At 41.9% G+C, this 144,179-nt stretch overlaps 1 protein-coding gene across 4 annotated transcripts; it reads right to left on the bottom strand.

The window, feature by feature from the left end:
- Nucleotides 1-52,076: 52,076 nt before the first annotated feature.
- LOC130277390 (L-selectin-like) lies at nucleotides 52,077-99,745 on the bottom strand. Of its 4 annotated transcripts, none has more exons than XM_056528043.1 (11): nucleotides 99,703-99,745; nucleotides 88,055-88,091; nucleotides 83,317-83,703; nucleotides 71,487-71,594; nucleotides 68,198-68,383; nucleotides 66,012-66,197; nucleotides 65,447-65,632; nucleotides 63,505-63,690; nucleotides 56,435-56,563; nucleotides 55,486-55,507; nucleotides 52,077-52,275 (listed from the first exon to the last, which is right to left on the bottom strand). In XM_056528043.1, the coding sequence occupies exons 1-11, from the start codon at nucleotides 99,703-99,705 to the stop codon at nucleotides 52,260-52,262; spliced, it is 1,446 nt and encodes a 481-aa protein (XP_056384018.1). In that variant the 5' UTR covers nucleotides 99,706-99,745; the 3' UTR covers nucleotides 52,077-52,259. The 4 variants fall into 4 exon arrangements, with proteins under 4 accessions (XP_056384018.1, XP_056384017.1, XP_056384019.1 ...); XM_056528042.1 differs by lacking the exon at nucleotides 99,703-99,745 and adding an exon at nucleotides 96,504-96,571; XM_056528044.1 differs by lacking the exons at nucleotides 88,055-88,091; nucleotides 99,703-99,745 and adding an exon at nucleotides 96,504-96,585.
- Nucleotides 99,746-144,179: the final 44,434 nt, after the last annotated feature.

Below are 144,179 nucleotides of genomic sequence, written 5' to 3'. Positions count from 1 at the left end.
CCGATTTGAGCCTCTAATTCGCAGAGTCTAGAAAGCCAAACAGTTGAAAAGCTGTATTTATCCCCTTCGGGGCTAGCGATTCATCTTATTGATAAAATTCCCCCCCTCCAATCTTTCTCAGAGAAGATGGCCATATATTTAATTGAATTGGGGTTACTAATATGGTATTGTTTAAAATGTAGAGATAGTGGATGTTTGTCATTCTTTTTCTAAATGTTGTATCTGTGCTCAAGCATGCGGGTCTTTAATGCCCGTGTGGTTTTCCCTATATAATGTTTATTACAGGGGCATTCTATGATGTATACCACCCCTTTACTGGAGCAATTCAGAAATTCTTTAATTGTATGTTTGAAATTGTTTACTGGGGAAGTTACAGATAATGTTCTTTTTTGAAATTTAGTGGCCTTACAATTGGGCCACACGAATCCACACTATCCACACGAAAAAAAACAAAAAAACGTTTACATCTACTACAGTATTTGAATAAGGTTTGGATACGGTGAATTGTCAAATTGTTGGTGCCACCTTTATGCCCAAATTTGGGGCTTTTGTATATATACTATTTTTTTTTCTGGTAACAGATCACCCAGCAGTTTGTCACAACATTAAAGGGACCAATATTTGGTGATAATAGCTAAGAGTTTTTTTTAGTGTGTATTGTAAGTAATGGTAAGATTAGGGACTTCTTCTGTTTGAGTAGTGTTTTTAACTTTGACTTCAAAAAAGGTCGACCTGTCTATCTGGCATACTTTTTCTAAAGATTGCTTCAAGTTGTCAATTGGGTAATTTTTCTCCAAAAATTTTTGGTTAATGACTTTGCTTCTACTTCAAATTGTTCTGAGTTGGTGCAATTTTGTTTCAACCGAGGGTACTGACTTGTTGACACATTAAGGAGTCATTGGGGTAGATGGCAACTAGTGTGCAAGATGAAGCCATTTTTAACCTCAGGTTTGCAGTAGGTACTACATATTAATTTATCCTGTTAAGATACTGAAATCAGGAGGTTTAAAAATTCTACTGAACTGGAACTGATATGGGGCATAAATTGTAAATTGAGGGTATTGGAATTAAGAGCAATAATAAAATCATCCAAATCATGTCTGGCTCCATTCCAAACAAATAAAATATCATGAATGTAACAATGCCAGGCCTCCAGGTCACCACCCAGCCTAGGTGTAATAACTCACTCTTCCCAATCTGCCATAACAGATTGGCATGGCTGGGGGTTAACCTGATGCCCATGGCTGTGCCCTCAGTCTGTAAAAAGAAGGAAGTGCCAAACAAACAAATAATTATGGGATAAAATGAATTGGATGCTTTCAATTAAAAAAAGTGATCTGATCTATATGTAGATCATCATGTTTTAATAAAATGTTGCGAATAGTATTTTTCAGTATCCATTACTACAATCCCCCAACTTATCTGCGGGTCTAATAGATAAATAATAGATAAATCCTCCTGTAGTTGTTTGATCGCAATGGTTTCATTGGGGTTAGGTTTCCCCATATTTGTTTAGGGGTTTTCATTTTTCTAATGTCATTTTCAACTGCTATTTTGAAGGCAACCATATAATCATAGTGTGTTCTACTCTAATGTCTGATTGTAGGGGATTCTTCATATAATATTTTATAATTTATATAATATAAATATTTTTTAAGACACAGTTTTCTCATATATTGTTCGATACCTATGAACATGTCAAATTTACTCAAAGAATAATGACTAGGGGCAAATTTAAGGCCCTTATTTAGAAGGTCCATCTGACTTTTGGTAAGGGTGGTAGAACTTAGATTAAAAATGGCATCTTCCTTTATCAGGCTTTGTTTACTTTGCTCTTTGGTTTTCCTCCCATTCTATTATGTCTGCCACCTCTGCGTATTCTCTTTTGCGGTGGTTGTGAGTTGGGATGGGGGTCAGAGTTTGTGAAAAATTGTGATTTTAATAAATTCCTAGAGAGTCTATGTAAAAAACTGGACTCAGTTGAACAGGAAATTATTGATAAAAAAATGAAAAAACTATTGTGGAGGGAGAAGAAGGCTGACCATGTTGAAAAATCTGAGTGTGAAACTAATGCACAACAGTTACAATTTAATATTCCCACATCTAACAAATATTCTGCACTATTAGAGGAGAGTCATTTTTTGTGACCACGCCCCACCCAAACACACCCACCACAACCAATACACCACCAAACACCACATCGTCCATATTCTCCATGTATACCCCATTATGAAAGATACACACAATATTACCACAGACCTCACTTTGCACTATCCACACCACAGAACATACACATACTGTCCCAAATACAAACCACAACAAAGATCACATTATCACCAATAAACCCTACAGAAAAGACACACACAATCAGAGTATTATCATCACCAACCAAATTATCAACCTCACAATATGTCTCCAACCCACTTCCCTATGAAGAAAACGATGGGAACTGTAGCACAAATACACCCAGCCCCCCTCACAAACTCTGACCTACATCACAACTCACAACCACCGCAAAAGGGAGTACGCAGAGGTGGCAGACATAAAAGAAGAGGGAGGACAACCAACAAGAGGACAAGAGCAAAGCCAACAAAGCCTGATAAAGGAAGACGTCATTTTTAATCTAAGTTCTACCACCCTTACCAAAAGTCAGATGGACCTTCTAAATAAGGGCCTTAAATTTGCCCTTAGTCAATCTTTGAGTAGATTTGACACATTTATAGGTGTCGACCAATATATGAGAAAACTGTGTCTTAAAAAATCTTTTAAGAAGAATCGCCTACAACAGACAATAGAGTAGAATGCACTAACTAATGCCCCTTCTGAATTTAAACATACAACACTAAAGAAAAAAATCTGTATTTTATCCTAAACAAGAGACAAGTGGCGACATGGTGGCCTTCAAAAAAGCAGTTGAAAACAACATTAGAAAAATTAAAACCCTAAACAACTATGGGGGAACCTAACCCCCAACGAAACCATTGCGATCATACAACTACAGGAGGATTTATCTATTACTATTAGACCTGCAGATACATGGGGGGGGGGGGTTGTAGTAATGGATACTGAAAAATACATCATTGAATGTGAGAGACAGTTGAATTACATGAACACTTATACTAAATTAAAAGAAGACCCCGCTACCGATTATGCAAATGAATTATTAACACTTTGTACTAAAGCTCTACAGCAAGGTATGTTATCCAAATCAGAGTTTGATTTTATTACAGGTACGCAAAACAGAACACCTACAGTACAGACCAAAAGTTTGGACACACCTTCTCATTCAAAGAGTTTTCTTTATGTTCATGATTAGGAAAATTGTAGATTCACACTGGAGGCATCAAAACTATGAATTAACACATGTGGAATTATAGACAGAACAAAAAAGTGTGAAACAACTGAAAATATGTCATATTCAAGGTTCTTCAAAGTAGCCACCTTTTGCTTTGATTACTGCTTTGCACACTCTTGGCATTCTATTGATGAGCTTCAAGAGGTAGTCACCTGAAATGGTCTTCCAACAGTCTTGAAGGAGTTCCCAGAGATGCTTAGCCCTTGTTGGCCCTTTTACCTTCATTGGGTTCAGGTCTGATAACTGTGGAGGCCAGGTCATCTGGCGCATCACCCCATCACTCTCCTTCTTGGTCAAATAGCCCTTACACAGCCTGGAGGTGTGTTTGGGGTCATTGTCCTGTTGAAAAATAAATGATGCTCCAACTAAACGCAAACCGGATGGAATAGCATGCCGCTGCAAGATGCTGTGGTAGCCATGCTGGTTCAGTATGCCTTCAATTTTGAATAAATCCATCCGTTCACCTTTTCTGTGTCGCACAAAGACACGGTGGTTGGAACCAAAGATCTCAAATTTGGACTCATCAGACCAAAGCATAGATTTCCACTGGTCTTATGTCCATTCCTTGTGTTCTTTAACCCAAACAAGTCTTTTCTGCTTGTTGCCTGTCCTTAGCAGTGGTTTCCTAGCAGATATTCTACCATGAAGGCCTGATTCACACAGTCTTTTTTTTTTTTTCCTTTCACCTCTTGTGAAAATGAAAAGTATGGGACAACACCAGTATGTTAGTGTAAAAAATGTATATTTTTTTACAATAACATGCTGGAGTAGACCCAACTATACCTTTTCATAAGGGGTGAAAGAAGAAAAAGCCCACCAAAATTTGTTAGGTAATTTCTCCCGAGTACGGAAATACCCCATATGTGGCCCTAAACTGTTGCCTTGAAGTATGACAGGGCTCCGAAGTAAGAGAGCATCATGCACATTTGAGGCCTAAATTAGGGATTTGCATAGGGACAGACCCCGATGCTAGAATTAGACTTGCCTCCGATACCAAAATTACCCTATGGCAGTGTTTCCCAAACAGAGTGCCTCCAGCTGTTGCAAAACTCCCAGCATGCCTGGACAGTCAGTGGCTGTCCGGCAATATAAGGAGTTGTAGTTTTGCAACAGCTGGAGGCTCGGTTTTGGAAACAGTACCGTACCAGAAAATGTTCCTTTTTTTTTTTTTAAGGGGGGGGGGGGGGGGGGGGCTGTGCAGGTGCATATGTAGTGTTTTACCCTTTATTTTGTGTAGTGTAGTGTTTTTAGGGTACATTCATATGGGCAGGGGTTTACAGGGAGTTTGAGCTGCTGCGGAAAATTTGCTGCATCTCAAACGTGCATCGAGAAGCTCACTGTAAACCCCCTCCCATGAGAATGTACCCTGTGAATGTACCCTAGGGGGGCAAACCTTCAGCTTTTGCAAAACTACAACTCCCAGCGTGCTCTTTGGCTGTTTGTGCATGCTGGGGGTTGTAGTTAGGTAACAAACTCAGTGTTTTGCAACCAGTGTGTCTTCAGCTGTTGCAAAAGCTACAACCCCCAGCATGCACAGACAGCAGAAGGGCATGCTGGGACTTGTAGTTATACAACAGCTAGAGACATACTACTAACACTCCCAGCTCCCATCAGGCCCTTTGGCTGCCCATGCATGCTGGGGTTGTAGTTATGCAACAGCTGGAGGCACACTTTTTGAAAAACACTGAGAGTTTGTTACTTAACTCTCAACCAGTATCCAAATAAAGAAAGGGTCCCGGCACTCAGATGCTTGTGAAATCTCAAAGATTTATTTATGCTGGTTGATAAAGGCTATTGAGCCGTAACGCGTACCTACCCTGTATGCTATGCATGTTGCATAAATAAATTTTTGAGATTTCACAAGCATCTGAGTGCCGGGACCCTTTCTTTATTTGGATTATCGTTATATTTGGTCCTCGGGCACCAACTACCTATTGCTGTGCCTACCTTCTTGAGACTTTGGCTTTCTCAACCAGTATGCCTCCAGCTGTTGCAAAACTACAACTCCCAGCATGTAGGTCTATCAGTGCATGCTGGGAGATGTACTTTACAACAGCTGGAGGCACAGCGGTTGCAAAACACTGAGTTAGGTAACTAATTCTGTGTTTCGCAACCAGTGTGCCTTTAGTTCTTGCAAAACTACAGCCAAAGGGCATGCTGGGAATTGTAGTTATGCAACAGCTGGAGGCATACTACTGTAACTCTCAGCATGCCCTTTGGTAATTTGTGCATGCTTGGGGTTGTAGTTATGCAATTGCTGTAGACACACTTTTTCATAGAAAAAATGTGCCTCGAGCTGTTGCCTAACTACAACCCCCAGCATGCACCAACTACCAAAGGGAATGCTGGGAGTTGTAATTGTGACTTCTGCTGATGCATAACAACAACTCCAAGCATGCCCTTTTGTGTTGTTGTTAGGCAATAGCAGGAGGCACGGCCTTACCTTCTGCTGCACGTCCTACCTGTCATCCTGCCGCCACCGTTGTCTCAGCTCCGGGGGCCCTGATTCCACTGCCGATGCCACGGATCAGGGGCCCCCACTACAGGTACACATTCTTGGCACCCGCTTTCCGGAGTATGGGTGGAGTGGGTGCCGTTAGGGACACCCCAACAGCAGGCTTCCCAGTGCCACCTCACTCCTTCTGCTAAAGGGTGATAGGTGCCGTGTCGGACAGCACCTTTCACCCTTTTTTTCCCTCCAGGTCACCAGGGACCCGATTGACCCGGAATTGCCGCAAATCGCTTGTGGTTTGGGGTGATCGCTGACATGGGGGGCCTGCTGAATGATTTCAGCAGGCATCCCCTTCCAGTCCCCATACGGCGGGGACCAGAATTCCCAGGGGCATACAGGTATGCCCTGGTGTCCTTAAGTCACAGGATGTCAGGGCGTACCTGTATGCCCTGGGTCCTTAAGGGGTTGAACAATGCTATAGTAGTAACCCCAATTCACCCAATTGTCTGCTAAGAAAGATTGGTGGGGTAGAAATGTTATCAATAAGATGTCCCGTATAGAATCAAGGTAAATCTTTGAATTCGAATCACTGGCCCCGAATACAGATTTTAAACAGTTTGGTTTTCTAGACTCTGCGAATTAGAGGTGTGGTCCAGAGCGATAACCCATCAGGGTTAGGCTGTGATACTACCACCCCGATGGCTCCTTTCTCTGGACCCATCTTTATCTCCACAATCAAGTGACAGTGTAGTAACAATCTTTGTCTATAATCCTATTTTTACTTTATTTTAATTTTATTTTCATTTTTATTTCATTGTTATTTTATATTTACTTTTATTTTTTATTAAATTTTTTTATTTTTATATTTTTTATTATTATTATTCATATTTTTATTATTATTTATTTTTATATTATTTTTTTAATTCTTATTTACTTTAGTTTTTATTTCTTATCTATTCCTATTTTGTTCCTTGTATAGTTTTTATCATCTTCATGAATACATTTTCATTCTACTACCTAATTTTTATCTCAATATTAGTATTTCAGTACTATTTCCTTTTTTATCCACATATATACTCTATAGATCTCACCAATTCCCATTGTTGCATTTTTTATGCTTTTTACGCTTTTATATACATATCTTTTTTAACACTTTCATTATTTATGTTTTATATTGACATTTCTGTTTATCTATACAGTTTTTAAAGAATTTAGTCTGATAATTTTTGTATTATATAATAAAGGCACACAATACACTTTGTCTATATTACTATTAAGTCTCAGATCCAGTTCGAGTTTTTGTATCAGCCACTAATAGTATCACCAGTGGGAGGGGTATCCCCTCTATATAACCTGGGTAATTACCCCCACTGTCACAACCACTGATGAAGAAGGAACCTAAGGCTTGTTCCAAAACACATCCAGCATAGCACTGCACGCCACCAGGATACTTAGTTAATACCAGTTACAGCCAAAGGTTGATCCGCTACAAACAATTGAACTTTTAAGTTTTTGCCGTCAATCATCCCATTCACCTTCTGTCCTCTGTCATCAGTGCGACTCTAGCGCTAGTGTGCGCCCGACATCCACGAGGACTCAAGCCCAAGACGACCAGTGAAGAATGAGCATACAACATTGTTCTTCCTCCGCTTGCTGAGAAGTTACTGACAGCGTGAGTCCCGCCAGCCGCGCTGAGATACCCCTAGTGATATAAGAGTACGGCTGCACCAATTCTGATATCCCCCAGTGGGTGAGGTATATATAACATTATATGCGCTGCATCAATTCCGATATCCTCCAGAGGGTGAGTTATACAACATTATGGCCGACATTTATCATTGTCTTTAGACTGTTTTTTGTGTCTACAAGAGGCGCAAAAAGGCGCAAGCAGGGTTTATTTGCGCCATTTTTGCGCCTTTTTGTTTACACATTTCTGCTGATTTTGAGTTGCAATCCACTGATTTTGGCAATACACATGATATGGAAGGGATTTATGAACTGCGCCTTTTGTAAAAAGGCGCAAAAAAGGCGCAAAGCCACTGAAAAGTGTCTAAAACTACACCAGCCCAGACCTGGCGTAGCTTTTTAGTGTATGTGAAGAGAGAAATTTTAGAAAATGTTTACCTGCACAAAATTTATCAAATGCTCTGTGAACATTTAATAAATTTGGTGATCCTACACATTATCAGCACACAAAAAAAGGTGTAAAAAAAATGCTTCACTTACACCTACAATGATAAATGTGGGCTTATATGCTTTGTAAATGAATGCATAGTCCGGTCTGCCACACCGCCTGGAATATCGACATTGACATTTCTGTGATTAATCTCATCTCCGGATTACATAGCGATGCCGGAGTATAAAGTGAGAGATTTGTGGACAGTTTTACAAGTGAAAGATTTGTGCACAGCTATTGGGACAATCATTGGCACATTTAATTGTGGAACTGCAATACTATTTAATGGATGTCCTAGTTATTTATACATAAGTTATATGCGGAAATATATTGGGACAACAAGTAACATTAAAGGGGTATTCCAGTGGAAAACTTTTTTTTTTTAAATGAAGTGGTGCCAGAATGTTAAACAGATTTTAAAATTACTTCTATTAAAAAAACCTTTACCATTCCTGTACTTTTTAGTAGCTGTATGCTACAGAGGAAATTCAGATTTTTATTTATTTCTGTTTTGTCTTGTCTACAGTGCTCTCTGCTGACACCTGATGTCCGTATCAAAAACTGTCCAGAGCAGTAGAAAATCCCGATAACAAACCTAGCTGCTATGGACAGTTCCTGACACGGGCATCAGATGTCAGCAGAGAGCACTGTGGACAAGACAAAAAAGAAATTCAAAAAGAACAGAATTTCCTCTGTAGTAAACAGCTGCTAAAAAGTACAGGAAGGGTAAAGATTATTTAATAGGAGTAATTTACAAATCTGTATAAAGTGGATGAAATTGATACATTGAGTGTCAGCGCTAAAAAAATGGTTTTGGTAGTGATGTTGATATTTTAAAAAGTTTTATTGTTGCTTTTGCAAAAAATGATAAATGGCGCTATATATTTATTTAATGCAATGCTGATATTTGTTGGTGAATGTTCTCTATTGGTGTTTCCTTCTTAGACGATATATACTGTATTTTGATAATGTAAAAAGTCGTTCCACTAACGGCATAGGTGTGAAGGTCCTTGTGTTGTTTCCTTGAAGCAGGTACCGGGAGACAGCCCTGACGTCTACAACCGGCAGTTCCGCTATGATAAGAGAAAAGGACCCGGCTGGCAGTGAGGTCACTACAGTTTCCAGTATGGATCAATTCTTTCTAACGCATTTTGGAAATTAGCGATTTCCTTCCTCATCTCTGAGAAAGGAAATCGCTAATTTATGAAATGCGTTAGAAAGAATTTACAAATTTGATTAACTTTCTGGCGACTATTGACTTATACAGACCAAAAAAAAAAGTTTTTTCCATCAGAGTACCCCTTTAACTGTATTAACAGAACTATTGGTGGCAATACCGTGTATTTTATTGTGGCAATTTTATGAGTTGGCTTCACAAGGAAATGTGTAATCAGAAAACAACCTATTATTTAAATCAAGTTTTAATTTTAACTTTACTTTTAAGTCACTATTGGTATGGTTCTTTCAAATTTCCTATATTTTTAAATATTCTTGCCATTCTTGCCACTTGACCTAAAACTAAGCTGAGACTCTCTGTCCTGATCACCTCCAGCACTGTCCTCCATGTCATTATGTACAAGAGTACAGTAAAAGGTAGCACCAGTATATAGATAACAGAGGTACACACAATAGCTGTTGCACACAACTCAGCCTCCCCTTCACTGTAGAATGACCATTGAAAAGGTCACAGAGCATGCCCAGACTCCTTTCCCATTCATGTGAATAGGACAGGTCCTGTCTATTCTTGCCTAAGTCCATGAGTTCTGCTGTAAAGCTAACACAAAATTCTGTTAAACAGTTCATGCTAGTTGACAGCACCTATTATAATGTGCAAAAGATAAAATAGAGAAAATACAACCATAGTATCCACAATTAGAGCAAAAGAAGTATGTTGAAGTTCAATATACCCAACCATTCTCTGGAGCTTCCCCCCTACACATTAAATGGATGACTGATCAGGTTCAGCTGAAATCAATCTAATGTGTATGCCCAGCTACCTTCTATATATATGTTATCATATATAGCATCAGTCCATGCTGCCAATAGTCCAAGGGCATTTCCTGTGCATGTGCCTCAGGAATTATGCCCCTGATATTTTAACACTCTAGCAATGCTCCTTGAACACATTCATAATATTTGGTAACTATTATTAATCTGTCATACTAAAGCAGAGCACTTGCTCAGTCCTAGGCTAAATAGAGACAAAATAAAATGTGGTTTTATATGGTTTTCCCTAAAACCTCATTGAACCTGTTTGCAATTGGCACCTCCATTTCGGTATTCTGGTTTTGCCCACAGTCAAGATATTCGTATTCTGATTGGTCCCCGGTAATTAGTGGTGTACCCCAAGGTTCTGTACTGGGACCGCTGTTGTTTAATTTATTTGTTTAATTTATTTATCAATGATATAGAGGATGGCATTAACAGCTCTGTTTCTATATTTGTTGATGACACCAAGCTTTGTAGCACGGTACAGTCTATAGAGGATGTGCATAGGTTACAAGATGACTTGGATAGACTAAGTGTCTGAGCATCCACTTGCAAATGAGGTTCAATGTGGATAAATGTAAAGTTATGCATCTGGGTACTAATAACCTGCATGCGTCGTATGTCTTAGGGGGGATTAAACTGGCAGAGTCACTGGTAGAGAAGGATCTTGGTGTACTTGTAGATCACAGACTCAGAACAGCATGAGATGTCAGGCTGCTGCTTCCAAAGCCGGCAGGATATTGTCATGTATAAAAAGAGGCATGGACTCAAGGGACAGGGACATAATACTCCCCCTTTATAAAGCATTGGTACGGCCTCACCTGGAATATGCTGTTCAGTTTTGGTCACCTGTCCGTAAAAGGGACACTGTGGAGCTGGAAAGGGTGCAGAGACGCACGACTAAACTAATATGGGGCATGGAACATCTTAGCTATGAGGAGCGATTAAAGGAGTTACAATTGTTTAGTCTTGAGAAGAGACGTTTAAGGGGGGATATGATAAATATATATAAGTATTTTAATGGCCCATACAAAAAATATGGAGAAAAACTGTTCCAGGTTAAACCCCCCCAAAGGATGAGGGGGCACTCAAAAAGTTTAGTCTCAAGGGGCGACACGCCTTCTTTACCATGAGAACTGTGAACTTATGAAACAGTCTACCTATAACATTAATGCTTATGAAGAAATATAAAATCCCATCCCTTCCCCAATATCGCGCCACACCCCTACCCTTGAATTCCCTGGTTGAACTTGATGGACATATGTCTTTTTTCGACCGTACTAACTGTGTAACTATGTAACTATGTAACCCCTTAAAGACCACGGACGTAAATGTATGTCCTGGTGCGGAGGAACTTTGTGCACCAGGACGTACATTTACGTCCTGTACATGACCGTGAGCATCGGAGCGGTGCTCGTGTCATGCACTGCAGGTCCTTGCTGCTATCAGCAGCTGGGGACCCGCCGTTAATGGCGGACATCAGTGATTGTGCTGATGTCTGCCATTAACCCCTCAGATGCTGAGATCAATACAGATCACGGCATCTGTGGCAATGCACATGCTTAAATGGATGATTGGATCACCTGTGGCGATACCAGGGGATCCAATCATCTGAAATGGCAGCCGGAGGTCCCCTCACCTGCTTCCGACCATCTCCAGGGGTCTTCTGCTCTGGTCTGAGATCGAACAGACCAGAGCAGAAGATAGACGATGATACTGATCAGTGCTATGCCCTATGCATAGCACTGAACAGTATTAGCAATCAAATGATCGCTATAGATAGTCCCCTATGGTGACATAAAAAGTGTTAAAAAAAAGTTGAAAAATGTAAAAAAAAAAAAAAAGTAAAAAAAATATTGAAAATTCCCCTCCCTCAATAAAAATTGTCCTCCAAAAAGCGTAAAAAAAATTTATAAAATGAATAAACATTTTTTGTATCACCGCGTGTGCAAATTTCCTAACTATCAAAATAGAATTTTAATGATCCTGTACGGTGAACGGTGTAAATGTAAAAAACAAAAAAAGTCAAAAATTGCTGCTTTTTTGTCACATTTTATAAAAAAAATAAAAATAATAATAAAAAGTGATTTAAAAGTTTCATATATGCATATGTGGTATATATAAAAAGTTCAGATCACGGAGCAAAAAATTAGCCCTCATACAGCTGCTTATACAGAAAAATGAAAAAGTAATAGGTGATCAAAATAGGGTGATTTTAAAACATACTGATTTTGTACAAAAATTTTAGATTTTTTTAAAAGCAGTACAGTAATAGAAAACTATGTAAAGATGAGTATCATTTTATTGGCATTGTCCAATAGAATAAAGAAAACATGTAATTTTTACCGTAAAGTGTACTGTGTGATAACAAAACCCTCCAAAATTTGGTAAATTGTGTTTTTCATTTAAATTTCCTCACTAAAAAAATAATTGTGTGGGTTCGCCATACATTTTATGGTAAAATAAGAGGTGTCATTACAAAGTACAATTGGTCATGCAAAAATCAAGCCCTCATATGGGTCTGTGGATGGAAGTATAAAAGAGTTATGGATTTTAGAAGGCGAGGAGGAAAAAAATAAATACGCAAAGATAAAATTGGCCTACTCCTTAAAGGGGTACTCCAGCCATAAGACATGCCCCCTCCCATAGCATTGCATTGAGGAGGCGGGGCATGACGTCACATGAGGGCAGAGTCGTGACGTCACGATACTTCGTCCATGTAGTCGTGAGGCTTCAGACTCAGAGCCTCCAGCTCTGCGTGCAGCTCACACAGGTGGGTGCTGCATGAAAGATTGAGGGGGTCCCCAGCGAACAGACATCTTATCACCTATCCTTTGGATAGGGAATAAGATGTGTTAGGGACGTAGTACACCTTTAAGGTCAAAATGGGCTTGGTCCTTAAGGGGTTAAGCAGGTACTCCCCAACAGAAGTTCTGTAGTTCATAGCATTCATTAAGACAGTTGAACCTTGTTCATCTCATTCTGGTGGCCATTTTGGGCCAAATACATTACTGATTCATGTGACTTTAGGAGTTTTCTTCTCCTCCCCTGCGTGGGATCAGCCCATCCCACCTATTAACTATGTAAATTAAGGGGGCATGCTCAGCCTCTTTACCTGTACTCACAAATCAAACAAAGATTCGGCGTATGCGCTTTTCACATGCTCTATTAATTAGTTGGGCGGGCGTGTCAACACATACAGCTGATATGTTATTACTATGTATTTGATTTTCTTTTCAGCCATCAGATAATCCACTTAAACAAATTTATGACTACGCCACAAAAAAACTGTCCCTTCATTTTCCTTCAACTTGATGCAGTGTTTGTGACATCTTATAGTGGAAATTAGTATAACTTTTTTGTTTGCCATTTCATCCCCTGCATTTTTCTAATAACGTCTATATGTATTTTTCTCATTACGTCCCTTATTATGTCAAGTGATTCTTTCATTGTGGGAAAAAAGGATTTCTATTGAAGTAAAAAAAATGGCAAATCACCAACTTACTGTACATGCACACATGGCTTTTTTTTTTTTGTGTTTTTTGCCTCTATAGAAATCCATGGGAGAAAAAAAAACCACAGTATAGCCACAAGACGTCATAAAACATCTGGCCAAAGTATTTTGGCCCCAAAAAATGCCATGTGGCGAGAATTTCTTCCCTGGCGATGGTCCCTACTTGGAGTAAAGTGCAAGGTCTAGCAATGTCAAAAACAATAAAACAAACACACTACAGAAGTGATTGAGCAAGTCAGGACACAATGGGTTAAACAGACAAAGACCAGAAAGCAATAGCAAAACACAAAAAATAAACAGACATCTAAAGATAATTCAGGCAAACCAAGTCAAGACAAAGATGATGGCACAGTACAGAATCAGGAGGCAGAAGGGTTGTCAGGTCACAAGCCAAAGTAGTAAATACATGATACGCAATAACACATAGATACAGAACCAGTACAAGGAATAATCTTTATCACAAGCAATGTGTAGAGGACAGACTAAGGTTTAAATTGCCCTTCTCAGGATTGTTAATGCCGAGGCCGAATGCCATTAGCCTATCTTCCATGCCTCCTGAATGGCCCGGACATCCGAACACAGGTGGGGCTGAGAGTGCTGCCAAACACGAGGGGTTGAAACTGCTGCCTATATAAGCGGGTTATTGAAAGTGATGCTGTTGTCAGTTTGCCTTTCAAATAAAAGCATACACGTTTCTAAGGCCATTCTTTCTAAACTCATTTTATAATTTTTGGTAAGTCAGTTTTTTCATTGGCAAAGAAATCTTTAAAGGCTAAGACTTTCTATAACTCTAAGAACTACTCCGGTAAATGTTGGTGAAATGCCTCCTTCATAAGGGGAATGTATAATTGTACTACAGAACAAGAAAGCATAATTCTAACTTTGAATATTTCAAAGTTCAGTTGAACTTCTATTCCATCCATGTACTATGAATCCTTCGAGAAAAAGACTGAATTACCATTATCCTAATGTTTTAAGGGCACAGCCAATCACTACATAATGTCAGCAAATACATTATATTTTATTCTTTTGCCTTTTTGCTTTTGTTATACATACACCAGTTATTGAATTGCCCTTCAGCTTTCTGTGAACATTACGTTTTCAGCCAAGAGAATAATCATAATATTATAGCAAGTTTCTCTCTTTCGGTAAGGGAATGAAAAAGGCTATTTGGTTCATCATCAATGTCAAAGTGCCCATTTTCGTTATAGTCTGCTGACCCATATAGTTTCCGTATTAACTTTATAAAAGACATATCTTGCTACTACATTTTAACTACACGTAACATCAAACACCTCTGTACTTTGCTTAAAGGGGTACTCCACTGCCTCAGCATTCAGAACATTTTACTCAGAATGTTTGGAGCTGGCGGCGGGGGTCGTGATGTCACGGACACGGCCCTCATGACATCACGTCTCGCCACCTCAATGCAAGTCTTTGGGAGGGGGCGTGGTGGACACCACCCCCCCTCCCATAGACTTGCATTGACGGGGTGTGATGTCCGACCCCCGCTGCCTGCACCCAACATTCAAATGTTGGGTGCTTCACAGAGATTGTGGGGGTCCCAGCGGAGGGACCCCCGCGATCAGACATCTTATCCCCTATCCTCTGGATTGGGGATAAAATGTCTAGGGGTGAAGTACCCCTTTAAGGAAAGCAATTTTTGCAAAAAAAGAACAGTCAGACCCTTATTAAGTTTCCATTGAAGTTAGATATAAAAGAAATAACTAAAAGGAATCGAATGGTGGCCGTAGACATTACAAGAATGTCAGCTGAGCTGGGCACACTTATGTGTGGGAGATTTTGGACATATATTTTTATGTGTCTGGCTCCCATATTTCTCTCACAAACATCTTGTATCTCCATTCCGCTCCACACGTACTGGAGTTGGTGCTCCCAGGTTAGTTGCCCAAATAAGAGAATCGCACGGAAGGGATTGCAGCACTCTGCAATTCGAAGGACTCGAAAGAGGGAATGTACCCCCGCACAGAGGTGACTGACACGTAATCCTTTTACAGAGGAAAGACAAATGAATTGTTCAACTAGACGTTACTGGAGCTCTGGGTTTAAATGATCGCAATGAGCTTTCCCCGTTTTTGTAACCTTAGGTGCTACATTGTTATACCTTGCTTGTCTTTATAGTTGTTTACAGTTGCACTTACTTTCTATGTACTTTCATGACACTATTTGTTTACATGTTACATGGAAATCCTTCCGGTGGTTCCCACAGATCTGGTGCATGCGCCAGATCAGACGCCGAGTGTCAGCTTGTGGAAGCGTGTCCAGCCGCGCAAAACAGATCTGTCCTGTGCTCCTGTCCTCTGTTTGTCTGCTTGCTGTTAATAGTTATGCTTTATCTGCAACAATAAAGCCTTCATACGCATTGTGAGTGCAGTCTGCTATCTTCCTCCTCTACATTTGCCTGTTTCCATGACTGTTCAGACTTAGCACTGCCTGAAGCGTTTTTGTACTTGGATTGCACCTGTTGAGCGCTCACCTCTTACCAGTTCCCTAGTCTTGCAGCTGCTACGACTACTACTACTTGCATTGTAAACATCTTGTATCTGTTACTCACTTGGTTTGTAATTCTGTGCTTTGAAGGGGGCATGCCTGTCTCTTGCCCTCAATGACCATGCATTAATTTCCTCCCTGAGTCTTCTGTGCTGTGCTAGGTCTCTTCATTCAATCACTGTAGGCTGCTCTGTAACCCCTCCTCTCTGTTTTCATGCTGCAGTGTGGCAGACAGGACAGGAGTGAGCACAGAGGAGTGCTAGTCCCACCCTCACTTACCTGATTTTGTCACAGCCTGCTGTGCTTCCGCTGGGACAAAGATGATGCTGCAGCTGGACAGGATTATGTTCTGGATGGTATGGGGACCTCTAGTGGTGTTTTTCTATTAACCATGATTTCTATGAAAAGGAAATTACATTTTCTTTTGAAATATATTAAAAAGGTTTATGTTTTTCCAAGATGTAAAACATATAAAAAGTTTTTGATTCTCACAGTGCCCATTTAAGGCCATGTTTACACATTGTTTAAAAAAAAAAAAAAAAGCCATATTTTATTTTCAATAAATGACAAAGAGACAGTGCAGCTCAATCAACCATCTACTCCGAGGTTAACTGGTAGGTCTGAAAAACCCCAAAAGACCCAGAAATCAACAGGAGAAAATATATAATCGAAGATGATTATATAACCAGTCCTCAAAAAGTAGTGAAAAAAAAAGAAAGAAAAAAAGAAAAAGAAAAAAAGAAAAAGAAAAGAACAAGGGATAATAGTGATAGTGATTTAGGGTTAAAAATGTACAATAATATGTGAGTGAATGAAAAAATAAAGGTGAGTATAAAGGTTCACAATATCAAAAAAGAGTGGATAAGTGCAGAGTAATAATCAGAAAAATTAGGGGTAATGAAAATATTAATAGTTATTAGACATCAAAAATAATATATGAAGATAATAAGAATGCCTGCAAAAGATGATAATCTTAAACAATCATATGCATTTATTAAATAATAACAAAATAATAATCAATGCCTGAGCAGGGCCCTTGCTCAGGCATGCGATCTGAATATTAAAATATAATGATTAAGAAGTACCAACTATCTCAAAATGTGGAAATTAAAAATAGTCCTTTATAGCCGAAAAAATAAATATGTATAAATAGCAGCAGTATTGAATATATTGTCCAGCGATCAAAGAGTCTGTATAATCCAGTAGTACTCCAATGTAAAACACAGTCACTTTAAACTGTAGCAAATGTTTCAATCTTTCATTCAGAAGATGTAAAGTAATTGATCACTTTTATCCACTTGAGTCCCAGAACAAGTGTTTGTAGGATAGCAGTATTAGTAGCAAAATATAGTTACAGTTGCTTAAATGAAATCAGGCACAGTACCTTATGGTTGTATTCACCGTGATGGTCGGCAGCTGAATGTCTCCAGAGTTGCAGGCTCCGGGGACTGTGGGAGCCCAGTGCCCGCACGGACCAAATCAATCACCACCCTGGCATGGGTAGGAAGGTACCTTTAGTGCCGTAATTGGAAGGATGTGATAATCCCGATTGCTTTGATGTAGAGCGCTGGATTATAGATCGTAGAATAAATATGCAAACAAGCAGGAGTATCGTGCTTAGCACAGCTCAGTGGCCGGTCTGTAGGGAAATTGGCAGTGGCTGCCCGGCGTCCTCGTGGCTTGTGAATAGCGCGCTAATTCACAGTGGTCCACTAGTCCGGGTCCTGCAGCGATGTCTAGGCGGTATCGGCTTTATTTTTCATCAAAGGTGCCAGTAGCCAACCTAGAACCTCACTCCACTCCACTCCACTGTAAAACAATGGCCAGGTAGAACTCGAATATATGTGAAAAGAGATAGCTCAACATGTGTATAAACAAATGACAAACAAGGTGCGAAACAGTAAATATCTGCAACCCCATGACAAAAAGGCAAAATACAAGCGCATACAACATGGTTAACAATAGCTACATAATACCAGCCTAAAAAGAGTTCTAGGAGAGGAGCCCTGGGTATTGTGTCGTGATTTTGGAACAGAATCTTTGCACTTTTGGCACAATGTTGCAGATATTCACTGTTTAGCACCTTATTTGTTATTTATTTATGTACTTTATGGCACTTTATCATCTTATTTGCACACGCTGATCTCATTTCATATATAATTGGTATATTTGAGGTATGCCAACCATTGTTCTATTTCTATTGTTGCACAAATCCTATTATGGTCTTTTGTTGCTCTAGGAGGTATGGTATGTAGCTTATTCGACTACAAACCCGGAATTGTTGCTATTAAATATTTTTAACAGTGTTTACTTATTGTGATATTAAATAAAATAAAAAAATCCCTGTGGGTATTTAAATAGTGCATGTTATTCCTTGCAGTCTGTTTTCTTGTTTTGGTCCAAAGGGTCTAATATACCACAGAGCCAACCATAGAAAATATGAAAATTGTATGTCCTGTGTCAACATGATAAGCAATTTACTAATTACTTATTAAGATTTAATTAGACTAGCACACCAAGTCTTAGTTAATGAGAGTCCTGCTACTCATTGCATGAATAGACTCTCCAAAAATAGGAAGTCAGCTAAAAGATTTCATAGAACTGTACCCTATGCCATAATACACGATTAGAAGGAAAGTTATTAAAATACTTTAGTCTGGAGAGGATAGCAAGACAATTGTCATGAATATTAGGGCTTTTTTCAGAAAGACAACCAAATGACCAATATTCCATTGTAATCTAGTTTACAGAGTCTAAGGCTACATCTGTGACTTCACTGAAGTCTTCTACTACTCAGTTTGCAACTACAGAGTGTGAACAAAGGCTGCAGTCTAGCAGAGGACCCCAGGAGGATATAGAATGGTGATCTAACCAGTTCAGTACTAAGAGAGTTGGTCAGGACAAGCATTTAAGGTCAGTAGGCACTGGCAAAGAGAGCACATATATACAGAATCAGTAGACAAGTGGTAAACAAGTGCACAATCCAAAATTCTTTGCCATAAGTTCACATATGGGCAAAACCAGCACGCAGGTACCAGGGTCACTGCCCTAAGTGTCCTAAGCCAGAAGGTCAAAATCTTGTAGCAGAACACAAAAAAGGCTTAAATACAATGGCGCCATGTATTGGCTCAGTGTCCAGGAATTCATATTGACTCACCAGCCCTAGGCAGTGTGTGGCTATTGGCCATGGAGCAGCAGAGAAACCAAGGGCCACCATATCTTGAACAGGTTAGTATTTCACAACCATTTTAAAAGCTATGACTCCAGAAAACGAATACTAGAGGTATGATTTCCATGAAAAGAACAATACTTGATGATACATCATTACTTACCGGTTACTGTGCCAGTACTTCCTGATTGCTCTGTTCCAAAAAGACTCAGCAAAATGGTGTACATGATGTATATTAGTAAGAATATCAATACTAACCAAGAAGAACATAAAGGTTCCTCTCACAATTGCTAGAAAACACCTTGATGAGTGCCAGGCCTTTTTGGATGTTGTTCTATGGACCAAAGAGTTGAAAGTTCACGTAACGTATACTGCATGGCATAGACACAGCTGTACTTGAGCCATCAGCAGCAGATGCTTGTAACATTATGCGGCCAACATCCCGCTGCTATGGTAGTGTTGAAGGAATTTAATGAAGGAGGGGGGCTCTTTGTGTCAATCTATTGCTGCCCTGTAAAGTTATCACATTTAAGACAGACAGACAAAAATACATTAAAATCTCAAAAATTTGAAAGCTTCATATTTGTGATAAAAAGTGCACTTTAAGATTTCCTACAAGGACTTAAAAAGATAAAATTTAAATCAGTTAAATATTTAAAAAAAAACTACCCCCTTAAAATAAACCCAATTTATTTAAATTTAGAAATATAATTTTTTTTTTTTAAATTGCAAAGAAAAAATAGCTGTATGCTACTACCACACCCCGCCCCCTCAATGCAAATCTATGGGAGGGGGGTGTGACGCCCCTTCCCATAGATTTGCATTGAGGGGTGGGTGTGACATCATGCGGGGGTGGGGCTATGACATCACAAGCTCCCGACTCCAGCTCTAAGCATTCGGAACATTTTGTTCCAAAACGCAAAGCAGCGGAATACCCCTTTAAGCATAGCAGGAGAAGGTAGAAACACTTATTATGATGACAGGGTAGCCCAGAATACTTTGCAGCTAGAAGCAGGATTACATGACCAAAGGTTAGACAATCATGGCTTGCATAGCGCTCACATGCAAATCAGGAGACAGCATGGGGGGGGGGAAGTATCTATGCACTGTGGAACTACAGCCATAGAAAGCTTTTACATTACAATACACAAAGCAAAGCATTGTGCTGCACTACAAATCCCAGCAATGTGACTGCAATAACAAGCCCATAGAAAGAAAGCCCAAAAATATTTAATACTTCAATGTGAAGAATTGTCCAGTGGACTGACCTGCATTACTGTGCCCAGTGATTCTACTGCACTACAAATCCCAGCAGTGTTACAGCACTAATGAGCCTAGCCATAGAAAGATTTCACACTGTCTGCAAAGCATTGTAGTAGTTTAATTGTGTGTTGTGCTGACATGCAGTACTGTGTCCAGTGATTCTTCACTACAAATCCCAGCAGTGTTACTGCACTAGCAAGCCCAACCATAGATAGATTTCACACTGCCTACAACACAATGCAAAGAACTGTAGCAGTTCAATTGTGCTGTGGACTGACCTGTACTTTACCTGTATTTTCTTGGTTTAAAGGGGTAGTCTGGTGGAAAACTATTTATTTTAACTCCTTAAGGATGCAGCCCATTATGACCTTAAAGGGGTACTCCGGTGGAAAACTTTTTTTTTTTTAATCAACTGGTGCCAACAAGTTAAACAGATTTGTAAATTACTTCTATTAAAAATTCTTAATCCTTTCAGTACTTATTAGCTGCCTAATACTACAGAGGGAATTATTTTCTTTTTGGAACACAGAGCTCTCTGCTGACATCATGAACACAGTGCTCTCTGCTGACATCTTTTTCCATTTTAAGAACTGTCAAGAGTAGGAGAAAATCCCCATTGAAAACATATGCTGCTCTGGACAGTTCCTAAAATGGACAGAGATGTCAGCAGAGAGCACTGTGCTCATGATGTCAGCAGAGAGCACTGTGTTCCAGAAAGAAAATTATTTCCTCTGTAGTATTCAGCAGCTTATAATTACTAGAAGGATTAAGATTTTTTAATAGAAGTAATTTACAAATCTGTTTAACTTTCTGGCACCAGTTAATAAAAATTTTTTAAAAAAAGTTTTCCACCAGAGTACCCCTTTAACCCCTTAAGGACTCAGCCCATTTTGGCCTTAAGGACTCAGACAATTAAATTTTTACGTTTTCATTTTTTCCTCCTCGCCTTCTAAAAATCATAACTCTTTTATATTTTCATCCACAGACTAGTATGAGGGCTTGTTTTTTGCGCGACCAGTTGTCCTTTGTAATGACATCACTCATTATATCATAAAATGTATGGCGCAACCAAAAAACACTATTTTTGTGGGGAAATTAAAACAAAAAACGCAATTTTGCTAATTTTGGAAGGTTTTGTTTTCACGCCGTACAATTTCTGGTAAAAATGACGTGTGTTCTTTATTCTGAGGGTCAATACGATTAAAATGATACCCATTATTATATACTTTTATATTATTGTTGCGCTTAAAAAAAATCACAAACTTTTTAACCAAATTAGTACGTTTATAATCCCTTTATTTTGATGACCTATAACTTTTTTATTTTTCCGTATAAGCGGCGGTATGGGGCCTCATTTTTTGCGCCATGATCTGTACTTTTTTTTTGATACCACATTTATATATAAAAAACTTTTAATACATTTTTTATAATTTTTTTTTAATAAAATGTATTAAAAAAGTAGGAATTTTGGACTTTTTTAATTTTTTTTCGTTCACTCCGTTCACCGTACGGGATCATTAACATTTTATTTTAATAGTTCGGACATTTACGCACGCGGCGATACCAAATATGTCTATAAAAAAAGTTTTTTACGCTTTTTGGGGGTAAAATAGGAAAAAACGGACGTTTTACTTTTTTATTGGGGGAGGGGATTTTTCACTTTTTTTTTACTTTTACATTTTTTTTTACACTTGAATAGTCCCCATATGGGACTATTCATAGCAATACCATGATTGCTAATACTGATCTGTTCTATGTATAGGACATAGAACAGATCAGTATTATCGGTCATCTCCTGCTCTGGTCTGCTCGATCACAGACCAGAGCAGGAGACGCCGGGAGCCGCACGGAGGAAGGTGAGGGGACCTCCGTGCGGCGTTATGAATGATCGGATCCCCGCAGCAGCGCTGCGGGCGATCCGATCGTTCATTTTAATCGCGAACTCCCGCAGATGCCGGGATCTGTATTGATCCCGGCACCTGAGGGGTTAATGGCGGACGCCCGCGAGATCGCGGGCGTCGGCCATTGCCGGCGGGTCCCTGGCTGCGATCAGCAGCCGGGATCAGCCGCGCATGACACGGGCATCGCTCCGATGCCCGCGGTTATGCTTAGGACGTAAATGTACGTCCTGGTGCGTTAAGTACCACCTCACCAGGACGTACATTTACGTCCTGCGTCCTTAATGGGTTAAGGACCAGAGTATTTTTTGCACTTTTGGCCACTGTTACTTTAAGCATTAATAACTCTGGGATGCTTTTACTTTTCATTCTGATTCCGAGTTTTTTTTTTGTGTGACATATTCTACTTTATGTTATTGGTAAATTTTTGTTGATTCTTGCATCCTTTCTTTGTGAAAAATTCCATTTTTCCATTCCATTCCAAAATTTAGCATTTTTCCAACTTTGAAGCTCTCTGCTTGTAAGGAAAATAGACATTCCAAATAAATTATGAATTGATTCACATATACAATATGTCTACTTTATGTTGGCATCATAAAGTTGACATGTTTTTACTTCTGAAAGTCATCAGAGGGCTTCAAATTTCAGAAACAATTTTCAAATTTTTCATGAAATTTTCTAAATCGGAATTTTTCAAGGACCAATTACGTTTTGAAGTGGATTTTAAGGGCCTTCATATCAGAAATACCGAATAAATGACCCCATTATAAAAACTTCACCCTTGAAAGTATTCAAAATGACATTCAGAAAGTGTGTTAACCCTTTCACAGGAATAGCAGCAAAGGGAAGGAGAAAATTCAAAATTTTATGAATTTTTTCAAGGGGTAATAGGGAAAAAAGCCCCCCCCCCCCCCCCAAAAAAAAAAAATATGTAACCCGATTTCTCTCGAGTAAAGAAATACCTCATATGTGGATTTAAAATGTTCTATGAAAGCACTAGAGGGCTCAGAAGGAAAAGAGCGACAATGGGATTTTGGAGACTGAATTTTGCTGAAATAGTTTTTGGGGGGCATGTCCCATTTAGGAAGCCCCTATGGTGCCTTAACAGCAAAAATAAAACCCACAAGGCATACTATTTTGCAAACTACACCCCTCAAGGAACGTAACAAGGGGTACAGAAAGCCTTAACACCCCACAGGTGTTTGACAACTTTTCGTTAAAGTCGGATGTGTAAATGAATTTTTTTTCACTAAAGAGAAGTTTTTTACCCCGAAATTTACCATTTTTACAAAGGGTAATGGGAGAAAATGCCCCCCAAAAGTTGTAACCCCATTTCCATGGAAATACCCCATGTGTGGACATAAAATGCTCTGCAGGGCGAACTACAATGCTCAGAAAAGTTTTGCTGAAATCCTTTTTGGGGGCATGTTGAATTTAGGAAGCCCCTATAGTGCCATAACAGCAAAAAAGTAAAAATAAATAAAAAACACGTGGCATACTATTTTGAAAACTACACCCCTCAAGGAATGCAACAGGGGGTACAGTGAGCCTTAACACCCCACAGGTGTCTGGCGACTTCTGTCGATATGTAAATGAAAAAAAATGTTTTCCCCCAAATTTTAAATTTTTACAAGGGGTAATAGGAGAAAAAGCCCCCCCCCCAAAAAAAAAAAAAAAAAGTGTAACACCATTTCTTCTGAGTATGGAAATACCCCATGTGTGTATGTAAAGTGCTCTGCGGGCGGACTACAATGCTCAGAAGAGAAGGAGCGCCATTGAGCTTTTGAAGAGAGAATTTGTTTGGAATGGAAGTTGGAGGCCATGTGCGTTTACAAAGTCCCCTGTGGTGCAAGAACAGTGGAACCCCCCATATGTGACCCCATTTTGGAAACGACACCACTCACGGAATGTAATAAGGGGTGCAGTGAGCCTTTACACCCAACTGGCATTTGACAGTGCTTTGGAACAGGGGGCTGTGCAAATTAAAAATAAAATTTTTCATTTTCGCGGACCACTGTTCCAAAAATCTGTCAGACACCAATGGAGCGTAAATGCTCACTGCACCCCTTGTTACATTACGTGAGGGGGTGTCGTTTCCAAAATGGGCTAACATGTGGAAGGGGGGTGCATTGTTCTGGCACCATGGGGGCTTTGTGAACACACGTGGCCTTCAATTCCGGACAAATTTTCTCTTCAAAAGCTCAATGGCACTCCAGCTGTTGCTAAACTCCCAGAAAGCCTGAAGAAATGCTGGGAGTTGTTGTTTTGCAACAGCTGGAGTTTCTGTTTTGGAAACACTGGCGTACAAGACATTTTTCATTTTTATTGGGGGGGAAGGGGGGGGGACAGTGTAAGGGTGTGTATATGTAGTGTTTTAGTGTTTTACTCTTTATTTTGTGTGGTGTAGTATAGTGTTTTTAGGGTGTATTCACACTGGCAGGGGTTTACTGTGAGTTTCCCACTAGGAGTTTGAGCTGCAGCGAAAAATTTGCTACAGCTTAAACTTTAAGCAGGAAACTCACTGTAAACCTGCCTGTGTGAACGTACCCTGTACATTCACATGGGGGGGAGCCTCCAGCTGTTGCAAAACTACAACTCCCACCATGTACTGACAGACCAAGTGTGCTGGGAGTTGTACTTTTGCTACAGCTTGAGGCACACTGGTTGGAAAACCTTGAGTTAGGTTCTGTTACCTGACTCAGTATTTTCCAACCAGTGTGCCTACAGCTGTTGCAAAACTACAACTCCCAGATGTAGTTATGCAATAGCTGGAGGCACGCAACTACAACTCCCAGCATGCAGAGACAGCCATTTGCTGTTTGTGCATGCTGGGAGTTGTAGCCCTCCAAATGTGATATGCAAACTGTACCCCACTAAATCTTGCAAAATTACAAATCCCATTATGCCCAAACAGCAAACAGCTGTCTGGGCATGCTGGGAGTTGTAGTTTTGCAACATCTGGAGGGCTACAACTTAGAGACCACTCTAAACTGTTGCCCTCCAGATGTTGCTAGACAAAAACTCACCCGTCAGTTGAAGGACCGCCGCAGCCACACACAGAGGATTGCCGCAGAAAGGAGGATCGCCGCGGCAGAGAGGAGGATCGCCTCTGGTGAGGGACCTCCGGCGCCGGTCCCAGCACAGTTCCCCCACTCTTCTCAGACTACCGTGGGTGGGCAGAGTGGGGGAACCGAACTTTGACTCCCCCCCCCACCCCCGATCTGCTATTGGTCGGTCGCTTCTGACCGACCAATAGCAGAAATTGGAGGGGTGGAACCCCTGCCACCTCACTCCTATCAATTCAGGGGGGGTGTCTTGGACAGCCTCGATCCCCCTCATTTTCCGGGTCACCATGATCGTTCACATGGGGGCATCTCAGGACCCCCCAGGCTTTGTCACGGGATGCCTGCTGAATGATTTCAGCAGGCATCCTGGTCCTGTCCCCATCCGGCGAGCGGCCGGGACTGGAATTCCCACAGGTATACAGGTATGCCCTGGGTCCTTAAGTGCCAGGGAGCCAGGGCATACCTGTACGCCCTGTGTCCTTAAGTAGTTAAATCAACTGGTGCCAGAAAGATAAACAGATTTGGAAATTACTTCAATTTAAAAATCTTAACCCTTCCAGTACTTATCAACTGCTGTATGCTCCAGAGGAAGTTCTTTTCTTTTTGAATTTCTTTCCAGTCTGACCACAGTTTCCTCTGCTGACACCTCTGTCCATGTCAGGAACTGTCCGGAGAAGGATAGGTTTGCTATGGGGATTTGATCCTGCTCTGGACAGTTCCTGAAATGGACAGAGGTGTCAGCAGAGAGCACTGTGGTCAGACAGAAAAGAAATTAAAAGAGAAAAGGACTTCCTGTGGAGCATACAGCAGCTGATAAATATTGGAAGGATCAAGATTTTTAAATAGAAGTACTTTACAAATCTGTTAAATCTGTACAAAGCTGTAACCAAACCTTTCTGTGTCTGCCTGGTGTCCCAACGTACATGCACCAAAAATTACCACTGTGTAGATTGGTCTGGTGAGCAGTGATTAACCCCTTCAGGACCAAGCCCATTTTGGCCTTAAGGACCGGAGCGTTTTTTGCACATCTGACCACTGTCAGTTTAAACATTAATAACTCTGGGATGCTTTTAGTTATCATTCTGATTCCAAGATTGTTTTTTCGTGACATATTCTACTTTAACATAGTGGTAAATTTTTGTGGTAACTTGCATCCTTTCTTGGTGAAAAATCCGTAAATTTGATGAAAAATTTGAAAATTTTGCATTTTTCTAACTTTGAAGCTTTCTCCTTGTAAGGAAAATGGATATTACAAATAAATTTTTTTTTGTTCACATATACAATATGTCTACTTTATGTTTGCATCATAAAATTGACAAGTTTTTACTTTTGGAAGACACCAGAGGGCTTCAAAGTTCAGCAGCAATTTTCCAATTTTTCACAAAATTTTCAAACTCGATATTTTTCAGGGACCAGTTCAGGTTTGAAGTGGATTTGAAGGGTCTTCATATTAGAAATACCCCATAAATTACCCCATTATAAAAATTAAACTCCCCAAAGTATTCAAAATGACATTCAGTCAGCGATTTAACCCTTTAGGGGTTTCACAGGAATAGCAGCAAAGTGAAGGAGAACATTCAAAATCTTCATTTTTTACACTCACATGTTCTTGTAGACCCAATTTTAGAATTTTTAAAAGGGGTAAAAGGAGAACATTTTTACTTATATTTGTAGCCCAATTTCTCTTGAGTAAGCACATACCTCATATGTCTATGTAAAGTGTTCGGCGGGCGCAGTAGAGGGCTCAGAAGGGAAGGAGCGACAAGGGGATTTTGGAGAGTACGTTTTTCTGAAATGGTTTTTGGGGGGCATGTTGCATTTAGGAAGCCCTTATGGTGCCAGAACAGCAAAAAAAAAAAACACATGGCATACCATTTTGGAAACTAGACCCCTTGGGGAATGTAACATGGGATATGAGCCTTTATACCCCACAGGTGTTTCACGACTTTTACAAATGTAAAAAAATAATAATAATTTTTTACCTAAAATGCTAGTTTTCCCAAAAATTTAACATTTTTAAAAAGGGTAATAGCAGAAAATACCCCTAAAAATTTGAAGCCCAATTTCTCCTGATTCAGAAAACATGCCATATGGGGGTGAAAAGTGCTCTGCTGGCGCACTACAGGTCTCAGAAGAGAAGGAGTCACATTTGGCTTTTTGAAAGCAAATTTTGCTCTGGGGGCATGCCGCATTTAGGAAGCCCCTATGGTGCCAGGACAGCAAAAAAAAAAAAAACCCACATGGCATACCATTTTGGAAATTAGACCCCTCGGGGAACGTAACAAGGGGTTAAGTGAACCTTTATATCCCACAGGTGTTTCACCACTTTTGCATATGTAAAAAAAAAACTTTTTTTTACCTAAAATGCTTGTTTTCCCAAAAATGTTACATTTTTAAAAAGGGTAAAAGCAGAAAATACCCCCCAAAATTTGTAACACTATTTCTCCCCAGTCCGGCGATACCCCATATGTGGCCCTAAACTGTTGCCTTGAAATACAACAGGGCTCCAAAGTGAGAGCGCCATGCGCATTTGAGGCCTAAATTAGGGACTTGCATAGGGGTGGACATAGGGAAATTCTACGCCAGTGATTCCCAAACAGGGTGCCTCCAGCTGTTGCAAAACTCCCAGCATGCCTGGACAGTCAACGGCTGTCCGAAAATACTGGGAGTTGTTGTTTTGCAACAGCTGGAGGCTCTCCGTTTTGGAAACAGTGGCGTACCAGACTCTTTCATTTTTATTGGGGAGGGGGGCTGTGTAGGGGTATGTGTATATTTAGTGTTTTTTACTCTTTATTTTACTTTTTGTTAGTGTAGTGTAGTGTTTTTAGGGTACAGTCACACGGGCGGGGGGTTCCCAGTAGTTTCTCGCTGGCAGTTTGAGCTGCGGCAGAAAATTTGCCGCAGCTCAAACTTGCAGCCAGATACTTACTGTAAACCTCCGCCCGTGTGAGTGTACCCTGTACGTTCACATTGGGGGGGGGGGGGGGACACATCCAGCTGTTGCAAAACTACAACTCCCAGCATGCGCTGACAGACTGTACATGCTGAGAGTTTTAGTTTTGCAACAGCTGTAGGCACACTGGTTATGTATCACTGAGTTTGTGACCTAACTCAGTGTTTCACAACCAGTGTGCCTTCAGCTGTTGCAAAACTACAATTCCCAGCATGTACGGTGCATGGTGTACATTGACTGCTGAGAGTTGTAGTTTGCAACACCGGTCGTGAAACACTGAGTTAGGTAAAAAAAAAACTCTGAGTTTCACAACCAGTGTGCCTTCAGCTGTTGCAAAACTACAACTCTCAGCAGTCACCGACAGCCAACGAGCATGCTGGGAGTTGTAGTTATGCAACCAGCAGATGCACCACTACAACTCCCAGCATGCACTTTAAATGTTTGTGCAAGCTGGGAGTTGTAGTTATACAACAGCTGAAGGTACACTTTTCCATGGAAAAAATGTGCCTCCAGCTGTTGCAAAACCATAAGTCCCAGCATGCCCATAAGGGAATGCTGGGAGTTGTGGTGGTCTGCCTCCTGCTGTTGCATAACTACAGCTCCCAGCATGCCCTTTTTGCATGCTGGGTGCTGTTGCTAAGCAACAGCAGGAGGCTGTCACTCACCTCCTACTGCTGCCGGCACACAGGTCAGTCCCGCCGCCGCTCCTGGGGCCCCGAACCCAACATTGACGCCGGGGATCGGGGTCCCCAGCTCCCGGGGTGCACGTCCCGCACCCGCTCACGTCCTCCGGAAGAGGGGCGGAGCGGGTTGCGGCAGTGACACCCGCAGCAGGCGCCCTGATTGGTCGGCCGACGAATCAGGGCGATCGTGAGGTGGCAACAGTGCCACCTCACCCCTACAGGCTATGGCTGTTCGGGGCCGTCAGAGCCAGTAATTCCGGGTCACCGGGTCACTGGAGACCCGATTGACCCGGAATCGCCGCAGATCGCTGGACTGAATTGTCCAGCGATCTGCGGCCATCGCCGACATGAGGGGGCATAATGACCCCCCTGGGCGATATGCCGGGATGCCTGCTGAACAATTTCAGCAGACATCCGGCTCCGGTCCCCAACCGGCTAGCGGTGGGGACCGGAATTCCCACGGGCTTATGGATACGCCCTAGGTCCTTAAGGACTCGGAATGCAGGGCGTATCCATATGCCCTACGTCCTGAAGAGGTTAAGTAAATGGATTCCGTTTGTGTCAGTGCTGGTGGCATGCTCCTAGCCAGTGAAGTGGATGGATGTGTAATTGTGACTGTGCCGACTGCTCTTTCTATGGACTGTGTATTGTCCCTTGGAGCATGTTACTTAGCACTGTCCACACCTCAGTATAGTCAGCACCTAATGTATTACAACTTACAACCCTAATTTGGTACCTGAACATAACAGAAGGTACAGAAAGGTCCCATACATAACAGGGAAGAACATGGTGATCAATATCTGGGACATCTTGGGCACTTACATTTGAACTTAGCTTCACCCCCACTGCACGATGGGTGAGGTGTGCTATGAATATTGTGCCATAACTTGATCAGACGGGAAAATCCATATGGTTTTCCAGTGGGTGTAATAGTGAAGAGTTGCTCGCCTGGGTATATGATCATAGGTGGCTTATCTCATACTATATGTTTAATCTCAGTAAATTTCATAGAGTTGTCTTAGAAAATGATCCTCTTTTAGGCAGGTCTTTGATGAACACTTCAACCTCCGAGTTATTGAGTCATCCTTCAGTTTGCACCAGTCATTAGGTTGTCAGCCGAGAGAATAGCCGTAACGCTAAAGTGCTTCCCATTCGTTGGCAGAAAATAAAAAGTTAACTTTCTGTCTAAATGCCCATTTCTAATACAATTTCTTGACCCATATATTTTAACGAATTTTAACAGAAAAGTTGCTGCAGTAAATTGATTTTTGGTGACCTAAAATACATTGTTTCCACTTGCATACTGTAGGCTAATGGAACTTGTATTGTGTAAAAGAAACAAATACTGCAGAATAAATATAGTTTTGTAGCTATGCTTTATGGAAATTATGACTGAAAATTATAATGTGTATTACTGAACATCCCAGCTCTATGTATGTCACTGTGGTACACCAGGGGAACCTGAATTATGGTGGGTTGATGATGGGAGCATGTGTCCAAGTTAAGCAATGTTGCACTGAGTAGTGTAACCCTTGGTCCCTGTGTGTACACACGGTATCTTTCATGCCGGCACTTCTCCTTGAGTTTTCTAGCTTTAGCATTGTACTAGCTTGGGTGAACCGAGGCAAACTATGTAAACTTCCCTTAACTCAATTAGTTTGGAGAATGCTGCAACACATTCCTGCTGGTGCAGCCAGAAGAAGTCTTCCAACGACTTGGTGTAGCCCTGGATCAGAACCATGGGCAGGATGTCATCCAGTTTACATGTGCAATTAAGTCCAAGCGTACAGGGGTACTCTGCCCCTAGACATCTTGTCCCCTATCCAAAGGATAAGGGATAAGATGTCTGATCGCGGTGGGTCCCGATCTCGGCTGCAGCACCCCAGACATCCGGTGCATGGAGTGAACTTCGCTCCATGCCGGCTGACTGGCAATGCGAGGCAGAGGCTCGTGACGTCATGCCTCCCTCCCATAGACTTGAATTGAGGGGGCGTGGCCGTGGCATCATGAGCAGGGTGCGGAAATGACGTCAGGAGCCTTCGGCGCTGTACCCCCCGCTCTAAACGAACTCCGGGTGCAGCTAGATGATCCTTTGGATAGGGGATAAGATGTCTAGGGGCGGAGTTCCCCTTTAACTTCCTCTAATGTGACCCCTTACTTTCGTACGTTTCCTTTGTCAATATGTATCCTTACAGCAAGACTTGCTAGGCTAAACAAACTTGGATAGGACTGGAAAATTGGGACCTAACGGTAGAGGTGCATTGATGGCAGCTAGGACCAGTGGCTCACTAAGTGGCAAACTGCTTAAGCAGAGCTACTGAGCATCATGGACTCTCCTTATCAAGGTCAGAAACACAGTACTCTGACTAAAGAAAGGTCCTCTTCCTATCCCAAGAAAAGGAGCAGGAGCAGATTAGAAACAATACACCAACATAGTTATGCACTGCAATCCTAGTTGATGGTGCTTGTGATCCTTACATGATTGTCCTTAGCTATTTGAGACCTGGGCAGTTGAACAGTGTGCCAGCTGTAGGGGATGAGGGGCAACCACAGATTTGCTGTATTTTAACTGACTTTGCAGGAAAATGTCTCCTTGCCTTAAAGGGGTACTCCACTGGAAAGCATTTTTTTTTTCAATGAACTAGTGCCAGAAATTTAAACAGATTTGTAAAGTACTTCTTTTTAAAAATCTTAACCCTTCCAGTACTTATCAGCTGCTGTAACTTCCTGAGGAAGTTTTTTTCTTTTTTAATTTCCTTTCTGTCTGACCACAGTGCTCCCTGCTGACACCTCTGTCCATTTTAGGAACTGTCCAGAGTAGGAGCAAATCCCCATAGGAAGCCTATCCTGCTCTGGGCAGTTCCTAAAATGGATGGACAGAGGTGTCAGCAGAAAGCACTGTGGTCAATAAATAAATAAAGGAAATTCAAAAAGAAAATAACTTCATGTGGAGAATATAATAGCTGTACTGGAATGATTAATATTTTTAAAAAGAAGTAATTAACAAATCTTTTTAACTTTCTGGCACCACTTGATAAAAAAAAAATATAAAAAATAAAAATGTTTTCTAGGGAAGTACCCCTTTAACTTTCCCAAGGAGCTGGTAAATGTTCATACTCGGGGAACTCCATTCAATAGTTTGCAAACATTTTAAACATTATTGTGGAATTTGTAAGTGTATTAAGTGGTAGTTTTTTCTATTTGTAGCAGATTTTGTTCCAGATGTTTCAAAGTTCAAACGAGAGATCTATGGAGAAAATATCTGAATCAAAATGTTATACCTAGAGCATATCGAAATGATTATTGACTTTAAAATTTACTTTAAAACGTTGAAAAATATAATACTATGTATATAAACCATAATACTATGTATGTGGATGCTTGCATTTCAGACTTTAACATCTGTCTGGAGCACAAACATGGAACAAATAGTATAGAAAACAGTTAGCCTGTCACACAAACATGGTGCGTTATGTAATGCCAATATTCTCCAGTTAGCCAAATTGGCCATTAGCTCAAAAATATTGTAAGGAGTCCAATGTGTAGTGAGGGGAATGCTTCCCGACAATCTTACCCCTCCTTCAAAATGATCAAGTTTGGCCAATTTTCATCTCAAATGGGTACTCTCAGAATCAAAAACCTTTTATATGTTGTATATCTTGTCAAAACTTCAACCTTTCTAATATACTTAAAGAAGTACTATGATATTGAAAAATATCATATCTAAATATCTTTAAATAGAGGTGCTGATCTCCCGAATCGGTCCAGCGGTTCTCCCGTTACAGCCCGCTGTAATTTCTCTTACTTCCGGGTACTGTACGTCTCAAAGTGATGTCATAATTGATGCTACCCAGCATTCATATCGCCTGTTTCTCTGGTCTCAAGCCCTCCCTCACTGTAGCTCCCCACCCCTAATAATATTCAGCACTACGCCCCTCTCTACCTCCCCTTTCCCTAACCACCACCCCCATCCACTACGCCATCTCCTCCCTCTCTGCCTCATCCAATCATTTAGTAATCGCTGCACCCGGCTCACGCTGGCTACAGTAATGTAAGCATACTATGCTCACATCGCTGTAGCACACGTGGACCGGAGCAGCAAATCAAAAACAATGGCAACGGTATGTCTTCACAAACGTAATGTAACTGTTTGTCTCAATAAACATTGGTTTGTATGGTCCGGTACGCATGCGCATGGAACTTGTTCTCTACACATTACATTATGCATAAGTTGCTTTGTGAATATAACTGATAGTTACGCCGGCGTAACTATCAGTTATATTACTGGACGAAAGTAATCACATGCCCGGGCCGAAAATGCTGCTGAGTCCGCAGGCGCGCGACTCGCAGCATGATAGGAGGGAGGTTAGGGAGGCATTTCCACAGCCGAGCGAATGCCGGCTGAGGAAACGAGAGGGGTTATGAATATTCAGAGGGGGAGGGACCGACTCGGGCTTGTGGGGGCCGGCAGACTGTGGGGAGGATCACAGAAATGATGATGTTCCGTTACAAAGATGGCGACAGATGGCCAGAACATGCGGAACGAGTGTCATAGCTCACAGTCAGAGGATGAACTTCTGGATTACGTGAAAAGAAGGTATGCTTGCTATATAGGTTATGAAGGTCATTTACACTATTGTATAACTTGATAAATGAGTGCTTATGGCAGTTAAATGTTTTGATTTAGAGTACTCCTTTAATAATAAATGTATCTCCTTTTTATAGAAATTGTGGCTTATAAAAAGACCACTAGAGGAACATAATCCTGTCTGGCTGAATCAACCTATTTGAAGTGAGGGTGGGACTAGCACTCCTCTGTGCTCACTCCTGTCCTATCAGACTGCAGCATGAAAACAGAGGAGGGGGTTACAGAGCAGCCTGCAGTGATTGGCTCAAGAGATCCACACAGCACAGCAGACTCAGGGAGGAAGTGAATGCATGGTGTAAAAAAACAAAAAACAAAACTGGAATTGCCTTTTTTTCTTCATTCTACTCACAAATTATTGTTATACACATTCTAAGTATATTTATATAGCTGAATAAATTGTGCTAATGATAAAAAATTACTTCTCCTGGAAAGTGGGATGAAAAAAGAAAGTGTCAAAGGCGCCTCCATTTTGTTGTTTTGGAATAAATGGAGGCGCACTGGCTGGGAAACACTAGGCAAGATGCTGAAAAGTGTGTCATTGTGCAAACACTTCTAGATCTAACATGGTTGGTTTACATTTTACTGCTGCACTGGAACAGGAGACATAGTTCAAATGGGATAGAAGGTCGGGATATAGGGACGGGATATGAGGAAGGGATATGAGGTAAGGGTATATGGTCAGGATATAAGCTTGGGATAGGAGGATGGGATATGAGGACAGGATATGAGGACAGGATATGAGGACCGGATATGAGGACGGGATATGAGGACGGGGTATGAGGACAGGATATGAGGACAGGAAATGAGGACAGGATATATGGTCTGGATATAAACACAGGATAGGAGAATTGGAATATGAGAATGGGATAGGAGGATGGGATATGAGGACAGGATATGAGGATGGGATATGAGGACAGGATGTGAGGACAGGATATGAGGACAGGATATGAGGATGGAATATGAGGACAAGATATATGGTCAGGATATAAGCATAGGCTAGGAGAATGGGATATGAGAATGGGATAGGAGGATGGGATATGAGGACAGGACATGAGGACAGCATATGAGGACAGGATATGAGGACGGGATATGAGGATGGGATAGGAGGTTGGTATACAAGGTCAGGATACGAGGACGAGATATGAGGACGGTATATGAGGTCAGCATATGAGGACAGGATATGAGGATGGGATATGAGGTTGGGATGTGAGGTCAGAATATGAGGACGGGATATAAGGTAGGGATATGAGGTCAGGATATGATTACAGGATATGAGGTCGGGATGTGAGGATGGAATATGAGGACAAGATATATGGTTGGGATATTAGCACGGGATAGGAGAATGGGATATGAGAATGAGATAGGAGGATGGCATATGAGGACAGGATATGAGGACGGGATCTGAGGTTGGGATATGAGGTCAGGATATGAGGGCGGAATATGATGATGGAATATGAGGTTGGGATATGAGGTCAGGATATGAGATTGGGATATGAGGACAGGATATGAGGTTGGGATGTGAGGATGGAATATGAGGACAAGATATAAGGTCAGGATATGAGGTTGGGATGTGAGGATGGAATATGAGGACAAGATGTAAGGTATGAGATATGAAGACGTGATATGAGGTTGAGATATGAGGGCGGGCTATGATAACAGGATATGAGATTGGGATATAAAGACGGGATATGAGGGTGGGATATGATGATGGAATATGAGGACAGAATATGAGGACAGTTTATAAAGACAAGAGCATCATTGGGTTTAGGTAGAAAGACTGGGCAACGTCAGGTACATTGCTAGTATGCCATAAATGTCCCCTTTAAAGCTGACAGGATGAAGTGGTATACAGAGGCTAGCTTAGTGTTTCTCAGTCAGTGTCCCTCCTGCTGTTGCAAAACTACAACTCTCAGCATGCCCGGACAGCCGAAGGCTGTCCGGGCATGCTGAGAGTTGTAGTTTTGCAACAGCAGGAGGCACGCTGGCTGGGAAACACTAAGCTAGATTCTAAAAATTGTGTCACTGTGCAAATATGTCTAGATCTATATAGAAGATCCCGTTGGTTTACATTTTACTGCTGCACTGGAACAGGAGACATAGGTCAACGCAGACATTTCATTTGCAATACCATCTCACGTTTAAGGCAATTTAATTAACTGGTTATCAGTAAAGCTGCATTTTGCGCTATTACTGTCTATTTAATTACATGTTTTTTGAATGCTAAGCAAAATCCGAAAACTGTATTGTCAGCCGAATTAAATTCCCCTCCAACCACAGCATTCGCTTTTGTGTGTAAATGTATAGCATACTTAGTACTGTACAGCGGTTTCATTTATCCCCCTGCATTCACTTCATACCGATCTCGACGCCTTGCTCTCCCGTCGCAGGTGAGGTAGGAAAGTCAGGCGCCTAATTGATTTAAAAAAGGGGTCGGGTTGCATCAATCCCATTCTGAATCCATTAGAACCGAGAAAAAAAATAGTTATTGAATTAAACAAATGATGATGTCAGCTTCAGGTCACCATAAATAGTTCTAATTGTCTATATGAGAGATCAGAACGTAATTATGGTTCCAGCGTATACCGACCATAAGACGCCTTTGGAAATTGAAACATTTGCTATTGGAATTTATATATATATATATATATATATATATATATATATATATATATATATATATATATATATATATATTCCAATTGTACTGAAGCAACAAAGACGGAAATCTGAATTTCAGTTTAACTGTTTGAATATTTCTGGTATAGAAAGGTAAAATTAGGAGAGGTAAAACTAACCCCTTAACCCCTTAAGAACCCTTGACGTACGCGTACATCATGACACCCTGGTACTTAAGGACCCATGACGTACGCGTACGTAATGGACAATTCCGGTCCCCGCCAGGCGGGGATCGGACCGGGATGCCTGCTGAAATCATTCAGCAGGCATCCCGTGCAAACGCCCAGGGGGGTTATTAGACCCCCCCCATGTCGGCATTAGCAAAAAACTGCAAGAGAATTCACACTTGCGAATCGCTGTGATTCCGGTGATGATGGTCTGGGGTTCAGGGCACTGCATTTGGCCCCCCCTTTTTTTTTGGGCTGCAGCGCTTTCCCCCCCACCATACAGTTTAGAGTTACACCAATCACACACAGGACATACTCCCCACCCCAACACACTCCCACCCCCCTCCCCCCGACACCGCCACCCCACCACCACCCCGAAAAAGGCGATGGCTCGCCAGGTATTTTCGGCAGCGGAGGCATACGCTTTTCTTGCCTCCGATTCCGAATCTGCCAGTGAGGACGATGAAGATCCATCATTCCCGTGTTCTTCATTGTCCTCCTCAGCATCTAGTAGTGATGATGAGTCCACTGTACGGCGGCGGAGACATCGCCAGGCGAGGCCACGCACCACTCATGACAGTGGCCCAGTGGCCGGCACTAGTACAAGCGACAATGCCGCTGCTACTAGGAGTCCGACCCCCCAGACAAGTTTACCGGATCCCCTTCCGGTGATCCTGTCTGGAGACCCCCAGAGGGTTATCAGCCACGGGTTCTGGAGTTTGTTGGCGACTCCGGAATCCGGATTGACACGGCAGGGTTCACTGAAATTGACTATTTCAGTTATTTTTTCAGTGACGACCTGGTCAATCTAATGGTGGAGCAGACGAATCTGTACGCCCAGCAGTTCATCGTCCACCACCCAGATTCTTTTTTGGCCAGGCCCAATGAATGGCGCGCCATTGATGCAGCAGAGATGAGGACATTTTGGGGCCTCTTGCTGCATATGGGCCTGGAAAAAAAGCCTAGTGTTAGGCACTACTGGAGCGGGGACGTCCTGTACAAGACCCCGCTTTACAGTATGGCCATGACACAGAAGCGGTTTGAGTCCATTCGGAAATGCCTTCATTAAGCAGATAATGAGGCATGTCCACCCCGAAGTGATCCCGCCCATGACCGGCTTTACAAAGTGAGGCCGGTCATCGATCACTTTGGGGCCAAATTTTTGGAGGCCTACGTACCGCTCAGGGACCTCTCGGTTGATGAGTCTCTTATCAGTTTTAAGGGGAGACTCATCTTCCGTCAGTATATTCCCTCGAAACGGGCGCAATATGGCGTGAAGCTCTATAAACTTTGTGAGAGTACCTCCGGGTACACTTACAAGTTTAGAGTGTATGAGGGACGAGATTCCCATATTGAACCCCCAGATTGTTCCCCCACTCTGGGTGTTAGCGGGAAACTCGTCTGGGAGCTTGTGCACCCATTGCTGGATAAGGGTTACCACGTGTACGTGGATAACTTTTATACCAGAATCCCTCTCTTCACATCCCTTGCCGCCAGATCGACGTCCGCTTGTGGGACCGTGCGGAAAAACCAGAGAGGCCTCCCTCTAAATTTTCTGCAGACACTTATTCCCAAGGGTGAGTCCCGTGCCCTTGCCCATGAAAACCTGTTGTTGGTCAAGTATAAGGATAAGAGGGATGTCCTTATGCTGACCACTATTCATGGCAATGGCAGCTCACCTGTCACTGTGCGAGGTACCACAACACCGGTCCTCAAGCTCAATTGTATTCTGGACTACAATCGGTTTATGGGGGGAGTTGATCTTTCTGAACAAGTCCTCAAGCCATACATGGCCATGCGCAAAACACGGGTATGGTACAAAAAAGTTGCTGTCTACATGGTACAGGTTGCCATGTACAACACTTTTGTACTGTCCCAGCACGCTGGCAACACAGGGACATTCCTCCAGTTCCAAGAAGAAGTCCAAAAGGTCCTGATCTTTGGCGACCGGGAAAGAGCAGGCTGGACTTCCCAAGGAACTGGAGTAATAGGTGCCATGATCGTCCCAGGCCAACACTTTCCAGGTGAAGTTCCCCACACTGGAAAGAAGGGGCGAACCCAGAAAAGATGCAGAGTGTGTTATAAGAGGGGGGATACAGAAGGATACCACCACTCAATGTGACACTTGCCCCGATCATCCGGGCCTCTGCATTAAGGATTGCTTCAGGGAGTATCACACTTCCATGGAGTAAAAAATTTTCCCTTCTCATTTTAATTTTCCATAATTTGACCCCTATGTACCAAGTCCAGAGTACATTCCAAGTTTTAACCCCATAAACCACTAAATTGCCCAAAATAATGTTTCATCTGAAAAAAAAACAAAAAACTGCTAAGACCTCTGGGGGTATTTTTTTTTTACAAAAAATGGGTCATGGGTCACTGAGTCACTATCATCGGGGACTTTTTATGTTGCCTCAAATACGCAGTGCTCTCTCTCCACCTGAGCGGGGTGCGCATTTGAGGCAACAGGTTAGGGACGGCCACACACATCACATTCCCAGAATGATGATTCAGAGCACAGGGTTTAGGGTGGGCATATTTTTTAGTTTTGGCTATGCTCTTGGTCATCATTCTGGGAACATAATTTATAATTTTATGTCCCACTGTACCCCATTTTAGTTATTTAGTGTACCCCAGTTATTTACCCCATGTAATGCCCCTTGAGGGGGGTCCCACTTTTCTGGCTCCATAGGAGAAAGCCAAAGCTCAAGGACCCTGACTGATCTCCGGCACCTCTGAGACCGGTGTGCATGCTGTTTACGCCAAGATATGAGGTATGTCCTTACTGCTAAGAAATGTATTTACACATTTACAATGACATTTTCTCCTTTTACCACTTGTGAAAATGAAAAATTTGGGGTAACCCCAGCATTTAAGTGTAAAAAAAATAAAATTTTTCATTTTCACATCCCACTTCATGAATATTTATCAAACACCTGTGGGGTGTTAAGGCTCACTGTACCCCTTGTTACGTTCCTTGAGGGGTGTAGTTTCTAAAATAGTATGCCATGTGTTTTTTTTTTGCTGTCCTGGCACCATAGGGGCTTCCGAAATGCGATATGCCCCCCCGATTTCAGCAAAATTTGCAAATGTGACTCCTTCTCTTCTGAGCATTGTAGTCTGCCCGCAGTGCACTTGACGTCCACAAATGGGGTATTTCCAATGTGTAGGATGAGGTTACACATTTTGGGGGCATTTCTCTTATTACCCCTTGTAAAAATGTAAAATTTTGGGAAAAAACAGCATTTTAGTAGAAAATAAGAATAAAAAAACATTTACACATCCAAAGTTGTCAAACACCTGTGGGGTGTTAAGGCTCACTGTACCCCTTGTTACATTCCTTGAGGGGTGTAGTTTCCAAAATAGTATGCCATGTGGGGGATTTTTTGCTGTCCTGGCACCATAGGGGCTTCCTAAATGGGACCTCCCCCTAAAAAACCATTTCAGCAAAATTTACTTTGCAAAAGCCAAATGTGACTCCTTCTCTTCTGAGCATTGTATTACGCCAACAGAGCACTTGACGTGCACATTTGAGGTATTTCCATACTCAGAAGAGATGGGGTTACACATTTTGTGGGTCATTTTCTCCTATTACCCCTTGTAAAAATGTAAAATTTGGGGGAAAACCAGCATTTTAGTGAAAATAAATATTTACACGTCCAAATTTAATGAAAAGTCGTCAAACACCTGTGGGGTGTTAAGGCTCACTGTACCCCTTGTTACGTTCCTTGAGGGGTGTAGTTTCCAAAATAGTATGCCATGTGGGTTTTTTTTTTTGCTGTCCTGGCACCATAGGGGCTTTCTAAATGGACCTCCCCAAAAAAACATTTCAGCAAAATTTACTTTGCAAAAGCCAAATGTGACTCCTTCTCTTTTGAGCATTTTAGTGCGCCAATAGAGCACTTGACATGCACATATGAGGTATTTCCATACTCAGAAGAGATGGAGTAACAAATTTTGGGGGCATTCTTTCCTATTAACCCTTGAAAAAATTTAAAATTTTGGGGAAAACTAGCATTTTAGTGAAAAAAAATTAAAATTATTTACACATCCAACTTTAACAAAAAGTTGTGAAACACCTGTGGGGTGTTAAGACTCACTGGACCCCTTTTTACGTGCCTTGAGGGGGTCTAGTTTCCAAAATGGTATGCCATGTGTTTTTATTTTGCTGTTCTGGCACCTAAATGTGACATGCCCCCCAAAAACAATTTCAGAAAAACTCACTCTCCAAAATCCCACTGCTGCTCATTCCCTTCTGAGCCCTCTACCGCGCCCGCCGAACACTTAATATACACATATGAGGTATTTCCTTACTCGAGAGAAATTGGGTTACACGTTTTAGGAAGAGTTCTCTCCTTTTACCCCTTATAAAAATTCAAAAACTGGGTCTACAAGAACATGCCAGTTTAAAAAATGAAGATTTTGAATTTTCTCCTTCACTTTGCTGCTATTCCTGTGAAGCACCTAAAGGGTTAACAAACCTTTTGAATATCATTTTGAATACTTTGAGAGGTGTAGTTTTAATAATGGGGTCATTTGTGGGGTATTTCTAATGTAAAGGCCCCTCAAATCCACTTCAAAACTGAACTGGTCCCTGAAAAATTTTGATTTTGAAAATTTTGTGGAAAATTGCTGCTATACTTTGAAGCCCTCTGATGTCTTCCAAAAGTAAAAACATGTCAACTTTATGATGCATTCATAAAGTAGACATGTTGTATATGTGAATCAATATATAATTTTACCACTAACATAAAGTAGAATATGTCACGAAAAAAACAATCTCGGAATCAGAATGAAAGGTAAAAGTATCCCAGAGTTATTAATGTTTAAAGTGACAGTGGTCAGATGTGCAAAAAAAATGGCCGTGTCCTACAGTGAAAATTGTCTGGGTCCTTAAGGGGTTTTTTCCTCATCACCTTTTAAAAATCATAACTCTTTAAATTTTGCAACTAAAATTCCATATGATTGCTTATTTTTTGTGTTACCAATTCTACTTTGCAGTGACATTAGTCATTTTACCAAAAAATCCATGCCGAAACGGAAAAAATTTCATTGTGCAACAATATTGAAGAAAAAAATGCCCTTTTGTAACATTTGGGGACTTCTGTTTCTACGTGCATATTTCGGTAAAAATGACACCTTATCTTTATTCTGTAGGCCCATACGGTTAAAATGATACCCTACTTATATAGGTTTGATTTTATCGTACTTCTGAAAAAAATCATAACTACATACAGGAAAATTTATATGTTTAAAATTGTCATCTTCTGACCCCTATAACTTTTTTATTTTTCCATGTACGGGATGGTATGAGGGCTCATTTTTTTGCGGCATGATCTGATGTTTTTATCAGTCCCATTTTTCTTTTAATTGGACTTTTTGATCGCCTTTTATAAAAATTTTTTTGCTATAAAAAGTTATCAAAAATACGCTATTTTGAACTTTTGAATTTTTTTGGCTTGTACGCCATTGACTGTGCGGTTTACTTAATATATTTTTATAGTTCGGACATTTCCGCACATGGTGATACCACATGTTTATTTACACAGTCTTTTTTTGAAAATGGGAAAAGGGGGGTGATTCTTACTTTTATTAGGGAAGGGGTTAATTCATCATTAGTAACTTTTTTTCAACTTTTTTTTTTTGCTATGTTATAGACCCCTCTAGTGGCTATATTATGCATTACATTGATTCCTAACACTGATCATCGGCAGAGCACTATATGCGGAGATCAGTGTCGTTGGGGCTTGACTTCTCCTGCCTAGATCTCAGGCAAGGAGAAGTCAATCGCCGATCAGACATGCCGGAGGCAGGTAACGGACCCTCCGCTCATGTCATAGCTTATTGGGACATTTCGATTTCACAGCGATGGTCCCGATCAGCCCGACTGAGCTGCTGGCATGCAATTTTTTCAACTTTAGGCGCGACAATCAATTTTGATGGCCTCGTCTAAAAGGTTACTGGTGCGCAACGATCGGTGCCGCACGCTATTATCCCAGGGTCCCGGCTTTCATTAGCCCCCGGGACCAACCTGCTATGACGCGGGGTCATGGCGTGACCCCACGTTATAGACCGGACGCAGGGCGTACAGGTACGCCCTGCATCCTTAAGAGTATAAAAGGGTACTCCGGAGGGAAGAAAAATGTTCAAAGCAAATGGTGCCAGGAAGTTATATGCATTTGTACATAATTTCTAATAAATATCTTAATCCTTCCAGTACTTATCAGCTGATATATGCTCCAGAGGAAGTTGTGTAGTTCTTTCCAGTCTGACCACAGGGCTCTCTGCTGCCACCTCTGTCCATGTCATGAACTGTCCAGAGCAGGAGCAAATCCCCATAGCAAACCTAGCTAGCTCCTTACTGACTTTTCAGGCAGCTATTTTAAGTGATTGTTATGTGACTATTATTGTGATTTTTTTTTAAAATAAATATATCATTGAGATACAATATCCATTTAATTTACAAATCAGTTAAACCTTCTGGCACCAGTTGATTTGAAAACATTTTTTTTTTATACTTCAGAGTATCCCTTTAATACTTTAACAGGCATTTCGCAGCAGAACATTTGCAGTAAATTCTGCTGATTTTGGTTCAGATTTGTTGTAAAGTGTATGCTGTAAATTTTGGTACAGAATATAAATAAATCAAAAGAGTGATCTAAATTGATAAAAATCTCTTGTTCCAGCTCTGCATCCATCTTATTTTCGGAGCATCTGGATGCTTTCTTGGTCACCCTGACATTGGACATGCACATCACATGGCTGTTCGTCAGTGAGTGAAGTGCCAGTTGGCCAATCAGGAGGTGGAAGCACCTGGCCAATCAGCTGTGGCCAGGATAGAGGTTCTTCCCATCACTCCATTCCTTCTTCAAATTGTTTGTTTGCCCTTGCTGACCTTCTGTGACTTGACCTTTGCCTTTTCCCTGATGTCTTTTCCTGTGGATTTTGAAATTCGCCGCCATCTAGGTTTTCACCCAATGCCTGTTTCCTGACATTGCATTTGCCTTTTGATCTTGTACCCCGCTACTCTCTTGGTTTGACCCAATAGTTTGTCTTGATTCTGTCTTTGCCTTCTTTGTTTTTGTACCTCATCTGCCTGTGTGTTACCTACCTGGTTTGTCCGACTAAGTTGACTACTCCTACAACCTTGCACGTAGTCAAGTGTAGGGACCATCCCCCAGTTAGGGGTTGCTGCCTAGGGTGAATCATCCATGTAGGTAGGAAAAGGGGTTTGGGGCAAGTGGTAGGTTTATTGCAAAATATGGTTTCCCTATTATGGAAATCTGCAATAACTGTGCAGTATATTCATAAACATCAAGTGACATGAGGAGCATCTCAATTCACACGTACCATATTGGCTGCAAATCTGCTGTATTCAACTATTTATTTGTACTGATTTAACAGCAAAAAATCTGCAGCAGATACGATACATGTGAATATACCCTAAAGGTCAATTTCTATAGAAATTTATGGCATTTATCTCTGTAGCATGTGAATGAGACTTAAAAAATCTCATCTACTTTGTTGCTATTGTAAATTCTCCTGATATGTGTAAAATCCATATGACTTATGGACCTACCCCAACTGTCCCCGAAACCTATTAAACCAACAGAGACAACAGATATTGTATTTTCTAGGCTCAGTTTAGAAGAAACCTGTTTCATGCGATCAACAAGGTTAATAGAAATATAATGTGAAGATAAAATGAAAGACTCACAAACTTTTATTTTTCCGTTGACAAAACCAGGTCAGATAGTCTTTTGCACAAATATAACTTTTCAGGCCTGGTATAAAGATAAATTCATTTTATGAATAACTCTGTCCAAATAGCTTTGCAAACACAGCCTGTTCTCTGGAGGAAAGTGCTTTGTCCCAATGAATTTGAGCGGTATTATCTGTAATGTCAATTTGATGTACAGAAGTTAAATGGGAAGTAAAGTCTTTGCTGGATTCATTGCTCCATAATCAGTCTCTGCTTTTAATTATTGCCGGGGTGGAATGTATCATTCTGTGTCTTAAAGGTCAGAAGTGGCTAGGAGCTTGTACCGTATGCAGATACTGTCACTGTAATGAATACTGTGCGGAGGGATGAACCATCCTTGGAATACATTATCAATGATATGTGACGTGAATCCAGTAACACCAATTCAGCATAATTAGAGATTGACCCTGCACAGAAAGTCTAGGAAAACATTGCACGGAAATATAAACCATAATAATCCACAATCTACAGTAGAATACAAGCTGGAACTGACCAAGTAAGGAAACATTTCTAAAATCTGAGATTTATGGCAACTAAATTATTTTTATAGGCTCTAGAGAGAAGAACTGGTCTACATCATAGTGTTTCTTAACTCAGCAGGTCAATTCTTTAAAGTGTTACTGTCACTTGAATAAACAAATTCATTTTACTATTGCACATAGATTAAGGATAATGCACTGCCTGGCTTTGTAGAGAACTTCAGGCTTTATTCATAGTACAAAATACTTCAATCCAACAAGACAGGTACACAGGGAGCTGGAACAGGTGAGGTTGGGTGGCGTTCACAGGGGCGGCAACATGTTTCACGCTCTATGTCACCCCGTAGAGCGTGAAACATGTTGCCACCCCTGTGAACACCCCAAGCCTCACCTGCTCCACCTCCAGCTCCCTGTGTACCTGTCTTGTTGGATTGAAGTATTTTGTACTATGAATAAAGCCTGGATTGCTTTATGTTCCAAAGGAAGTTTTATTCTTTTTGAATTTATTTTCTGTCTGACCACAGTGCTCTCTGCTGACACCTCTGTCCATGCCAGGAACTGTCCAGAGTAGGAGCATAGCAAACCTCTTTTGCTCTGAACAGTTCCTGACATGGACAGAGGTTACTTCCTTGTAAGTGAGATATTCCATAATCTTTAACATTATAGATCTTTTTGGAACTTGCTTCTTGTTTCCTGCTTTTCCTCTTAAAGGGAACCCATCATCACTTTTATGCTGCCTGAACCACAAGTCATTGGTGGATTCTCCCTACCGGCCTGGTTGATAGATTTTTCCCTATACCCAAACAGGGAGAATGATGGCGGGGTGGAGAGAAGCTGCTGGGGACCACCGCAATGATGAGTTTAGGCAGGAGGAAAGTGATGACAGGTTCCCTTTAAATGACCTATTGTTTTAATCAAGTTTTTATGTTTAAGGGGTATTCCGGCCTTAGACATCTTATCCCCGGCCTTAGGTGTTCAGGCGCCCTGTGCAAGCTAACCTTGTGGCGCCCCCCCCCCCCCCCATGGCCTGCCCCCAATATTATTTTAAGAATAAGTTATAGATCGCGGGGGGTCCGAGCATTGGGCCCCCCGCTATCTCCTGCACGGGGTCCCAGCAGTCGGCTGGAAGGGGGGGCATGCCAATACCCCGCACGGAGCGCCGGCCGACATGGCCCTCCATGTGCCGCGGCTTCCTACAGGGTACAGACGTCAGCTTCCAGCAAACTGCCGGGGCCTGTGCAAGAGATCGGGGGGGGGGGGGGGGTACTGGTGAGACCCCCACAGATCACCCCGGTTGAAGTGTTTCTCCAGCTGTTGGAAAGCTAAAACTCCCATCATGTCTGGCGAGCCTCAGGCAATGGGAGTTGTAGTTTTGTAACAGCTGGAGAGACACAGATTGAACACACAATGATATCACTGACCTGAGTGACGTCTTCTGACTTTAGTGATATCTTCTCTGTTATCTTTTCTTCTTCATCTTGTCCAGAGACCAGGTCTTCCTCCAGCTCCATCTTCTCTGCAGAGTCTGACATCCAGACATCATTGGCTCCTCACTGTCAGCAGATCCTCATCCTCTGCATGAAGACAGTAATCATTATAACCTTGCCAGAAAGTGTACCCTAAATAAAATACTGCCCCACACTGTACCCTGAATATAATACTGCTATTCACTGTACCCACTAAATATAATCCTGCCACACACTGTAACCTGAATATAATCCTACCACACACTGTATCTACTGAATATAATCCTGCCACACACTATACCCTAAATAAAATACTGCTATACACTGTACCCTAAATAAAATACTGCCCCACACTGTACCCTGAATAAAATACTGCCACACATTGTACCCTGAATATAATACTGCCACACACTGTACCCACTAAATATAATCCTGCCACACACTGTACCCTGAATATAATACTGCCATACACTGTACCCACTAAATATAATCCTGCCACACACTGTACCCTAAAGAAAATACTGCTATACACTGTACCCATAAAATATAATACTGCCCCACACTGTACCCTGAATATAATACTGCCACACACTGTACCCCCTGAATATAATTCTGACATACATGCATACACATCATATATACATATACACCCCCTCTTATCCTCTGTGTCCTCATCACCCCCAAAACCCCCGCCAAACCCCTCCTCATCACTACTATTTCCCCCTCTCCTCATTACACCCATAACCCCCCTGCACCTCTTATCACCCCCATAACCCCCCCTGCACCTCTCATCATCCCCATAACCCCCCTGCACCTCTTATCACCCCATAACCCCCCCTGCACCTCTCATCCACTCCATAACCCCCCCTGCACCTCTCATCATCCCCATAACCCCCCTGCACCTCTCATCCCCCCACAACTTCCCTTGCACCTCTCATCACCCCCATAACCTTCCTGCACCTCTCATCGCCCCCATAACCCCTCTGCACCTCTCATCACCCCCTAACCCCCCCTGCACCTCTCATCACCCCCCGCACCTCTCATCATCCCCATTACCCCCCTGCACCTCTCATCACCCCCATAACTTCCCCTGCACCTCTCATCACCCCCCCCCCCGCACCTCTCATCATCCCCATAACCCCCTGCACCTCTCATTACCCCCATAACCCCCCGCACCTCTCATCATCCCCATAACCCCCTGCACCTCTCATTACCCCCATAACCCCCCGCACCTCTTATCAACCCCATAACCCCCCTGCACCTCTCATCAACCCCATAACCCCCCTTGCACCTCTCATCAACCCCATAACCCCCCTGCACCTCTCATCAACCTCATAACCCCCCTTGCACCTCTCATCAACCCCATAACCCCCCCTGCACCTCTCATCAACCCCATAACCCCCCTGCATCTCTCATCAACCCCATAACCCCCCTGAAACTCTCATCACCCCCATAACCCCCTGCACCTCTCATCACCCCCCGCACCTCTCATCATCCCCATAAAGGGGATTAGATGTCCAAGGGCAGAATACCCCTTTAAACCACAACAGACCCCACTGACGTCAACAGAATCTTCAGCCAATTTTCCATAGAAGATCCTCGTGTGAATGTACCCTCAAACTGAAGGTTTATTTACACCAGCCAGTTATTGTCACGCCTTTCTCTTTAAGATCTGTCGTAACAATAATTGTCAAATAAAAATAGTTATTAGTAAAATGAGTGCATAGGTTCTATAACAAAAAGTTATACCGAAAAAAGGGGGGAGGGGGATAAGGAACAATGATTTGTCATATTTCTATATATTTTCTGACTTTTTAGATTTTTTGAACCTTCTTGGTTTTTTGATTTTTTGTTTTATGAATTTTTGATTGTTTTGGGTCGGAAGAATTAATTTGTATTGTTCCTTATCCCCCCCCCCCCCTTTTGCGGCTAAGTTACTTATGTATGAGCCATACAGTTTTCTACATAGAGTTATATGGCAAATCTCAACATTTTCCTTTCTACGAGAATGGGTTAATCTTCATTGAGTTGCTGCAACCCCTCCCAGGAAGCGATGACAGACACCAGCTTCCAGGAGGGGATTAGAGTTTCTCTGAAGCCATCTGTTATCAGCCATGAGGTATATAAGGTCAGCTAATACTTTCCTCCCTTGCCATGATTAAGGACCCTATGGTCCGAAACGTATCGGTGTAGGGGTTTTTACCTTCATTGGGTCAATAAATATGGGACTTTTAATTCTTCAATTTTTCCTTTAGGAGCTGGATACCTCTTTCTATCAAATGCTTGTCTACATGTTTATGCAAATTATGACTTTAAAATTACTAGGTTTATATGGATGCAAATTAACCACCTTGTTACACAATTGTCTAGTAGTTTATCAAGAAAATGGCTCATCAGAATCCCACAACAAGGGGTCCCCATACCTACTGAGACACTAACCAGTCCTGCAGCAGCCTCAGGCTTGTCCATGAGTCATGGATAAGAGATGATTCATGGACAAGGCTGCATGAGCTGGTGCACCAATCACATCACACCCCCATAAGGTAGGGACACGCCCGCCCCAACACCACAAGGAGGGACATGCCCCATTCCCCCTAATTTATAACCCTGTGAGCTAATGAAATGATGTAAAATTAAATGTAAAATAAATGACATTCACAATGAAGCTACTAAACTGCCCTGCAGTAACACACAAGGAATCACCTCTGAAAGAGCTTCCTGGAACTATCACCTGAAAGGTGAGTAAAGTCACACATATGACAGTAATTTCTAAAATTGCGCCAAACTTATAGCCCGGCTTGCGCCTTTTTGTAAATTTGGTGCAGTGAGTTAAAAAGCCACCCATGAAAAAAGTAGTAAAAAAACACATACCTCAGCCATTATACATAATACCCCCCATGGACCCTGCTGCAAAAGTCAAGTACACAGCATTACTGCAGTTCTGCTAATCTGATGGCCTAACACACTACTGAATTTTGGCACCAATACAGATCACTAAGTGTATTCCCAGCTACATGAACAATGTCTGTAAATAATAGCCCAACTCTTTTTTTCCTGACATCACCTGAATGAACGTTGGCTTAATATCTAATACACAGCAGCATCAACATACAATGCTTCTGTGTGTCGGGGCCATCGCAAAAACGGCTATTCGGCAGTGCTGATTGCTTCAGCTGCCACCGAATAGCCGTTTGATGTGCCCCATGTGCCCCGCTCAATGATACTCACATATCCCACCCCCACTCCAGCCCGTCAGTTTCCCGCTCCTCTTCTGCCACTGCCCTGCGCCATCGCTCTTCGTCGCTGTCATCACTTCACCACTCACACCCCCCCATTGTCCAGTAGGGGTGGTATGAGCGGCGATGTGATTATAGGGACGGAGAGCGATGGCGCAACGACAACGTAGTGATTCGGCAGCAGAGGACTGGCGAACCGACGGGCCGGAGAGGCGGGGACATGTGAGTATCATTGAGCATCTATCTTTATGTGCCTCCATGTATAGTGTCAGTGTTCCCTCAACATATGATGGTTTTAACATATGATGGTCCGCCTGGTACCAATTACCATCGTATGTTGAGGGATTACTGTACACAGTAAGCATTGGTCTTAAAAAGAAGAGAAAAGGGTAGATAACACTCACCATGAAGAGAAAATTCAAGACTTTATTTCAATTTTCTTTAAAAATCCATCCTCCCGAAAGCTGAATGGAGAGTCTGTGGTCAGCGCTGGGCTAACTGATTCGCACTGTTCATTTCGTGGTCTGCCCGTTTTCTCTGAGAAACCATTTACACTAATATTCCCAGTAATACCATATATTCCAACACATGCAGTTCTGTAATTTTAAAGGGATATTCTCATCTCATAAGGTGATAGTTTATCACTCGGATTTGCCATAAGTTAATAATTGGTGGGAGTCTGACCGTTAGAATAAAGGGGATGCCACCCTGGGCGAACTGCATCTCTTTGTCTTTCCCTCGCCCCCTGGCTGTACAGGAGAACTATAGTACAGTTATATTGTGTTTTTACATGGTGCACGTTTAGCAGAATGTCCACCTGAAAAATTTCCGGTGGACATTTAACAAACCGTGGGCACCAGCAGGAAGTGCATCATTTCCGTACAGGCTGGAATCTGGATTTTAGCAGAAAATGTTTCAGCTGTGGACGCTGCAGCAGAATCCTATTGACAATGGGATGCTGCTGCAAAGGAATATCCGATTGGAATTTGTCTCTAGGATTCCATTTGGAAATTCCGCTGTCTGAACATTGCCTTACATTCAGGTTAATGGGAACAGCTGTAGCTTTTTGCACAGTCAGGTTGCCAGTGTGGTGCAGAACTGTGTAAAAAGCCTTGTGGGGTGTAGGTTAGTTGGGGTGTTGCTGTTCTTGATACTGAAAGGGCGCTGTTAACCCTTGTCACTTGTCAGGGTGAGGGTTAAAACTCTGTAGTGATGCTGGGCCTATCGCCACCCTTCCCAAGAGCGATTGGTGAGTGTGAAATAAATAGATTGTCCACAGCAGTGCTGAACTTAAAACTTGCGGAATCTTTACTGAAGATCTTCTGTATTTGCAATAATGGTAACAGTCCAGATAACAGAGTCTATTGAAACAGCACAGCAGTGATTGACAGATGCTTAGGACCGGAAATTTCGCTTTAGCTTTGGAGGATTGTATTTGCATAGATCCGCATTTAGGGGTTTGATTAGGTCCGGAGATCTTGCAGAGGTAGCAGGGAATTGTATGAACTATCCGTCTCTAGCGCAGGCTTAGGCAGCAAGGCTTAGGCCTAGTAATTTGTCTTGTAAGCTGTGGAGGTCCTACCTCATCCAGAGTCAGCAACCCAAGAGAGTGACAATATGGTGCAACTCCCTTATATGGGCAGGGGCTGGCCGGTTTGGATTGGTCCAATTAGCTGTCACTCACCGTTACATTGCATTGTGGGTGACCACATGTCACGAGAACCACCAAAGGTCCTTCAGCAAACCATAGAGTTCCGAACTAAGTCACATGACCCGCAGGTCCTGCGACGCAAACAAGGTAAGAATCTTTAATAGACATATTTACATATTTATTTGCATAAATATTAACTAACTAAGGGGTGATGAGGGGCTAGCTAAGGTAGAGGACCCCCACTGTTCCTAGGGACTCTGTCTTTGGGGACCTCACCACAAGGTAACATATGCAATACAGTACAGGGACACCACACCAGGAGTGCCACTGTGCACAGAAATACTCTACATCACCAACTACAGCTGACTCCGTTCACTTGAATGGCACAATGTAAGCAACTGTACTAGATGATAGTCAGAGCTCAGCCTCCCCTCCCTGAACAATGACCTCTGCACTAGAGCATGCCTAGAAAACTTTCATGGAAGTGAATAGGGTCAGCTGTAGTCTATTATGCCTACATCCATGGGGCTATGGGTGCTTGCGGAATTCTGCAAGTGGAATTTGGCCTCAAATTAAAGCCCATAGACTTCTATGGCATTCCGCACTTCCATTCACACTTCTGAATCTCTGCTTGCGGAATTCCGCAAGCAGAAATTCAGAAGTGTGAATGGGAGTGCGTAATCCCATAAAATTCTATGGGCTTTAGTTTGAAGCCGAATTCCGCAAGCGGAAATTCTGCCATGTGAATAGACCCTTACTGTAAAGCAAGTTCATGCAAGATGGCTGCCTCCATAAAAATGTAATATACATTATAGAACTAGACAGCTGTTATTTATCTCTCCCTGAGTTTTCATGAATGTTGCTAAGGGGGATAGGGACTTATGACTTCCACTGTATATGCACAGAGATGTGTCATTCTATAATAACAACAACATCATATATACATATTATATAGATTTTTATTTATTTTCATTTATATAATTAGTTACAAATATTTTATTGGAACTCTATACATTTTCTGTCCATTTTTACACTGTGTACTAGATGATTTACAGGTTATTACAGAATAAACAAATGCTTGCATCTGATAGTCCAGGAGAAATCCATCTTTGTCTGTCTTTTCTGTCTTCAAGCTTCATCAGTTTTTCAATACGGAGAATTTCTAATTAAAAAAATGAAATAAAAACGTTTTCTGTAAGATATATAAACAAATCCATTGGAGTCTTTTGTATTCTTCCAGTAAGGCTGGGTATATACTACTGAATCTCCAGCTGAACATATTTAGGCCAGACATTGCACAGCTGATCGCCGCTGACTGAATATGGCACCGATAGGACTAGGTAGACATCACCGTCCTCATAGACGGCAATGTATTCTGCACAGATTCCATCGTAAGAATGAACAAGATCATGTGCACTGACCTGCGGAATCCCATTGATAGTACGGTAAATGGACTCTTCAACACAGGGAATTTTGCACTTGGAAATTCCGTAGTGTGAACCCAGCCTTAGGGGTCACGTTATGACACCTACATGATGATCTACAGCAGAGGAACTTGGAAAAATACCCTTTGTAGATGGCGCTGCGGCTCCTTCAGAATGACAGAATAGGACCAATGCTTGGTTTAAGGTTCACAGTGGAACCATTTTTATTGGTAAAATAAAATAAAAAAACATGCGATGACGTGTTTCGGGAGGATCCTCCCTTCTTCAGATCAGATCCTGTTCTAAGGAAGGGAGGGATCCTCCCGAAACACGTCATCGCATGTTTTTTAAATTTTATTTTACCAATAAAAATGGTTCCACTGTGAACCTTAAACCGAGCATTGGTCCTATTCCGTCATTCTGAAGGAGCCGCAGCGCCATCTACAAAGGGTATTTTTTCAAGTTCCTCTGCAGTCTATCCAGGACAGTGCTACTGTTTCCTGCTACCCAGTAGGCCTGGCAGCGACTCCACACCTCCAGTACCCCAAGATCGCTGGGGTGATATGTCTGTTTTGTCTTTTCTAAGGTGAGCAGCCATCTTTATGGTTCCTGTCCAGCTCTGGACCACTCTTAGCTCCTGTTACCAAGGGTAATACACCAGGTGCCGGTATCTGTCTCTCCATTTTTTCTCCCTAACAAATAATATATACTGTACATTAGTATTTAATTATGATAAGGTAAATCCTTTTGGTGGCAGAAAAAATGAGGGACAAACATTTATAGATATGGGGTCCAGGTCTCACAGCACTGAATTGAATTATAAAGTAATGTCTAGGTGGAGTGCACGGATGAGCCTCTGTATCTGGACCATTTATGGCATTTGTGGACTCACTAGCAACAACATAAATCTGGTCTAACTTCAGCATTTACACTAGACTGTAGACTGACCGGCGGTAGTGTTTACTCTAGACTGTAGACTGACTGGAAGTAGCATTTAAACTAGACTGGGGACTGACTGGTGGTAGCATTTACACTAGACTGTAGACTGACTGGTGGTAGCATTTACACTAGACTGTAGACTGACTGGTGGTAGCATTTACACTAGACTGTAGACTGACCGGTGGTAGCCTTTACACCAGACTGTAGACTGACCGGTGGTAGCATTTACACTAGACTGTAGACTGACTGGTGGTAGCATTTACACTAGACTGTAGACTGACAGGCGGTAGCATTTACACTAGACTGTAGACTGACCGGTGGTAACATTTACACTAGACTGTAGACTGACTGGTGGTAGCATTCGCACTAGACTGTAGACTGACAGGCGGTAGCACTTACACTAGACTGTAGACTGACTGGTGGTAGCATTTACACTAGACTGTAGACTGACAGGCGGTAGCATTTACACTAGACTGTAGACTGACTGGTGGTAGCATTTACACTAGACTGTAGACTGAGAGGCGGTAGCATTTACACTAGACTGTAGACTGACTGGTGGTAGCATTTACACTAGACTGTAGACTGACAGGCCGTAGCATTTACACTAGACTGTAGACTGACAGGTGGTAGCATTTACACTAGACTGTAGACTGACCGGTGGTAACATTTACACTAGAGTGTAGACTGACAGGTGGTAGCATTTACACTAGACTGTAGACTGACCGGTGGTAACATTTACACTAGAGTGTAGACTGACAGGTGGTAGCATTTACACTAGACTGTAGACTGACAGGTGGTAGCATTTACACTAGACTGTAGACTGACCGGTGGTAACATTTACAGTAGACTGTAGACTGACTGGTGGTAGCATTCAAAATAGACTGTAGACTGACAGGCGGTAGCATTTTCACTAGACTGTGGACTGACTGGCGGTAGAATGTACACTAGACTTGTAATCTGATCCCTCCGTGAGATGCTAGTCCATCTAGTCTCTTAAGACAAATCTTAATAATTTTGTGCTAGGGAGTAGAAGGAGGAGTAAAGAAGCCCAATAAAGAAGGAGAGAAGGAATAAAATTACAAAGTTTCTTATATTTGTGGTCAGGGTGTGATGCAAGGGCAGATGTTATTATCTAGGCGCAGATGGCATTAACCCCTTGTGTTCGTGACCGCAGGGTGTGGATATCCTCTACACCACCCGAGGTATGGCCGCTGTTTCCTCGGGTAGGTGCGGGGCAAATAATGACTCTGATGCAAAGTTACGGAACAACGGCAGCTTTACTGAGTAAGACAGATGGAATAGTCTTTACAGCTCAGTTAGGACCAATGAGTTGACCAGGGATGTAGGAGACTTGCGGGCTCGCTGGGACTTGTAGTGGACTTGGACAGAATGCTGCAGATCCACGCTGACTTTAGCAGACGTGACTGACTTGACAATGACTGACTAGACTTCACCCCTATGGTTGCTTACCAGGCTTTGACATTAACCTGAAGGGGCACTTGATGATTGAAGCGTGGCTGCGTGATTAGGCCTGAGTCCCTCTCAGGACACCAGACACTCTCAGGTCTTGACTGTACTTCTCCTCAGCAGGTATAGAACTCGACTGAACTAGCTAGCTCCTCCCTGGTATTTAAGGGAGCAATGTGGAGGGGTCCTATAGGTCACCACACAAGTCACCTGGTCACTGACACCTTCCCTACTTACAAAGGACTTGGTAACAACATTTAAAGGAATATGAACATTATAAAGACAAACAAATAAATAACATAGGACACTGTTAACCATTTAGAATACACATAATGAAGGTGGACTCAGGGGACACTGAAATAGAGTCCGCCACACAGGACAGAAAGGGTATAGGAGAGCAACCCCTGTACTGGGCCACCACATATTTGTTTGTACTATGGATTTATGTGGAGTATTTATTAAAGAGCGGTGACTATTTAAGGAATATACTGCAATGATATTTACAATTTCAGATACAGAGTCCAACAAATTAAACATCTTACCGTATTGTGCTTTTCTTTCTACCTAAGAGAGAATAAATTGTAAAATTGTGTTAATTTCATTTTCTAAAGATGAATGTAAATACAAAAATGTATATAATAAATATAAAGTAGAAAGTTTTGAATTTTGGTATTTAAAAATAAATGTCTAATGGTGCCTCCATTTTCTGAATTTTCATGGAGACAATAATATAAAAATTCTAAAATGTTAAGAACCATTTAATTAGGTGCATATACAGTATCTGAATATTTATCTATATATCCTATCAATTATATCAAGTATATAAAAACCTGAACTCAATTTTTATTTAGTTATTTTACATTTTAATTTTAGATTTATTTAAGTTATGAATTATTATTCTTTAAATAAAAAATACAATTTTCTAAGTTTCTAAAATCGCTTTCAGGTGAATAAAAAATATTTATTAAAAGGGTACTCCAGTGGAAAACAAGATTTTTATTTTATTCAACTGGAGCCAAAAAGTTTAACAGATTTGTAAATTACTTCTATATAAAAATCTTAATCCTTCCAGTACTTATAAGCTGCTATATACTACAGAGGAAGTTGTGTAGTTCTTTCCAGTCTGACCACAGTGCTCTCTGCTGACACTTCTGTCCATGTCAGGAACTGTCCAGAGCAGAAGCAAATCCTCATAGCAAATCTCTCCTGCTCTGGACAGTTCCTGACATGGATAGACGTGTCAGCAAAGAGCACTGGGGTCAGACTTAAAAGATTTACACAACTTCCTGTGGAGCATACAGCAGTTGATAACTACTTGAAGGATTAAGATTTTTACATAGAAGCAATTATATAGAAGCAATATGCATAGTGCTGGAACTTGCCCCTTCTATTTGAAGCCCTACCTGCCCCCTTGTGATCCCATCAATATCTTTAGTAACATTCTGCTTGTATTACAAAAATAACAAATAATAGAAAATATACAATTATTACCTTTCTTCAACCGTCGGCTAACTAACCAGAAAAGTGTTGCTAAGATTAATGCACTAGTAGCAGTGGCCAGGCCGATAATAAATACTGCTTTAGCATGGTCCTCCTGGAGATCCACAACTTTCTCCTGTGCTAAATAGATAAACACAGATATAAGAATGTGTTACTGATTCTACAGAGAAATGTTATAATGTAAACCTATTAAGCTCTGGAAATATAGGGACAAATAAACTTATTTGCAAAATGAATAATGCACCAAGAAGGCATTGTTGCAATCAAATTTAAGGGATATTCCGGCCATAGACATAGGATAGGGTACAAGATTTCTGATCGCGGGGAGGCTACCGGTGGAACCCCCCACAATCTCCGTGCAGCACCTACATTATATGCCGGGCTGTGGCTCCAGTCTGGGAAATCTCTGTTTCCAGGACTGGAGACATGATGCCACACCCCCTCGCGACGTCGTGCCAAGCCCCCTCGTGACGTGACACCCCCTCCATTCACGTCTATGGGAGGGGGCATGACGGCCATCACGCCCGCTCCCATAGACATGAATGGAGGGGGAGTGGTGTCACATACCAAGTCCTGGAAACACAGATATTTCCGAGACTGGAGCAGCAGCCTGGCATGAAATGAGGGTGCTGCACGGAGATCGCGGGGGGTCCCAGTGGACGGATGGCCAGACTACCCCTTTAAACTTTATATGTGTTATTGTAATGATATTGCAATACTAGACCACAATATTAAGTTATTTGAGCAAAACTATGAATTTATTAGGGAAAACTGTACAATTGAAAGGAGGCTCTAGTCATCTGCAACTAGTCTGGATACAAGACGAGATACGGTTGGGCATGGAGGCATACAGGTTTAGTATGGCATCCTGAAGCACATTGCCCACAGATGTTACAGCTGGGCTTGTAGATCCTGAACGCTTGCAGGTTGTTGAAACTGGCAGGCAGACAATGCTCCATTGACGATCAGTCTTGTGACCGGACAGAGACATGAAAGAGACATTACTGGGAAACCCTTACTGTGTGTGGACGAGAATCACCCTGCGGAAAAATGCCAGTTGGAAGCCATGAGAGGCAACACATGTGGCCATAGGATGTCCTACACATATAGCTAAGCTGTTACTGTCCCTTGTATCACTACGAGGGGTGACTGACTGTGATATGTGATGGCTCATCACAACAGCAGGGGGCAGTGTGTCACTCCACAGCAAAGGCAGTGTTAAAGGGGTACTCCGCTGGAAAACATTTTTTATTAAATCAACTGGTGCCAGAAAGTTAAGCAGATTTGTAAATTACTTCTATTTAATAATCTTAACCCTTCCAGTACTTATCAGCTGCTGTATGCTACATGAGAAAATTGTGCAGTTCTTTCCAGTCTGACCACAGTGCTCTCTGCACTGTCCAAAACAGGAGAGGTTTGCTATGGGGATTTGCTTTTAATCTGGACAGATCCTGACACGGACAGAGGTGTCAGCAGAGAGCACTGTGATCAGACTGGAAAGAACTGCACAATTTTCTCTGTAGTATACAGCAGCTTGTAAGTACTGGAAGGGTTAAGATTTTGAAATTTACAAATCTGTTTAACCTTCTTGCACCAAGTGATTTAACCCATTAAGGACTCAGCTAATTTTCACCTCAAGGACGCAGCCCTTTTTCGCAAATCTGACCACTGTCACTTTATGCATTAATAACTCTGAGATGCTTTTACCGATTATTCCTATTTTCCGGGTGATCGGGTCATCAGATACCCGATCAGCCCAGAATAGGAGAAAATCGCATGTCTGAATTGACATGTGATTTTATCCGATATACGACATGGGGGGGAGGGGGGATGTGCCGGGATGCCTGCTGAATGATTTCAGCAGGCATCCCAGTCTGGTCCCCAACCGGCTAGCGGCGGGGACCAGAATTCCCATGGGCGTATCCATACGCCCTACATCCTTAAGGACTCGGGATGCAGGGCGTATGCATACGCCCTACATCCTGAACAGGTTAAAAACATTTGTTTTCCACTTGTTTCCACCGGAGTTCCCCTTAAAGGCAATGGCCTTTTGGTTTCCCTTCTGCGGCTAGTAGTTGTACTGTATCTGTGGTAAAGCTCTATGTGTAGAAGGTCGGATAATAAATGCGCCATTTAACCATTTAAGACACAGTCTTGTTTTGACCTTAATGACCGGGTCAATTTTTGCTTTAGTTTTTTTCCTCCTCACCTTTTAAAGTTCATTACTCTTTCATTTCGTTCACTTACAGGGCCATGCAAGATCTTTTTTTATGCAATGGACCAATTGTAAACAACGTCCTGCAATTATTTCCAACTTCCTTTAAAAATATAACCTTTCATTCATTCCAATAAAAAATATCAGATGCACAAAACATATACCCCCTCAATGTTTAAACTCAACATTAATAATGTTACTCTGTTAGTGATAATTGCAATATTTTATAAAAGTGTGTTCAATTGATACACGTGCTAATGTAGTAAATCTGCATTTTACTCACATAACCATTCTTCCTATTGTCTGCGGAGGTAACATTGAGAGACATCTGCATATGACATAGTCTGTTGTCATGGGCTTCAATGGTCATTCACACTAATACAAAGTGGTAATCCAGTCATGCCTGTGATAGCAAGTTATGCCTTGAATGCTTTACTTGCCTTCCATGTGTGGGGTGGATAGACCCCTTTTTGTGCTTTCTTGGTCCTCCCAGGTTCACCATTCCTCTGCACTATATATTAGTGTTGTCTCGAGCCTTGCCCAGGATCCTGTTCGGCTGGAGCCTACAGCTGATGACAGGGGGCTTGGCTTCTTCTTGTCCTCCCTGACAAGCCAGCCCCTTGATGACATGTGTGGCTTATCTATACAGGCCGCCACGCTGGCGTTCAATGTGTCCCCTGCTGTCAGGTGACCTCAGTAGTCTGCAGAAGTGTATTTAAAAGGAATGGGAAATATAAAGGAAGGACTTAGACTTCTCCTTCCTACTGGATCCACTTCTGACTTTGGCTCAAAAACTGCACTGGCAGTTAAAAAAAAATGCCAGAAAAAAACCCTGTGTGGAAACATAGTTTAAAGCCATACTCCGCCCCTTGGCATCTTATCCCCTATTCAAAGAATAGGGTATAAAATGTCTGATCGTGGGGGGTCCAGCCACTGGTACTACTGTTTTACTGTAATTATACCAATGTAGAGTAACCTGCTTCTTCTAACAAAATATGGTATGAACCCTGTTATGTGTCACATTGCATTTTTCTTTACTCCTCTGCTTTGCAATTGTATCTACAAGGGTGTAATATGTTCAGTGTGATATAAACAATAACTTCACATCCAGGAATGCCTTCTGTCCATCGGCCTGTAGGGCCACAAGTTGTTACATTAGAGCCCTTTAAAGGAGTACTCCTCCCCCAGACATCTTATCCTCTATCCAAAGGATAGGGGAAAAGATGTCTGATCGCGAGGGTCCAGCCACTGGGAACCCCAGCGATCTCTCCTGCATCTCTCCCTGTCATCTGCTGCATGAAGCGAACTTCACTCTGTGCTTTATGATGGGCGATACAGGGGCCAGAGTATCGTGACGTCACGGCCCCGCCCATAGACTTGTATTGAGGGGGTGGCGCCTGACGTCACAAGGGGTGGGCCATTGACGTCACAATACTGCGGCCCCTGTATCACCCATCATCAGGCACGGAGAGAAGTTTGATCCGTGCAGCAGATGACAGGGGGTGCTGCAGGAGAGATTGCGGGGGTTCACAGCGGCGGGATCCCTGCGATCAGACATCTTATCCTCTATCCTTTGGATAGGGGATCAGATGTTTAACCTCTTCAGGACATAGGGCGTATGGATACGCCCTGCTTCCCGAGTCCTTAAGGACCGAGGGCGTATCCATACGCCCGTGGGAATTCCGGCCCCCACCGCTAGCCGGTTGGGGACCGGAGCCGGATGCCTGCTGAAATCGTTCAGCAGGCATCCCGGCATATCGCCCAGGGGGGTCATTATGCCCCCCCATGTCGGCGATCGCCGCAGATCGCTGGACAATTCAGTCCAGCGATCTGCGGCGATTCCGGGTCAATCGGGTCTCCGGTGACCCGGTGACCCGGAATTACTGGCTGTTCGGGGCCGTCTCTGACGGCCCCGAACAGCCAGAGCCTGCAGGGGTGAGGTGGCACTGGTGCCATCTCACGATCGCCCTGATTCGTCGGCCGGATTACCGGCCGACCAATCAGGGCGCCTGCTGCGGGTGTCACTCCCGCACCCGCTCCGCCCCTCTTCCGGAGGACGTGAGCGGGTGCGGGAAGACGACCCCCGGTGCTGGGGACCCCGATCCCCGGCGCCCCTGTTGGGATCGGGGCCCCAGGAGCAGCTGCGGCGGCGAGGGACAGTCCAGCGATGAAGCAACAGCAGGAGGTGAGTGACAGCCTCCTGCTGTTGCTTAGCAACAGCTCCCAGCATGCAAAAAGGGCATGCTGGGAGCTGTAGTTATGCAACAGCAGGAGGCAGACCACCACAACTCCCAGCATTCCCTTATGGGCATGCTGGGACTTATGGTTTTGCAACAGCTGGAGGCACATTCTTTCTATGGAAAAGTGTACCTTCAGCTGTTGTCTAACTACAACTCCCAGCTTGCACAAACAGCTAAAGTGCATGCTGGGAGTTGTAGTGGTGCATCTGCTGGTTGCATAACTACAACTCCCAGCATGCCCGTTGGCTGTCGGTGACTGCTGAGAGTTGTAGTTTTGCAACAGCTGAAGGCACACTGGTTGTGAAACTCAAGAGTTTTTTTTTACCTAACTCAGTGTTTCACGACCGGTGTGCCTCCAGCTGTTGCAAACTACAACTCTCAGCAGTCACCTTACACCATGCACCGTACATGCTGGGAGTTGTAGTTTTGCAACAGCTGGAGGCACACTGGTTGTGAAACACTGAGTTAGGTCACAAACTCAGTGATACATAACCAGTGTACCTACAGTTGTTGCAAAACTACAACTCTCAGCAGTCACCGACAGCCAACGGGCATGCTGGGAGTTGTAGTTATGCAACAGCTGGATGTCCCCGTCTCTGTGACATGCCAATTTTTTTTTTCTAAATGGCAGGTACACTTTAATCAATATGTTAGTCTTTCGTCTTCTGTGCTCACTCCTGTCCTGTCTATCAGATTCCTGTCTTAAAAAAGAGGAGGGGTTACAGAGCAACCTGAAGTGATTGAATGAAGATACCCAGTACATCACAGCAGACTCAGGGAGGAAGTGAATGCATGGTCAGTGAGGGCGGGCTCAGTGGTTGCCTGGGACATACCCCTTCCTGAGCAGTGGATGTCAGAATGAGTAAGCAGTAGAGCAGAGGGATTTGTGAGCTAAATACAGAAGCTGGACACAAAAAAAAAGATGTAGAAAACATCTGCATGGCTTTTTTTTGCTATATGACAGGTACGCTTTAAGAGAATTCAATTTCTTAAGTAAATATCAATTATTAGTTGTTGCATTGCTTCTTAACCCCTTAAGGACAGTGGATGTACATTTACGTCCATTGTTCGGTATGACAGCTCCTGAGCACGTGGGATGGTCTCGGCTGCTACTAAATGATCTCGGTGATGCCCTGCATTGGTTCTCCAAAGCTGGCAAGCTGGAGCAATGGAGCAGAGATAACACTGATCAAAGCTATGCTATGGCATAGCATTGAACAACATATACAATCAGAAGATTGCATATAATATTTCCCTATGGTGACTAAAATAGTTTAAAAAAAAAGGGCAAAAAAGGTTGAAAGTAAAATAACCCCTTCCCTAATAAAAGTTGGAACGATAAATGTAATATAGCTATGTGAAACAGAGAAAATTGACCGTGGCACAGCAGGTGTGCAGCACTAATTATCTTTCAATAGCAGGGCTCCAGTCCTGCAGGAACGCATTGGGGACAGAGTTCCAGCAGGAACACCATTCCCATTACCAGGAGTCCTGCAGGATCAACCCTGGAGTGGAAATCTTGGGTGAGTTCCCGCACTTCTTTTTTTTCAGGACTTGATCCCTGTTCAATAGCCACTAACAGCCAATCAACCTCGAGTGCTCATACATTAAGCAGATGTCGACTTCAAGAACATATATCATAGAGAGAACACAAAGTAGTACTCGATTTCTGGTCTTCTCTGTTCATTATGTTTATTTCGGATCATTCAAACTACACAGTAAACCAACTCTGCTGAAACACCAGGAGGAGTAGTGAAAGTGCAGAGATGTCATGGAGGCAACAGCCTGTTTCACGTTATAATGACACTTCTTCCAGATGAAGAGTCATTGTTATGTTAGACCGGCTGTTGCCTCCATCATATCCCTGCACTTTCACTTCTCCTACCCGTGTTTCAGTCAAGTTCGTTTACTGTGTAGTTTGAATGATCTGCAATGAACTTAATGAACCAAGAAAACCAGATGGTGAGTACAATGTTTTATTGTCTCCATAAAATATATATTTGTAATGTACATGGATTTAAAAAAAAGAAAAGAAACAGTTTTTGATATTTTTGGGTTAAAAAAATCTTCATACTTCTTACCACTATTTTGTCCCTGCATGTTACCACTGTTTTGCCCCTGCAGCTATTTCCTGTGTATTTGAGCAGGTAGATAAGTTGAGACAAAATACAGGAAGTGTGGGCGGGACAAGTAGGGCTCTGTGCATGCTCCTGGCTTTTTAAACAGCCTGCTATGTGAGCTGGACGCATGTCATACAGCCTCAGTACATGGAGCAGCCTATTGTCATCTTTGAGGATTGACAGAGGAAGTTCCCATATGAGATGTGAGGGCAAGCAAGGGAACACCCCCTCCTCCTTAGTGAACTGCATACAGTGTGAGCAACATAAACAAGGTACTTAGGAGCCATAAAAGGTTGATAACAAGGATTTAAGCACATAGACAGGATCGGCAACATTTACAGAGTGATTAATCTCATGACAGGTATACTTTAATATTTTCTATTGCAATGCACATACTACTAAAGATATTTTGTACTTTTTTTTTAAACAAGCATTTCTGACTTTCTATGAATGTATAGAAATAGGAACAGAGTTTCCTGAACCTACCTTCACATTCAGGAACTTTTTCTGTCCATCGGCCTGTAGGGCCACAAGCTGTTTTATTGGATCCCTTTAGTTTCCATCCTTCTGAGCAGGTGAATTCACACGTGGAACCAAAGCTGTTCTCTGCCCATGGATGGTGACATGTGAAGGAACCCTGCTTAGGAAGACTGAGCTCATCACATGGAACAGCTAGAATAGAAATATTTACGCTGAGAAATCAGGTGGATATGTTATATTATAATATCAGCTACAGTTATATAAAATCCAAGGTCAGCAGGTAAATATTGCATTAGCACCTCGATTTTAAATGGGAGGACACGCGACAGGATGTAGAGAAAATTAAGCTGGTCATACACGTTAAGTTATGGTTGGTTGAAATTGACAATTTTAGTAGCACTGGACGACAATCTAATGTTAATGGTAGTCTCCCAACTTTACCTTGATGGCAGATGTCAGTGGAGATAAGGATTTCCAGCTGCCCTACCCTTTTCTTGTTAGGAAAGATAGACCGCCTTCAGGGGTCTGGAGGAAACAGTCACCAATCCCAACAATGGGGATCTATTGCTACATTACTGACTAAGAAGTGACCTCACATGTGTGGTCACTGTATATTATAGCTGACAAGCAAGAAATACTAAAACTATGAAATTGGACAAAAAGACTAACAACAATGAGATATTTATGGCAGATTCAATCATTGTGTGTATAAAACCTTTAAAGGGGTACTCCATTCATTTAGTTCCAAACATTTAGTGCCGAATGCTGGTATGGGCTTCGGGGGTCGCCACGCCCGCTGGTGATGTCAAACCCCACCACTTTGTGACATCACTCCCTGCCCCGTCCCACTCCCTCAATGTTAGTCTATGGCCAGGGGAGTGACGGCTATCACACCTCCTCCCATAGACTTGCATTGAGGGGCCGGAGAGTGATATCAAAAGGGGGAATGGTGACCTCCGAAGCCCGCACCCGCAATTGGAACCTAATGTTCCTAACGCTGGGGAGTGGAGTACCCCTTTAGACCTATTGCACTACTTTTTATTAAACCTTTTCAAGAGAATTTTAATTTCTTCTAGTTATTATCAACATAAAATTTGCATTGCTTTTTTAATGATATTGCATCTCACAAAACAACTGTACTCATTTATCTCAAGGACCAGGGCAATTTTGATTTTAGCGCTTTCGTTTTTTCCTTCTACCTCCTATTAACTTTCATTTTTACACTTTCTTTTTTTTTTTAAGTTGCATACACTGTTCATTGCTATGACATAGCATAGCATTAATCAGTGTTATCTGTGATGTGCTGCTCCAGCCTGCTGAAGCTTCCTGGAGCAGCAGAGGACTGATTGGACGGCAAAGAGGCAGGTAAGGGCCCTCCCACTGTCCACTCAATTTTACCGCGATGTTCCCGATCAGCTCCGCAAAGCTGCCGGGATTGTTAACCCTGCATTTTAGACGCTACAATAAACTTTGATTGTGGCATCCAAAGGGTTAATGCTGGGCATCGGCTTGATCGGCAATGCCCGGCATTAACCCTGGGTCCTGGCTGCTAATATAAGTTGGGACCCACCGGGTATGAAGCTTGCTCAGCTCGTGAGCACGCTTCAAACATCGGTGATGGGACCAGTGCATACCGGTATGCCCTTGGTCCTTAAGGTGTTAAAGGAGTAGTCTCATGCAAAAAAAAAAATGTATCCCTTAGCCACCATGCCCCCTCCACATACAGTATCTCTATGGGAGAGCCACTCGGTTATCTTCGGCTGCCGCTTCGGTAGGGGATCGTGATGCACTGCTCCAGGGAAGAGCCCCTACAATCCAAAACTCATCCCCTATCATGCTAGGGGATACTTTTTTTTTTGCATGAGACGACTCCTTTAATGTTGACACCAAGTATGTCCGACTTCCTATTAATACAGAGGAATGTAAAAGTGGAATTTTTGGAACATACCTTCACATTCAGGGGTTTCTTCTGTCCATTGATCTGTAGGACCACATATTGTTTTGTTGGATCCCTTTAGTTTCCATCCTCCTGAGCAAGAGAATTCACAAATGGAGCCCAAAGTGTTCTCAGCCCATGGATGGTGACATGTGAGGGACCCCTCCTGAGGAGGACTGAGAGCCCTACATGTAACAGCTAGAACAGAAATAATAGTTCTCTAAAATGAGGGGTATGTATTCATTCTAGCAACGTCTACAATCAAAAATAAAATATTGCGCCTGCTCTGGAGTTCTCAAGAAAGTGTCAACAGGAAAACTTGGCATGGACATTCCCATTGAAAATATTTGAGGTCACATGACCGAAAGCCTATAAATGAAGAGTTGTTGATGCTTCCATGGTTACCCCAGTGCAAGCAGAGAGAGAAAAAAACAACAACAAATACAAAAGCTTTTCACAATTTACAGTGTTTGGCTGCGGTGGAAACCACATGAAATGACTTTCTTAGAGTTAGAATAAAGCATATCTGGTTTTCTGTATGTAAATATACAATGGGAATAGACTTTTAAGAACCTACCTTCACATTCTGGAATTTCCTCTGTCCATCGACCTGTAGGGCCACATACTGTTTTATTGTATCCCTTTAGTTTCCATCCTTCTGAGCAGGTGAATTCACAAGTGGAACCAAAACTGTTCTCTGCCGATGGATGGTGACATGTGAAGGAGCCCTGCTGAGGAGGACTGAGCTCATCACATGGAACAGCTGTATAACAAGGAAGGCATTAATATCTTCCACCAATGGTTATGATTTTGTTATATGTAGTGTAGTGATGTGAAATAAATAGAAAGATAGATATGAGATAGATGGATAGATATGAGAGAGAGATTCAGTATCTGATTGGCCGAGGCTGCACACACCTCCCAGTTCTCAGCACTACAGGAAGTATGACTTATCAGTGCAGGGCAGAAGCCACATGGTGTCTGTCTCTCAGAAGGGTAGGGGCTGCTTTCAGAGAGGGATTTGGACAGAGACAGAGTGGATGGCTGGATGATGTCATTCCCTTGCTTCATGTATGTAAGTACAACCAAAGAGGGAAAACTGCTCTATATAGCTAATGAATGAGATTTAGACAAATAGGTTGAGGAGAGGGAAAGGATGCTGTATGGGTTAAGTTCCCTGAAGTACCCCTTTAAGTGAGATGCTCCTACTCCTGTTCTAACAGATCTAAAGTGTTCGCTTATGTGAACAAAAAGGTTTCAAATTATATGACCTATACAAAAGAAACTTCACAGACATGACAACACATACACATCAAGATAATAAATTGTTTCACTTTGTGCTATCACGCCCCCTCCCATAGACTTGCATAGCGGGGGGTGACGTCACACGGGGGCGGAGTCGTGATGTCACGATACTCCGGCCCCGTGGTCACCACCCGGCTGTTTGTGAGCTGGCACCGCGGCGTGCAGCTCAAACAGGTGGGTGGCAAATACAAGATTGCAGGGGTCCCCAGCGGCGGGACCCCCGCGGTGAGACATCTTATCCCCTATCCTTTAATTTCTTCTAGTTATTATCAACATGAAATTTGCATTGCTTCTTTAATGATATTGCATCTCACAAAATATCTGTACTCATTTAACCCCTTAAGGACCAGGCCAATTTTTGTTTTTGCACGTTCGTTTTTTCCCCCTTCCTCCTATCAATTTTTTTTTACACTTTCTTTTTTTAGTCCCCATAGGGGGCTATACCATGCAATCTTCTTCATACACTGTTCAATGCTACGCCATAGCATAGCATTGATCAGTGTTATTAGCGTTTTGCTGCTCCAGCCTGCTGAAGCTTCCTGGAGCAGCAGAGGACTAATCAGACGGCGAAGAGGCAGTTAAGGGCCCTCCTGCCATCCATTCAGCTGATTAGGACATTGTGATTTTCCTGCAATGGTCCCGATCAGCTCCGCTGAGCTGCCAGGATTGCTAAGAGCGCATTTCAGGCGCCGCAATCAACTTTGATTGTGGCATCTAAAGGGTTAATACCAGGCATCGGCCTGATTGGCAATGCCTGGCATTAACCGTGGGTCCTGGCTGCTGATAGCAGTTGGAACCCACCGGGTTGGAAGAGTGCTCAGCTCGTGAGCACACTTCAAACACCTGTAATGGGACCAGTGCATACCCGTACACCCTTGGTCCTTAAGGTGTTAAAGGAGTAGTCTCATTCAAAAAAACTTAAACACCATGCCCCCTCCATATATCTCTGTGGGAGAGCCGTTCGGCTATCATTGGCTGCTGTCAACAGACATTTTGATGATAATAAAAGCCTACTTAAAATATAAGGCTGTAAAATATATTTCTGAGTTCACATCACTGGTGTGCGCCAACCCATTCAGGGTCCGTTTGGTGCCAAACAGAGGAGCCAAACAGACCCTTTGCACAACAGACACTGCTGGGTCCTGACAGATGCCATTGACTTGAATGGGGTTGATTGGGTGTCAATTTTTATAGGGGAGTTGAGTGGAGAAAAATACTGGACATGTAGTTTCTCTGTTCAACTCCCATCTATTCGAGACAGTGCTCCATTTAGCGGAGCTCAGCAGTAATGTGAAATAGATAGATAGATATGAGATAGATATGAGATAGATATGAGATAGATAGATATGAGATAGTGAGATCTATCAATTTGCGGTGGAGCAGACAGAAGCCACCAGGGACCTCGGTGATGACTTGTGGTTTAGTCAACATGAAAATAAAGGCAGGTCCCCTTTCTACCTGTACAATATGGTTCTTCACTGCTCCACGTCCCAGATGGGAGACATATGCTCGTATCTGTACCATTAAGGAAGAATCCATCAAAACATCCATAGTGGCAAGAAGACTGAAAGCTGAAGTTTCCCCATGGATGAGAACAATTCATGTATCCTTGAGGCTGGGCTGATAGATGCCGACACTGTACAACTACAAAGAGTTAATACAGAAATGTAAGGATCTATGTGGAGGATAAGATTTTATAGCATTGTTTTTAAATGGAGTCACGAGGCACTGAACCAGTGAACTGAAGACACCATCTATACCTGTGATATCATACATAAGTGGGCATTGAAGGGGGCTGATGTGGCATTCAGACACCTCTAAGCTGAATTTGCTTTTTTCGGTGGAAATCGCACCACTGGGTAAATTTTCAAATACATTTTAACTCATTTACACCATGTGCACTAATTAAATAAAAAGGGGGGGGGGGGGTGGGGCATGGTAAAAAAAGAAGTGGGGCTTAAAATGAAAATTTGGCACAGTCTTAGATTGTCTAGTTTAAAGGGGTTATTCAGGATAGGAAAAACAGAGCTAATTTCTTTCAAAAACAGCTCCAAAGCTGTCTCCAGTTCCATGTCTTAGCTCCATTCATTTCAATGGACCTGAGCTGCAGAACCACACTTAATGTGGAGACAGACAGGGAGCAGTTTTTGAAAAAAATTTGCTCTGTTTTTCTATTCCTACATAACCCCTTTAACCCCTTAAGAACTCAGCCCATTTTGGCCTTAAGGACTCAGACAATTAAATTTTTACGTTTTCATTTTTTCCTCCTCGCCTTCTGAAAATCATAACTCTTTTATATTTTCATCCACAGACTAGTATGAGGGCTTGTTTTTTGCGCGACCAGTTGTCCTTTGTAATGACATCACTCATTATATCATAAAATTTATGGCGCAACTAAAAAACACTATTTTTGTGGGGAAATTAAAATGAAAAACGCAATTTTGCTAATTTTGGAAGGTTTTGTTTTCACGCCGTACAATTTATGGTAAAAATGACATGTGTTCTTTATTCTGAGGGTCAATACGATTAAAATGATACCCATTCTTACATACTTTTATATTATTGTTGCGCTTAAAAAAAATCACAAACTTTTTAACCAAATTAGTACGTTTATAATCCCTTTATTTTGATGACCTATAACTTTTTTATTTTTCCGTATAAGCGGTGGTATGGGGGCTCATTTTTTGCGCCATGATCTGTACTTTTTTTTGATACCACATTTGCATATAAAAAACTTTTAATTAATTTTTTATATATATTTTTTAATAAAATGTATTAAAAAAGTAGGAATTTTGGACTTTTTTTTTCGTTCACGCCCTTCACCGTACGGGATCATTAACATTTTATTTTAATAGTTTGGACATTTACGCACGCGGCGATACCAAATATGTCTATAAAAAACATTTTTTACGCTTTGTGGGGGTAAAATAGGAAAAAACGGACGTTTTACTTTTTTATTGGGGGAGGGGATTTTTCACATTTTTTTTACTTTAACTTTTACATTTTTTTACATTTTTTTTTACACTTGAATAGTCCCCATAGGGGACTATTCATAGCAATACCATGATTGCTAATACTGATCTGTTCTATGTATAGAACATAGAACAGATCAGTGTTATCGGCGATCTTCTGCTCTGGTCTGCTCGATCACAGACCAGAGCAGGAGACGCCGGGAGACGGTAGGAGGAAGGAGAGGGGACCTCCGTGCGGCGTTCTGAATGATCGGATCCCCGCAGCAGCGCTGTGGGCGATCCGATCATTCATTCAAATCGCGCACTGACGCAGATGCCGGGATCTGTATTGATCCCGGCACCTGAGGGGTTAATGGCGGACGCCCGCGAGATCGCGGGCGTCAGCCATTGCCGGCGGGTCCCTGGCTGCGATCAGCAGCCGGGATCAGCCGCGCATGACACGGGCATCGCTCCGATGCCCGCTGTTATGCACAGGACGTAAATGTACGTCCTGGTGCGTTAAGTACCACCTCACCAGGACGTACATTTACGTCCTGCGTCCTTAAGGGGTTAAAGGGGTACTCCCGTGGAAAACTTTTTTTTTTTTAAATCAACTGATGCCAGAAAGTTAAACAGATTTGTAAATTACTTCTATTAAAAATCATAATCCTTCCAGTACTTATTAGCTGCTGAATACTACAGAGGAAATGGTTTTCTTTTTGGAACACAGAGCTCTCTGCTGACATCATGACCACAGTGCTCTCTGCTGACATCTCTGTCCATTTTAGGAACTGTCCAGAGCAGCATATGTTTGCTATGGGGATTTTCTCCTAATCTGGACATTTCTTAAAATGAACAGAGATGTCAGCAGAGAGCACTGTGGTCATGATGTCAGCAGAGAGCTCTGTGTTCCAAAAAGAAAACAATTTCCTCTGTAGTATTCAGCAGCTAATAAGTACTGGAAGGATTAAGATTTTTTAATGGAAGTAATTTACAAATCTGTTTAACTTTCTGGCACCAGTTGATTTAAAAAATAAAAAGTTTTCTACGGGAGTGCCCCTTTAAGTAAGAACTAGACAGTTTTTACTTATTTTCCCCCAGTAAACTTAGACTACAGGGTGTAACCAGATTTCTAACTGCGGCTTAATCTGTTTAAAAATCTGGTGCATCTTTAGCCTGTCTAGTCTTAGTTTGCACCATCCATTTGCTTTTTTAGTGCAAATTGCACAAGATATTGGTTCAGGCAGTTTTGTTTTTCTCCCTCCTGTGTGTACGTGCAGAAAAGGTCACATAATTCAAACACATCCAAATACAAAAGATTCAGTGATAAAACAAGACATTACCGTTAGTGTTGCTCGCGAATATTCGCAATTCGAATTTTATTCGCAAATATCGCATATTCGCGAATTCGCGAATATTCGCGAATATAGCGCTATATATTCGTAATTACGAATATTCATTTTTTTTATTTTTTATTTTTTTATTTTTTTCACAGTACACATCACAGTGATCACCCCTCTCTGCTTCCAGCTTGTGTGGTGTAAAGAAGGCTCTAATACTACTGTGTGAGACCGGTGTGCAAATTTTCGCATATGCGAAAATGTACATACGCTAATTTTCGCAAATGCTAATTTTCGCATATGTTAATTTTCGCACAACGCGAATATTCGCATATGCGAAAATACAACGAGAATATTACGAATATGCGAATATTCGCGAATATGACGAATATTCGTCCATATATTCGCGAATATTCGCGAATTCGAATATGGCCTATGCCGCTCAACACTAATTACCGTGTTGACACTGGGGTCCGTAAAATCCTGGATCACAATCACATGTGTAGTTGTTGATGGTCTCAATGCATTCTCCATGACTGCTGCATGATAGCGGCTCACATGAGGCTAAAAGGAAATATAAGTGTAAAAAGTAAAAGAAAACAATACTGAGATATTTGACGTTGTCCCATTTACAACTTGTGAAAATATAAAAACAGATAAGATACAGAGTACAAACAAAGCAAATGTAGTTGAATCCAAAGAGCAGTAGCCTCAAAGGGGTTCTCTGGTGAAAAAAACATTTTCTAAACAACTGATGCCAGAAAGTTAAACAGATTTGTAAATAACTTCTATATAAAATCTTAATATGTGTCTGTAGGAAGATGCAGGATGGCACCGCTAGATATTCATTCTATCACGATTAAGAGGTGGGAATAGCATGTAACAGCGCGGCAGGTACACAACACAAACAGTGAGTCTCCGGTGGTGCTAGGACATAATATAAGGATAGACCTTAGTATAAACTGTATATAATAGAAAATAGATTATCCTGCACTCACCGATCAATACGGGATCAAAGCTCCCTAAACGGATCAGCCGGGGGACCAGGACTGCAGATGTGCGTGGGTGCTAAGAGGCGACTGCCAGCAGTTTCACGCAAGCTGTGCTTCTTCTGGCCTCACTTAGGTCATTGCGCTGTGCGTGTGAAATAGTGTAGAAGTCAATCAGCAGGTCATGTGACCGCAACAGCTGATTACAACAGAATAAACAACAGAAAAAAGAAGAATCAAAAAAAGGTAGGTATACAAATAATAATTAATAGATTAGATCAGGGATGTCTACCAATCTACCTAAGGATTATAATAGGGACAAAGTCATAAAAAAGGGGACATGTCAATCCTATCGTTAAAGCCGAGCGGGCCTTGCACATCAAGGCGTATAATCCAATGTGCCTCCGCACGTAATAACCTAGTGTCCCTATCTACCTTCAAATTGTCATGCTAAATGTCCTCAGGGCCCGAAATTTAAGCCTTCTATTTCCCCCCATGTATATCCTTCATGTGTTGTATGTAACGGGGGGTTCCCTGTCCAGTTTTAATAGACTAAAGGTGTTCACGCACCCTAATAATAAACTGTCTTACAGTTTTACCAATATAGAGCTGCATACAACTACATGTTAGAAAAGATACTACATAAGTAGCGCAGCACGTGATCAAATCTCTAACATAGTAGTAGGTGTTCCCCAATCGGCCTAAATCAGTGGCAATGTTAAACTTACATTGAGGACAGTCTCCACATTTTTTATTTCCTTTAGGGACCAACCCAGTGAGCCAATTCTCCTTACATTTTTTCAGCTCTCTGGAACTGTTCATATTGAGCGTTTCTCCAAGGGATTTGCCTCTGCAATATGTCACAATAGGTTTCTTCACTGCTATTATGGCTTTCAAGTATATGCCAGTTATTATTGATTACAGTCTTAATCATAGAGTTCAGAGGGCTATTCTTGAATACGAATATAAAAAGCTTCTCCTGAGATTTATATTCTCTTCTTTTCGATTATTGTGATCAGTTTATCCCTAAATACATCATTGGTCTTCCTAAATGCATTGTAAATAAATCCGCGGGAGTAGCCTCTTTTTTCTAACTGGAAGGAAAGATCCTTAGCTTGTTCGGTAAAGATACAAGGATCACTGTTGTTCCTCTGGAGCCGGAGAAAATGGCTTTATGGGATAGCATCCTTGGTCTGTTTAGAATGGGAACTCCCATAATGCAAGATGGAATTCTTGTCAATAGTTTTTCGATAGCCTTTTGTGTGTAGACAATCCCCTTCAGCATATATTGTAAGGTCTAAAACTTTGGCTTGTTGACCACCATATGTGCTGGTGAAGTGCATATTTATTCGATTGCTACTATTGAGATAAGTGATAAAGCTATTGAATAGGGCCTCTTCCCCTTCCCACACTATCAATACATCATCAACATATCTCCAAAATGCTTTGATGTTTTTAAGATAAGGATTATTGAGACTGTAAAGGTATTCTCTTTCAAAAATGGATAAAAAAAGATTGGCTTATGAGCAAGATGTGGGACTCAATATCGCTGTGCCTGATATTTGTTTAAACCAGTCAGATCCAAAACAAAAAGTGTTGTGGGTTAAAACGAACATCAGAGAGTTGCAGATTAAATCAATGAATGTGAGAGTTTGATCTATATGGAGGAGGATGGACCGTACAGCCTGTACACCCGCATTGTGGGGTATGTGTGTGTACTGGCTGTCAACATCCACTGTAGCCAGAGAGTAACGATCATGCCAATGAAATGTCTAGGTGAATTAAATGATGTCACCAGTGTCCTTTACATAGGAAGGCATTTGGGAGAACAAAGGTCTTAGTGCTCAATCTACATATTTGGATAAATATTCTGTCACTGACCCCCTCCCGGCCACAATGGGGTGACCGGGAGTGACAGATTTATGAACTTTGAGGAGCAAGTACCATTTAGGCCTCGATTGCCATTTTTGCAGCCACAGCTCCAGATTCTACATTAATTCTAAGGAATGTCTTTAACTGCTCCAATATTTTCATAGTGGGATCACTCTACAATCTAATATAGACCATATTGTCTCCCAGCGGACGATAAGCTTCATCCCTTCAATCTTCATTGTGTTGAGTGGACCATGCCACCACCCAGCCTTCTTTATCAGCTCGAGATACAGTAACCCCCCGGACATGTGATGGCCCCGACATATGATCAAATCGACATACGATGGCCTCTCAGAGGTCATCGCATGTCGATGTCAGCATCAACATTTGATGCTTTTATATGTTGGGGCCATCTCATTAACTGCTATCCGACAGCGCAAAATGCTTAAGCTGCTGTCAGATAGCAGTTTAAGCATCCCAGACAGGTTCACTTACCTATCCCCGCTGCTCCGGGTCCACTTCGCGATCCTCCGGCGTCTTCTGCATCTTCTCCGGGGTCCGGGCCTCGCTTTCCGGCATCGTTATTATGTCCTGCGCACGCCGTGCCAGTGCAGCAACGTAATAACGTCACCAGAAAGCGAGGGCCGGACACCGGAGAAGATGCGGAAGAAGCCAGAAAATCCCGAACTAGACGCCAGAGCAGCGGGACAGCATCGGGAGCCCCTGGGACAGCATTGGGAGCGGTGAGGACGCGGTCCGGAGCGGCAGGGGACAGGTGAATATTAAATGCACTTTTTACATTGCAGGAATCCCTTAACATACGATGAATTCGACAAACGGTGGGTCGTTTGGAACAAATTACCATCTTATGTTGAGGGACCACTGTATCTTCAAATCAGTACAGGTAGCTAACCACTGTACGGCATCACACTTGGGGTATATTTGCATATTCGCAAATATTTGCATATTCGCATATATTCACATATATTCGCATATTTGCAAAAATATATATCTATTCGTCAATACGAATATATATCACTATATTCTAAATATTCACAAAACCGTGAAGTGACAATATTCATGGTAAAAATTAGCATTTTGAATATTCAAAACTATTATGAGTGCCCTCATACAGTCATGGTCGTAAATGTTGGCACCCCTGAAATTTTTCAAGAAAATTAAGTATTTCTCACAGAAAAGGATTGCAGTAACACAAGTTTTGCTATACCCATGTTTATTCTCTTTGTGTGTATTGGAACTAAATCAAAAAAGGGAGGAAAAAAAAAGCTAAGTGGACATAATGTCACACCAAACTCCAAAAATGGGCTGGAAAAAATTATTGGCACCCTTAACTTAATATTTGGTTGCACACCCTTTGGAAAAAATAACTGAAATCAGTCACTTCCTATAACCATCAATAAGCTTCTTACACCTCTCAGCCGGTATGTTGGACCACTCTGCCTTTGTTAACTGCTACAGGTTTCTCTTATTGGAAGGCGCCTTTTCCCAACAGCAATTTTAAGATCTCCCCACAGGTGTTCAATGGGACTTAGATGTGGACTAATTTCTGGCCACTTCAGAACTCTCCAGCACTTTGTTGCCATCCATTTCTGCATGCTTTGTGATGTATGTTTGGGGTCATTGTACTTCATGAAGACCCAAGATCTCAGATGCAAACCCAGCTTTCTGAAACTGGGCTGTACAGTGCAACCCAAAATCCTTTGGTAATCCTCAGATTTCATGATGCCTTGCACACATTCACGGCACCAAGTGCCAGAGGCAGCAAAACAACCCCAAAACATAATTGAACCTCCACCATATTTCACTGTAGGTACTGTGTTCTATTCGTTGTAGGCCTCATTCCGTTTTCAGTAAACAGTAGAATGATGTGCTTACTCAAGTTCATTTTGGCAAAATGTAGTCTTGCTATTTTATGTCTCTCTGTCAGCAGTGGGCTCCTTCCATAGCGTTTCATTTCATTTAAATGTCGACGGTGAGTTCGCTCTGACACTGATGCTCCCTGAGCCTGCAGGACAGCTCGAATATCTTTGGAACTTGTTTGGGGCTGCTTATCCACCATCCGGACTATCCTACGTTGACACCTTTCATAAATTTTTCTCTTCAGTCCACGCCCAGGGAGATTAGCTACAGGGCCATGGGTTGCAAACAACTTCATATGGTGTGCACTGTGGACAAAGGCATATCTAGATCTCTGGAGATCGACTTGTAACCTTGAGATTGTTGATATTTTTCCACAATTTTGGTTCTCAAATCCTCAGACAGTTCCCTTCTTCTCTTTTTGTTGTCCATGCTTAGTGTGGCACACACAGACACACAATGCATATACTAAGTGAACTTCTCTCCTTTTTATCTGCTTTCAGGTGTGATTTTTATATTGCCCACACCTGTTTCTTGCACAAGGTGAGTCTAAAGGAGCATCACATGCTTGAAACAATCTTATTTTTCCACAATTTTGAAAGGATGACAATATTTTAGTCCAGCCCATTATTGGAGTTTGGTGACATTATGTTCAATTTGCTTTTTTTTTCTCCCTTTTTTGTTTTAGTTCCAATACACACAAAGGGAATAAACATGTGTATAGCAAAACATGTGTTACTGCAATCCTTTTCTGTTGGAAATACTTAATTTTCTAGTAAAATTTCAGGGGTGTCATTATTTACGGCCATGACTGTATCTTTACAGATTTACAGATGTGGAGGTAGGAAGAGGAAAGCCAAGAGGCTGTTTAAAAGTGGAAAGGGTCTCGAGGAAAGGTTAGAAGAGGACAATATTGTAGTGAACATCTCTGTCGTCTCCCTCCCTGATAATGTGGTTAAATTGCTATTGAAATGTCTCAACTATGGGATCATGGAAGAGTTGGATTTTGATACTTTTGAGATTGATTTATTTAAAGCTATTACAAAGGTTAATTTACATAAATTCTTCACCATTCACCCCCCAAAAATCATGCAGTTTTCATGAAAGTAATTCCCCGTGCACTATAGGACCCTTTGGTTTTTGTCCTGTTAAAGGCCTAATCTAAAAGTGAACAAGAGAGCATTAGGACCCTGGCCGAGCTTGCCGCTGGAGATGTAGTGATGCCTAGTGTAGCGATGTAAGTTCGTTTGAGCGCTTTGCTTCCAAGCAGGAAAACCATCTACCTTCAATCCTCCTATTGTGGCAGGGAGTCCTAAATATATTTTTTGTAAATCTGTGAGTAAAGATATAAGGGCACTCATATGCCCGAAGTGTGATAACAACTTGTCGGAGATGGAGCATGATGCCGTACAGTGGTTAGCTACCCATACTGATTTGAAGATATCTTGAGCTGATAAAGAAGGCTGGGTGGTGGTATGGCCCACTCAACAATATGAGGATGAAGCTTATTGTCAGCTAGGAGACAAGACGGTCTATATTAGATTGTAGAGCGATCCCACTATGAAAATATTGGAGCAGTTAAGGACTTTCCTTAGGAGCAATGTGGAATCTAGAGCTGCGGATGCAAAAATGGCAGAGCACCTTTTGCCACTTCATCCATCGAGGCCTAAATGGTACTTGCTCCCCAAAATTCATAAATCTGTCCCCCACCCTCCCAGTCGCCCCATTGTGGCCGGGAGAGGGTCAGTGACAGGATATTTATCCAAATATGTAGCGCTAAGACCTTTGTTCTCCCAAATGCATTCCTATGTAAAGGACACTGGCGACATCATTTAATTCACCCAGACATTTCAATGGCATGATTCTTACTCCCTGGCTACAGTGGATGTCAAGAGCCTGTACACCCGCATCCCTCACGATGTGGGTGTACAGGCTGTACGGTCCATTCTCCTCCATACTGATAAAACTCTCACATTCATTGATCTCATCTGCAACTCTCTGATGTTCATTTTAACCCACAATGCTTTTTGTTTTGGATCTGACTGGTTTAAACAAATATCAGGCACAGCCATGGGGAGTCCCACATCTTGCAAATACGCCAATCTTTTTCTATCCATTTTTGAAAGAGAATACATTTACAATCTCAATAATATGTATCTGAAAAACATCAAAGCGTTTTGGAGATATGTTGATGATGTATTGATAGTGTGGGAAGGAGAGACCCTATTCAATAGCTTTATCACTTATCTCAATAGTAACAATCAGATTAATATGCGCTTCACCAGTACATATGAGAGAGAGAGAGAGAGAGAGAGAGGAGAGAGAGAGAGAGAGAGAGAGAGAGAGAGAGATTTCTATCGTCCTTTATATTGCAGAGATGTGGAGCTTTCTCCTGCGCTCGCATCTCTGCACTATACTCCGGCTAGCCAGTGATGTGAACAGAATTCACATCACTCATTCATATTTTCTGCCCAAAGTGGTGATTGGCCGATGGTTGCAGCCAATTACCGCTCTCTGCGGGAAAAATAAATCAGTGATGTGAATTCTATTCACATCACTGGCCGGCCGGAGTATAGTGCAGAGATGCGAGAAAGCCGCTCCATATCTCTACAATATAAAGGACGATCGCATTGAGTGTCAGAAGTGACATCCGCTGCGATCTGTCTATCAATGCAGGTACTATAGCTCCTAGCATGGAGCAGAGTGTGCTCCATGTTGGGAGCAGTAGTACCTGCAGTTAAGGAAAGATCACAATGGATATCACTCCTGACACCTGATGCGATCGTCCTGTACAATGTATAGATGCGGGTGGATGGCCACTCTTCTATGGTCCCTTGTACTGCTGTATAAATACCTATTATTCATATTTCCCGTAGACAGTTGTTTTTGGCTGGAACCATCCAGCCAATTACAGCTCTCTATGGAAAATATGAATTTGTGATGTGAATAACTTCACATTGCAGAACATAGTGCAGGATAACGGAGAAGAGCGGCTGTGCTGCCGGATTCTATACATTATATAGGAGGATCACAACATGTGTCAGAAGTGACACCTGGGGCGATCTATTAGTACAGGTACTTCTACTCCCATCATGGAACAGCCAGTTCCATGCTGGGAATAGTAGTACTACCTAAAAAATGAAAGAAATAAAGAAAAAAAATTGAAAAAAGTTAAAAAACACACGCACTTTATTGGACACATTATTAAAATACATTACTATTAAAAAGTTTAACAAAATTTATTTAAAAAAATATATTATTTTTACATTTAAATGGCCCCTTTCTACATTTTTTATTATTGTTGGCTACTTTTTTAGATCCCTGCCCGCCCACAAAAATGTATCCCTGTTTAAAAATGAATAAAAATGTTGTTATAAAAAATATAAAATTTGTTAAATACAATGTTTTCCATCACTTATCTCTCTCTCTCTTTTTAAATAATACCCTAAGAAATTATAATAAAAAAGGTATTTCCATCCCTTTTTTGGATAGCTAAAGTCCAAACAAAGAATATAAACCAAGAATGGCAAAGTTAAACCCCACATGGCGTTTTTACATGTAACAATACTATGTAAAGTTAAACCCCACATGGCGTTTTTCTTGTTGTTTTTTTCACTCCCATAGACTTCTATGGGAGGAAAATGCCAAGATTTTCCCGGAAAAAGTGCCATAGTCTAAACAAGGTGTCGTTTTTGAAAGACTGTCAAGGAGCCAAAAATAGCTGAAAAACACCAAAAGGATAAAAAAAAAAATGCCAAACTGAAAAAGCCAAGTGGATATGGCATTTTGCAGTTCCCTATTGAATTGCAGCTAACACACAAAAAAATAAAATGCCATGTGGCAGAATGGGCGTTTTTATTGGCGTTTTTGCAAAAAAAAAAAAAAACAAGTGGAAACCTAGCCTATTCGTGTTACGGCAAGGCAAAGTGTTCTACACCTCTATTGAGGCTCTCTGTAGCCCGTAAATAACAGTTTTTAATAGAAATTTGCTGCAAATATATTCGGATCGAAACAAATTTTTACGGAAAATTTGCCCATCTCTACTTACAATATATGCTGAGGGGGATTGTCTACACACAAAAGGCTATCGAAAAACTATTTCCATGAATTCCATCTTGCATTATTGGAGTTCCCATTCTAAACAGACCAAGGATGCTATCCCATAAAGCCCTTTTCTCCGGCTCAAGAGGAACAACAGTGATCCTTGTATCTTTGCCGAACAAGCTCAGGATCTTTCCTCACGGTTAGAAAAAAGAGGCTACTCCCGCGGATTTATTTACAATGCATTTAGGAAGACCAATGATGTATTTAGGGATGAACTGATCACAAAATCGAAAATAAGAGAATATAAATCTCAGGAGAGTCATTTTGTATTCGTATTCAAGAATAGCCCTCTGAACTCTATGATTAAGACTGTAATCAATAACAACTGGCATATACTTGAAAGCGATAATGATTTCACCGAGGTAGCTGTGACAAATCCATGGGAGAAATGCTAAATATGAACAGTTCCGGAGAGATAAAAAAACGTAAGGAGAATTGGCTCACTGGGTTGGTCTCTAAAGGGAATAAAAAATGTGGAGACTGTCCTCAATGTAAGTTTAACATTGCCACGATTCAGGCCGATTGGGGAACACATACTACTATGTAAGAGATTTGACCACGTGCTGCACTACTTAGGTAGTATCTTTTCTAACATGTAGTTGCATGCAGTTCTACAGTATATTGGTAAAACTGGATTAGGATTAGGGTGCGTGAGCACCTTTACTCTATTTACTCTATTAAAACTGGACAGGGAGCCCCCGGGAGCCCCCCCCCCCCCTCGTTTCATACAACACATGAGGGATATACATGAGGGGAAAATAGAAGGCTTGAAATTAAAAATAACCTAGTGTCTCTATCTACCTTCGAATTATCATTAAGCATTACAATTCTAAGGTAGATAGAGACACTAGGTTATTGCACGTTGGATTATGCGCTTTGATGCGCAAGGCCCGCTCGGCTTTAACAATAGGATTGACATGTCCCCTTTTTTATGACTTTGTCCCTATTATAATCCTTAGGCAAATTGGTAGACATCCCGGATCTAATCTATTAAATATTATTTGTATACTTACCTTTTTTTCTGTGGTTTATTCTGTTGTAATCACCTGTTGCGGTCACATGACCTGCTGATTGACTTCTAGACTATTTCACACACACAGCGCAATGACCTAAGTGAGGCCAGTAGAAGCGCAGCTTGCGCCAATCCACTGGCAGTTGTCTCTGAGTGCCCACACACATCTGCAGTCCTGGTCCCCCGGCTGATCCATTAAGGAGCTTCGAGTCTCAGTCAAGTCAGTCAAAGTCAACCTGTCTTCAGTCAGCGTGGCCTGCATCAAAATTGTCCAAGTCCACTGCAAGTCCCAGAAAGCCCTAAGGTCTCTGAAATCACTGGTCACACCCATGGGCCTGGATAAGCTCTATAGACTATTCCACCTGTCTAACTCAGTAAAGTTACCGTTGTCCCATAACTTGGCATCGGAGTCATTATCCGTGCCTAGCCCAGGATCCAGTGGTATACCTTCGGGTGGTATTGAGGATAAACCACAAACACAAGGGGTTAATGCCATTTACCCCTAGGGCAATTCCATCTGCCCTCATCCCACCCTCTACCACACCAGCAAGAAACATTATTTAGATGGACTAAGTGTACACACATAACCAAACTAAAAAGTAGATAAAAAAAAGGTATTGATTGTGTGCTCATTTATACCTACATTGAGGCTAAGTTTCCACTTGTTTTTTTTTCTGGCAGTGTTTGGAAAACTGCGACTGCAGTTTTTTAGCCAAAGCCAGAAGTGTATTCAAAAGGAATAGGACATATAAAGGAAGGACTTACACTTCTCCTCCCTTATGGATCCACTTCTGACTTTGGCTCAAAAACTGCCAGGGAAAAAAACAAGTGAAAACTTAGCCTGAAGAGGACTGAAAGATGAAAGAATCTAAAGTTAGAATAATAGCTTGTAAGTGCAGTTAGTATTTATATTTGCTTCACTATAAAGATATTGATATTAGTTCAGTTTGTTTTTTGCAGACAATTTTGCTGGTGACCCCAGGAAATACTACCACATTGGTTATTACTTATGAATTGGCTTTACAGAAATGGAATGATAAGTTGAGCATATAATAATACAGAGGGATTCAAAAAGGAGGGAGCAAAAGTAAAGGGCTGTAGGTAAAGTAATATCAGTCATAAATGGTCAGCGACTGAAAATCAAAGCAAAACTGGCTTGGTTGTATATAGCAACCAGAGCGCCACTTGTGACATAAGATAAACATGTTTTTATGTTTTGATTTGTAAATTATTTTTTAAAAGGGTTTAAAGAGTACCTGTTGTTAACCAAAAACATTTGATGGAATTTAAATAATACTATTATATGTATATTTGTAATATACATTGATTACAAATGTAAATTTTTGAGGGCAAAAATTTTGTCCCTGCAGCTATTGCCTGTGTGTCTCTATGAGCAGTCCAAATACAGGAAGTGAGGGTGGACAAGCAGGGCTCTGTGCAAGCTCCTGGCTTGTCAATCATCCTACTGTGTGAGCCGGGAGTGTGTCACAGAGCCTCACTGCAAAGAGCCCTGCTTGTCCTCAGTGTAGAGAGCCCTGCTTGTCCTCAGTGTAGAGAGGCCGGCTTGCCCTCAGTGTAGAGAGCCCTGCTTATCCTCAGTGTACAGAGCCCTGCTTATCCTCAGTGTACAGAGCCCTGCTTGCCCTCAGTATACAGAGCCCTGCTTATCCCCAGTGTACAGAGCCCTGCTTGTCCTCAGTGTACAGAGGCCAGCTTGCCCTGCCCTCATTTCCTGTATTTGAACTCCTCAAAAAGACACACAGACAATAGGTGTAGGGACAAAAATATACAAATTTTTTTTACAAATATATTACAAATATACATATAATGGCATTATCTACATTATATAAAAGTTTTTTTTATGACAGGTACACTATAAGGCAGTTGATGGTAGAAGAAATAGGAGATTTTAGGTTATGTTCACATGTGTTTCGGAAGCTTCATTGTTTTTTCCATTCATCTTCTTCACCTGGGGACAGAAGAACAAATAAAAATGTTGCAGATGAATCCACTAGATAAGAGACACCAAGTGAGCCCAAGAGCCTCAATGACTATAATAGGGCCCATCAAGTGTCCGTCATTTGAATGGATTTGTCCAGAAATACAGTGCCTGCTATATTTTTTGTCTGGTCTTTTGGTTGGATTGTGCGACCCCCCCACTGGAGCCTCCAATGCAGATGTCAACAGAACCTTATACTTACCCCTCTGATCTCTCCCAGTCCAGCACTGCCACAAATCTGGGGTAGAAGTTCCCAGGTGACATTACTGTACACCGTGCTTGGGATGCTTCAGCCAATACCTGGCCTCAGTGGTCACATGTAAGAGGACACTTGTCTGCTACTTGGCATATTTTTTAATAACCTGGAAAAAAAAACTATAATTTCATAAACTGGCATAATCATCGTTATATTTATATCCAAACCTCTCCTACCTGTGTAACATAACGCCCTCTTCCTCTTGGTGCATGCATCATCATTCCACTTTCCTGAATCTATAGAACGTTTAATGTAAATTTCAACACAGTCTTCTTTATGCTTTTTATTATTGGGTTCTCCAGTACCCCAGTTTGTAGCCTCTTCTGTAAGTGTCTTGTTGATTCCCACCCAAGTCCATGTGTTGTTAATCTTCCTTATCCCTATCCAGTAATAGGTCGGGTTATGTGGGATGTTTTCTTCAAGGTATTCAATCTCTTTTTTATTCTGAATGGCCACCAGGTCGGTGTATTTACTCTGACAGTATCTTCGAGCCGCCTCATATGGCATGGACTGCGCTGAGTAGTGATATGTCCAACCATCAACGGTGGGAAACATTAATGTGCCTGGAAAATTAATGATATTATTACACTGTTGATCCCACAAGTACATTTTTATGAATATATTGCAATTAACAAATCTCGGTTTTTGTGGCAATTTTTAACAATATTCAAAAATCTTCTTCTCTACAACCGCTAAAGCTATAGATACATAAATCCCTGTATGTGGTGGCACTGTTTTGCAGAGTCAGATTTGTTTATTATAAGTCTTTTGGTCACATGGTGTGGCCGCCATATTGGATTGCACAATATTCTACAAACATCTTCTCTGAAACCATATGTTACAATAACGTATAATTTGGAAGACATGTTCATGGTTACCTTCTGTACCAAGGTTGTTAAAGCTGGTTCATTTGCATAATCAATATGGCCACCGATCGCCAATAACATAGATAGCATTAATATCAATGCACATTTTTTTTTAATGTGTGTAATATGTACACAGTTAATTAAAATGTATGTTTCTTTGCATAATGGTAGAGCACACTACTGTGCATAAGATTTTTTTTTAACTTAAAGAAAAGGAGGTAATAAAAAAAATAAAAAAAAACGGTTCGGCAATGCGCTGCTCAATATTTGGTTGGAAAAGAAGGACTCGAGTAGCACAGGACAATAAAAACTTGATTGGTGTAGCAGGGACAATAGACATGTGCAGAACCAAAGATTTCAATTTTTTCGTTTTGTTCGTTTTCATTTTGAAAACATTTTCGGTTCTGTGAATATTCGGAATGCTGTGCATTCGTCATATTCGGTTTTCGGATGCATCTGCGAAATTTTTTTTTCCGTTTTCGGATGCATTCTTTAAAAACGGATGCATTCGTTAAAAACAACGAATGCATTCGTTAATTCAGATTTTTTTTGTTCTGCACATGTCTAGTGATCCCTCAACATACATTGGTAGTTCGTATGTTGAGGGATTTGTGCAATGTAAAAAAGTAAAGTCCTACTCACCTGTCCCCGCTGCTCCCGATGGTGTCCCTGGGCCTCCGCTGGGCTCTCCTAGTCCTCTTCGGTACTCCGCTGGGCTCTGCTGTGCTCTCCTGGTCTTCTCCGGTCCTCCATTGTCTGTAGCAAGGCCTAACTGGGCCTCCGTAGCGACGTCATCACGTCACTGCCGCACACCGTTCCTATTGGATGACAGGACGGCGTGCACAACGGTGTCATGACGACGTCAGAGGGAGACCCGTATGAAGGCCCCGGATCAGCCCAGGACTTACCGGAGGAAGGCCCGCAGCAGCGCAGAAAGGTGAGTGAACCTGCCCGGGCTGCTTCAACTGCTATCCGGCGGCAGCTTAAGTATTATGTGCTGCCGGATAGCAGTTGATGCATGGCCCCAACATTCGGTATACTTATAACGTATGCATTCGTTGTTCGTTAACATGCATATTTGTTATGCGTTAGTTAACGAATGCATTCATTAACTGTATAGTCGATTCGTATGCTTTTTCGGGATTTTGTAATTTTTTTTTCGTGCATTCTTTTCGTAACGAACTTCTGAAAATGGGAAAATTTGTTTCGTTCCGTGTTCGTTACGAAACAAATTGCACATGTCTAAGGGACAACGTGTTTCGGCATTCACTGATGCCTTCCTCAGGTCCACTCACAGTTCCCAGTTGTAGTACTTGATATGCGCTGGGTTGTTGGAAAGAAGTTCCTTCTTTTCTGACCGAATACTGAGCAGCGCCTCGCCGAACCGTTTTTTTTTTTTTACATCACCTTCATTGCTCTCTATCAGGCACCTTCCTTGGTGGCCCGATACTGGTAAGAGTGCAGCAGCCAGCTACCTCAACTATCTCCACCCTCTCAAGCGCGGCACAGTCCAGTGCAGCTACTTTTAAGTTTGGTATATCACCTGGGTCTGGTGTAGGGTACACACCAGCAGATGCACCTCATCAGGGAGCGCCCCCTGTATTTTCACCCTTCTCCTAAGCATCAACTTTTAACATAAAGGTCATAGGTCACATGATCTGGCAGCCATTTTGTTTTAGTTGATAATATTCAGTGCTGCATGCAAAGACATGTCTTTCTGAAACCATGAAAGATACAGATGTACAGATAGCCAGTATGTTTACACTGTGACCTAGACCTATACATGTTTGTTTAACGTCATTCATCCATATGGTTCGGCTGCCATATTGAATAATGTAAATATGTTGAATTGCACAATATTCTACAAACATCTACTTCTCTAAAACCGTTTGCTAGAATAACGTGTAATTTGGTACACAGGTTCATGGTTACCTCCTGTACCAAGGCTGTTAAAGCTGGTTCATTTGCATATTCAATATGGCCCCCGTACACCAATGACATTTAGATATCATTAATAATGATATGCAATTTTGTTAAATGTGTGTAATATGTAGACTGTTATTGTAAAGGTGATATTTCTTTGCACAATAGTAGATTACTTACTTTCTGTTCCACAATTGATTTAGTTTTCTCTGAAATTACTGGTCAGAACAATGTGAAATTTAGCACACATGTTCTTAATCACTTTCTGTACCACAATTGATCACTAGATTTGGTGGCCATATTGGATTGTGCAATATTCTGCATACATAGTTTTCCCTGAATTTACTGGTCAGAACAATCTTAAAATTAACACACGTGTGATCACTTTCTGTACCACTGTTGATCACCAGATTCAGCGGCCATATTGGATTGTGCAATATTCTGCACACATAGTTTTCTCTTAAAGAACTAGTCAGAACCGTGCAAAAATTAGCACACATGTTTGTCATCACTTTCTGTACCACAATTGATAGCCAGATTTGGTGGCCATATTTGATTGTGCAATATTCTGCATGCATAGTTTTCTCTGAAATTACTGGTCTGAACAATGTGAAAATTAACACACATGTTCGTGATCACTTTCTGTACCACATTTGATCACATGGTTTGGCCGCCATATTGGATTGCACAATATTTTGCAAGCATACCTTTCTCTTAAATAACTGGTCAGCACAATGTAAAAATTAGCACACATGTCCATGATCACCTTCTCCACCATCAGGGGTCACAGCAATCATGTATTATAACCAGGCTGTGCAGCTTGGCCACCTGCTTGTAGCTATATTTATTTTTATTATTTATTCCGCCAAATGGTACAGCTAAAAACTTCAGATCATGGCACAAAAAATGAGCCCTCATACCGCCCCATACACGCAAAAATAAAAAAGATAATTTTTAACGTATAAATTTTCCTGCATGTAGTTGTGATTTTTTCAGAAGTACAACGAAATCAAACCTACATAATTAGCATATCATTTTAAACGTATGGACCTACAGAATAAAGAGAAGGTGTCATTTTTACTGAAAATGTACTGTGTAGAAACGGAAGCCCCCAAAAGTAGCAAAATTGTGTTTTTTGTTCAATTTTGTCGCAATGTTTTTTTTTTCTCATTTTGGCGTAGCTTTTTTGGGTAAAATGACTGATATAATTTCAAAGTAGAATTGGTGGTGCAAAAAATAAGCCATCATATGAATATTATGATTTTTTAAAGGTAAGGAGGAAAAAAGGAAAGTGCAAAAACGGAAAAACCCCTGGGTCCTTAAGAGGTTAATTACTGGTATGAACAATGTGAAAATAAGCAGGCATGTCCACAATCACCTTCTACCCCATCAGGGGGTCACAGCAATCGTGTACTATAACCCGGCTGTGCAGCTTGGACACCTGTATCGCTGCTTGCATCTATATCTATTATTATTATTATTATTATTATTATTATTATTAGAACATTTAAACTGTGTTCACACATAGAGGCAAAACTATTGATTTTCCACACTTAAAATATACAGCAAAACACAGTAGCTGCAAAATGGATGAGATTTTACCAAATCATATTCACACACTGCAGAAAAACCCCAATACTGGAAACAGTTCCCTAATTGGACTATAAAGCTGTCAGTAATAGCCAAGAGGAGGGGCCATAGAAGTTTGGCACCTAATACAAAGAGTCCACATTTTGGGCAATTACCAAAGTGAATACAAAGAAATGTATTTTTATTTTTTTACATTTATTATGATTTTTTAGGCCATTAGTCACTCATCAGTAGGGTACCAAAACCCAGAATCCACCACTGATCAACTGCTTGGCCCCCTACACTATGCAATGAATGTGCTTTGCGCCATTCACGGTATAGTGGTGGTGCTGAGTAACAGCAGCTTGGTTCCCATTCTCTTTAATGAGAGCTGAGCAGCAGTTACCCAGCACCACCACTATACAATGAATGCTCAGGGCTTCCGTCCTGTTCACTAAATAGTGCTGGGCTTCGAACAGCTGACCTGTTAGAAGTGTCAATTAAATAATCGAAAAGTCCTAGAAAACAGCTTTCAATGATTTTGCAATCTACTTACCATTACAAAGCATTAAAAATGTAAATATTCTTGAGTTCTGTAAAAATAAATAAAACAAATTTTATAATTTGGATAAGAACATTGTTGTGAAATAAACATTTATAAATGTATCTATTTTTCTTATAATATTCAATAATGTAACATATGCAGCCGTCATGCCCCCTCCCATAGACATGAATGGAGGGGATGTGGTGTGACATCACGAGGGACGTGGCCGTGACGTTACGACCACTGCCGCCAGAACCTGCTGTTAGTTTAGAACGCCTGGTGCTGCGGTAGAGCGCAGTGGGCCCCAGTTATCACACATCGTATCCCCTATACTTTGGATAGGGGATAGGATGTTTAGCAGAGTAGTACCCCTTTAAACACATCCATAATTCCCCATTACCCAACAGATAGAAAATGTTTGTAATAAGTGTTTGCTGGAAGAAACTATTGCATTATTCCGTTAAGCTGGATGTTTTTTTTTATGAAGGGATCAGCAGTGCACTGTAAGTGCAAGATTGTTCTTTTTTTCGCTACACAACTGACCTTTTAGTGTCTGTAGCCTGCAGAGGAGGAGCATGAGGAAGGAACATGCAAGTCTTGCTCATCCTGACTCCAGGTTAAAAAAAAAAATGTCATCAATGATTCAGTATCACAGGACTAGGACAAGTAAGTCTGATGGGATTATGGTGAAACCTAAGTGTGGAGCTAAAACTATCCCTGATGAAGGTGAACATATTCAATGAAACCTGTAGGACCCTGTTTGGTGATGTAACATTTTACTGGTTTCGTCATCCACAAACAATGGGTCACGTTGGACAAAGAAGAGTACAACCCTAATATTGTCCGCAACCTCTGTCCCTGCCTACTTGAATATCCACCCGAGGTAGCAGATTCTCAACAGGGCGACAGATACTTCATTGAGTTAAATCCACGATGTTAACCAGTTTCACTTTGGAACTTACCAGCCTATTACATCAATACTGATTTAAACATCCGTGCAGCGTAAAAATCATACTCTGCTCCAACCCCTGCTGTCTACTCCGACATGTCCACGGAATGCTGTTTATTCACAACTCGTGCATACGCGAGCCTTAAGATCTCCCTGCGCAATCTCTCTATATACTTTACATAGGCTTTCTCTATATGCTAACTATATATGACCTTCCACATCGAGACCTCTGGTTCAAAAACCCAACTGTAATTTGAACACCAGTGCTTTTCGCTGCAGGATCTATATAGCGAGGCTAAGTTGCCGGGCGATATATTGTATCAGTCACCCGCAAATGTTACTAAAGCTGATCAACATGTATATATACTTGCTGTTTTACCTTATACCTTTTATTATATAATGCTATTTATCTTATTTTATTTATGTATGTTTTTAACATGATGTCATCTTAATGTGCCGTTTCAGACCTCCTTATAGGAGGAGACCCGGCACACATATAAATAGATAGACTTTCTAATGGACTTCATAATGGCCTTGCTTACATTGAAAAAGACATGCACCACGAAACATGTTTGTTTTACCCCTTAAGGACACAGGGTTTTTCAGTTTTTGCACTTTCGTTTTTTTCTCCTTACCTTTTAAAAATCATAACCCTTTCAATTTTCCACCTAAAAATCCATATTATGGCTTATTTTTTGCATCATCAATTCTACTTTGTAGTGACATTAGTCATTTTACCCAAAAATTCATGGCAAAACGGGAAAAAAAGTCATTGTGCGACAATATCAAAGAAAAAATGCCATTTTGTAACTTTTGGGGGCTTCCGTTTCTACACAGTGCATATTTCTGTAAAAATGATACCTTATAATTATTCTGTAGGTCCATATGGTTAAAATGGTACCCTACTTATATAGGTTTGATTTTGTCGCACTTCTGGAAAAAATCATAACTACATGCATGAAAATTTATACGTTTAAAAATGTCATCTTCTGACCCCTATGACTTTTTTATTTTTCCACGTACAGGGCAGTATGAGGGCTCATTTTTTGCGCCGTGATTGGAAGTTTTACCATTTTTGTTTTGATCAGACTTTTTGATCACTTTTTATTCATTTTTTAATGGTATAAAAAGTGACCAAAATTATGCTTTTTTGGACTTTTGAATTTTTTACGTGTACGCCATTGACCGTGCGGTTTCATTAACGATATATTTTTATAGATTGGACATTTACGCACGTGGCGATACCACATATGTTTATTTTTATTTACACTGTTTTATTTTTTTATGGGAAACGGGGGGTGATTCAAACTTTTATTCGGGAAGGAGTTAAATGACCTTTATTAACACTTCTTTTAAAACTTTTTTTTTGCAGTGTTATAGTTCCCATAGGGACCTATAACACTGCACACACTGATTTCTTACACAGATCACTGGCATCTATTAACACGCCTGTGATCAGTGTTATCAGCGCTTGACTGCTCCTGCCTGGATCTCAGGCACGGAGCAGTCATTTGTCGATCGGACACCGAGGAGGCAGGTAAGGGCCCTCCCGGTGTCCTGTAAGCTGTTCGGAACACCGCAATTTCAGCGTGGCGGTCCCGAACAGCCCGACTGAGCAGCCGGGATACTCTCACTTTCATTTCAGACGCGGCGGTCAGCTTTGATCGCCGCGTGTGAAGGGTTAATACAGGGCATCACCGCGATCGGTGATGTGCTGTATTAGCCGCGGGTCCCGGCCGTTGATAGCCACCGGGACCGACCCGATATGATGCGGGGGTGAAGGGGTTAAGGCATTTTGAAATAAACTTGAAGCTTTTACACCATTATTCGATTCTTCATATATCAGCACCCAGAGCGGTTGCTCCGATTGCTCCATCCAAATGGAGGACCTTGAAAGCCATTGTCTACATCGGCCAGGAGACAATCCTGAATAAGACTTCTGGGCGGCTGCACCGCAAAGCGCAGCACAGGCGATATAGCTGTTGTGTCAATTTCACAACAGTAGAAGGTTAGTGTGCCAGATACCACCCTGTACTAATGTACACCACCTATTACATACATACTGCCCCATGAGAAGCTCTGCTTGTCTTTTTAGTCTCTATTTTCACATTCTCACTAAATTAAGTGTAATGGTGTCAGAAATGCCCAAAACAAATAAACAAACACAGAACAGAGGTCAGAAATCAGGTCAGGACACAATGGGTTAACCAAAGCACAAACTAGGGAGCACATAACAGCAAGCAGAAAAACACACACAATGGAGTCAAACAGGCCAAAGCCATACCCAAAAAGTAACGCAGTACTAAAACGCTAAGCAGAGGTATAGTCAATGGCAAGCAAGGGTCAAACCAGATGGGCTACATGTTAAAGAATGGTCAGTTAACAGGCAGGAGGTCAGAGAAAGTATGAGACAGAAAGCTAGACAGGAATAAGCTGTAATCACCAGCAGGCCAGGACACAGAGCAGGGATTTAAATATCCCTCCCGCTGCTGATGATTGGCCTGGTGTCTGTAACTCCTGAGTGGCCAGAGTACAGAATGTGAAGCTGTCAATGCCCTTATTGTTATCTTCCTCCTTAATATCACACCACTCATTAGTATTCCCTAAATCACTTTCTTCGGAATTACAAGAATCAGACGTTCTTGATCACCTTCCTTATTTCCAGACACCAGATGAAGAGTCACAGCAGGAACACTGTCACGATTCGGCTGGCAGTAGGTGGATCCTCTGTGCTAGAGAGGGATTGGCGTGGACCGTGCTAGTGGACCGGTTCTAAGTTGCTACTGGTATTCACCAGAGCCCGCCGCAAAGCGGGATGGTCTTGCAGCGGCGGTAGCAACCAGGTCGTATCCACTAGCAACAGCTCAACCTCTCTGACTGCTGAAGATAGGCGCGGTACAAGGGAGTAGACAAGAGCAAGGTCGGACGTAGCAGAAGGTCGGGGCAGGCAGCAAGGATCGTAGTCAGGGGCAACGGCAGGAGGTCTGGAACACAGGCTAGGAACACACAAGGAAACGCTTTCACTGGCACAATGGCAACAAGATCCGGCGAGGGAGTGCAGGGGAAGTGAGGTATAAATAGGGAGTGCACAGGTGAACACACTGATTAAGCCAACTGCGCCAATCAGTGGCGCAGTGGCCCTTTAAATCGCAGAGACCCGGCGCGCGCCCTAAGGAGCGGGGCCGCGCGCGCCGGGACAGGACCGACGGAGAGCGAGTCAGGTACGGGAGCCGGGATGCGCATCGCGAGCGGGCGCCACTCGCATCGCGAATCGCATCCCGGCTGGGAGAGGTATCGCAGCGCACCCGGTCAGCAGATCTGACCGGGGCGCTGCAATTGCGAGGATGTTGCGAGCACTCCGGGGAGGAGCGGGGACCCGGAGCGCTCGGCGTAACAAACACAAACATCCCCCAGAGAGACACGGTCCTGCTTAATAACTTTAGATGACAAAGGAAATATCTGTGCACCCAAGTGGGCTCCCTGATGACCAATTGGACACAGACATTTGGTGCAGAATGGACTGGCCAGAAAGGGAATGATGGGCCCCACTACCAACCTGCCTATCATTCTTCTCATAACCGTTTCTAACTTTGATAAAAGTTGTGAAAATGTTCTAAAAGAATAAATGAACTCAGAAACTACAGATATTAACAATGTATTTAATGTGAAGAAAAGTAAAATATTTCCTTAAATGTACATGCTGCAAAGATATCATCACTGGGGGTTTGTGGTAAACACATTCAGGAAGCCGTGTTATCAAAGGGTTATCACAGTCCCACACCCTTCTTTTTCTCACCACTACTGTGAACTTGTAATAATGAGAAAATAAACAAAACAAGTTCACACAACATTGTTCCAACAAAATCCTATGAGCTCTGGAGTTAATGCATTATAAGGGCTGTAGCCTAAATGTTGAACCATAACCTTATATTAACACATTCCCAGGTTTCTTTGATGGTGCTCGCCCTGTTATGTGGTTTACTTTCTAATATTATCTTTTTTTTATCTATCTACCGCAAGTTTAAGAAATTATGTTCTCACGGAGGGATTTTTTGGGGTGAGGTTTGGGTGCAGCAAAAGTGTAAAAAATGTGAAACAGAACGTTAGTAAATGAAACCTCAAGGATCCTTTCTTAAAGAGGTATACTCCGGAGGAAAGAAAAAGTTTTCAAATAAATCGGTACCAGAAAATGATGCAGATCTGTAAATGATTTGAAAACTTTAATCTTTCCAGTACTTACCAGCTGCTGTATGCTTCAGAGGAAGTTGTGTAGTTCTTTCCAGTCTGACCACAGTCCTCACTGCTGACACATCTGTCCGTGTCAGGAACTGTCCAGAGCAGGATAGGTTTGCTATGGGGATTTTCTCTTACTCTGGACAGTTCCTGACATGGACAGAGGAATCAGCAGAGAGCACTGTGGTCAGACTGGACAGAACTACAACATTTCCATATAGCAGCTGATAAGTACTGGAAGGATTAACAATTTTATGTAGAGCTAATTTACAAATCTGTATAACTTTCTGTCACCAGTTGATTTAAAAACCTTTTTTCCCCTCTGGAGTACCCCTTTAACATGTACTGGATATTGGCCCTGTGTCATATTCAAAGAAACCAAAACCCAAAATCAAGTTTTAGACTGTGCCAGTGAAGCAGGTTGTAAAAGTCACTATTGGAGACTCTAAATCTATATACTAGATCATAGGTTTCCAAACTGTGACCCTCCAGCTGTTGCAAAATTACAACTCCCAGCATGCCCAGACAGCCAATGGCTGTCTGGGCATGCTAGTAGTTGTAGTTTTGCAATATCTGGAGGGCCACAGTTTGGAAACCACTGTTCTAGATCATCCTAGCTTATCTAAGAATTAGCTGCTTTTTGCCTGATGTCTGTTGTAGGTCACCCTGGAGCTTTTTTTTGTGTGTGTGTATTTTTGTGGGTGGTTTTCATCTTTTTAGAATTGTTTTTTTCCTTCCATTGTTTTGTGGCTTTTTAATGGTGTATTTTACATAACAAATCATCTGATTCAAAGAGTAATCAATGAATCTCCTGAATCACATGATTCATGTTAAGAAAAACACCAAGAAAACAAACAAAAAGGCTTTGTTCACAGGCAAAATTTTCAATTCCGCATAGAGATTCCGCATCAGCAGAGTCCCACTGATTTCAATGGGATTCTGCTGCACTGTTCACATAACAGAATTTCCTTGCTGGAAACATCTGCTATGGAAATCTCAATTCCAGTGTCCGCAGAAAGAATACTGTAGTTGTGTCTATTCTTTCTGCGGACAATGCACGGAATGCATTGGCGTCTATGAGATGGCGCATTCTCGAGCGGTCCTAGCACCGACATGTAGGGTGAGATTTATCAAAGACGGTGTAGAAGAAGAGTGGGGCAGTTGCCCATAGCAACCAATCAGATCACTGCTTTTAATTTGGCCTCTGAAAAATGAAAGAAGTCATCTGGTTGCTATGGGCAACAGCACCACTTTTCCTCTGCACAATAAACCTCCCCCATAGTGCATGCAGTCTGTTATCTTGGATCAAACACCAGAATAGCAAAGACAGGCATACAAATGGTATACAGCTACAGGATATACACTAGTGTAACCTACACTATTAAAAGATAACTAGAGGAGTAGAATAGGAAGCTCCTTATACTGAGTGATCGGAGGACATGTACTAACCACGGGCCACACGTCTGGCGTCAGAGCTGCGGTCAGGAATGGAGGGCACGGCAGGAAATATGTCACCTAGATTTTTTTTTACTGATTAGAGGTAGGTGCTAATTTTTTTCGAGTTAGTTTCCTTATCTGACTTTCTAATTTTTTTTTTTTTTTTATTTTTTATTTTTTTATGGGGGGCAACAATATTGTTCCAGATTCTTCACTAATCTGCAGCGACATGGACATAGGGAACAATAGTCTGGAACTGACTGGAGTCTGGAGTGTTGTGGGCATGCTCTGTGCCTTGTGCAGCAGTAAGGCTATGTTCACACGTCATCATTTCCAAGATTCTGCTTTGTATTCAATTGTTTCGGGTGTGAAAATTCTGATTCAGCTGTCCCCAGAAAGAATTAACCTGTCCATTCTTTCTGCAGATTCCACATGGAATTCATTGCTGTCTATGAGATGGCACATTCCCATGTGGTCTTAGCACCGGTATGTTATACCGTCGCCCGTAGTCTTCCATGCAGACATTCTGACTTATGAATATAGCTTTGCTGTGCAAGGAGGGAGGATGGGAGCTGTGAGCATCACCTATTGAGATTGGTGTAAACCTGTGTTATCTATAGGTGTTACTAATATCTTGGTGTAAAATATTACACTTACTAAGGCAATTCATAGGACAAGAGAGTCGGCACAGTCCCGCTTTAGTAATCACTCTCTCCACTGGCTTATTAGCAGATCAGTACAGATACATGTAGATTCCACTTATTCAGATCGTTGCGTTGCTCTGCTCCCCAAAAATACAAGGTATTACCAGAAGCCGCTAGGGAGGCACTCACCAAACCGATATATAAAGCAGTAACTTCCTTATTTTCAGTACATATACAAAACACATGGGGACACCAGAAGAACACAGAGAGGAGCAGTTACAGTTGTTTCATGGCCTGGACACGCATGAAACTGCTGTAGCTGGTACTCTCTGTTTTCATCTGGCATTCCTGCATGTTTTTTTTATATTTATATGTCTCCCTAATGTCTTCTGTGCATGGATTTCTAATATTACGCTTACTAAGTCTTTATTGGTTCTTTAACTTATTATGAGCCACAATACCTGGTAATGAATGATATTTCTGTCCACCACCAAGCTGCTCTTTTCCAAGGACGGCTAGGGACATGGAAGAAACTTCATCCATGCTGTCCCGTTTCTGAAGTGAAACTGTGCCGCATGCTCGGGTTTCCAAATCTTAAAGGGGTACTCCAGGAGATTTGGGGGGGTCAACCCCCCCCCCCCCCCACGATCTCCGGGCAGCACCCAGCGTTCTTATCAGTGGGGGAGATTGATCAACTTATGTAGAGTGTACCATGACATCGTGGCTGGCATTAGGTGCATAGACATCTCTCAATAAAGTTACTCATGAACTCAAAGACATACTTCAATCCTTCATTTTTATTTCTTATTTCACTTGTATTCAACTTCACAGTCTATACGGTACAAAACTTCATTCATAAGATGTCAGATCTTAATCAGGTCAGATGGAAAATGACCTGTGCTCCATCCTGCCGTGCCCTACGTTTCAGAGGCATTAAGGAGGCTTACTCTGAAACGGCAGGATGGAGCACAGGTTGTTTTCAATCTGACCTGATGAAGATCTGACATCTTATGAATTAAGTTTTGTATTGCAAGTTATGCAAAGTTGAATAGAAGAGAAATAAGAAATGAAAATGAAGGATCGAAGTATGTCTTTGAGTTTGTGAGTAACTTTATTGAGAGATGTCTATGCACCTAATGCCAGCCACAAAGTCCTGATACACTCTACATAAGTTGCATTTGTGAGGATTACGATATACCTTGTGCCTGCTGATGTGTGCCATATAACCTTCCTATTGATTGAGATACTGTGTCAAGAGACTTTTTGGGAAGATTCCAGAGGAAAAGTTGCTGAGTTGCCCATAGCAACCAATTAGATTGCTTCTTTCATTTTTCAGAGGCCTTTTCAAAAGTGAAAGAAGTGATCTGATTGGTTGCTATGGGCAACTCAGCAACTTTTCCTCTGGACAGGTTTCGATAAATCTCCCCCAGTGTGTGGCGTGACGTCACGAGTCCCAGCGGTGGGACTCCTGCGATCAGACATCTTTTCCCCTACCCTTTGGATAGGGGATAAGATGTCTAGGGGCAGAGTACCCCTTTAAGAGCACAAAAACAACCGCAGGTGCTCCCTGACTCATTCCTTCACAATATGGCCGATGCTCACAGTATGCACTTATGTAGCATTTAATATATATATATATATATATATATATATATATATATATATATACATATATATATATATATATATATATATATATATTATAAAAGGTGTATTACCTAGGTTGGCAGGGGCAAGTGGTGGGAATCATCATCACATAATAGGTAGTCATGGGGCTGCAATAGCTCAAGGAATGCCCTACACTCTCCCCTATTGCCCCCATCTTGGCATGTGTTGCTTCTCCCTGAAAAGGGTGGCCCAACACTGGCCCATTTTAACCACCTGTGTTGGCGGTAACCTCAGGGGACTAATTGAGGGTACTAATATAAAGCAACTAAAGGTGTGCAATTATTGAAAACCAAGGTTTATACAGGTATGACAAAAAAATGCAAAACAATTATCATGCAAGTATGTGAAATGGTTTCTACCTCCATAAAGGTGTATACCTCCCCTACACACATGTATGAAAATATAAAAAGTGGCTAGCATAAATGCATAATGCTGCTAAAAATGGGCTAGCACTTTTTTTTGTGTGCATTACTGTGGCTTGTGTTTTGCTTTTGGGTCACATACTGTTATTTGGCTTTTTAAATATATATAATAAAAGCTAAGTTTTATACGCTATTCCTCAATTTGATCTGCTGTTTCTGATGCAGAGGAATCTTTTGTAATCGTGGGGACAGCATCCTCTTGACAAATTGCTGCATTGATTTAAAGGGGTTATCCACCATCAGGTGATTTTAGAACTTACCTGCCAGACAGTAATGGACATGCTTAGGAAGGATCTGCGATTGTCTTGGGGCTAAATGGCTATGTTGTGTGATTACCATAACACTGTGGCTATTTTTTTGTTAACTGGTATTTCCTGTTGGAGTTCATTCTCTCAAACTACAAATTCCATAGTTCCTTGTTTGTAAGTATGAGGTCTCTTTCCTCATTCCCGCACATCAGCCACCCATTGAAACACAAATTAGCTGCATTCCATTCAAAAGACCAGCGTTTTCTAACCAGAGTGCCTCCAGCTGTTACAAAAATACAATTAGTTGCAGAATGATCTCCCTCCCACCCAACGGTCACTCCACCCATTGAAACATGACAGGCTCCTTGTCATCACCTGACTAGTGATGTCATGTCTCGGCCGCACTGCAACCTGGGAAAACCTGAGACCTGAGTAATTTTGTATGCTGTTAAAAATAAATGTTGAGAGGAAAAATCACTTAAGAATTGTGAGAAAACCGTCACACACAGGTACAGACACTATATTATAAACTACACTAACTTTACAGCCCATGTAGCATAGTCAAATAAAAAAAAATCCTGGAATACCCCTTCCATTTCATTTCCTCCTGATATTTCTATGGGCAATAGCTAGCATTTAGGGAGCAGGGCTTCTGGGCAATTTGATCCTTGAGAAGCATGCTAAGCAACCCCCAGATTGTACTGTGTTTTATAAGGTCTTTGCAGCATATTCTCCCCTAGAAATACTTTTAGGCTAGTTCAAAATATCTTGGCACATGAGGCAAAATATACTTTTGTTAGATTCCCATGTAATCCGACAGAAAAAAAAAATTATAATAATAATAACCAGAGCGATAAAAGAAAGGCTCATGCACCAGTATGGGAGCCCTATAACTACAACCTATAAAACTGAGTCATACCATAGTGGTGTGCATTAGTTCTTAGAAACCTATGACCCATAGATAAAATATAAATATTTTTTTTCCGTCGTGAGTCATCCCTGCACCTCACTTATCTAGTTATCTGATCTGATGTTCTCCTGAAAAAAACAATACCTTGGATACTTTATTTTTATCTGGAAATGATCTATATCCCCTTTAATCTAAAACATTGAAAAACCCTTTAAATGTAATATTAAAGTGGTACTCCCGTGGAAAACTTTTTTTTTTAAATTAACTGGTGCCAGAAAGTTAAACAGATTTGTAAATTACTTCTATTAAAAAATCCTTATCCTTCCAGTACTTTTTAGAGGCTGTATACTACAGAGGAAATGCTTTACTTTTTAGATTTTTCTGATGTCATGACCACAGTGCTCTCTGCTGACTTCTGTTGTCCATTTTAGGAACTGTCCAGAGCAGGGGGGAAATCCCCATAGAAAACATATGCTGCTTTGGACAGTTCCTAAAATGGACAGCAGAGGTCAGCAGAGAGCACTGTGGTCATGACATCAGAGAAATCTAAAAGTAAAGCATTTCCTCTGTAGTAAACAGCCCCGAAAAAGTACTGGAAGGATTAAGATTTTTTAATAGAAGTAATTTACAAATCTGTTTTCCACGGGAGTATCCCTTTAACAAATAAAAAAAAATCTAGATGTTAAAAGCGGTAATTACTTTTTTTCCCCCCCAACATTTTGGAGAACCTCCAGTCATCTCAATGTCTTTTAAATATTGGACTTTGAATGGTTAGAAGAAATATATAACAATGCACCTACCAGATCTTTTTCGTTCCATACAGTCTCTTTTCTAGTTTCTTAATACTACTTAAAGCAGTGTTTTTCAACCAGGGTGCCTCTAGCTGTTGCCAAACTACAGCTCCCAGCATGCCCGGGCAGCCGAAGGCTGTCCGGGCATGCTGGGAGCTGTAGTCTTGCAACAGCTGGAGGCACCCTGGTTGGAAAACACTGCTTTAAGTAGTATTAAGAAATTAGAAAAGCCCAATATTTAGAAGACATTGAGATGACTGGACGTTCTCCAAAATGGTTGGGAAACACTGACTTAAAGGCAGAAGATATCTAGTAGCCGAGTATCACAATATATTTGCATGTGACAATGTGCACTTACCATGGTACCAATGGGTATTGTTCTATGGAAACCCAGAGTCCATATAACGACACGATTCCTGGTGAGAAAGACGTCTACTGCGACTGTCACAAGTGACTTGAGTTTCCTGCACTAGCACAGTTGTGTAATGGCCCAGATGTCATCTGTCAGGTGTTGCATTAAAGTATAGGAAATACGCTGGTGACAAAACTTTAACACTTTAAATTCTATTACCGGCTACGCCGGTGGAAAACTTTTTTTTTTTTTTTTTTTAATGAACTGGTGCCAGAAAGTTAAACAGATTTGTAATTTACTTCTATTTAAAAATCTCAATCCTTTTAGTACTTATTAGCAGCTGTAAACTACAGTGGAAATTTTTTTCTTTTTGAATTTCTTTTCTGTCTTGTCCACAGTGCTCTCTGCTGACACCTCTGTCCGTGTCAGGAACTGTCCAGAGCAGCATAGGTTTGCTATGGGGATTTTCTCTTGCTCTGGACAGTTCCTGATACGGGCATCAGGTGTCAGCAGAGAGCACTGTGGACAAAAAAAGAAATTAAAAAAGAAAATAATTTCCTCTGTAGTATACAGCTGTTAAAAAGTACTGGAAGGGTAAAGATTTTTTTAACAGACGTCATTTACAAATCTGTTTAACTTTCTGGTGCCAGTTGATTTAAAAAAAAAAAATGTTTTCCACCGGAGTACCCCTTTAAAGACACAGCCAAATGAATTTTTTCCTTTTTAGTTTTTTCCTCCTCGCTTTCTAAAAAATCATAACTCTTTTATACTTTTATCCACAGACCCGTATGAGGGCTTGTTATTTGTGTGACCAGTTGTCCTTTGTAATGACATCACTCATTTTACTATAAAATGTATGGAGCAACCAAAAAAAATATTATTTGTGTGGGGAAATTGAAAATTTAGCAAATTTTGGAAGGTTTTCGCTTTCACGCTGTACACTTTACGCTAAAAGGGACATGTTTTCTTTATTTTGCGAATCAATACAATTGAAATGATACCAATGACTACATACTCTTCTTTTGTTGTACCGCTTAAAAAAATCTAAAACTTTTAAACTAAATTAGTATGTTTAACCACTTGGGGACTCAGGGCGTAGAGGTACGCCATGCATCCTGAGTCCTTAAAGGGGTACTCCGGTGAAAACCTTTTTTCTTTTAAATCAACTGGTGGCAGAAAGTTAAACATATTTGTAAATTACTTCTATTAAAAATAAATCGTAATCCTTCCGTATGCTACAGAGGAAATTCTTTTCTTTTTGGAATGCTCTCTGATGACATCATGAGCACAGTTCTCTCTGCTGACGTTATTAAAATAATAATAACCTTTTATTTATTGTTGTCCTTAGTGGGATTAGAGCCCAAGTCCCCAGCACTGCAAGGTGGCAGTGCTAACCACTGAGCCACCATGCTGCCCTAAGCATATATTTGCTATGCATGGTTGCTAAAATGGACAGAGATGTCAGCAGAGAGAACTATGCTTGTGATGTCATCAGAAAGGAATTTCCTCTGTAGCATTCAGCAGCTAATAAATACTTGAAGGATTAAGATTTTTTAATAGAAGTAATTTACAAATATGTTTAACTTTTTGGCGCCAGTTGATTTAAAAAAAAAAAAAATGTTTTCCACCGGAGTACCCCTTTAAAGACACAGCCAATTGAATTTTTTCCTTTTTAGTTTTTTCCTCCTCGCTTTCAAAAAAATCATAACTCTTTTATACTTTTATCCACAGACCCATATGAGGGCTTGTTATTTGTGTGACCAGTTGTCCTTTGTAAAGACATCACTCATTTTACCATAAAATGTATGGCGCAACCAAAAAAAATATTGTTTGTGTGGGGAAATTGAAAATTTAGCAAATTTTGGAAGGTTTTCGCTTTCACGCTGTACACTTTACGCTAAAAGGGACATGTTTTCTTTATTTTGTGAATCAATACAATTGAAATTATACCAATGACTACATACTCTTCTTTTGTTGTACCGCTTAAAAAAATCTAAAACTTTTAAACTAAATTAGTATGTTTAACCACTTGGGGACTCAGGGCATAGAGGTACGCCATGTATCCTGAGTCCTTAAAGGGGTACTCCGGTGAAAACCTTTTTTCTTTTAAATCAATTGGTGGCAGAAAGTTAAACATATTTGTAAATTACTTCTATTAAAAATAAATTGTAATCCTTCCTGTACTTATTAGCTGCTGAATGCTACAGAGGAAATTCTTTTCTTTTTGGAATGCTCTCTGATGACATCATGAGCACAGTTCTCTCTGCTGACGTTATTATAATAATAATAACCTTTTATTCATTGTTGTCCTTGGTGGGATTAGAACCCAAGTCCCCAGCACTGCAAGGTGGCAGTGCTAACTACTGAGCCACCATGCTGCCCTAAGCATATATCCGCTATGCATGGTTGCTAAAATGGACAGAGATGTCAGCAGAGAGAACTATGCTTGTGATGTCATCAGAAAGGAATTTCTTCTGTAGCATTCAGCAGCTAATAAATACTTGAAGGATTAAGATTTTTTTATAGAAGTAATTTACAAATATGTTTAACTTTCTGCCACCAGTTGATTTAAAAGAAAAAAGGTTTTCACTGGAGTACCCCTTTAAAGACCTAGGGCATACAGGTACGCCCGGGGCAATTTCGGTCCCCAATGCTTGCTGGATGGGGACCGGACTGGGATGCCTGCTGAAATAATTCAGCAGGCATTCCGTGTCAATGCCTGGGGGGGTCCCGAGACAACCGCCCCATCAGCGATGGGCTCAAATCGCCGGTCAATTCAGACTGGCGATCTGCGGCAATTCCGGGTCACACAGGTCTCCAAAGGGATAGGAGTGAGGTGGCAGGGGTTCCACCCCTCTTATCGCTGCCATTGGTTGGTCAGTAGCGACTGACCAATAGCAGTTCAGGGGCCGGGGGTTTAAAGTTCGGTTCCCCTGCTCTGCCCACCCACGGTAGTCTGGGCAGAGCTGGGAACTGTGCTGGGATCGGCGCTTGAGGTCCCTTACCCAGAGTGGGCGGTGATCGGCAGAGGGCGGCATGGTGATCCTCCTCTACAAGCAGTGGCAATCCGGCAACTGAGTGGTGAGTTGTTGCCTAACAACATTTGGAGGGCCACAGTTTGGAGCCAATATACAGTGGTCTCTAAACTGTAGCCCTCCAGATGTTGCAAAACTACAAATCCCAGCATGCCCAGACAGCAAACTGCTGTGTGGGCAAGCTGGGATTTGTAGTTTTGCAAAATCTGGAGGGCTACAGTTTAGAGACTACTGCATAGTGTTCTCTAAACTGTGGCCCTCTAGATCTTGCAACACTAGAACTCCCAGCATGCCCATACAGTAGTTTGCTGTCTGGGCACGCTGGGATTTATAGTTTTGCGACATCTGGAGGGCAACAGTTTGGAGATCACAATGCGGTGGTCTCTAAACTGTGGTCCTCCAAATGTTGCATAACTACAACTCCCAGCATGCACTAACAGCAAAAAACTGGCTCGGCATGCTGGGAATTGTATTTGCGTGCCTCTAGCGGCTGCATAACTAGCAGCATGCCCTTTGGTGATCAGTACATGCTGGGAATTGTAGGTTTGCAAGAGCTGGAGGCACATTGGTTGGAAAATACAGAGTTGGGTAACAGAACCTAGCTCAAGGTTTTCTAACCAGTGTGCCTCCAGCTGTTGCAAAACTACAACTCCTAACATGCATGGTCTGTCAGTGCATGCTGGGAGTTGTAGTTTTGCAACAGCTGGAGGTTTCCCCGCATCTCAAACTCCTAGTGGGAAACTCAACGTAAATCCCGCCCGTGTGAATGTACCCTAAAAACACTGCACTACACTAACATATAATAAAGGGTAAAACGTTACATATACACACACACACATACAACTCCCCCCTCCTCCTCCCCCCCAAAAAAAATGAAGTGTATCGTACGGCGGTGTTTCCAAAATGGAGCCTCCAGCTGTTGCAAAACAACAACTCCCAGCATTCCCGGACAGCCACTGAATGTCCAGGCATGCTGGGCATTTAGCAACAGCTGGAGGCACCCTGTTTGGGAATCAACAGCTGGAGGCACCCTGTTATGGCGTAGAATATTTTTGAACACTAAAAAAAAAGAAAGGGTATAGGAAAACTAATGAAATAGATGAAAATTTTTGCAAAAAAAATCTTTATTAGAAAACAAATCAATAAAACATGTATGAAAGAATGAAATGAACATGGATGACAATGACATGGGAAAGTCTGTTACATGTCTATCAGACATGGAAGAAATAAAGAGCAACCTATCATCAACTCATAAAGTAAGATACAAGTGTAAAAAATAACAGATAGGGAGCAAAAATAATGAACCAGTACCAAGGAATATAGGAACCTTACCCAGATCAATGCCAGACCTCTACATATGTTTCGCTCCGTCGAGCTTCCTGCCTCTGCCTCTCTGCTCCGGCGCATGTGTCCCTGTCCCCTAGGGCACGTGCGCGCCAGAGCTTTAAGATTTAAAGGGCCAGTACGCTCATTAGTGTAATCCACCTGTGGCTCATTTATAAATTCCTCAACCCTCCTCCGTTCCCTGCCAGATCTTTTTTTCCTTGTGCCTTTGAGAAAGCGTTCCCCTGTATTGCCTTGTATCAGATCTCTTGCTCTTGTGACTTGACCTTGCTCCTCTGCCGCCTGCCTACTGAACTCCTGCTTCGCTTTGACTACGCTACTGTGCCGCCTGCCCTGACCTACTGCTATCCAGACTACGAGTTGCCTTATCCCTCCTGTGCCTCAACATCCCATAGGTGCTGGTGGTACCCTACATTTTTCATTTTCTCAAAGGAACATAGGAAAAGAAGCCCCTCAAAATGTATAACCCCACTTCTTCTGAGTAAGAACATACCCCATATGTGGATGTAAAGTGCTCTGCGGGCGAACTACAGGGCTCAGAAGAGAAGGAGCGCCATTGGGCTTTTGGAGAGAGAATTTGTCCAGAATTGAAGCCCTTGTGCATTTACAAAGCCCCCATGGTGCCAGAACAGTGGACCCCCCCCCACATGTTGTAATAAGGGGTACAGTGAGCATTTACGTCCCACAGGTGTCTGACAGATTTTTGGAACAGTGGTCCGTGAAAAGGAAAAATAAAATTTTTAATTTGCACAGCCCACTGTTCCAAAGATCTCTGAAATGCTAGTGGGGTTTAAATGCTCAGTGTACCCTTTATTACATTCTGTGAGGTGTGTAGTTTCCAAAATGGGGTCACATGGCGGAGGGGGGGTCCGCTGTTCTGGCACCATGGGGGCTTTGTAAACGTACATGGCTCCCGACTTACATTCCAAACAAATTCTCTCACCAAAAGCTTCTTTTCTGAGCCCTGTAGTTCGCCCACAGTGCACTTTACATCCACATATGGGTATTTAATTTAGAAATAGGGTTACACATTTTGGGGGGGAATTTTTTCCTATTACCTCTTTTTAAAATGAAAAATGTGAGGTAACACCAGCATCTTCAAAATCACATTTTTCATTTTCACATCCAAATTTAACGAAAATTCGTCAAAAACGTGTGGGGTTTTTAGGTTCACTATACCCCTTGTTACATTCCTTGAGGGCTGTATTTTCCAAAATAGTATGCCATGTGTTTTTTCTTTTGCTGTTCTGGCACCATAGGGGCTTCATAAATGCGACATGCCCCCCAAAAACCATTTCAGCGAAATTTGTTCTCCAAAATCCCATTGTAGCTCCTTCTATTCTGAGCCCTCTAGTGCGCTCGTAGAGCACTTTACATCTTCATATAAGGTATTTCCTTACTCAAGAGAAATTGGGTTGCAAATTTTGGGGGGATTCATCTCCTTTTACCCCTTGTAAATTAGAAAAAATGGCTCTACAAGAACACATGAGTGTAAAAAATGAAGATTTGGAATTTTCTCCTTCACTTTGCTGCTATTCCTGTGAAACACCTAAAGGGTTAACAAACTTTCTGAATGTCATTTTGAATAAGTTAAGGGGGTGCAGTTTCTATAATGGGGCATTTCTAACAGAAAGGCCCCTCAAATCCACTTCAAACTTAACTGGTCACTGAAAAATTTAGATTTTGAATTTTTTGTAAAAATTTTGAAAATTACTGCTATATTTTGAAGCCAAATATTACACATATTGGACAAAAGAGTTCAAACAACACATGACATAAAATTCAAAGAAATATTTTACTGTAAGTACAAGTTAAAAAACATAAAGAACACAATATGGAAAAGTTTTGTAAAAGTCAACCCATACAAAATAGTGGGGCTTCTAAACGGACTGCTACATAATAATAACAAAGGGCTATCCTATGTATAAAGTGAATATTTTGGCAATATTTTATAAGGTTATATCCCTGTAAACAATTACACCCAACAAATGTAAACTAGCACTCATAAGAAACTACCATCAGAGGTACCGTCATACATAAATTTCTCTTTAGTGAAAGTAATTGGTACCCACTGAGTATCTATAACAACAATAATGCCTGTGACAAAGGTGCAACAGTAAGGGGTAGATGTAAATGTATACCATATCAGAAGTGCCCTCATATATACATTTCTCCTTAGTAAAAGTACAAACTAAGTATCTATAGCAAAAATAATGCACATAGCAAAAGGTGCAGCAGTAAAGGGTAAATGTAGATGTATACAGGATCAATACAAAGGTAGCAAAAAAGAACCAGTATAAGCTAATCAATCTTACCCATGTAGGATTGCAGCCAAAGCCCTGACCCCTATGATCTTTTCGTTTTCCCTTTCTCAATGGCACTGGAAAAATGCAGATTCTAACATGTTTGTCCTGCAGATGTTTAGAGATGAGTTTCGGCTGTAAGAAGTCTACATGGGGGTCTGAAAGAAATAATGTCTGTGAGTTCCCTAGATGTAACTGTATATAGTATATGTATGGTACAGTGAAGCTGTGTACAGCTGGTATCTTCCTTTATATGGTCCTGTATATAATCACTTATATGGTATACAGATCCTATATACACCTGGTATCTTCCTCTATATTGTCCTGTTTATAACTTATATGGTATACAGATCTGTGTTCAGCCATCTCTTGTCCATGACTTATGGACAAGCTGATGCTGCTGTGGGACACAGCACCCACCTCTTTGAGCTGCACGCCATGCTGCCAGCTCACAAACTGCCGGGTGCTGACCATGGGGCTGTCACGAGACTCCGTCCCCGTGGTCGGCACCCGGCAGTTCGTAAGCTGGCAGTGTGGTGTGCAGATCAAAGAGGTGGGAGCCGAATGCAAGATTGCGGGGGTCCCCAGTGGCGGGACCCCCGCAGCCAGACACCTTATACCCTATCCTTTGGATAGGGGATAAGATGTTTTAGGGCCGGAGTGCCCCTTTAAGGACATAGCATTTTTACATTTTTGCACTTTCGATTTTTCCTCCTTACCTTTTAAAAATCATAACCCTTTAAATTTTGCACCTAAAAATCCATATGATGGCTTAATTTTTGCGCCACAAATTCTACTTTGTAATGACATCAGTCATTTTACCCAAAAATCTACGACAAAACGGAAAATAAAAATCATTGTGCGACAAAATGGAAGAAAAAAATCCATTTTGGCATTTGTTTCTACGCAGTAAATTTTTGGGTAAAAATGACACCTTATCTTAATTTTGTAGGTCCATACGATTAAAATGATATCCTACTTATATAGGTTTGACTTTGTTGTACTTCTGAAAAAAATGATAATACAAGCAAGAAAATATATACGTTTAAAATTGTCCTCTTCTGACCCCTATAACTTTTTATTTTCCCATGTACGGGGCAGTATGAGGGCTAATTTTTTGCGCTGTGATCTGAAGTTTTTATTGGTTCCATTTTTGTTTTGATCTGACTTTTGATCGCTTTTTAATAAATTTTTTATGGTATAAAAAGTGACCAAAAATAAGCTATTTTGGACTTTGGAATTTTTTGGAGCGGACGCCATTGACCATGCGGTTTAATTAATTATATATTTTTATAGTTCGGAAATTTACGCACGTGGCAAAACCACATATGTTTATTTTTATTTACACAGTGGGGTGATTCAAACTTTTATTAGGGAAGGGGTTAAATGGCAAATGGCCACTCTCGTTAAACATAACTTTTTAAATAATATAGATTATACATTAATAAAATTGTTTGTACTATATTTCATTAAAATAAAATCTACAATTCATACTTTTTTTACAGTTGTAATCCTGGCCACTAGGTGTCACCCTACATGGTCCAGGAAGCATTACCCCCCCCCCCCCCCCCCTCATGTACGGACCACAGCTGGCCAGGCTGTGTGGTCCAGAAAGCGTGTCAGCAGCTCGCTTTCTGCCTGTATATGAAACAGGTAGAGAACGAGCACAGTGATCGTGCGCGCGCGGTGCACCTAATATAAATATCCCCGCCCCCCAGCATCTCCCCCTTCTTCTCATTGCATCATGAGCTGCAGTACAGATTGTATGGAGGAGACAGAGAGGGGAGGATGAAAGGCGGAAGCTGGCCCGGCCAGGCATCAGATGACGTTGCGTCTGCTGGGCCAAGCCCACTTCCTCCCTCACTGGACCACCGATTACTGTGCAGGCTGGAAAAAGGTACAAAGGAGGGGTTTTCAAAAAAATAAAAGACAGGATTAGTGTCAAGGTTAGTCAGGGACAGATGCTGGAGGGTTTTAGGGACTGATTAATTTATGATAGATTTTTTTAAACTTTTTTTTTTTGCAATGTTATAGTATAACATGCAGTACATTGATTCAGTACACTGACCAATGCCATTGCATTGCAATGCATTAATTAGTGTTATCGGCAGTTGATTTCTCCAGCCTGGATTTCAGGCTTGGAGCAATCACCAATCGGACACGCAGGAGGAAAGTAAGGCACCCTCCTGATACAATTTTACCGCAATGTTCCCAATCAGCCCAACTGAGCTGCCGGGAAGCTTTCACTTTAGACGCAGCGATCTTTGATCGCCGCATCTAAAGAGTTAATGCCGGACATCTGCCTGAACGGCGATGTCCGGCATTATCCACGGGTCCTGGCTGTTGATTGCAACCGGGACCGTGCGGGTATGATGCGAGTTCAGCTACAGAGCTCGCTTATTAACCCTCCCATGCCGCAGCGCCGTTTAGAAATGGCGTTTTGCAGCAAGTGGTTAAAAGTTATATCAGGAAGTATTACTTTACTGAGAGAGTAGTGGATGCATGGAATAGTCTTCCTGCAGAAGTGGTAGTTGCAAATACAATGAAGGAGTTTAAGCATGCATGGAATAAGCATGATGCTATCCTTTATATAAGATAGGGCCAGGGACTATTTATAGGATTCAGATTATTGGGCAGACTAGATGGGCCAAATGGTTCTTTTCTGCTGACACATTCTATGTTTCTATAGTCATGTGTCTCACATTGCAGCGCATGCGCGGAACATTACAAGGACATTTCAGCACCATCTTAACTAAGAGCTCACCCATATACAGATTGGTACCACGCACAGCAGTCTTCAGGATTCACATATATAGCACATGGGAATAACAAGGTGTAGCCGACCCCATCATACACTTGATGTACTATTCCCCTACTATCTGGTCCATCATCAAATTGTCACGGTTCGGCTGGCTGGAGGTGGATCCTCTGTGCCAGAGAGGGATTGGCGTGGACCGTGTTGGTGGAATGGTTCTAAGTTGCTACTGGTATTCACCAGAGCCCGCCGCAAAGCGGGATGGTCTTGCAGCGGCGGTAGCAACCAGGTCGTATCCACCAGCAACGGCTCAACCTCTCTGACTGCTGAAGATAGGCGCGGTACAAGGGAGTAGACAAGAGCAAGGTCGGACGTAGCAGAAGGTCAGGGCAGGCAGCAAGGATCGTAGTCAGGGGCAACGGCAGGAGGTCTGGAACACAGGCTAGGAACACACAAGGAACGCTTTCACTGGCACAATGGCAACAAGATCCGGCAAGGGAGTGCAGGGGAAGTGATGTATAAATAGGGAGTGCACAGGTGAACACACTAATTAAGCCTGCTGCGCCAATCAGTGGCGCAGTGGCCCTTTAAATTGCAGAGACCCTGCGCGCGCACGCCCTAAGGAGCGGGGCCGCTCGCGCCGGTACAAGACCGACGGGGAGCGAGTCAGGTACGGGAGCCGGGATGCGCATCGCGAGCGGGCGCCTCCCGCATCGCGAATCGCATCCCGGCTGAGAGAGACATTGCAGCGCACCCGGTCAGCAGGTCTGACCGGGGCGCTGCAAATGCGAGGAAGTTGCGAGCGCTCCGGGGAGGAGCGGGGACCCGGAGCGCTCGGCGTAACATAAATGATAGTTGGCTCAGTTTTAGGGGGTGCTCTGTGATCTATCATAAAGTAGTGCATGATAAATAGCATTGTCCTTCAAGGTGGCCACTAATAGTAAGATGGACAAATGCATGATATTTTTTTTTATGATATCTGCTGTTCACCATTTCCGTAATGATGAAAAATGTTTAATATTTTTAGTTTTTTAGATTTGGGCTCTAGGAACCTGTGTAAAACTCACCGAATCAATACCCTGCTGCCTAAACACTTATGTCTCCATTTGCTATTTATTTATGTATGAAATAGTTTTTATATTTGTCTATCTGACTATTAGTGGCCACCCTGAAGGACAATGCTATTTATCATCCACTTATTCATAATAGGTCACAGAGTGCTCCCGGAAACAGCCAACTATCAATTGATGATGGATCGGATAGTAAGGGAATGGGACATCAAGTGTGTGACGGGGTCGGCTTCACCTTGTTATTCCCATGCGCTATATACAGAATGTGAATCCTGAAGACTGCTGTGTGCGGTACCAAACTGTACATGGATGAGCCCTTAGTTAAGATGGCGCTGAGATGTCCTTGTAATATGTGGTGGTGATGTGAGACACATGACTATATCACATGACTGCTACCGAGTGACATCATTCCCGATTTTATCGGAGCTACGACCCAGAACTCCTAGAGGCTGGTGTCCTGTGTGACTATATATACTCACCATATACTGTCACTTGTTGCTTGGAAATGGCTAGGTGAGCTAACTGAAATGTCGGCTCATGTTTGTGTAAGTAAAAGATCACTTTTTCACTCTACTGTAATGCCGCTGTTTTTGGATTACTTACAAATGTGGGCCCTTACCCGGATCGGACACAGCGTGCACCTAGGCAACTTTTTGATAGGTGTGCAGCTTGGCTGGATGAGACTGTAACTATTGGTTTATAAGCTTGCACCCAATTTTTGTATACTATGGATTCCAACACTGCCTCTTCGGAATCCTTTATTGCCACTACAAATGTGTTCTCATGTATGGAAACGGATGCCAGCAGGATTATTGGTTTACTGGAAGGTAACCCATTTTTGCATACTCTGTTTACCTTGGATCTACAAAGAAGTGTTGAAGCTGAATCTAAACATTTGCTATAATTGGATCTTCATTTAATAACTTTAGCCGAGTATTATAAATGCCAACCTATACCTAGGGGCATGCGTGTTCATCCTCATGACAATTCTTTTTCCCATAATGCTGACTTCAGAATGAGGTATGAAAAAATCTCCAATAAATATTCTTTAGATTTGATATTGCTACATTTCGATTTCCTGCAACGTGATATGAATGTCACTAAAAAGAAAGTACAAGATTTGGACTTATCCCTTAAGGATCACTTACCTGCCATGGACTATGAATTTTTTTTGAAAAAACAGAATACCTTTTTGTCTAAACTCAAAACAAAACAAGAGGACTCTAAGAGACTCATATGGGCACGTGACAATGACTATGACAGTGGGAAAGTGTACTGCTGGGTTAAATCATCATTAGTGATGAGCGACATTGCCCATATTCAAATTCACAATATTTCGCAAATATATAGACGAATGTTTGTCCTATATTTGCGAATTTCGCGTATTCGTTATATTCGCATATTCAAGGAAGAAAACAGTGAGGGGGTTCGCAACTTTACTATTGGTTTCTAGGGATGTTGTTGATAACCTCTGGCAAGTGTATTTGCATCATTTTAGTTGGCCCACAAGTAAAAAGAAGGAATGTGCGAATATGCGCATATGCAAATATGCGCATATGCCGAAAAAAGTGAATATTCGTAATTTCGAATATATAGCGAATATATTCACAATATTTGTGAATTCGCAAATTTGCGATATTCATGATAAACATTTGAAATATTTGCGCCCAACACTTATCATCATCACTAGAGATGGGCAAATTTGAAGCTGACTAAGTCGAATTCATTCAAAATTTCATGAAAAATTCGATTAGGAACAAATTCGAATTTCCTCACGCTTCGTGGTAACAATGGATGAGTGAATTAAATTTGACAAATCCGAATTTGTTACGGATTTCATGAAAAATTCACAATGAATGTGAATATCGGTGCGATTTGATAGCGCAAATCACTTCATTAAACTCCATTTAGTGCGGTCCAGGATGCAGGGTATCTAAAATAGCGGATCATAATGAGAGGACATGGGGCAAGGATTCCTGGGAAGGTGGGAACAAGGCTAGGCAGGATGACCCTGAATCACATGCAGCATGCAGCCTATCAGCAGCCAGTCACCCCTGTGATGTCACAGCCCTATATAATTGGAAGCCATATTGCGGCCAGTCACTTCAGCCATTCATTGCAGAGAGATAGATAGGGACAGACAGTGCAGTGTGTTGCACAGAAAAGCTTTTTTCCAGCAGCGATTCACCTCCTAGTCCCATCAGCTTTATGTTGGACAGAAAAGCATTCTTACTGCAGCAATTTATCTCCCTATCACTGTCTACAGCATTCTATTACAGAGAGTGACAGAGAGCAGTGTGTTGCACAGTATGTTGGACAGAACAGCAGCGATTCAGCTCAAGCACAAATCCTGCCTAGAAGCACTGATAGGGAATTGGGTTCATGGAGAACTGGGCTGACTTTGCTGTCGATTACCGGCTCTACCATAGGGACGGGCTGCACCTCAATGGGGAGGGTGCAGCTGTGCTTGGGGAGAAGATGGCTAGAAGGGTGGAGGAGTGTTTAAACTAGGGACTGGGGGGGGGGAGACAACATAGAGGGGGAAGATAGTGTAGATAGAGAGGTGGGAATTATAAATGTACCTGGGGGTGGAGCGGAGGGAGGGGTTAGAATAGTTAATAGGAATAGGCTTCATAGGGAAATAAAACTTACACCCTTGAATCCCATTAATCCCAATAACATAAAGGATGGAAATGTAAAGTGTATGTTCACAAAAGCCAGAAGCCTAGCAAATAAAATGGGGGAGCTTGAGGCTTGATACTGGAGGAACATATTGATATAGTTGGGGTCACTGAGACATGGCTGGACTCCTGGCATGACTGGGCTGTTAATCTGCAGGAGTTTACATTGTTTCGCAAGGATAGAATGAACAGAAAAGGTGGTGGAGTCTGTATGTTAGAAGTGGTATGAAAGTCAGTGTGAACGATGCCGTAGTGTGTGATGATTCTGAGGAGGTGGAATCACTGTGGGTAGAATTACAAAAGGAGGGAAATACGGAAAAAATAATATTTGGTGTAATCTACAGTCCCCCTAATATCACTGAAGAGATAGAAGGTCAGCTGTATAAACAAATAGAGAGGGCTGCCCGGGCAGGTACAGTGGTAATAATGGGAGATTTTAACTATCCAGATATAGATTTGGGTCCGGGTTGGCTAAAACTACAAAGGGGAGAAAATTCCTAAATTTATTGCAGGATAATTTTATGGGCCAGTTTGTGGAGGACCCAACAAGAAGTGATGCCTTGTTGGATCTGATCGTTTCCAACAACGCAGAGCTGGTTGGTAATGTAACTGTGAGGGAAAACCTTGGTAATAGCGACCACAATATAGTTACTTTTGACTTAAAATGTAGAAAACAAAGAGAGGCGGGGAAGGCAAAAACATATAACTTTAAAAAGGCAAATTTCCCTGGGCTGAGAGCTGCACTACAGGACATAGACTGGTGGGAGGTGTTGTCAAATACTGATACAGAAGGTAAATGGGACATCTTTAAATCAACTCTAAATAACTATACAGCTAAATATATACCAATGGGGAACAAATATAAACGATTAAAACTAAATCCTACATGGCTGACAAATTATGTTAAAAGAGCAATAAACAACAAAAAAAAGCTTTCAAAAAATACAAATCTGATGGGTCAGCTATAACATTTAAACAGTACAAGGAGCTTAATAAAATCGGTAAAAATTTTATAAAAACAGCAAAAATTCTAAATGAGAGACAGGTGGCCAAAGAAAGCATAATTAACCCTAAATATTTTTTTAGATATATAAATGCAAAAAAAATCAAGAACAGAGCATGTAGGACCCCTTAACCCCTTAAGGACCCAGGATGCACGGGGACGTCCCCGCACCCTGGGCTTTAAGGACCCAGGACGTCCCCGTACGTTCTGGCGTTTTCCAGTCCCTGCCACGCACCGGGCAGAGATCGGAAGCGGATGCCTGCTGGAATGCTTCAGCAGGCATCCAGGGCAAACGCCGAGGGGGGCCATGTCGACCCCCCATGTCGGTGATCGTCGCAGATCGCAAGGGAAATCGCCCCTGCGATCTGCGGCGTTACCGGGCTGATTGGGTCTCTGGAACCCGACCGCCCGGTGATTTTGCATGATCCCGGTTGTCACAGACAGCCAGGACCATGCTGAAGTATAGGAGCGAGGTGGCAAGCCTGCCACCTCCTCCTATCCCCTGCGATTCCTTGGTTAGCTAACCGACCAATTGCAGGAGAGGGGGCGGTTACTTCCTCCCTCCCTGCCCGGCCCCTGGAAGGCCGGAGAGAACGGGAGGAAGACCGGAGGACACGGCTGGGGACGGGGTAGTGCTGGGGCCCGGCCCCAGACCCTGAAGACCCGGATCCCGGCAGCGGAGACGGCGGTGGTGGTGACAGGTGAGTGGATCTTCGGCTGCGTTGCGGGACCTTTGCAGCAGTCCAGACGGCCGTGAAGCGATCTGGACTGCTCCATCTGGTCTCCTTACACTACAACTCCCAGCATACCCAGAAAGCCCTTGGCATCTGGGCATGCTGGGAGTTGCAGTTTTGCAACATCTGGAGGGTCACAGTTTGGAGACCACTGTGCCCTTCCAGGTGTTGCTAAACTACACATCCTCAGCATGCCCTTACTGTCCAGGCATGCTGGGAGTTGTAGTTCTGTAACATCTGGCCCTTCAGGGGTTGCAGAACTACAACTCCCAGCATGCCTGAGAATGTTTGGGAGTTGTGGTTTTGCAACAACTGGAGGCACACTGATTGGGAAACATTGTCTGTTTCCTAACTCAGTGTTTCCCAACCCGTGTGCCTACAGCTGTTAGACTGTGCATGCTGGGAGTTGTAGTTTTGCAACAGCTGGAGGTCCCCCCCCCCCCCATGCGAATGTACCCTGTACCCTTACAGTGAGTATCAGGCTGCAAGTTTGCGATGCAGCAAATTTTGCGCGGCAGCACAAACTCGCAGCGGGAATCCCCTGTAATCCCCCGCCCGTGTGACTGTACCCTAAAAACACTACACTACCCTACCACAAATTAAAGTAAAAAGTAAAAAACACTACACATACCCCTACACAGCCCCCCTCCCCAATAAAAATGAAAAACGTCTGGTACGCCACTGTTTCTCAAATGGAGTCTCCAGCTGTTGCAAAACAACAACTCCCAGTATTGCCGGACAGCTGTTGACTGTCCAAGCATGCTGGGAGTTTTGCAACAGCTGGAGGCACCCTGTTTGGGAATCACTGACGTACAATACCCCTATGTCCACCCCTATGCAAATCCCTAATTCAGGCCTCAAATGCACATGGTGCTCTCTCACTTTGGAGCCCTGTCGTATTTCAAGGCAACAGTTTAGGGCCACATATGGGGTATCGCCGTACTCGGGAGGAATTGCCTAACAAATTTTGGAGGGCTTTTTCTCCTTTCACCCCTTATGAAAAGGTGAAGTTGGGGTCTACACCAGCATGTTAGTGTAAAAAAATAAATTTTTTACACTAACATGCTGGTGTTGCCCTATACTTTTCATTTTGACAAGAGGTAAAAGGGAAAAAAGCCCTCCAAAATTTCTCCCGACTACGGAGATACCCCATATGTGGGCGCAAAGTGCTCTGGGGGTGCACAACAAGGCCCAGAAGGGAGAGTGCACCATGTACATTTGAGGTGATTTGCACAGGGGTGGCTGATTGTTACAACGGTTTTGAAAAACGCAAAAAAAAAAACAACAACATGTGACCCCATTGTGGAAACTACACCCCTCATGGAATTTAATGAGGGGTGCAGTGAGAATTTACACCCCACTGGTGTCTTACAGATCTTTGGAACTGTGGGCTGTGCAAATTAAAAATTTTGTACAGCCCACTGTTCCAAAGATCTGACAGACACCAGTGGGGGGTAAATGCTCACTGTAACCCTTGCTACATTCCTCAAGGGGTCTAGTTTCCAAAATGGTAGGCCATGTGGGGGTTATTTTGCTGTTCTGGCACCATAGGGGCTTCCTAAATGCGACATGCCCCCCTGAGCAAAATTTGCTCTCAAAAAGCCAAACATGACTCCTTCTCTTCTGAGCATTGTAGTTCGCCCGTAGTGCACTTCAGGTCAACTTATGGGGTACCTCCATACTCAGAAGACATGGGGTTACAAATTTTGTAGGGTATTTTCTGCTATTAACCCTTGAAAAAATGTGAAATTTGGGGGGAAACACACATTTTAGTGACATTTTTTTTCCACGTATGCAAAAGTTGTGAAACCCCTGTGGGGTATTAAGGCTCACTTTATTCCTTTTTACGTTCCTCAAGGGGTCTAGTTTCCAAAATGGTATGCATTGTGTTTTTTTTTTTGCTGTTCTGGCACAATAGGGGCTTCCTAAATGTGACATGCCCCCCAAAAACCATTTCAGAAAAACGTACTCTCCAAAATCCCCTTGTCGCTCCTTCGCTTCTGAGCCCGCCGAACACTTTACATAGACATATGACGTATGTGCTTACTCGAGAGAAATTGGGCTACAAAGATAAGTATAAATGTTCTCCTTTTACCCCTTGTAAAAATTAAAAAATTGGGTGCACAAGAACATGCGAGTGTAAAAAATGAAGATTGTGAATTTTCTCCTTCACTTTGCTGCTATTCCTGTGAAACACCTAAAGGGTTAAAACGCTGACTGAATGTCATTTTGAATACTTTGGGGGGTGCAGTTTTTATAATGGGGTCAATTTTTGGGTATTTCTAAGATGAAGACCCTTTAAATCCACTTCAAACCTGAACTGGTCCCTGAAAAATAGTGAGTTTGAAAATTTTGTAAAAAATCAGAAAATTGCTGCTGAACTTTGAAGCCCTCTGGTGTCTTCCAAAAGTAAAAACTTGTCAATTTTATGATGCAAACATAAATTGGACATATTGTATATGTGAATTAAAAAAAATATTTGGAATATCCATTTTCCTTACAAGCAGAGAGCTTAGAAAAATGCTAAATTTTCAAATTTTTCATCAAATTTGGGGATTTTTCACCAAGAAAGGATGCGAAAATTTTACACAAAATTTTACCACTATGTTAAAGTAGAATATGTAACTAAAAAACAATCTCGGAATCAGAATTATAACTAAAAGCATTCCAGAGTTATTAATGTTTAAAGTGACAGTGGTCAGATGTTCAAAAAATGGCCAGGTCCTAAGGTGTAAAATGGCTGGGTCCTTAGGGGTTAATAATGATAATGGGGAGTTTGTCACAGGCGATCAAGAGAAAGCAGAGCTACTGAATGGGTTCTTTAGTTCTGTATATAATAAGGAAGAAGGAGCTGACATTGGACAGGTCAGTGCTGGTAACACATCATGTAATGTACTGAACTGGCTTAATGTAGAGATGGTACAAGGTAAGTTAAGCAATATAAATGTAAGCAAATCTCCAGGGCCAGATGGATTGCACCCAAGAGTTCTTGGAGAACTAAGTTCAGTAATATCTGTACCCCTGTTCATGATATTTAGAGATTCACTGGTGTCTGGTATTGTGCCAAGGGACTGGCGCAAGGCGAATGTGGTGCCAATCTTCAAAAAGGGCTCTAGGTCTTCCCCAGGAAACTATAGACCGGTAAGTTTAACGTGCATTGTGGGTAAATTGTTTGAAAGACTTATAAGGGATTAATACAGGAATACATAGGGGATAATTGTATTATAAGTGATAACCAGCATGGGTTTACTAAGGATAGATGTTGTCAAACCAATCTAATTTGCTTTTATGAAGATGTGAGTAGAAGCCTTGACAGAGGAATAGCTGTGGATATAGTGTTTCTGGATTTTGCTAAAGCGTTTGATACTGTCCCTCATAGACGTCTGACAGGTAAGTTAAGGTGTTTGGGTTTGGAAACTTTAGTTTGTAACTGGATTGAACACTGGCTCATGGATCGTACCCAGAGAGTGATGGTCAATGATTCGTACTCTGGTTGGTCCCCGGTTGTTAGTGGTGTACCCCAAGGTTCTGTACTGGGACCGCTGTTGTTTAATTTATTTATCAATGAAATAGAGGATGGTATTAACAGCTCTGTTTCTATCTTTGCAGATGACACCAAGCTTTGTAGCACGGTACAGTCTATAGAGGATGTGAATAAGTTACAGGATGACTTGGATAGACTAAGTGTCTGGGCATCCACTTGGCAAATGAGGTTCAATGTGGATAAATGTAAAGTAATGCATCTGGGTACTAATAACATGCATGTGTTGTATGTCTTAGGGGGGATTAAACTGGCAGAGTCACTGGTAGAGAAGGATCTGGGTGTACTTGTAGATCACAGACTTCAGAATAGAATGCAATGTCAGGCTGCTGCTTCCAAGGCCTGCAGGATATTGCCATGTATAAAAAGAGGCATGGACTTGAGGGACAGGGACATAATACTCCCCCTTTATAAAGCATTGGTACGGCCTCGCCTGGAATATGCTGTTCAGTTTTGGGCACCAGTCCATAAAAGGGACATTGTGGAGCTTTAAAGGGTGCAGAGATGCGCAACTAAACTAATATGGGGCATGGAACATCTTAGCTATGAAGAGCGATTAAAGGAGTTACAATTGTTTAGTAATGTATATAAGTATATTAATGGCCCATACAAAAAACATTGAGAAAAACTGTTCCAGGTTAAACCCCCCCCCCCCCCCCCCAAAGGACGAGGGGGCACTCCCTCGGTCTGGAGAAGAAAAGGTTTAGTCTCAAGGGGCGACACGCCTTCTTTACCATAAGAACTGTGAATTTATGGAACAGTCTACCTCAGGAACTGGTCACAGCAGGAAAAAATAACAGCTTTAAAACAGGGTTAGATACATTCCTGGAACAAAATAACATTAATGCTTATGAAGAAATATAAAATCCCATCCCTTCTCCAATATCGCGCCACACCCCTACCCTTCAATTCCCTGGTTGAACTTGCTGGACGTCTTTTTTCAACCAAAGTAACTATGTAACTATGGAATGGAGTACGATTGAGAGAGAAAGTGCAATTTTGGGTGTAGTACACAGCGACTGGTGTGTACTGCTGGTGTTGTGCACAAATACTTTTTTAAGCAAATTTTGTTGCTGTTAAGATCTCAAGGGCCTAGATACTGTGAAAGGCCAGGCAAAAGAACTCACCGGCTGGTGTTGTACTCAAATGCTTTTTCAAGCGTACTGTAGCGCATTGTCCTCCCTTCATCAGTGCATACCACATACGTACATCTAAGTGGTGTACTATTTTGTTCCTGTTAAAGTCTCAAGGGCCTAGAAACTGTGAAAGGCCAGGCATAAGAACTCACCGGCTGGTTTTGTACTCAAATGCTTTTTTAATCGTACTGTAGCGCATTGTCCTCCCTTCATCAGTGCATACCACATACGTACATCTAAGCGGTGTACTATTTTGTTCCTGTTAAAGTCTCAAGGGCCTAGATACTTTGAAAGGCTAGATAAAAGTACTCACCAGCTGGTGTTGTACACAAATACTTTTTTAAGCGTACTGTAGCGCATTGTCCTCCCCTCATAAGTGCTACATACCACATACATTCCCCTAAGTGATGTACTATTTTGTTCCTGTAAAATTCTCAAGGGCCTAGATACTGTGAAAGGCCAGGCAAAAGTACACACCTGTTGATGTTGTACACAAATACTTTTTTATGCATGCTGTAGCGTATTAACCTCCCTCCTAAGTGCATACCACATAAGTACATCTAAGTGGTGTACTATTTTGTTCCTGCTAAACTCTCAAGGGCCTATATACTGTGAAAGGCCAGGCAAAAGTACACATCTGCTGTTGTTGTAGAAAAATACTGTTCCATGCCTGTACTGTAGCGCATTGTTCTCCCCTCATACGTGCATACCACATACGTACAACTAAGCAGTGTACTATTTTTTTCTGTTAAAGTCTCAAGGGCTTAGATGGTGTGAAAGGCCAGGCAACATTACACACCTGCTGGTGTTGTACACAAATACATTTTTAAGCATTGTGGAGCGTATTGTACTCACATACACACTAAGTATGTCAGGCAGAGTAGTGTCAGGATGTGCACAGAGGGGTGGCAGAGGCCTAAATTCATCAGGTAGAGGTTGCAGAAGACGAGGAGCGAGTGGCAGTAGGAGTCGCAGAGAGAAGCCTGAGCTCCCGGTATCAGCTGGAGGTCGTGTTACGACCAGCAACCCATCTGCCGTCATCGATAGGTCAACACTGTCATCCACTTTCATCCACTTTATCACAAGTGACATCTGACACTCCCAGTCAACGATCGGTGGGTTCCTCAGACAACCCTCAGTTGGCATGGCCCGGGAGCAGTCCCTGTCCTTCCATTGCCTCTGTCCTATGCTGTTGACTCCCCACAGAAGAATCTTATGCTGTAGGTTCATCTTCACTATTTAGTGAGGACGATCTAGAGGACTGTCAGCAGCTACTACCCAGCCAAGAAGTCGAGGAGACAAGTAGTGATGAGGAGAGTGGTGTGGGAGGTGGTGTTGCGAGCGTTCAGGCTCCTGAAACCGACACTGTTGAGGAACCTGAGGAGGACATCAGTGATGTGGAGACACAACTCGATGATGATGATGAAGCCAATCGCACTTGGCAGCTGGGTGCAGAAGGGACATCATCATCATCATCATCAGGAGAAGATGGTTGCAGGTTGCCTGTAAGGCAGCAACTGAGCAAGCAAGGTGGTAGCATGGTTGGCAGTCAGCATGGTGGCAGAAGTGGAAAGTCTGGAGCCAAACGCACCCGGGGAAGACCACCTGCTTTGCGGCAGCCTACCTTTCCGGGAGGTAATAAAACAAAGGTTCCTGGAGTCGGAGGCAGTAGCAGTCAATCAGTGCAGACTGTTGGTGGGGAAAGCAGCTACTCGGCGGTGTGGCAGTCTTTCATCAAGCATCCGGAGGAGGTTAACATGGCCACATGCAAGATATGTCGGCAGAAGGTGAAGCGTGGCCAGGGTCCCAATGTTGGCACCACGGCCCTACGTCAACATATGCAGCGTCACCATAAACCGGCCTTGGAGAACTGTGGATCCACCACCTCAGCCGATGGAAGCTGTCTGTCATACCCATTTTCTGAGGAAGCAAACAGGAAAAAAGCTGGCAGCTATAAAGTGATGCACACCAACATCAAATAATTATGTAAACAATATATCTTTATTAATCAATACAATATACAAAATAGGAGCGTACAAAAAGTTAAAATCATTTAAAAACAATGTATCTGGCGGAGGAATTTAGTCTTGCAATGCCCATCCCGTACTGAAGGGGGGAAATATAGCCTCACCAAAAATAACAGACTGGCCTGACCATATGCCACCACCCAAAATCATATACCAGACTCCCCTATAAAATACCTATATGTATAAGCACCCTAATACCAGCCACTATATGGTCTCCTCATACTGATGCCAACTCCAGGCTCTGTCATTGTGCCGCTCTGTGACAGTGATTCTAATAGCGACGCCTCTGATCTGCATGTCATACTGAATAACAATATTATTTCACTAACCCATCAAACACACTATGCATGTTACAGCAAGGCAAAGTGTTCTACACCCCTATTGAGGCTCTTGTAGGCCAGAAATAGCCGTTTTTAATAGCGATTTGCCGCAAATAAACTTCGGACCGAACCAAATATTTCCTAAAAAATAGGGAAATATATACACACTCAGCAGTTCTAAGTTTTTTCTGGTTAAAGAAAATAGGGGGCAGTAAGTGTAAAAGCACTAAAAGACTTACACACTAGATTGTTACGCTTATTTCTGGTACAACCGTACTGGGGCGTATAACTTTAAAAAAGTGAAATATATACGTACTCAGCAGTTCTCAATTTTTTCGGGTAAAAGCTTAAAGGGGCAATAAGTTTAAAAGCACTAAAAGACCTACGCACTAGATTGTTACGATTATTTCTGGTGCAACTGTACTGGGGCTTATTACTCTAAAAATATAAACGTACTCTGCTGCTGTACGTGTTTTCAGCTTCAAGTGTATAGTGTATATATATATATATATATATATATATATATATAGGGAGGGCAATTTATATGGATACACCTTAATAAAATGGGAATGGTTGGTGATATTAACTTCCTGTTTGTGGCACATTAGTATATGTGATGGGGGAAACTTTTCAAGATGGGTGTTGACCTTGGCGGCCATTTTAAAGTCAGCCTTTTCGTTTTTTGCTCCTTGACTTTAAAAAATCATAACTCTTTCATTTTTGCACCTAAAAATCCATATTGTGGCTTATTTTTTGCGCCACCAATTCTACTTTGTAATGACGTCAGTCATTGTGCCCAAAAATATACGGTGAAACGGAAAAAAAATCATTGTGACACAAAATTGGAAAAAAAATGCCATTTTGTAACTTTTGGGGGCTTCCGTTTCTACGTAGTACATATTTCGGTAAAAATGACACCTGATATTTATTCTGTAGGTCCATACGGTTAAAATGATACCCTACTTGTATAGGTTTGATTCTGTCGTACTTCTGGAAAAAATCATAATTTCATGCAGGAAAATTTATACGTTTAAAATTGTCATTTCTGACCCCTATAACTTTTTAATCTTTCCGTGTATGGGGCGGTATGAGGGCTCATTTTGTGCGCCGTGATCTGAAGTTTTTAACGGTACCATTTTTGCATTGATAGGACTTTGATCGATGATTCTGCCGCTTGACTGCTCATGCCTGGATCTCAGGCACTGAGCAGTCATTCGGCGATCGGACAGCGAGGAGGCAGGAAGGGGCCCTCCCGCTGTCCTGTAAGCTTTTCGGGATGCCGCGATTTCGCCGCAGCTATCCCGAACAGCCCACTGAGCTAACCGGCATGCTTTCAGTTTCACTTTAGATGCGGCGTTCAACTTTGAACGCTGCGTCTAAAGGTTTAATAGCGCGCGGCACAGCGATCAATGCCGCGCGCTATTAGCCACGGGTCCACGCCGTGGCCCCGCGTTATAGATCGAGAGTGGACATATGACGTTCCAGTACGTCATGTGTCCTTGAGGGGTTAATCCAACTATTGTTTTTTCAATAGGAAGAGGGTCATGTGACACATCAAACTTATTGGGAATTTCACAAGAAAGACAATGATGTGCTTGGTTTTAACGTAACTTTACAAGTTTCTGACCACTTATAAAATGTGTTCAATGTGCTGCCCATTGTGTTGGATTGTCAATGCAACCCTCTTCTCCCACTGTTCACACACTGAGAGCAACACCGCAGGAGAAATGCTAGCACAGGCTTCCAGTATTTGTAGTTTCAGGTGCTGCACATCTCGTATCCTTGCGGGGGATCCTGAGGACAGTCCGGAGCACCAGGGACATGTGAGTGATCATCACCGCAGCGCATGGGGCACCTTAAACGGCTATCCGGCGGCCACTGAAGCAGTCTGTACTGACGGATAGCCGTTTATGTGATTGCCCCAACATACAAAAGCATTGTATGTTGAAGCTGTCTTCAACATGCGATGGCCTCTGAGAGGCCATCGTATGTTGAAATGATCGTATGTCATGGCCATCGTAGGTCGGGGGGGTCCCCCAGCACCCTCCCTATGTGTGTTATGGCAAGGCAAAGTGTTCTACACAACTCTAGCCTGGAAATAGCCGTTTTTAATAGAAATTTGTCGCTAATAAATTCAAATCAAATCAAATTTTTCAAAAATTCACCCATCTCTAATCATCACCCACTAAGAAATGTAATTAAAAAAAAAACAGGGACACCAACAGAAATGATAATAGTGTGAACAATATTAATTCTGAAGCTGTTTCCTCCACAGATAATCCTTTTTTAGGGACTATGGACTTGCCCATCGCAAGCGCACTAGGAGAGGAGACCGGAGACACAAACGGCCCTATTCGGACCAGGGGACATCGAACCAACAGCAAGGGCTCTCAGTCGAAACTGAATTTCAAGAAAGTGACGTAAAAAAAAAATCTGTGGTAAATATATCTTCCACTACATTGACCAATGATCAACTTGAACTATTAGCTAAGGGACTGAATTTTTGCCCTACTCAGATGACTGATTGGTTTCAACTTGGGTAAGAGTTTGTGAGAAAGCTGAAGCTGAAACTATGGTATTCTAGTAAAACTGATGATGCATCTATATCTGTAACACCTTCTGACTGTTTTCATTTGTCTGAAACTCAATGAAAATGAACATGTCTTTCCCCGTTCCCCTTGTTACATTCCTTGAGGGGTGCCATATGGGGGGGTGGGGGGGGGGGGTTGGTGTTCTAGCAACATGCCCCCCCAAAAAAAAACATTTCAGCAACATGTTCTGATTCCCTATAACAATGATGGAAAACCTTTTTTTTTTTTTTTAGATCTTTGTTGTAGTGTTTTTGTTTTTTAACCCACTTCTGATGCATACATCAAAGGTGGAAAAATTGCTTCTTGTTATTTTTATATCCAGTGTACATGTCACAGTAAGTTTAACTGGAATCTCATTCCCCAAAAATGCAATATGTTCCAGCTTTTTAGGGCAGTGTTTCCAAGTTACACATTTTCCTTTTATAAAGCTGCTGCTTTTCTTCTGTGACATTGATGTAGAGCTCTGACCTCGATTGTTAGAGCTCTCTCCCCTAACAGGTGCAGACCACCGGCTTACAATTAGTAGATCTGTCATGAGAATCGGGTGTCCTATTTAAGAGCATTATATTATAATGACAGCTCTGCTGGACTATTACATTAACCTACATTATAAGACATTGTGTAATTTGGTTAATCCAATTAAGGGAATGTGTGATCAAAAAATGACTGTATCATTTAAATCAAATTTAAAAGTTTAACATATTTTTCCTAATTTTTTTTTTAATTTTACATTTTACTGTCTATATAAATCTTGCAGTTTTTATTCTAGCCTCTAAGCCTAATAACAAGCTCACAATTCCTGTCAGGATCAGCCATTCCCAACAGGTGATGGTCACAGCTCATTTCCCCTACACACAATGGGGGAAAGTTATCAAAGTCAGTGTAGGTGCACTGATTTTATACACAGGTTTTGATGGCGTAGCTGGTGTGTACATGCACCAAATTTATTAAACGGTGCAGGGCCTGTGATAAATATGGGGCTAGTACCCATCCTTGTAAAAATTTCACTTCAGAACACCACTTTGTATGACCCCCTTCTCTGCAACATTTGTGCGACTATTTCCACCCACGCGACGTTTGTGCGACTTTTTAAAAAGCCAGTATTGAAAGCCAGGTCTGTTCTGGTGTAGGTTTTTTGTGTAATTGAAGGCTGTGCTTTTTAACCCCTTAAGGACTCAGCCCATTTGGACCTTAAGGACTCAGACAATTTTATTTTTAAGCTCTCGTTTTTTCCTCCTCGTCTTCAAAAAATCATAACTCTTTTATATTTTCATCCACAGACTAGTATGAGGGCTTGTTTTTTGCACGACCAGTTGTCGGTTGTAATGCCCTCACTCATTTTACCATAAAATGTATGGCGCAACCCAAAAAATACTATTTGTGTGGGGAAATTAAAAAGAAAACCGCAATTTTGCAAATTTTGGAAGGTTTTGTTTTCACGCCGTACAACTTATGGTAAAAATGACATGTGTTTTTTATTCTCTGTGTCAATACAATTAAAATGATACACATGATTATGCACTTTTCTATTACTGTTGCGCTTAAAAAAAATCGCAAACTTTTTTACCAAATTAGTACATTTAAAATCCCCCTATTTTAAAGACCTATAACTTTTTCATTTTTCCATATAGGCGGTGGTATGAGGGCTCATTTTTTGTGTCGTGATCTTTCCTTTTTATTAATACCATATTTGCCTATACAAAACTTTTATGACATTTTTTATTAATTTTTTTGGGAATAAAATGTTATAAAAAAAGCAGCTATTTTGGACTTTTTTTTTGTTTACGTTCACGCCGTTCACCGTACAGGATCATTTACATTTTATTTTAATATTACGGATATTTATGCACGCGGCAATACCAAATATGTATATAAAATCATTTTTTTACACTTTTTGGGGGTAAAATAGGGAAAATGGGACAATTTACGTTTTTATTGGGGGAGGGTTTTTCAAATTTTTTTTACTTTTTTTTTTTTTACTTTTTTTACTTTTATTTTTACACTCTTATAGTCCCCATAGGGGACTATTTATAGCAACCATTCAAATGCTAATCCTGTTCAGTGCTATGTATAGGGCCCAGCACTGATCAGGGTTATCGGTCATCTTCTGCTCTGGTCTGCGGGAAGGCAGATCAGAGCAGAAGACTCCCGGAAGGCCGCGGAGCCAGGTGAGGGCACCTTCGGCTGCCGTGCAGGATGATCAGATCGCCGCGGCAGCACTGCGGGCAATTCGATCATCCTGTTAAGTGATCGCATCTGAGGGGTTAATGGCGGACATCCGCGGGATCGCGGGTGTCCGCCATTACCGGCAGGTCCCTGGCTGCGATCCACAGCCAGGACCTGCCGTGCATGATGCCGGCATCGCTCCGATGCCCGTAGTTATGCTCAGGACGTAAATGTACGTCCTGGTGCGTTAAGTACCACCTCACCAGGATGTACATTTACGTCCTGCGTCGTTAAGAAAAGTCACACATCGGAAATCATGACCATTGCAAAGTAAAAAATAGATCTTGTGTAAAACATCTGTTCAGTGTGAAAATTATGCAGGCCGGTCTAGTGCCATATTTTGTGTTCTGCCGTGGAATGTGTTACATGACTCAGCACTTTTCAGTGCTGGATTAAGACAGCTCCATTGGCACGTGCACACGCCCCCCTATCATTGGTTACTGGAGGGGCTGAGCGGGGTGTGTGTGCACGTGTCACATGACCACAAATATGCTGTCTCAAAAACCTTGCCCTTCAGTGTGAGTTTCGCTACCACAGCAAGAGGATATCTCCTGGATATCTTCTGCTGTGATAGCCGAAGCACTGTGGCTGCAATGTTATTTGCGCTGCAGCTGTAATGTAATTGATTGCCTGCTATAGAGGCCATGCGCCCACAGAGGATCTGTATGAAATGCCAGCCTCTGCACTCAGCTTATGACACCCACAGGTACACGGTCCCCATAGCGGGGAATGAATGTAATGTCAGCTGCTGCGCTGAGATCCCCCTGCGGGCGCACGTTCCCCATAGCGGGGAATCAATTACATTACAGCCACAGCGCTTCGGCTATTATAGCAGGAGACATCCTCTTGATGTGGTAGCCGAACTCACACTGAAGGGAACGGCGTTTGAGACAGCATATTTGTAGTCACATGACACGCGCACCCCCTCCCCCCCCCAGCCACTCCAGAAACCAATGGTAGGGGGCGGTTGTGTACGTGTGAGCCAATAGCACTGTGTTAGTCCTGCACTGGAAAGTGCTGAGTCATGTAACACATTCCACGGCAAAACACAATATATGGCACTTCACCGGCGTACTACTAAAAGTCATACAAAAAGTTGCACATGCAACATTTCTGCGACAAATATACACAAAAAAAACTGTGGAAATCCTTTGATAAATTTCCCCCTATGAGCTTTGCACAGATCATACCTAGAAAATTTCCTGGCATTTTTTGAAAACTGCCACTGCAGTTTTTGAGCCAAAGCCAGAAGTGTTTGTGATGTCAAGCCATGCCCCCTCCATTCATGTCTATGGGAGGAGGCGTGATGGCTGTGTACTAGCCATCATGCCCCCTCCCATAGACATAAAGGGAGGGGACATGGGGTGATGTCACAAACACGGAAGCCCAAAGCCTCCATGTTCAGCACACTGCGGTACCAGATCAGAGATCGCGGGGGGTATAGCCGCGTTCTCCTTTGGATAGGGGATAAGATGTCTAGGGGTGAAGTACCCCTTTAAATCTTCTGAAATAATGACCCTTAAATCCCTTTCCTCAGATACTGAGGTTAGGACTGTATTGAATAGTCTATGGCCCAGATTTATCAAAGAATGTCTACGGTAGAGCTATTTTCCTACGTTTATTGTGGTGTTTGGGTTTGACAAGCGTGCAAATTATTTATCAAGAAGGTGCAGCAGGATGATGAATTTTGCACAGCTTTTCTGTGGTGGGAAAAGCTCTACCACATACACTTTTTCTAGACGCTTGTGAGGGAAGGAAGTAGACACTTTCCCGGGTCGTGAATTTGGCAGGTTAGGTTTTTTTACTTACTTTCATAGAGCTGCCGGGACATTTTTACTTGCATTTTAGACGCTACAATCAAATTTGATTGCGGTGTCTAAGGGATTAAAGCTGGGCATCACCGTGATCGGTGATGTCTGGCATTAGAGATGGGTCCTGGTGGCAGATAGCCACCAGGACAACCCAGCTATGACCCCACACTCAGCTCCTGAGTGTATGTTATAGAAGGGGAGTGGGACACTGTCATCCACAAGATGTTAAAGGTTGAATTGTGGAAGGTAGAATTGATTCTCACGCCTACTGGTAGGTGGTGTAGCTTTGCACCTAAAAAAGTACCTTTGCGCACAGAATAGCGACTTTTGACAAAAGTCGCAAATGATAAATATGTGGCCACTGCATGGTCAAAAAGAAAAAGTTCTACCGTGGGCAAAAAGAGTTAAACTGTCTATATCAAAAAACGCATAAAAGTCTCAAAAGATGCTGCTTGTGCCTGAACTGCACCTAAACATAGACAAAAAAATGCTCTAAAAGCAATGAAAAATCTCTCCCTATACTCTGCCTTTGGATTTGTAGGCCCCGGTTGCAATATCTTTCACTTATTCACATTAAACTTTAGTTGCCAGAGTTCTGACCATTCCTCTAGTTTACCCAAATCCTTTTCCATTTGGCATATACCTCCAGGAATATCAAACATATTACAAATGCTTGTGTCATCAGTAAAAAGACCAATAGAAAGACTAAGATAAAATTGGTCCCAGTACAGATCCCTGAGGTCCCCACTGGTAACAAGACCTTGCTCTGAATATTCTCCGTTGACTACAACCCTCTGTTGTCTGTCCCTCAGCCACTGCCTAATCCACTCAACAATATGGGAGTCCAAGCTCAATGACTTCAGTTTATTGATAAGTCTTCTATGTGGTACAGTGTCGAATGCCTTACTAAAATCTAGATAAGGCCATCACGCCCCCTCCCATAGACATGAATGGAGGAGGCGTGGCATGACATCACTAGGGGGCATGGCCATGACGCCACGTCCCCGTCTCGGAGGCAGCGCCCGGCACAGAATGCCCGGGGCTCCACCAAGATCGCGGGGGTCCCCAGTGGCGTGACCCCTGCAATCATACATCTTATCCCCTATCCTTTGGATAGAGGATAAGATGTATAAAGCCAGAATACCCTTTTAATTCCCCCACTATTGATGTCAGACTTTCTGGCCTGATTTCTCCCTACTATCTTTCTTGTAAATGGGGACAACATTTGCTGATTTTCTGGGACAACTCCTGTAACCAGTGATAGGTTAAATAAATCTGTTAACGGTTTTGCTAGTACACTGTTAAAGGGGTACTCCGCTGCTCAGTGTTTGGAACAAACTGTTCCGAATGCTGAAGCCGGCGCCGGGAGCTCGTGATGTCAAAGCCCCGCCCCTCATGACATCACATCCCACCCTCTCAATGCAAGTCTATGGGAGGGGGGTGACAACCGTCATGCCCCCTCCCATAAACTTGCATTGAGGGGGCGGGGTGTGATATCATAAGGGGGCGGGGCTATGACATCAGGAGCTCTCGGCACCAGCTCCAGCATTCGGAACAGTTTGTTCCAAACACTGAGCAGCGGACTACCCATTTAAGCTCTTTTAGTATCATTGAGTGTATCCCATCAGGCCCCTTTGACTAATTTGTCTTAACTTTAGACAGCTGACTTAGAACCTCTTTCTATGTAAAGACACATGCATCAAACAACAGCTGGGACCCCCTGCGATCTCTGGCACTTGACCCCAGCTTTCTCAGTGATGAGCTCCATTCATTTCTATAGGAGCACAGATGAAGTCTGAGTGCTGAACTGGGGTCTTTTCGGCGCCTTCATAGATATTAATGGCGCGCGTGACTACTACTGGTAGATGACACAAGCTCCTCACTGAGAGTCCTGGGGTCTCGTTCTGGAGATTGCATGGGGTCCCAGCAGTTGTACAACCCCCCCCCCCCCCTTGATCAAATCCTTAAATAAGTTAATTGTGGCTGGAGTTCTCCTTTAAAACATAGCCAACTTCACTTTCAGTTCTGTAAAAAAAAAAAAAAAGAAACAGAAGACTCTCTTGGCATTCTCTGGAATCTCTACAGATTTTTGGACACGTTCTGCATACACAACAGGAGGGTTTCTCAATGTAAAATTCAGTGTAGAGCCTAACTTTTAATTACCGGACTTGAGAACTTGAAGTATTCATTGCCTTTCGATGTAATAGGAGCACGTCTAGTTTTAATAATGTGGATTCAAGACCTGATAAATAAAAGGGAATATTGCTGTCAGTTTTCAGAACCAATTTAAGGAGCGGATTCCTCGGTTGAAGGTCAGCTTGAAGTTTTCTGGCTGGAAGCATGCTTTCTCATCCTCTAAAACACACACTTCTTTGTTTTTAGGAGTTTGCTTTATATTCCAGGGCTTTGCTTTTTACTGTACATGATTAAAGCCTCTGGCTATCTGTAAGGTATCATAGCTGCCGGATCTTCTTACTTGGGAATAAATTTACATCGTATAATGTAAGATTTCAGAAAAATTATGAATGGTAAAATGAAATGATGTATTTATGTCTTTAATTACCCCCAAAGCATACATACCTAGATACATAGGTAGACATAATAAGGAAGCTTAAGGAAGTTTAATGCGCGTCCTTAGTAAACTGCGAGGGCATGCGCAGTTTCCTACACACTTTGCAGTTAGCGTAGGGCTAGAGTAGTCAGTGTAATGAGCGGAGTTTTATACTAACAGCAGATGAAGGGGGGGAGGGAGTCAGCAGCAGTAAACTTTACATCACTACTGACATCGGAGGAAAGGTGGAGGGCGTTATAGTCAGCAGTGTAATTAGCGTCCCTTTCTCCGCAGTCAATATCACTCCCCCTGCTGTATCAATCGCTGTCAAAAACTACACTCATTATGCTGTTGACTATTACTCCCCCCCCCCTTTACTCTGACTATGCTAGTACTATGCTAGCGGTATGCTGACTGCAAAGTCCGTACTTAACTGTGCATGCACTCGCAGTTTACTACGGACTTGCAGTAAACTTTACAGCTCTGGCACTGCTAAAATGCTAGTGCTTATTAGAATCCATTAAAACAAGATCACATGGTAAAAACCACACCACTGTGCTATACGACCGTCAGACAAGTTGGACACGTTTCGAGCGCATGCGCTCGAAACGTGTCCAACTTGTCTGACGGTGGTATAGCATAGTGCAGTGATATTTACCATGTGAACTCATTTAATGGATTCTAATAAAGACTAGAGTTTTAGCAGTGCCAGTGCTGTAAAGTTTACTGCAAGTCCGTAGTAAACTGCGAGCGCATGCACAGTTAACATCGTAAAGAGGTGGGCTGAAGACTTTATTATCATAAACGTGAACAGAAAATGATGTTATACACGGCAGGCTGATGATGCAACTTTTATTGTAGTGGTAGTGGTAGGGATCTCTGATTCAAATATATTGGGATCTATGGCATAGATATCATTTAGACATCTTACTTCTCATTTACTCATTAACATGCTCATAAACAATCACAGTAAACAATGTACCCTATCCATATTTTAAAAGGTTTTGTCTATAGTTTGAAGTCTGCGTATAACCCATTTTTTGTACAACAAGCAGGCTCCCCTTCCCCTTGAAAAAGACCCTGGAGAGGGTTTTTCAATAACCTGGATTGCTGCATTGTTTTTTATAACCCCTTAAGGACTCAGGGTTTTTCCGTTTTTGCACTTTCGTTTTTTCCTCCTTACCTTTTAAAAATCATAACCCTTTCAATTTTCCACCTAAAAATCCATATTATGGCTTATTTTTTGCTTCGCTAATTCTACTTTGCAGTGACATTAGTCATTTTACCCAAAAATGCACGGTGAAACGGAAAAAAAAATCATTGTGCGACAAAATCAAAGAAAAAATGCAATTTTGCAACTTTTGGGGGCTTCCGTTTCTACGCAGTGCATAGTTCGGTAAAAATTACACCTTATCATTATTCTGTAGGTCCAAACGGTTAAAATGATACCCTACTTATATAGGTTTGATTTTTTCGCACTTCTGGAAAAAATCATAACTACATGCAGGAAAATGTATACGTTTAAAAATGTCATCTTCTGACCCCTATAACTTTTTTATTTTTTATTCATTTTTTTTTGTATACAAAGTGACCAAAAATGTGCTTTTTTTGACTTTGGAATTTTTTTGCGCTTACGCCATTGACCGTGCGGTTTAATTAATGATATATTTTTATAGTTCGGACAGTTACGCACGCGGCGATACCACATATGTTTATTATTTTTTTTTTTTACACTGTTTTATTTTTTTTATGGGAAAAGGGGGGTGATTCAAACTTTTATTAGGGAAGGGGTTAAATGACCTTTATTAACACTTTTTTTTACATTTTTTTTGCAGTGTTATAGGTCTCATAGGGACCTATAACACTGCACACACTGATCTTTTACACAGATCACAGGCGTGTATTAACACGCCTGTGATCAGTGTTATCGGCGCTTGACTGCTCCTGTCTGCATCTCAGGCAGGGAGCAGTCATTCGCCGATCGGACACCGAGGAGGCAGGTAAGGGCCCTCCCGGTGTTCTGTCAGCTGTTCGGGACACCACGATTTCACCGCGGCGGTCCCGAACAGCCCGACTGAGCAGCCGGGTCACTTTCACTTTCGCTTTAGAAGCGGCGGTCAGCTTTGACTGCCGCTTCTAAAGGGTTAATACCGCACATCGCCGCAATCGGCGATGTGTGGTATTAGCTGCGGGTCCCGGCAGTTGATGAGCGCCGGGACCGACGCGATATGATGCGGGATCGCGGCGCTATCCCGCTTCATATCGCGGGAACCGGCGCAGGACGTAAATATACGTCCTGCGTCGTTAAGGGGTTAAGGACTAGGCCAATTTTAACCTTAAGGACCAGGCCAATTTTATTTTTTGCGTTTTCGTTTTTTCCTCCTCTCCTTCTAAAATCCATAACTCTTTAATATTTCCATCTACACACCCATATAAGGGCTTGTTTTTTGTGTGACAAATTGTACTTTGTAATGAAACCTCTTGTACGGCGAACCCCAAAAAAAAAATTTAGGGAGGAAATTTAAATGAAAACCACAATTTTGCACATGCTGGAGGGTTTCGTTTTTATACTGTACAATTTACAGTAAAAATGACATGTGTTTTTTGTTCTGTGGGTCAGTTCGATTAAATTTATACCCATGGCTATATTTTTCTACCGCTTAAAAAAAATCAAAAACTTTTTGTACAAAATCAGTAATCTAAAATCGCCCTATTTTGACCAACTATAACTTTTTAATTTTTCCGTATATAGGGAGGTGTGAGGGCTCATTTTTTGCACCGTCATGTAATATTGATCAATACCATATTTGCATATATAAAACTTTTAAATATTGTTTTATAAATTTTTTGGGGAATAAAATGTGACAAAAAAGCAGCATTTTTTCACTTTTTTTTTTTTACGTTTACGCCGTTCCCCGTATGGGAACATTAACATTATATTTTAATAGTTCAGACATTTAAGCACGTGGCAATATCAAATATGTTTATTTAACAAATTACACTTTTTGGGGGTAAAACTGGAAAAACGGACAATTTTCATTTTCATTGGGGGAGGTTTTTTTTTCACTTTTTAAAAACTTTTTCTTTTTACAGTTTTCAACTTTTCTTTTACACTTTATATGTCCCCATAGGGGACTATCTATAGCAATCATTTGATTGCTAATACTGTTCAGTGCTATGCATAGGACATAGCACTGATCAGTATTATTGGCTATCTCCTGCTCTGGTCTGCTCGATCTCAGACCAGAGTAGGAGACACCGGGAGACTGACTGTGGCAGGTGAGGGGACCTCCGTCCGCCACTACAGATGAGCGGATTGCCGCGGCAGCGCTGCGGACGATCCGATCATCTATTTTAACTTGCACATTGCCGCAGATGTCGTGATCTGTACTGATCACGGCATCTGAGGGATTAATGGTGGACATCCGCGTGATCGCGCATGTCGGCCATTACTGGCGGGCGTATTACATGAACACCGCTCCGTAAATGTACGTCCCGGTGCGCGAAGTACCACCAAATCAGGACGTACATTTACGTCCGTGGTCGTTAAGGGGTTAAATATATAAATATATATATATATATATATATATATATATATATAGAGAGAGAGAGAGAGAGAGAGAGAGAGAGAGAGAAATAATGCAGCACTACTTATCCAAGTCCCCAACAGGTGCAAGCGCCCCAGAATCGATCACAGTCCATAGGATACAGATAGTAGAAAAAGTGCAGCACTCCTCCAATAGTGTTTAAAAATAGTGGATTTATTTGCTCACATAGCAGCAGCAGTGCTCTCTGCTAACTACTCTGTCCATTTTGGGAACTGTCAAGAGCAGGAGAAAATCCCCATAGAAAACCTATTCTACTCTGGACAGTTCCTAAAATGGACAGAGGTGTCAGCAGAGAGCACTGTGGTCAGGCAGAATTTAAATTCAAAAAGAAAATAATTTCCTGTAGATCATAACAGCAGCTGATAAGTACTGGAAGGATTAAGATTTTTAAATAGAAATAATTTACAAATCTGTTTAACTTTCTGGCACCAGTTGATTAAAAAAAATGTTTTCCAGTGGAATACCCTTTTAAGCAAGCTGGGTGAAGAAGGAGGCAGGCTAGACATCAGAATGCATTCAGGGCTCATTAGGATTAACTGAAATACGGGCATTACAGAGCTATAGAGCAAAGTGTCAACTGCACTACAACCCTGTACTTACACATGCTGTGCCCATAATTTGTTGGGCTCTGTACCATGTGACCGAGGAGATCTAATAATGCAAGTCTATGGGACCATCTCTGTTCCATAGCCTGAGAATTCAGCTGCTTTCCTCTCTTCCCTCTTATTTAAATAATTGGTCGTGGCCCGAACCTTAACCCCTTAAGGCCCATACCATTTTACACCTTAAGGACCGGAGCGTTTTTTGCAATTCTGACCACTATCACTTTAAACATTAATAACTCTGGAATGCTTTTAGTTATCATTCTGATTCCGAGATTGTTTTTTCGTGACATATTCTACTTTAACTTAGTGGTAAAATTTTATGGTAACTTGCATCCTTTCTTGGTGAAAAATCCCAAAATTTGATGAAAAAAATGAAAATTTTGCATTTTTCTAACTTTGAAGCTCTCTGCTTGTAAGGAAAATGGATATTCCAAATATATTTTTTTGGGGTTCACATATACAATATGTCTACTTTATGTTTGCATCATAAAATTTATGAGTTTTTACTTTTGGAAGACACCAGAGGGCTTCAAAGTTCAGCAGCAATTTTCCGATTTTTCACAAAATTTTCAAACTCGCTATTTTTCAGGGACCAGTTCAGGTTTGAAGTGGATTTGAAGGGTCTTCATATTAGAAATACCCCATAAAAGACCCCATTATAAAAACTACACCCCCCAAAGTATTCAAAATGACATTCAATAAGTGTTTTAACCCTTTAGGTGTTTCACAGGAATAGCCTCAAAGTGAAGGAGAAAATTTAAAATCTTCATTTTTTACACTCGCATGTTCTTGTAGACCCAATTTTTGAATTTTTGCAAGGGATAAAAAGGAGAAAATTTTTACTTGTATTTGAAACCCAATTTCTCTCGAGTAAGGACATACCTCATATGTCTATGTTAATTGTTCAGCGGGCGCAGTAGAGGGCTCAGAAGGGAAGGAGCGACAAATGGTTTTTGGGGGGCATGCCGCATTTAGGAAGCCCTTATGGTGCCAGGACAGCAAAAAAAAAACACATGGCATACCATTTTGGAAACTAGACCCCTCAGGGAACATAACAAGGGGTAAAGTGAACCTTAATACCCTACAGGTGATTCACGACTTTTGCATATGTAAAAAAAATATATATATTTTTTACCTAAAATATTTTTTACCTAAAATTTTACATTTTTAAAAAGGGTAATAGCAGAAAATACCCCCCAAAATTTGAAGCCCAATTTCTCCCGATACAGAAAACACCTCGCATGGGGGTGAAAACTGCTCTGCTGGCGCACTACAGGTCTCAGAAGAGAAGGAGTCACATTTGGCTTTTTTGAAGGAAATTTTGCTCTGGGGGCATGCCGCATTTAGGAAGCCCCTATGGTGCCAGAACAGCAAAATAAAACCACATGGCATACCATTTTGGAAACTAGACCCCTCGGGGAACGTAACAAGGGATAATGTGAACCTTAATGCCCTACAGGTGTTTCACGACTTTTGCATATGTAAAAAAAAAAAAAAAATTTTTACATAAAATGCTTGTTTTCCCAAAATGTTTACATTTTTAAAAAGGGTAATAGCAGAAAATACCCCCCAAAATGTGAAGCCCAATTTCTCCCGATTCAGAAAACACCCCATATGGGGGTGAAAAGTGCTCTGCTGGCGCACTACAGGTCTCAGAAGAGAAGGAGTCACATTTGGCTTTTTGAAAGCGAATTTTGCTCTGGGGGCATGCCGCATTTAGGAAGCCCCTATGGTGCCAGGACAGCAAAAAAAAAACACATGGCCTACCATTTTGGAAACTAGACCCCTCGGGGAACGTAACAAGGGGTAGTTTGAACCTTAATACCCTACAGGTGTTTCACGACTTTTGCATATGTAAAAAAAATATATATTTTTTTAACCTAAAATGCTTGTTTTCCCAAAAATTTTACATTTTTAAAAAGGGTAATAGCAGAAAATACCCCCCAAAATTTGTTAGGCAATTTCTCCCGAGTACGGCGATACCCCATATGTGACCCTAAACTGTTGCCTTGAAATACGACAGGGCTCCAAAGTGAGAGCGCCATGCGCATTTGAGGCCTAAATTAGGGACTTGCATAGGGGTGGACATAGGGGTATTCTACGCCAGTGATTCCCAAACAGGGTGCCTCCAGCTGTTGTAAAACTCCCAGCATGCCTAGACAGTCAACGGCTATCTGGCAATACTGGGAGTAGTTGTTTTGCAACAGCTGGAGGCTCCGCCACGGAAACAGTGGCGTACCAGACGTTTTTCATTTTTATTGGGGAGGGGAGGGGGGCTGTGTAGGGGTATGTGTATATGTAGTGTTTTTTACTTTTTATTTTATTGTGTTTTAGTGTAGTGTAGTGTTTTTAGGGTACAGTCGCACGGGCGGGGGGTTCACAGTAGTTTCTCGCTGGCAGTTTGAGCTGCGGCAGAAATTTTGCCGCACCTCAAACTTGCAGCCGGATACGTCAAGGATACGGACGACCTGTTGTTGTCATTGGAAACGCTCAACTGGCAAGATTCCTATAAATTGACATCAATCGATGTGGAAAGCTTATATACACGAATTCCTCAGGATACTGGTGTTTTAGCTGTCCAAGAATTTTTGGAAAACGCCGGGAAAGAGAATATTTTCGTGTCCTTTGTTTGTGAAGCTCTAACCCTCATCCTCCAAAATAATTGTTTTGTTTTTCAAGATCAATGGTATGCCCAATGCACGGGCACGGCCATGGGGACACCCGTGGCATGTTCTTTCGCCATAATTTTTTTGGCCATTTTCGAAAAATTATACATACTCAATAATACAAATCCTTTTCTTTCCAACATAATAAAATATTATCGTTATGTGGATGATATTCTGATTGTTTGGGACAGCACCCCTGATAGATTTGACGATTTTGTAAATCACATAAGTAATAATAAAATGAACATGAGATTCACTAAAAAATTCAGCGAATCTTCCATGGAATTTTTGGATGTAATGCTCACAGTGGAAAATGGGCATTTTTTTACACTAGGCTATCGAAAACCTACTGCCTCCAGTAACTTGTTGCATTATAACAGTTTTCATCCCGCTCATACTAAACAAGCCCTCCCGTATAGCCAGTTTTTGAGATTACGTAAAATTAATAAAAGAGACGAGGATTTCTCGACACAAGCAAAAGATCTGTACAATAGATTCTTAAAAAGAGGTTACCCCCCTCATGAACTTGATAAAGCTCTGACAAAAGCCACCGCTATTCCCAGACTGGATCTAGTGAAAAAAACATATAAAAGAAAGAAAAAATCTGCAACCACTCCTGACCGCCCACGTTTTGTTTTTTCTTTTAAGTATAATGTGTTAGCTGAAACTATCAAGCAAGTAATAAAAAATAACTGGTTCCTTATTGAAAACGATCCGGTCTTCAAGGATGCAGCAGTTAAAAAACCTCTTGTCTCTTTCCGAAAAAGTAAAAGTATTAACAATTTACTAGTACGCAGCGCTTTACCCCCAGCTCAGAAAGAAAAAGACTGGTTATCCTCCACCGTTCCCCTGGGCAACCACAAATGTGGCAACTGCCCTCACTGCAAATATCTCCTGCCAGGAAAATTCTTCACTTTAGGAAGCACAGATGTCAGAATAAGGGATTTTATGTGCTGCCGTACGGACTATGTTGTTTATGCTATCGTCTGCCCGTGTATGTGTTTCTATATAGGGTCTACTATTAGACCCTTAAGGATACGATTTCGCGAACACCTCAGATCCATTCACACGGGGCACGGTTGTGCCAGGTTAATTGAGCATATGAGATCAGTCCACAAAGGAGAAGCAGACACCATGCGATTTTTTGGCATTGAAAGGGTTAAAACAAACTCACCTGGAATAGACCGACACAGGACTTTACTTCGTTGCGAAGAGCGCTGGATCATGCGCAGCAAGGCATTAGAAGGAATGGGACTGAATGACCGGCAAGATCTTAGCGTTTTTTTTATAAATCCGCATTAGTATTTTTTCTAGCCCTCCCCCGTTCTTTTTGTCCTTGTTTTCTTCCTTTTTTCCTTTTTTCTTCACTTTTGATAATTATTTTGAATGTATGCCCAGGTGTTTATTTTCTTTCATTTTTTTGCATACTCCCACGTCATCAGCTTTGGCGTTTGAAATTCCCTCCTCTTCCTGCCAGCTGATGTAGCCCAGTCAGAGAAAGCGCCGGCTGGCACGAAACTAGTCCGTTTGGCTTTTTATCCCCTCCACGTCCTCCACCATATGGAATTGTTTTTTGCATTCTGAATATATCTGCAATCCACCAGCGAGTACAGTGGGTGAGTGCGGTCTTTTTACCTTCTTCTCCTCGATGTTGGATACTTACTGTAATCCTCCGCCCATGTGAGTGTACCCTGTACATTCACATTGGGGGGGGGGGGAACATCCAGGTGTTGCAAAACTACAACTCCCAGCATGTACGGTCTATCAGTGCATGCTGGGAGTTGTAGTTTTGCAACAGCTGGAGGCACACTGGTTGTGAAACACCGAGTTTGGTAACAAACTCAGTGTTTTGCAACCAGTGTGCCTTCAGCTGTTGCAAAAGCTACAACCCCCAGCATGTACGGACAGCGGAAGGGCATGCTGGGTCTTGTAGTTATGCAACAGCTGGAGGCATACTACTTTGGCTGGGGATGCTGGGGATTGTAGTTATGCAACAGCTGGAGACACACTGGTTTGCTACTTAACTCAGTGTGCCTTCAGCTGTTGCAAAACTACAACTCTCAGCAGTCACCGACAGCCAACGGGCATGCTGGGAGTTGTAGTTATGCAACCACCAGATGCACCACTACAACTCCCAGCATGCACTTTAGCTGATTGTGCAAGCTGGGAGTTGTAGTTATACAACAGCTGAAGGTACACTTTTCCATAGAAAGAATGTGCCTCCAGCTGTTGCAAAACTACAAGTCCCAGCATGCCCATAAGGGAATGCTGGGAGTTGTGGTGGTCTGCCTCCTGCTGTTGCATAACTACAGCTCCCAGCATGCCCTTTTTGCATGCTGGGAGCTGTTGCTAAGCAACAGCAGGAGGCTGTCACTCACCTCCAACGATCCTCGCCGCACAGGTCAGTCCCTCGTCGTCTCCGCCGCCGCCGCCGCTCCTGGGGCCCCGATCCCAACAGGGGCGCCGGGGATCGGGGTCCCCAGCACCCGGGGTGCACGTCCCGCACCCTCTCACGTCCTCCGGAAGAGGGGCAGAGCGGGTTGCGGGAGTGACACCCGCAGCAGGCGCCCTGATTGGTCGGCCGGTAATCCGGCCGACGAATCAGGGCGATTGTGAGGTGGCACCAGTGCCCCCTCACCCCTGCTGGCTCTGGCTGTTCGGGGCCGTCTCTGACGGCCCCGATCAGCCAATAATTCCGGGTCACCGGGTCACTGGAGACCCGATTGACCCGGAATCCGCCGCAGATCGCTGGACTGAATTGTCCAGCGATCTGCGGCCATCGCCGACATGGGGGGTCATCATGACCCCCCTGGGCGATATGCCCCGATGCCATCTGAACGATTTCAGCAGGCATCGGGGACCGGCTCCGCTCCAGATGGTTGCGGGGGGCCGGTAAAACACATGACGTTCTCATACGTCATGTGTCCTTAAGGACTCGGAAATGGAGACGTATGAGAACGTCATGTGTCCTTAACCCCTTAAGGACCGGAGGTTTTTCCGTTTTTGCATTTTCGTTTTTTGCTTGCCTTTAAAAAATCATAACTCTTTCAAATTTACACCCAAAAATCCATATGATGGCTTATTTTTTGCGCCACCAATTCTACTTTGTAATGACGTCAGTAATTTTGCCCAAATATCTATGGTGAAGCGGGAAAAAAAATCATTGTGCGACAAAATTGAAAAAAAAACGCTGTTTTGTAACTTTTGGGGGCTTACGTTTCTACGTAGTACATTTTTAGGTAAAAATGACACCTTATCTTTATTCTGTAGGTCCATACGATTAAAATGATACCCTACTTATATAGGTTTGATTTTGTCGGACTTTTGGAAAAAATCATAACTACATGCAGGAAAATTAATACGTTTAAAATTGTCATCTTCTGACCCCTATAACTTTTTTATTTTTCCGTGTATGGGGCGGTCTGAGGGCTCATTTTTTGCGCCGTGATCTGAAGTTTTTAACGGTACCATTTTTGCATTGATAGGACTTATTGATCACTTTTTATTCATTTTTAAATGATATAAAAAGTGACCAAAAATGCACTATTTTGGACTTTGGAATTTTTTTGCGCGCACGCCATTGACCGAGCGGTTTAATTAATGATATATTTTTATAATTCGGACATTTCCGCACGCGGTGATACCACATATGTTTATTTTTATTTTTATTTACACTGTGTTTTTTTTTTATTGGAAAAGGGGGGTGATTCAAACTTTTAATAGGGGAGGAGTTAAATGATCTTTATTCACTTTTTTTTTCACTTTTTTTTTGCAGTGTTATAGGTCCCATAGGGACCTATAACACTGCACACACTGATCTTCTATGTTGATCACTGGTTTCTCATAAGAAACCAGTGATCAACGATTCTGCCGCATGACTGCTCATGCCTGGATCTCAGGCACTGAGCAGTCATTCGGCGATCGGACAGCGAGGAGGCAGGAAGGGGCCCTCCCGCTGTCCTGTCAGCTGTTCGGGATGCCGCGATTAGCCGCGGCTATCCCGAACAGCTCGACTGAGCTAGTCAGGAACTTTTACTTTCACTTTTAGCCGCGCGGCTCAGCTTTGAGCGCGCGGCTAAAGGGTTAATAGCGCGCGGTGCCGCGATCGGCGCTGCGCGCTATTAGAGGCGGGTCCCGGCTTCACTATGACGCCGGGCCCGCCATGATATGACGCGGGGTTACTGTGTAACCCCGCGTTATATCAGAAGAGCAGGACCAATGACGTACCGGTACGTCCTTGATCCTTAAGGGGTTAAGGGGTTAAAGGGGTATTCCAGGCAAAACCTTTTTTTTACATATATCAACTGGCTCCTGAAAGTTAAACAGATTTGTAAATTACTTCTATTAAAAAATCTTAATCCTTCCAATAGTTATTAGCTTCTGAAGTTTTCTGTCTAACTGCTCAATGATGATGTCACGTCCCGGGAGCTGTGCATGATGGGAGAATATCCCCATAGGAATTGCACAGCTCCCGGGACGTGAGTCATCAGAGAGCAGTTAGACAGAAAACAACAATTCAACTTCAGAAGCTAATAACTGTTGGAAGGACTAAGATTTTTTAATAGAAGTAATTTACAAATCTGTTTAACTTTCCGAAGCCAGTTGATATATAATAAAAAAGTTTTGGCCTGGAATACCCCTTTAAGGCCATGTTCACATGATGGAATGTCCGCATGGAGAATATCCGTGCGAACATTCCAGACACTGATGAACATAGGCACAATATGCCGGCACCAGGATCGCACAGGAATGTGCTGTCTTAGGCATTCCGTGCACGGGTTCATTCTTTGTGCAAGCACGGAAATTCCGCAGTGTCTACAGTGCAGCAAAATCCTGTTGAATTCAACGGGGCTCTGCTGCAGCGGTAATAGTGGTAAAAGTAATAGCAATAAAGAAATTGCTATAAATAGTTCACTATGGAGACTTAAAAAATTTAAAATAAACAGTAAAAAAAAGTAAGTCCCTCCTCCTTTTTTCCTTTTTACAAATAAAAGTGTAAAAAAAAAAATAATAATAAAATAAAAAAAATAAAAACATAATATTTAAATATGATGTTAATGATTCTGTACGGTGAACAATGCAAACATTAAACAAAACTTTCCAGAGTAGGAGAAAATCCCCATAGCAAACATATGCTGCTCTGGGCAGTTCCTAAAATGGACAGAGATGTCAGCAGAGAGCACTGTGATCATGACATCAGAGGAAATGCATTTCTTTTTTAGATTTCTCTTTAGTATACAGCCCCTAAAAAGTACTGGAAGGATTAAGATTTTTTAATAGAAGTGATTTACAATATACTGTTACTATTCATTCTGATTATACAGAGAAGCTAACATCGTATTTAACTATCTGAAGGATTTGATACTGAGAGACATTTAATTTCGAAATAGAGCAGTACAATTTAATATCAAGGACTTCTTACTTTAGTAAGGACTATCTCTTCCATTTTAGTTGTTGATTTTATAATTTCATTTGTTTTACCTATTACTCATATCTTGTATATTTACAATTGCTACATTTCTGCTGTGTTCTATGTCCCGGCAGGGACAGCGAACAGTAGCTATTAACATACATAGTACCAAATAAATACTTTTATTACTAATACCTGGATCATCTATTACTGTCTATCTCTTTCTTCTTTATTTATACCTTGAGGACTGGTATTTTAGCTGTTTACATCAGCTTTATCTATAATCAATTTAATAGACCTTTGGGGAAGGTAACACCAGTTAACCTCAGGTATATGAGCTACACTAATTTTTATATATTTATGATTTACAATTCAGTTTAACTTCATGGCACGAGATTTAAAAAAAAAAGTTTGCACGGGAGTACCCCTTTTACTTTCTGGAGCCAGTTGATATGAATTTTTTTTTTCCCTCCAGAGTACCCTTTTAAACTCACTTGCACCGTACCATAGAAATGACCTGACAGTTTCACCATTTATAGTAAATAAAATTAAACAAGTATGTACTCCCGGAAACATTTGAATCTTTGCTCTAGGAAGGAGAATACTTTAGAATTTTTTTTTTTTTTTTTACTGTGTAAGGTTGAACTATCAATATAAGGCAACCATGTTAAATTACATCTTCAATTTTAAATTCAGAAACACAATTGCTACAGGCATCTCAGCAATCTCTAAAATACGTAGCAGTAGTTATGTTGCTGAAATGCACCATTAAACTTCAAGGAGACTTACCAGACTTACCTCGGAGTTACGTATGCAAAGCATGTTTTTCAAGACTTTAATACACTCTAAATGGCCTTTTATTACATTGTCACCTGGTAGGTGTCCTCCAAGGATCTCGAGCAGGTAATTGATAACAGTTGTCTACTAATCGACTCCCTGTGTATATGGCCATTTAAACTTTCTATATTGTAAGTAATGTGCATGGAATATCAGAGAAAAAAACTAAAACAAGAGATTGAAATTCTCTTACCAAAATAGCACACAGCCTTCTTAAAGTGAATGTGTC

This window comes from Hyla sarda, chromosome 6 (genome assembly GCF_029499605.1).
Source record: "Hyla sarda isolate aHylSar1 chromosome 6, aHylSar1.hap1, whole genome shotgun sequence".
Lineage (NCBI taxonomy): Eukaryota > Metazoa > Chordata > Amphibia > Anura > Hylidae > Hyla > Hyla sarda.
The sequence above is the reverse complement of the archived record's forward strand: the minus strand, read 5'-3'. Positions and strand labels throughout refer to the sequence as shown.

Excerpts from the sequence above, each read along its gene's own strand:
- LOC130277390 (XM_056528042.1), bottom strand. The coding sequence starts at position 96,527 with ATGGCACACATCAGCAGGCACAAG. Across the intron at positions 83,704-88,054 it reads ATTTTTAATGCTTTGTAATG|GCACATTAATGTTTCCCACC; the intron begins GTAAGTAGATTG and ends TTAATTTTCCAG. Across the intron at positions 55,508-56,434 it reads TAGCCGACGGTTGAAGAAAG|GTAGAAAGAAAAGCACAATA; the intron begins GTAATAATTGTA and ends ATTCTCTCTTAG.